Raw genomic sequence first — 144,179 nt, forward strand, 5'->3', positions numbered from 1 at the left:
CCATGAGCTAAAAGAGAACCCAAGAAATGTGTCAGAAACTTAAAGAGCTGTCAGCAGTATAGTTAATTAATATATAATTTATTTAGTTAATTAGCTTAAATCCCTTCCTTTATCTGAGTGTATTTTTGAGAAGCAGTACTTATGGCCAAAAAGGACAAAGAATTAGACTACTTGAGAAAATGACAAAGTGAAAGTAGATTTTGTGATGGAGTAAGAAAGGGGGTGAGAAGCTGAGGGAAAAGTATCATGGTTATTGATCTGTATATTTCATTTTTTTTTCAATTTCAGACTTAGAGCTAAGGAAGAAGCATGTGGCAGTTCCCTTTTCCACTCATTCCCAATGTCAGAGTTGGATGAAAAGATCAGATGCCCAACAGAGTCACCACCAAACCTATTTTTGATCGAAGCTGCTCATGGATGGTCACCACAGTCAAATTTGACATAAAACAAGCAAATAAACTAAATGAATTAAGACTGATAAGGAAGAATTGAAAAGTAAGGAGAAGGTGAGTGTTATTGTAATCTTTATTTTATAGATGAAAAAACTGAGGCAGACAGAAGTTAAGGGAGGACACTTGCAGCTGCAAAGATGAGGAAAGACTGCATATAAAAGGTAGTAATGATTTTAATAATGAGTGAAGTAAGTTAGTTTAAAAGACAAAGATGGATGATGGAATGACATATATGAAGAATAGAAAGAACCATTTGCAGTAAAGAAAAAATGAGTTTTATATGCATATTATATATATATATAAACTTATATATATATATATATATATATATATATATGATTGTAAAGAAAGGTTGGGATAAGTTCATGAAAGACTTTTTCAGGAGCCAAATAAGAGCATAAGAGCCCCTAAGCGGGATGCCATGACTTTAAGTTCTTTTACCAGTCTGGTTGCCAGCCTCTCCATTTATCCCTAGTTTTGTACTTCTGACCTTTTAGTCGAGCCAAAAATTAAAATGAGTATCTTGGCTGCTTTATCATACTGTTGACTCATACTGCACTTATGGTCCATTAAGATCTCTAGATCTTTTTTTGTCTAGTATGTTACTGTCTAGCATGTTCTGTCTAGAATGCTACTATCTAGAAATATACCTACTCATCCTATTCTTAGGAATTAGAGGTTTTTAAATTCTGAGGGAATGCTTTACACTTATTCCTATTAAATTTTTTTATGTTAAGAAGCAGGTCTTTTTATCTTTTTATATTAGCCTTCATTTCCCTGAAACTCTTCACCAACCCCTCCCAGATAACCAATAAAGTCACTTACAACCAATATTTTTTTCTTTTGTAATCAAGATTTTATTAGTTCATTTGGTCTTCAGTACATAAACACTATGAATAAATTGTAAATTTTAAAAATGCTAGAAAAGTCTAAAAATTATGCAGTTGTAATCTTTTTCTAAACTGTTATTCCAGTAACTTTTCTTACTTTGTTTGGAGGCAATTCTCCCTAAAAAAGAAGTTATCAAATACCAGTATGTTGAATACAGATAAGGTATTTGATCTTTTACAAAGCAAGGTTCCACTAATTCTGTATTTAATAGAACTACACTCATTATAAACATTTTCCACTCTTTTACAACACATTAACAAAGTTACCAGAAAAAAAAATTGTACCACTATTACCAAAGATAACAGTGTCACTGATAGCACACAATTTTGAAAGGGAGATCCATCACCAAGGAGTCATTGTATTTAGGAAACAATTGTACAGAAAGACAAGATGGATATAGATTAATTAAAATAAGATCTTTAAAATTCATGCTCACAACTCCAAATTGCTAACTCTGCTTCATTCAATTTGATGTAAGAATTGCCTATGGAATGTTAAGTCTATGCACAAGACATGAAACACTTTCCTAATCAACAGACTATTAATTTCTGGTTGTATTAAAACAAACAAACAAAAAACCAAACTGACAATCAGCACATGATCTCACCTTTTTAAATAGGACTCTAAATAATGCCACTTTAGATTGGCTTCTCTTATTTAAATGTTTTAATAAATTAATGTGATGAGGTGGGATTGCCTCCTTCTTAAAAATGTGTTTTTAGAGAGCTACTAAAAAACTGACATTTACAAAATAGTTGATAAAAATATTCCTCTGAATTGTACAAGAAGGGAGGTTACAGGGACAATTGTTAATATTTTATAAGATATTATTCAGATTTGGTTTCTTTCTCTCCTGCTGAATCAGAGGCTGGAACCTCTTCATTTTTAGTTTCTCCATTTTTCTTCAGGCAAATCATCTTTATTCTCTTCTTGGTTGGTAGCTTCTGCTTGTTTTCCTTTGGCTCCTTTTTTCCCTTTTGTGTGAACTTTTTTGTCCTCAGATTTAGCCTTCCCAGCTGTCTTTTTGGGCTTTGGTTCCACCTTTGCAAGGGCTGCTTTAGCTGACAATCTCGTTGACCTCCTTTTGGGCTCCTCCCTTACATCCCCTTCTGCTGAATTGACCTTCCTCTTGGGCATCTTGGCCACTTGGGCATCTTGGCTGCATGTGTGGACCGGCTCCCTCTCCCCAGGGGTGGGCGATCACCGGTTAGAACCAAAAAGTGGTCGTAATGGACCAATGTCATCTTGGAAGAAGATCTCTTGATGAATACCTTGGGGCTTGATGGAATTGAATAGTTTTATCGTGATAGGATAATTTCATAGACAATAACAGATGTATTTTTACATATATAAGGGTAGTCAACACAGTAATCCAGTCTTTTTTTATCATGAGTTTTTAATATTGTACCTATACCCGAATATATGTGTATTTACCTTTATACATATGTATAAATATTACTATATTACTACTAATATCATTGTAAAACTTAGACAAAATTGAAACTTTTAAAAGAACGAGATAAACATGAAATAAAACCTGACCCTAGAGTAGAATCTGTTGAGTAGGGAAGTGAACTGGTCACACGAGCACTTAAGAAAGTTCAGTCGGGTAGCATTGTAGAGATAGATAGGAATGGATAAAGACTAGAGATGGACAGACAGACTAATTTGAGGGGAAGGGTGAGGAAACAGAGAGAAGACAAGGATAACACTGAGGTTGAGTACCTTAATCAGTAGAATAATATTGTCACATTCAACAAAGATGGGAAAGTTTGAAAGAGGGATAGTTTTGGTAAAAAGGTAATGAATTCTATTTGAACATGATTTACGTTTAAGATATCAACAGGAGATTATCCAGTTCGAGATGCCCAATATGCAGTATGTGGGTTTTTTTTTAAAATTTACTTATAGTATCTTGTTGTTTCTTCGCACAAAGTTTTTTGTTCAATTATATTATGACATCTAGACATGGTTATAATTGTACACTTCCTCCTATAGTTATTCACAATTTTCTCTTTGCCAGGGAACTTTCCTTCTTTATTTGACATCCATCACCATCTCATGGCATGCCACGTTCTTTATGACTTTCCTTCTCTGACCACAGAACACTCAGGTCTCACTCACTGATTCAGAATCCCAATCTGTAACTAAGTCAGGAGGGATAGGGACAGGAGGATTTCACCCTAAATGTGTTGTGCTTTCCCTAGTAGAGGCAGAGTAGCTTCTCAATTCTCTACTCTGCCTGCTTCAGACCCCACACCCAGGTAAATGACCTGCAGCATCGAGTTATGCTGCATGTGCTGCTGCTGCTGTGAGGATTATCAGGCTGACAGGGTTCTTTTACTGTCAGGTGTTTCAATTAAGTTTCTTTGTGATTTAAGTCAAAACTTGTATTTCTAAAGTTATAGACATCTAACCCCAAAGGACAAGTGCTTTGTTTAAGTATTTGTATATGCCTCTTCACTTTTCTGGTAACCAAGTCAATCTTGTGTTTCTCAGAATGTATATTTTTCAACAGCAGCTCTATAGATGGCTCAAAGTAACCTTTAAGATAAAGTAATTCTCTTCATTTACATTATAAAATATCTGACTAATCTATCTGGCCATTGTTTTGTTTTATGGAAGTAGGAATTTGTAGTACAAATTTGTAGTACAGAGAAGAATCATGGGCATCTTGGGTCTCCATTTACCAAAAAGAAGACCATAGAGGAGATTCTTGTGGGACACAGCCTATCTGGTTGGTATTGAGTTTCTCTAGCAAAGTGTGGGGAGGGGGCTAATTTGGTTCAGGTCTTTCCAGAGGGCAGTAGTCAACTTTGACTTTTCCCTATTGGTTTAGATTCTGGAAGTCAGTTTCATGCAAGTCACCATGATTATGCCAAATGTAAACCTACCATTGTTTCTAATTAAGATCAACCACAGATTCAGTTTCGTTTTCATGACTATACCTGAAATAACTACTGAATTGCTCTAATTGTAATTATAACGAGGGTCTTTGTTCACTGAGGAATTACCAATAAGTAATATCTAGCCTTGTCAATAGATTATGCTCAGACTTTTGTTCCTCCATGTCTCTTAATTGAAGATTTATTGTCTATGTCTCTATCTATATGTGTCTATATCTGTAATCTGTCTATGTCTATGTTTACATCTGTAGACCCAATAATTGTGCTTTAAAATCTATGCAGAGAACCATATAATTTTGTAGGAAGAAATAGATTTAAAAAGTAAATAATAATGGCAGATTTTAAATGTTCCTCTATCAGAAGAGTACTATTCTATCAAGATAAGTTCTTTAGCTATGGCAACATATGAGGACAATGGTCTTTATTCCTATGTCATCACCTTCTACTTCAGTAATGTCAAAATTTGAGAAAAGGGAACAAAGCTAGTTTTTTGCTCTATAAAGTTTGACATGTTGGTACTATTAACATGACATGCTTGTTCAATGACAAGTGGACATACTATTGGAGACACTGCATAATACTAATCTTGACCATTCGACTATAAACAAAATAAAAGAAATAAATTATATCTAAATGAAAATATGACTCACATAATTCTGGCAGCCATAAAGAACAATATTTGAGGAGTCAGTTTTTATCCTATGCTCAAAGAAATGTTATTTTATCGGTCACCTGGTTAGTGTGCATTCAGAGCTCATGATGAATATCTCTGCAAAAAAAAATAATATTTATGGCTCCTGTGCCAACAGTAGATATAAACAGGCAGAGAAAATCTATGAAGAACTTTAATAAGGTCCTTCAAATTAAACAAATGTACACTCAGTGACTCCCTTATGAAAATGAGTATAATCGTGTGAGGGAAGAAAATATGGAAAGAAATATGCAAAGTGACAGCTGCAGAAACTATTATATATCCAACTGAGTTAAGAAAAGACAACATGAGAACTTAAGATGAATCTAGAAATGGACACAGAAGAAAAAAACACACTTGTTAGCTACTTTTCATCTTTTTTCTTGGGCCTTTCTTTGGGGTGCAGTGTAGGTGAGTGTTGGGGGCCGCCGACCAAGGTTGGTTGGGTAAATCCCTGCCCTCTCACTTACCTTTATCCATGGTAAGTCTTCGGTCGTCACCGGCCTCCAAAGAGGAATAACCAGACAGAGCACCCGAGGTATCGAAGTGGTGTTTATTCAAGAGTGATCACATCTCTCTCCCTCCCCCGGTCGTGCCACAATCTATATACCTGAGGCCACACCTCCTCCCACCCTCTAACCCAATAATACATAAGTCTTCTGAAAATCTCCTTATAAGGTACTTCATACAGCCAAGCTAGCCACATCCCTTAGTCCCTCCCCCAACATCTCCCCCTTTTTGTTTAAACAATGGGAAATCCCCACGGTAGGCCTTGAAGCGCTGCGTTGCAAGCTTAGAATCTTTCGCAGGTGGCCGCGGGAGCGGGAGCATCCTGTCTTAGGTCATCTCCTCAACCCTGAACCTTACCCGTCCTAGGAACCCGACACCCTCGGGCCCTGTCTTAGGCGGCCAGGCGGGAGAGGTTGCCCGTCATCAGACGCTCCCGTCTTATTCCCGGGGTGTCACATGTCATCCATGGAGGCAAGCCAAACCTGCGGGTCGGCTCCAGTCTCTAGGGCCATGATGGCCTTCTGGGTCAAGAGCCTATATCCATATTGTTGGTGGCGAAGTCTGTAGAGGCACCATACAAGGAAGCATATTATCAGAAGTGTCACGGCACAGGAGGCCCCAAGGCCCCCCCATGAAGCGAACCACCTACTGACTCCCGCAAACCAATTACTTAATCCCTGTTGAATGTCAAAATCAATCTGCATATTATTGAGACTGTTAACAGCGAGCCGCAGCTCCCAAATCAGCTGATCAAAGTCATTATTCCACTCATCAGTCAGGAGGGAAGACAGGTTGCGTCACAATTCAGCGGCAAACGAGTGATTCTGATAAGGATGGGATGTCATGCAAAGCCCGGGAAAGTTGTACCGGCACCCCACGGAAAGCGCCCCCCACAAATTATCCATCTGATATTCAACACTGGGATAGGAATGGAGGTGGGTATTCGGGCAACAACGGCCCTTGCATGTCTCGTCCCATTCCAACATTGACTAAGTGTGCAGGACACATTATGGCAGGAAAGGGTCTCCTCAGTGTCATTGGTCAAGATGAAAATAAAAGGGGGCCACACACAGGCTGGGGTGGCCAGAACTGACGCATTGCTTTTAGGGGTAATGGTAGCAGAATCATTGACAGTGGCATTAACCTCACCAAATTCGACCACTCCCCCTCCCCACACAAATGCAAGCGGATTCAGAAGGGAGCAACCCCCGCCTGTTCCACAAAGCAGCCAATCCTTGAAGGGATCTTCAATGAGGGTCTCACTGCCATTATGAGTCCAATCCTGCAAATACAAGTCCTTTTCCCCCTTCTCCTTGTAAGGGATACCCCCCAGCCATTTGGCATTGCCGCCAAGGAAATGGCGGTTCTAGCGTAACCTGGGACTCACAAGGTGGAGACCACCGCGGCATTGAGAAGTCTCTAGTGGCTGTTATATTCACTAAAGGTCGCCAGGCCGTGAGTCCTCTAACTTGTTGGCCTTTCTGTGATGATGGGGATGCTGTTTGTTGTAGAAATAGACCCACACATGGATCCGTGTAGTTCTTTGTGCAGTATGAGGTCTCATTTTTCCCTGTAAGCACAATGTATCTGTTAGCTTGAATGTCAGGGAGGTGTTAAAAGGGGATTCTGTCTGATCGACGTACGCTGTGGGTAGCCCCTGGCTTGCGTTGGTACTTAAGGACTGGGGAAAGATTCTGGCGTTCCTGGACACGGGTAACACCGTTGGGAGGGCATGCAGTATCCCCCATACTTGTTCTTCGCTTCCAAGATCCACCCCTTGTCCCATCTGCAGGAGGGTAGCAGCCACGACGACCATCAAGGTACCTGAAAATATAAAGAAAGAGCTTCTCAACCCGTTAGTGGGGCTGGGTCATGATGAGGCAACTCTCTTACTCGATGAAGGGGAATCCATTTTTCTGGAACTCCCTGCTCATCTTTAGGATGGAAGGAGAGGCACCCTTGTTTTCTATTAACCACCATAACGGGTCCATGCCACTTCCCTTGTCTGCTTGTCTTGGCGCGCTGACGCCCCAGTGGTTCCGGGTTCTCTTCCGGTAATCCACGGGTGGGGCGGTAGCAGCGGCGCCATCTGTTGTCCTACCACCTCCCATCTACCGGGTTTTATACCCTTATGCTGAACCCAAGGGCAAACATCCCAAATATGCTCAATGAAGACCCTGCACATCTTCAGAGGGACTTTAAGGCCGCTCTTAGCACACAGTTTATAAAGTTGGGCGACAACCACCCCTTTTTCCTCGGGCATAAACGCGGGGACACTTCCCTGCGCACCTATTTCACCCTCCCAGTAACTCTCTATTACTGAGGCTGTCTGGAGAGTCTCGTAACAGACTCAGGCAGTCCCACCGAACCTCCCTTGGGGTCGGCCCTGTGTCCCTGTTCGGGCACCAGAAAATGTTGGGGGCCGCCGACCAAGGTTGGTTGGGTAAATCCCTGCCCTCTCACTTACCTTTATCCATGGTAAGTCTTCGGTCGTCACCGGCCTCCAAAGAGGAATAACCAGACAGAGCACCCGAGGTATCGAAGTGGTGTTTATTCAAGAGTGATCACATCTCTCTCCCCCCCCCCCCCCCCCGTCATGCCACAATCTATATACCTGAGGCCACACCTCCTCCCACCCTCTAACCCAATAATACATAAGTCTTCTGAAAATCTCCTTATAAGGTACTTCATACAGCCAAGCTAGCCACATCCCTTAGTCCCTCCCCCAACAGTTGAGAGTTAGGGATTTTTTCTTTCCTATTCCAGGAATCACTAATGTCTACCTGGAGGAGAAAAACAAAAATTCTATGGGCTGGAGATGAAAGTTTCTGGGAGCAGAAGCATGAATTTCTGAGCCTGATGCTTTCTTGTCACTTGCCTCTAGAGAGGAATTTGTGAAAAGATGATTCCTGAGCCTCTGACTCCACATTAGAAGAGGAAGTGTGAGGTTAAAATCTAGCTTTCTAACCAGAAAAGGGAGATTTCTTTGGAACATTTAGCCTTTGAGAGTTGGCCTTCTAGAAAAAGGAGTTCTTGAATAAATGATCTTTGGGAATAGACAATTCTTTATTCAGCTCCTTCAAAGCTAGAGCATCAGTAAGTGACTAAAGATTGCAACTTGTAGTTACTATGAACTATCAGTTACTACCGGTTTGATAAGCACGGGGCTGTTTGTCCAGTAGCCCTAGAATGTGTTTGCCTTCTGGGAAGATTACAAACCACAGGGTACTTGGTGTTTGGGAGTAATTGTGTAGACCTGAGAGAACTAGGATTGAGCATAATGTTGGAATGTCAGTTTGCTAGAGAGTGAAGGATAAACAATAATATCTCCAAGTTCACTTCTTTTTTTGGGTAGGTTCTTAAAGCGGGCAGCTAGGTGGAGAGCACCAGCCCTGGAATAAGGTGGACCTGAGTACAAATCCAACCTCAGACACTTAATACTTCTATGTGATCTTGGGCAAGTCACTTAATTCCATCGCCTTGCAACAGACCCCCCCCCAAAAAAAAAAGTATGAGTAGTTCTTAATTAAGAAATGAAACTGAGTCAAAAGGATGTTTAGGACCCAAGTACAAATGTGGGTCCCAGGAGAACTGAAGGCACAGCACATATGACCAAGTGGAAGAATAGTAAGTTGTTTATTTGCTTTTTTTAAATTGAGAGTCGGGTTCTAAGATGTAAATGCAAAATGAAAAACAAATGACATGGGAGCAGGAACCAAGTAAAGAGTAGTTCAGTAAAATTAGAGAAAGGAAAAGGATTGCTGCAGGAAAGGAATGGGAATATAAGTTGCCTAACTTGAGGTTATGACACTTCGTCAGTGTCATATATTGCAAGATCCATTCTTTAAAGATGACACAATTAAAAGCACAGGTATATATGTCATGGTGTCCATCCTAAAACTAAAGATGGTAAAACAAGCTTTATTGGATTTCAACTGGTCAGTGTCAGATATTCTGAGCCATCCTATAGTATCAGTAGAAGAACACACAACCCACTGTTACAAAAGGAAATTAAATAAAAATTACTTGAAAAATTACTTGTATCTCTTAATTCTCATATCACTGTCAAAAGAACCACTGTGGTAGAATTTAGGTAGAGCAAAGACCCTCAAAATTCAATAATTTAAAAATAAGGCTCAGCCATAGAACATGTTTAATGGAATAGTCATCATACATTCAGTTTATTTCGATGGTTTAATTATCATCACTTTGCAGACTCCTAAATACATAAACCTAGTATAGTTTCTCTATGAAGCTCCAGTTTTAAATCACCAAATGCCTATCGGAAATTTCAACCTAGAGTCCTATAGATTTACCAAACTCAACATGTCCAAAATAGAACTCATGTTCTCACAAACACTATTCTGAACTTTTATTTATGCTGAAGGTGCTGCCCATCCTACTATGTCTCTCAACTTTGCACTCTCAGTGATGTCTTTAATTTCCTCCATTTCTCATTAGAAAATCCAATAAGTGCCAAATTTTACCATTTTTATCTCCCCAATATCTCATTTTCCCTCTTCCCCAACATGACCTTTTCTCACTTTTCACACAGCCACCATCTCAGTTCATAATGTCATTTCCCCTTACCTGGACTATTGTCTTGGCTGCTTAATTGGTTTCTTGACTGGTCTCTTTGCTGCTTCTCTTTTTTCCCTCTCCAATTCATTCCCTACTCAGCTGCCAAAGTGATTTTCTTTAAGTTCAAATCTAGCCCTATTGCCTCTAACATAAAATATAAATTTTTTTTTTTTGGTTTTTAAAACCCTTCACACCCTGGCCCTTTGATCTACTTTTCTAGTCTTATTATCCATGAGTCCTATTCCCTTACTGTTAGGTCCATTCAAACGAGCATTCTTGCTGTGTCTTTCTTCTGTTCCCTTTTACTGTTCATCTTTTTTTTTTAAAGTTTTATTTATTTTGAGTTTCACAATTTTCCACCTAATCTTACTTTCCTCACCCCCCCCCACAGAAAGCAATTTATCAGTCTATACATTGTTTCCATGTTGATCCAAATTGAGTATGAGAGAGGAAATCATATCTTTAAGGAAGAAACCTAAAGCATAAGAGATAACAAGATCAGACAATAAGATGTCAGTTTTTTTTCCTAAATTAAAGGAAATAGTCCTTGGACTTTGTTCAAACTCCACTGTTCCTTATCTGGATATAGATGGTATTCTCCATTGCATACATCCCAAAATTGACCGTGATTTTTGCATTGATGAAATGAGTGAGTCTATCAAGGTCGATCATCGACCCCGTGTTGCTGTTAGGATGTAAAGTGTTTTTCTGGTTCTGCTCATCTCACTCAGCATCAGTTCATGCAAATCCTTCCAGGCTTCCCTGAATTAATCAAACAATAGTGTTCCATGACATGACTTAGTAAACTGTGGTATATGTATGTCGTAGATGGGAAACTTTAGAAGCAAGGAAAGGAAATTTCCCTGAATTAAATGGGAATCTCTAGTATGTTTAGCAAAGGGAGAATGAGTGCTATGCAGAATTACATGTATAATCTTATGGTTAGATAAGGCCTAGCAAAGAAAATATGTTGGAACAAATCTATCATGTCATAAGATACTATATGACTAATATAATATAGATATGAAAACACTGAATGGACTACCCAATCAATGGAAAAGATTGGAATCAACTGGACAATGAGGAGACTAAAAATTTAAGGTTCTAGAGAATATGGTTGAAATTTTTGTATAGAATTGGAAACAATAAGCATAGGACTATCGATCCTGATGTTCAATGAATTTGAGTATTTATCTTGATGAGTCAGGATAGATTTAAATATGATTATGAAATCATAGTTCAAGCGACCTGTGAGGAAAAACATCTTTTTACAAAAAAATTCTGGATCTTCTCCTTTGAAAGGCCAACCACTAGAGGGAGACATGATTCTATTGCGTATTCTATATTTACTCCATTATACAATATTCTTGATGTTTGTCAAAAGATGGAAAACTGATACTTTCTGTTAAACAAGTCAGCAGTGAAGCATTTTTTAAACAAGAGATGCTAAACCTTAGAATATAGCTCTAAATACTAACCACATCCTGCTCTTTATTGTTTAGAGCCCATTGTATTTCTACCCTAATCTGGAAGCTTAATTCTATGAAGATATATTGAAGTTAAATATAGGAGCAGTCTTAGACTTGTTTGTAGAAGAATTTTTCCAGGACATCAATTCTTACTATGAGTGGAGGTCTCAAACTCAAATAGGTTCTCTGTGGGTTACATATTGAAAGCCACAAATTAATATTAGCTATGTTTTTATTTTGTTAAACATATTCCAATTATATTTTTATTTATTTCCTTACCATTAGGGAATTTTCATGAGTTTGACACCTCTACAATAAATCTTTCCTTTTAATGGGATATTGTTCCTACAAAGTCCCGTAAAACGCTTTGCTAGCTACCCTCTATCTCTTCCTTCTAAAAAGCTTTATCACAGGATATGTTTCAGCTCTATTCCTGTTTGATGCTTCATACCTAATGAACACTGAAATATTTATTTTTTTAAGAATCAGGGAAGACAAAGAGTTTATAACAAAACCATTTTATCATAGAATATTTAGGAGAGAACTAATATCTCATCTGGATGGGGAAATACTTAAAGCTAAGAGATCTTAAGTTTAATACATATTGCTACTCAATTTCCATAATGGGACCTACCATATCTCTTTATTTGTTTTTTCTCCATTTGCAAGGCAATGGGATTACGTGACTTGCCCAAGGTCACACAGCTAGGCAATAATTAAGTGTCTGAGGCCGGATTTGAACTCAGGTTCTCCTGACACCAGATCCTGTGCTCTATCTAATGTACCACCTAGCTGCCCCTACCATATCCTCTTGACTTCTCACTATCGCTTCTCATGTTTTCGTAAAGGATAGCCAATCCTATGCGGCAGTGTGTAGCCAGTACAGATATTTTTATTCACATTTGACAAATGAGGAAATCATTTTAAACCAAACAGTATGGAGAAATGATGTTATTTGAAAGCATTCATTCATGCTATTTTCTATGTACCTAGAGTATACAACTGGAGGATACAAAAAAATATGAATCTGACACAGCTAGTAAGGTGTTGTATTTGGATTAAAGGGCATCAAACATTTTCAGTAACTATGAACCAAGAAAGAGGCAGCATTATTGTTGTGGATAGTCAATCAGTGAACAAGCATTTATTAAGCAATTATTATATGCTGGATATTGTGCTAATTCATTAATACAGCAAAAGAAAGGAAAAATGTGGCCCCTGCTATCAAGCAGCTCACATTTTATCAAATAAGAGAGAGATAACACAATACAATTTCAAATTAGATGATAATACATTAGAAAGAGCTGAGTTCAAGACCTATCTCTGACACTTAATAGCTATGTGAACATAAGTAGATAATGTAATTCCCTGAGACTCAGGCAACCCTCAATAAATGATCTATGGGTTATAATTTGATTCCATGTGGGGTCTCATACAAATAACATCTGATAAATGAATCAGAGGTATCTAAATGTCAATTACTTTATGGAGGAAAATTTTAAAAAACTCATGTACTTCCTTCTCAACTCTAAGCTTACACATATTTCAATCTAACTTTTTTTGGGCCACATTATTAAGGGTATGATGCTCTACCTAATCTGTTATCTTCTGTTATCTATTATTATTATTATTATTTTATTTGAGACATTTACAAAATTGCAGATTATAATTTGATGCCATAGACAACAATTCTTTTAAATTTTCTTCTTTTTCTACCTCACATCTAATTCTAGCTCATTAGAAGAAAGTATGAATCACTGCTTTCCAAGAATATCACTTCTGCATGCTACTGGGATAAAACTGTCAATAATCTAGGATCATGAGAAAATTATGATTCTCTCAAAGAGCATGATTATACCTCCTCAGTTTTAACATAAAGTGGAAGTCAGACCTAATAACATTAAAAGAAATCCAGATGTCAAAAATTAGTCTTTGGATCAAGACTGATGAAGACCAGGGTGGTTTACTGTTCTGACCTGGAAAGAGGCTATATGACTTCATCGTGCCAATTTCCCACTCCTCTCTACTCATTTCAGCAGCTATCTAGAACTATCTCAACTGTAGGAAGGGGCTTGTTCCTATAATATGATAAGGCAAGTACAATGCCTTATTAGAAAGTCTGCTATCTTGAATCAGGTTTTCTTGCTTGGAAAAAAGGGAAACTGTTTGCAGAAGGTTCAATTACAAACTTATTGACTATTATGGTTATGAATAGGACTGTTCCATTTATATGTCTTCTCATCTTAGCATCTAAGTTTGTGGATATAATGGGATGGAAAGGGGGAGGAGCTACTCCATTTATTTTTTTTTTATTTTTTGTTTTACTCAGTAAATACATAAATTCATCTAGCAGGGCATTCTATGCTTCAGTACAGATTGTCACCCATTCATGCTTTCTGGTTCCTGTGCAATTTTCATCTTTGTCATCTAATGTGTCTTCCTAAGATGATGCACCCCAACATAATGGAGACATCCCGCTAAGATTTTTTCTATATTTTATGGATGAAAGCATAACACTCTGTTGTACATTTGTTATTGTTTCCTCTTGGGCATGGAAGGCCCATCTCTTTCTCCAATTTTACATTTATTTCCCAGGGAAAATACCTTAAATCCAATTCTTGCCTTGATAGAATTATTCCGCAGTCAATCTATATCTTTGCATTGGTTTGGGGTTAGCAGAAGCTTTGATTCTTTGGAGGCTGTAGTGCTCAATGATTCCATTTCATTGGGAGAAAAATCTGTTTCTCTCTCTCTGTGTTTGTGTGTGTGTGTGTGTGTGTGTGTGTGTGTGTGTGTGTGTGTATGAAAGAGAGATGGAGACAGAGAGATAAATCACTTAGAATCATTAAAAGCACCGTGATGTTTTTCTTTTTCTTCTTTGAAGGATTGAGTCCCCCCAAACTTCCCAGGGCTGGTAGTTCAGTGACCTCTCAAGAGCCTGACCCTACTGGGATCGTTGACTGCTCTATTTCCAACCTGGACAGTTTCCCTTCTCTCTAGGCAACTTGGAGCTCTCCTCCTCTCATGGGTAGGTCAGCAGGTTGATTCATATAGATAGAGTATGGGATCTCGAATCAGGAAGATCTAAATGTCATTTATCTTCAGATACTTATTAGCCCTGTGATCCTGGGTAAATCACTTTCACCTCTTTTAATAGCACATTCCTCCTAGGGATATAAGTGAGGATAAAATGGGATAATATTTATGAAGTGCTGAACACAGTATCTGGCAGTAGATATTGGCCCACTAGAGCTCAAGACTCAGCTCAGGCAATCTTTCAACCTTAACATCTGTATAAGTAGGTATAAGCACCATTTTGCAGTTTCCTAAGGAATATTTTACTTTCCTTCCTGCCTTATATTCATTCAATAAAATTCATTGAGCATCGGCTAAGAGTGCTGTGAGAGATATAGTGATAAACACAAGATATGGATACTGGGCTCTTGGAGCTCACAATAGTGTTGGAAAGTGAAGTCATCCGCATACCTTCCCCTAAACATAATGTGTGGCAGTGTCATGTAAGTACTACAGGAGTTCAGAGGAGAGGAGTGCTTCTGAATGGGGTGGGCAGGCTTCATAGAGATTTGGTATTTGAGATGGGCAGTTTTCAGGATAGACAGGGGTTGGAGTGGAGCAGAGCAAGGGATTGAGAGAAAGAGACACTGTCCAGAGGGAGAAATGAAAATGTGCCAGTCTAGAGGAGATACCAAATTGAATAAAATAGGGTCCTTGTGCTAAGGGAATTTCCATTCTGGCAGGTGAGATGAAACATGTCTATAAATAACTACAGTAAAAAATGGAATTATGACAAGTACATCAGAGAGTTACAAACAAAGGGCAATGTATGGGAGTTTAAGGGAGAGGTCAGATCAATTCTGACCAGGAGGATCAGGAAGAGTTTCATGGAGAATTAGGACCTGAACTAGACCTTAAAGAATAGGCAGGATTTTAGCAGCCCTGAAGGCAACTCTGATCCCTGAGTAAGACTGGAAATGGGGTAGAGGAAGGGGGGAGAAGTTGTAACTTATTCATTTCATTTTCCTTAGAATGTTGTGCCTGAAGGGAGTAAAACTCATGTCCTCACGTTCAAATCTGACTTCAAACATGTACTAGCTATGTGGCTCTGGACAAGTCACCTAAACCTCAGTTTCTTCAACTATAAAATGAGCAGGAAAAGGAGATAGCAAACCACTCCAGTATTTTGCCAAGAAAATTCCAAACAAAATTTGGATAGGACTCAAAATTTAAACATCAAACAAAAATGATCAAACAACTTGGAAAATACCTAAAGCATAAGATGACCAGTTTGGAGCGAATGAAGGATTAATAAAGGGGTGTCCCAAATGTTTAAAACTGCACTGAAACATTTGGAACACTGGATAAAGAAAGAGTGTGAGAACTGCAATGTGGAAAGATTTGAAAGCCAGTCTTGAGATTAGACATCATTCTTTATGTACTAGGAAGCTATCTCATGGCTTGAAAATGTCAAAAGAGGTAAAATATAGTTTAACATTTTGAAGTCAAGCAGTTTAAATGACTAGTCATTAGATTCTTTCAATTCTTCTTGTCATAAAGAATGGTTTGGTGTAGTGACTCTAATAAATTAAATGCTTGGCTTGGACCTGAGAAGACCACAGTTCAAATCCCCCATCTAAATCTTTGTGCCTGAGATATCCAGGAGTTCCTGGGTAAGAAATCACACATGTTTTCCTGTGTTTGAAGGTATCTGTCTCAAGGTCATAAAACCTGTTGGAACCTTGTTCTAACTGTCATCCACATTTATGAACTGGAGGCTTGACCTTACTCTTTTCTATCTTTTAATCACGTAATGAAATAAGTTCTTTTATTAAAAATTTCTTTTGGAAGACATGAATGCTACTGTCAGGACATCTTTTAATTGTAAGCGACCAATCAGAGAAGCCATTTATCAGTGCACTGGGAAGGGTAAGAGTCATGGTTTCTAGTTGTTAAACCTTCATTTTGGAAGAGGACCAGTAACAACATGGGGTGATGTCTTGACTCGCAAGTGAATTGGTTTTAGGAGAGTCAGAGCTGCACAAAATCGTTCCCTTACTCTCTCTTCCAGAGTCATCACAATCCACTGGCAAATCAAAAGTTAGGACAACTGGTGATGGCCTGGGGGGTACAGTGGATGACTGTGATTTACTCAATGTCTGATCAGATTCTAAGTCTCCACAACACCTGATTCAGTCAATTGAATTTAGTGAATTTAGACTAGTGATATCATGTCTTGACTTGTGCATGTATTGGATTTAATTGAGGCAGAGTTGCACTAATCATTGCTCCTTCTCTCTTCCAGAGTCATCACAGTCCAGTAGCAAGACGAAAGTCAGGAAAATCAACAAAGACCAAGGGAATGCAACAGATGACTTTGGCATCTTTGATGCACACCAAAGCATCTGGTTTAGCCACCAATAGAACAAATTGTTCTCACCTTCCCATTCTATTAGGGGAAGTCTGGACAAACTTAGGGTACACATCCCGCTAACTCACTGATGGATTGAGGTCGGTTGGCTACTCTCAACCTGGTTTAGCCTGTCTGTCCAGACAGCTTATCAGGGAGTAGCCTCTATGCATTCTTGAAGCCACAAGTGAGAGTTGAGTGCCAGGTGGACACCAAAGGTAGATGAGCAGCCCTGAAAAGGACTCAACAAGCCCATACACCAGAAGTACCAGTCCTCTTTAAATACCCTTATATCCCTAAAGGTCTATGTATCAACCTTCTGAAATAAGTAGGGCAAGGTTATAATTTCCATTTAAAAAATAGAGAAAGGTGGTAGATAAGAAAGATAAAGTAGTTGGAAGACTAGATCACCTTAGCTGATCAGTCATAAAACTAAGTTTTTAAATTCTATTTATTATTTAATTCATTCAGTATTGATCTGGATTTAGAGAATTCAGGGGAAACTCTAGGTGAATCTTCTTCAAATAGAGATTTATATTCTTTTATTTTAATGATTTGGGATGAGGGGGGTCATAGTTGAAGTAGATGATTAGAAAAGAGCCATATTATTTGCTGACATGCTTTTCCTTCTGGCATGGTAGACCATTCAGGGGTTTATGTGGAGGGATGGTCCCTTTGTTGTTCCCATCTCCCTCCGTCCCCCCCCCCAAAAAAAAATCTCACTTATGTGCCAGATTGTAGAAAACTAAGGATTTTAAAACAACTTTGAGATATCATTTTGCACCTCATGCTTTTGGATTAAAGTATTATTTCTCCTATCTTCTAAATTCACTGAGCAATTCCCATTTCTTTGAGTTCTTTAACCTCCATGTCTTTCCTCTTTCTCTAATTTTAGGTCTTATTTCCCCACTCCTAGATCTAGAGGGAAGGGACTAAGGTTAGTCATTGTGGTTCCCATAGGTCTAGGCACAAGTTCTTATACATAAGAGACATCCATATATATTTATTGAATTGATTTAAAAAAACCAAAACATTTGTGTGTCCAGCTTTTTAGCTTCCAAATGAATTCTATATATCTCCTTTGATCTTTGAATAACCATTGTGAAGACAGGGAGGTAGATATTATCTCTATTATGTGGACAGTCTCAGAGTTCTGATGGATTGTTCAGGGCCACACAACTGCTAAGTGATGAAGCCAGGGCTCCTGCCTCATTGTTCAGATAGCTCCCTGAAATTGGGGACCTGAAATGATGTAATTTAGAGTGGGTAGAGATGGAAGGGAGAACAGTTTTGGAGCATAGGGAAGGCTACCTAAGTAAGGTACTTACTTAGTGTTTGTGTGGGGTACAGGTGAGCACTGGACACTTGGAACCATCAGGCAGAATCAAAGAGATGGCAGTGGGAAAGGTAGGGTTTGGAAGCCAAGATTTGACTTTCACCCTGGATATTGTCATTTGTAAATGTGCTCCAGCCCAGTGCAAATTTGGCAGTCCCTGTAGATTGTTTCTCTTGGCTTAAAACTTTTATAGTCTTATTTGCAAGTTTAGGCAAGTCCTCTCTCTGTTAGAATTGTGTTTACAGATTGATCTGACCCTTAGAGCAGGCCTAGAAAGCATTCCAGGTTTTTTTAAAATAGCTTTGAGTTGCCGCATGTTAAAAATTAAATTTTATTTATGGAATAAGACAAGCATTTCCAAAACATAAAAAGATTCTGTATCATCTGATTCTCTTGGAGAATGATGGCCTATTACACATAGTGATATGCTTGGATGAAATGTCAAAGTTGTAGTTATAGGATAGGATTGTTTTCACTCCCCATCTTCTTTTCTGCCACCAGAGACAATCTTTCCAGGGAAACACTTCATAGTATTTAGATCTAGAAGGAATCTTAAACCCAATACCCTCATTTTCCAATTTAAGGAAACAGGCTTATAGAGGACCAATGACTTGCTCAAGGTCATGCAGCTGGAATTTGAATCCAATTTTCTGACTTCAAATCTGGTTTTCTTTCCATTTCACTTTTGTTTTATTATTTTGTTCATAATAATTAATAATTTAAAAAAGTAATATATACTAGTTTATATTTACATATAATGTGCTTTATATACTAATAAGTGTTATATTTATTCATTGTGTTAAGACATTATGAAGCAGAGCACGTCAGGTATTATTTCCATTTTACAGATAAGAAAATTGAGATTCATATATTAAGGAACTTGTTTGCAGGTCTCATAGCTAGTGAGTGACATAGTCATAAATTGAAGCCAGGTCTTGACTAACTAGTGCTCTTTCTACCACATGACATTTCATAGAAGGGCATTGATCAGGTGCCAGCATGCTCAACCCATTCTTTTGAACCTGTGCTCATAGGAATGCTATGGGAACACAAGGGAAAAGGCTGCTATGAAGGGGCAGGTGATTTGTTGATGGACTTTTATTTAGACAAATTTGAGAGTTGCCCATTGCCTAGGCTATGCTCTGTTCCCTCCCCCTCCCCAAATTTCTTTTCCTACCCATTAGGTTCCTTGCATTACTTCCCCACATTCTTTCTGGGCCATTTAGGACTTGGCAATCTCCTTGTCTTTAAATTTATGAAGAAACATGGATAGAATAAGTTTACACTTTGTGAACTAAATCTTAGACTATTAGAACTAGATTGCCTCTTTGATGCTCTTTAAAAAAATTAGTCCCCAAAACCCAATTCCTGTTAATGATGCCTTTGACTAAGTTACTCAATAAACCCGTGATATTATTTTGTGTCTCTCCCTCTCCACTCCCACTCTCATTTCCATTATCTTAATTCAGTTCTTCATTATCTTTTATTTCTATCTGACTCAGGTCTGTGTCTTCTGTAAGCTAGAATATGAATATATATATATATATATATATATATACAATCATAAATATGTATATAAAACACATATATACATTTGTGTTTGTATGTATGTGTCCCTGAGCAAAAGTGTGCTGTAAAATATTTAACAATAGGCTCTCCAACAAAAACAATGCACAGAATATACTTTTAAGTTTAATTTGCATTATTAACATTTTTTCATAAGTTTTCTAAGTCTAGTAGACAGCCAACAGAACAACAATCAAGCCCTGATTTGTAGCATTTACTGATTTCTAAGGTGAAAATGCTAAAAATTTAACTGTCCAATTTAAACTGTCTTCAGCACATTGATGAAACTCTCTTGTAAATTATATTTATAGATTGCTTTAAGTTTCACAGAAGACTTTCTTCATAACAACCCTGTGAGGTAGGTCATATAAGAATGATTTCCATTTTACAGATGAGGAAATTGAGACCCTCAGAGAATAGGTTATTATTCAGTTATTTCAGATTCACTGTGATACCTTTTTGGGTTTTCTTGGTAAAGTTACTGGAAGGGTTTGCCAGATCTTTTGAATCCAGATCTAGCATTCTTTCTATTATATCAGATAGCCTTTCAAAACAAACAAACTAACAAAACATGGCTAACTTTTGCTTTTAACACTCAAATCTCCTAGCCTTATCACTGAAGATCCAAAATCCACTGGTTCCAACTTATCTTTATAGGGTTATATTACTCTAAAACAGACTACTCTTTGCCAAATACTCTTATGCCAAGGACTCTTTGCCTGACTCAGTGTCCTTGGAATGCTTGCATCCTCCTTTCTTCATCTATTCAAATTCTATAAGATCCTTCAAGTTTTATGTCAAAAGGCTACACCTTCCACAAAGTCTTCTCTATCACCTCTAACCTTGCTGTCTCTCCTTTTCTTTGTCATAATACTTTGTTCCTTGTTCATATACTCACAGAATTCTATTCTGTACATAATTTATCTTCATTATTACTCTATAAGTACTTTGAAGACACTAATCCTCCCCTGAATAAAGTTGGAATGTAGTGGGAAATGACTCAAAAGAAAGGAAGAATTTCTTGGTAAGCACTAAATTCAAACTAATTGAAAATGTTATATTTAAGAGATGGATGTTTTATTCTAAAGTTATATGTTTACTTAAGAGAAAGAATTTAGATTTATAAATAATAGTTCTATATTAGGCTATTAAGGGAAATTAACTTGCTTAGAGTGAATAACTGCTGTCTTAGGATTTGAAGCTACAAGGGTCCTATAATTCCTTTCATTTTGCCATGGATAAGGCGAAACCAGAGAGGGATCTCTTTTAGATAACATAAAATAGTTGAGCCTGTATGTAGGATAGCAGATGATAGCAGTTTTGAATTGAAACAATTAGTAGAATTTTTTTCCGGGCAAGAAAAGTTGATTTTATCCTGAGCATCAAATAAACTATAAAGCCAGGTATACTGATTCCAGGACTAAACCTTTTCTTTCACATTGCTTTGGCATCACAGAGGATAGCTATTATTTTTCTTTTTAATTTTTTCCAATTACATGCAAAGATAGTTTTCAGCATTCATCCTTTTGCAAGCCTTTGAATTCCACATTTTTCTACCATCTACCATAATGATTAATCATCCCCTTAGTCCCTCTGGTGAGGGTGTTAAGCTGTGAATAGATGGACTATAAGTCTGATGCTTCTGACATTTATGCTTGGAAACCTTTGTCCTTTCCTTCACAAAGGTCTCTGGGACAAAATCTGTATCTCTTCACTGCTTCACCCTGAATAGAAATGTGCACAGATTTAGAAATGGAAGGGACTATCAAAATCACTTATTTAGTTCATTGTTCTCATTTTCTTCATAACAAAATTGCAACTTTGAGAGCTTAATTGATTTGTTCATTGTAACATAGAAGAAGTGAGATTTAAATTCAGGTTCCCTGACTACAAATCCAAGGCCCTTTCCATAATTCCCAATCATTTGTTGTTTATGGAAGGGACACATACAACTATATTCTTTCAAACTGTAGTGGAAAGAACTCTTTTGTTGTTGCTCAGCCATGCCTGAGTCTTCATAACCAGGGTTATAGTTTTCTTGGCAAAGATACTGGGGTGGTTTACTATTTCTTTCTCTGACTCATTTCACAGAGGCTAAGGCACTTGGCCAAGATCATATTGCTAGTAAATGTCTGAGATCAGATTTGAAATGGGGAGGATGCAACTCTGACACACACTGCCATCTAGCGACCCTGGAAAGAACTTTAGATCTGGAAAAGAAGCACTTGAAGTTGATTCTTAGCTCTGTTACTCGTGTCAACTTCCCTAACCTATATGCGCCTCAGTGTCATTGTAAAGAACAAAGCTTTTCATCTGGCTAACCTCAGGATCCCTTCAAGGATTATATAATTAATATATTTAAGTATTTTAAATTAATTTAGTTAGTTTCATCTGAGACACTGTCTTTGCCACCTTCCTTCTCTTCCATTACCCATTGATGAACAAATTTGCTTTGTGGGTGTTGGGGGGAAGGAGGAATCTAAACTGCCTCAAGGGGGCAGCAATGCCCACAGAGGAGGGTCCTGAAGCTGGGAAGGGAGTCCCTTATAAAATGTTATTGGGGCTGGGGTAGCTTTCAGCTGTCTAAACTCCCACCCAGAGAGAACAACAACAGGTTCTGCTGCATTGCTGCTATGTCCAGCTTCAGGTTGGGATGGCCCGCCTGCTCTTTGAGTCACCTGTAACTCAGTAGCGGAACCAGCAATGTGCTCCTGGACTTCAGGTACGTGGGAACTGGGTTCAGCGTCCTCAGCCCCCTCAGGTGTGTTGTACCCTGCAGAAGCACCATCCTGCCTGGTTTGTTTTTTGTTTGATTGTTGAATTGAAGGAACTGGGCTCTTAGAAAATGCTCCTACTTCCAGGAGCCAGAACTCGGCATCGCCTCACGGCACAGGTGTGTCTGACCAATCTCATTCGCTCCCCTAGCCATCTCCAAATGTCTGAAGCACCTGAGTGAGACATAGCTCCTGCTTAGAGTTCCCCTAAGACTACTGGCGGCCACTAGGGGCGCAGCTGAGCTGTCCGAGGGATGTCCATCCTCCCCAGATGAGGATGCCGGCTTCTGAGTCTCGTCCTAGCTGGGGAGGGAGGAAAGGGAGTGTTCCTGGGCCTAATCGTTTGGGAGCAAAACCGTAATTCCCTCTTGTGATTATCTGCAAGGGGAAAGTGGGAAGAGTGGGGGTGCGGGATGATGATGACCGACAGCCAAGTGAATCACCTGTGATCTCGTTTGTCTCTGGCTTTCTTGACTTTTTTTCTTACCAACTGATCCTCGAGAAAACCAAAGCTGCTTTTCGCTGAGAACGAGTTGTTTTTGAAACTTTTCCTGGTGGGGGCGGGGGCGAAGGAGGAGGAGGAGGAGGAGGAGGAGGAGGAGGAGGAGGAGGAGGAGGGAGCCGGGCAGTGAGGGGTCCGCTGGAGGAGTGGTAAACCTGGTCTGATGCCTTGGCGTCTGGGGGTAGCTGGTGCTTGAGGGGACTGGACGCTACCCAGGGTCTGGCCAAGGGGGAGGGAGCCCTCCCGAGCCGGAGAGCCAGCTAGGGGGGACTGGGAGGGCCAGAACATAGAGAATTCTTGCCAGACAACCATGTGCATGCTTAGCCTGACCAGATTTTTCTAAAACCTGTTCATTTCCTAACCAGGTAAGTACAACAGGTTATTCAATATCGAATTGCTTGGATTAAATTTTTGAAAGTGGAGAGGCACTGGTATCTAGAGAGCAACAAATAAAAACCGTTTTGAAAACTGATAGCAGCTGCTATCATGCTATTATTTAATCTTTTTTATTTTTGGTACTAAAATGTTAAGCTCTTCCATTAGTATGTGCCAGCTGTGAAGTGGGAGCACTTTTATGTTAAGCTGTGCACAAGAAAACGCTTTTAAAATTCCATTTTGGCTTTTCCTTCTCTAGAGTATCTTCTTCAGAGATTCTTCACTTGATTCAACATTGCAAAAAAATAAAAATGAATGCTACTTTATTTTTTCATTGGTGTTGGGTGGCATTTGGGCTAAATGGAATCAATTAGTGATATTTCCTATACAAAATGTATTCTGAGAGGTTTGGGCAAAGCCTGGTTGGTTTTTCTTGTTGAGATGGAAGACAAGCTTTAGAAGAAATCAAGAATTTCTCAGTGGTCCATTTCTTCCTGGCAGAGTGAAATGGATAGGGTGAGGATTTCATTCAGATGAATAAATATTTTATTTTGTGAGAAATGAAAGTGAAATTTCTTTTGGGCTCATTTATTGGGATGAGGAAATCATAGTTCAGGATAGCCAAATGGCATGTTCTTTTTTTAAAAAAGATTTATTTGCATTTCTGCCCAGTGGTATGGTCACTTGATTTTATGTCTATAAACACCTGTCTATCTCTATGTAGCTAAATAGATATATGGACATTAGAATCTTATTTTAACAACCTGAAAAGATTTCTTTTGGAGAAATTATTACTCTTCTTAATTCTTTAAATGTCTATTTTTACTATATATATATATATATATATATATATATATATATATATATATATATATATATATATATGTATATGAGATGGGGATGGGAATAGCACCTTTATTGATCTCATATCCTTTGATTGGTATTAGTTTTTGAATAGTAACAGATTTATTTTCTTATCAAGACAGTGTCAGGCCCATAGTAAACATTTAAACATATTCTATCCTATAAACTTTCTAAGGGTATAAAGAAACTAATAGGTGTAGTCATTAGCCTTCCTTTTTGTGAAAAAATGTGATGTCCTAGAATCTAGTTGATTGAAAGAAGAAAGGGGTAAGTTCTATAGTGTATCAAGTGTTGTAAAAAAAATGATAAGCCTTTGGAATTTGTCCTGCTCACAGGGGTTTTGTCAGAGGAAATGTCTCAGCTTCAGAGCTTTATTTTTCTCTTATCCTGTACTCATATTTTCTGCTGCTGCTGCTGCCCATAAGAGAAAATGCTTAATTTTGTGTTGAATGTGACAGAGGCTTTAATCTTATGAACTTTGGAAAATATTTAAGCTATTAATAACACAGGAAAATGGCACCTATCATTTTTAATTACTCATTAAATTAAGTTGTTTTTGTTTTAAATTATTGTTTTTCCTGAGTTTAAATATATGCCTTTTGCTCTTCCCTGATTTCCATAATCTCACTACAATTCTGGTATTTTAAACTTAATTTCATATAGTTGGATATAAAGAAGGCTGCCTGAACTATTTGAGTAGAGCAGAGTTGAAAAAAGACAATTTTAATAGAGAAATCAAGGTTAAAATAAATGATGTATATGTTTTGAGTCTACATAGGTATAAAGCATATAAATATAATTTTATTCCTATTAGTCCCATTTTTTAAATTCTTCTTCACTTCATTTTATTCACTGTTTTAATGCTGGGACTTCTGAGTGGTACTTTGAGAACCAGATATCATTATATAGAACCCAGATTTGGGGGATTTTGTGTGCAGTTTAAAACAATGCATTATGTTTTTGTTTTGACTGATTTATTGGTTTCTTGTAAAAGTGTTTGTGCAAATCCAAGTCATTTTCATGTACCAGTGAATGACAGGAGAAAGTATTTATCTAAAATACCAATGCTGCCTTATTTTTTAACCACACAAAGGAAACGTGAGAATATTCTTATATGAAGCTCTGGAGCAAACACAGAGACTCAGGAGGATCAAATTGGTTAGGCTCTGCCTATGAAATTCAATAGAATCTAGGGTAAGCATAAGGATCAGGGTAGGAGCAGAGTTCCTAACCTTTTACTCTCTTTCTAGGGGCAAGACAAGTGATGGTGAAAGGGATAAGAATGTTTATAGAAGGAATTCTTCAACTTTTTTGCACGATGATTCCCTTTGTTAAGCTGGTGAATCCTGTAAACTTCTCAGGATAATGTTTTTAAATGCATGGCAAAACATAGGGTTATAAAAGAAACCTACTACATTGAAATATAGCTATTAATGTTTTTTAAAAGTTCATAGTTAAGAACCATTGATATAGTCTCTTTGAAGCCTATTCAAGAAAAGATATTAGAGCAGATCTGGACAGCCAGTCAAACACACATTGTTGAGAGTTCACTTGTACTCACTCCACACTTATACACTCACATACTTGCACACTCACATGTTCACACACTCACACACTCACATTTAAGCATCTGATGACTTGCCAGGAAGAATACACAGTGTGAGTACAGAGAAGAAAGACCTCTAGGCTATTCAAATGTTTTCAAATATATTTAGGGATGTGTTTGTGTGTACATACAAATGCATGCACACACACACACAAACATATATGTATATTCTTCATATACTTATGTATATATAAAATTCAAATTCACATTTCCTTTGTGAGGTGAAAAATAAGGTAGCATTGGTCTTTGAGATAAGTGCTAATCCTGTCATCACTCCAACTTACTGCATATGACAACCAGCAGCTTGCATTTTTCCAACAGCTTTGAATTTGTCTTTGGGGAGGGGTTGAGGGTCTTACATTGGAGAATTTTGATTCTGGCCTGAGTGGTCCCAAGATGATTTTTCCATGCTTTCATATTCTAGCTTGCCTTACCACTGAGATCATAGGCAAGGTCAGATTGGAGGTCAAAGTTAAGTGTTTTAACAATGTTAGAGGATTAATATATTATAAGATTTTAACAGTGCAAACAAAAGATTTACAAAACTTTTTTCCAGTTAGTTTCAATATTCCCTATACCCATGATTCTTGGCTTCATATTTCCCCCCTGAAATTTTTGGGGCCGAGACTATTCTGGGGAATTGGGTCAGTCTTTTGGATTTCTTCAGAGTGAGAAGGGACACAGCAATCTACCTACCTATCCTGGTCTATTCTCTTGTGACCCATTTGGAGAGGGAATATCCTGGGGATGAAACTCAACCGAAGGAGCTTCCAAAGGACATGAGCAATCAGGATCAGATAGATGCTGATGTTTCACTGAGGTCATTAGCTATAGATTGTTGCTTGAATTCTAGAGGAAACAGATTTTTTTTAAAGTAAGATTTTATTTAATTTGAGTTTTACAATTTTTCCCCTATCCTTGCTTCCCTCCCCCCACCCCCCACAGAATGTAGTCTGTTAGTCTTTACATTGTTTTCCATGGTATACATTAATCTAAGTTGAATGTGTTGAATGTGATAAGAGAGAAATCATATCCTTAAGGAACAAAAATAAAGTATAAGAGATAGCAAACTTACATAATAAGATAGCAGGTTTTTCCCCCTAAATTGAAGGTAATAGTCTTTGGTCTTTGTTCAAACTCCACATTTTTTTTCTGCCGATACAGACAGTATTCTCCATCGCAGATAGCCCCAAATTGCCCCTGGTTGTTGTACTGATGGAATGAACAAGTCCATCAAGGTTGATCATCATCCCCATGTTGCTGTTAGGGTGTACAGTGTTTTTCTGGTTCTGCTCATCTCACTCAGCTTCAGTTCATGCAAATCCCTCCAGGCTTCTCTGAATTCCCATCCCTCCTGGTTTCTAATAGAACAACAGTGTTCCATGACATACATATACCACAGTTTCTTAAAGCTATTCCCCAATTGAAGGACATTCCCCACTTGAATAGAGGAAACAAATTTATTTGTTTGTTTATTCTTATTTTGTACAAATGATGTATTTTATACATTACTAAAATATTCTCGTTTAAGAGTAAATATATTCCCCCCTCTCCCCCCCAAAATATAGCCCCTCATGAACAATAAAGTAAAGATAAAAAATTAAAATTAAAATTGAAAAAATAATAATAATAGTAGGTGTAGCCAGGTGGCGCAGTGGATGGAGCACTGGCCCTGGAGTCAGGAGTACCTGGGTTCAGATCCAGTCTTAGACACTTGATAATTAACTAACTGTGTGGGCTGGGACAAGCCACTTAACCCCATTTGCCTTGCAAAAAAAAAAAAAAAAAAAAACATTAAAAAAAAGTAGTACATGTTCCTGAGGGTGGCAGTCATCTCTAATTGGTTAACAATGATTGAGAAGAATGAATAACAGTGAGAGATGGACCTAATTCTGTTACTGATGTTGTTTTTCCTTCATTTTCTGGAACAATATCCAAAGCCACAGAACTGCATCAAAGGCCTCCAGAAGAAATGTACCTTGTGAGAAAGAATTAAGTGCTTTGTTTTTCACAAGGATGAAAGAGGATACTGCAAGAATCTAACAGATATCTGTGAGAATAATACATCTCAAAAGCCAGGGTGTGTGGTTTCTGTTGATCCAAAAGATGCAAAGTTGCTTACAGGAAGAGGAAGTGCAAAGGTGATTAGACCAAAGGAAACGTGATTAAAGAAAAAACTTTGATCATTTAGTGAGCTAAAAGAAGCCCCCTTGCCAGGCATCAATTTGCCTTACTGGGGGAGGGCAAAAACTAGCTTCAACTAGTCAGGGGTTGACTTAGGGTGTCCTTGTCCTCTGTGCCTGCTCAAGGAGATTCATGTATTTTACTGTTTACTATGTTGTGCTCAATAGTATAATGATCAGGTTGGGGAAACCAATAATAGGGGTAAATGCAACAATTAGATTGTGACCCAGCCAATGATTGGTAGGAAAGGGAGGAAGAAGCCTTTCAAACTCTATATAAGATTGGACATTGTCATAATTCAGGGCCTTCTTTAGTTAAGAGAGAAGGTCCTTTTTTGCAAAGAAGAATTAATAAAAGCCATTTTAATCACTCTGGACTGAGGATTTATTATTATGACCTATTGATAACAACCTGAATATTTTTTTTGTTATTTTGTACTTCTTTTCTGCGTGATCTATAAAATCAAAGGGGACTACCCTATTCCGATCACTATAGTTTGCCCTTTTTTTTTAAGGTTTTTACTAGGCAATGGGTTTAAGTGGCTTGCCCAAGGCCACACAGCTAGGTAATTATTAAGTGTCTGAGACCAGATTTGAACCCAGGTACTCCTCACTCCAGGGCCGTTGCTTTATCCACTGTGTACCTAGCCGCCCCAATAGTTTGTTTTTTTGATACTGTAAATGTATCACCCCATTTTATGGACTCCTATGGATGTCTTTCATTATGTCATTCACCAACAGAGTTTTGATAAGACCCCAGAGAATAAAACTGGTTCTTAATTTTCTATCTATTGTGTGTATTAACTGTACATTTTTAGGTTTTCATAATTTTAGGGTTAACATTTTTTTGTCATTTATATTAATATAGACACATGACTTGGAAAAAGAATTTTCCTCCTGATGACTCTATGAGAATGGATCCCAGAGCTAGGACATATTTTTGAGCCTGGAAAGAACAGAGTGGACTTGTAAAAAATGGAATCTGCCACCCTTCAACTCAGTTGCTCTAGTTTTGAAGCTTGGTTTTGGTCAAAGTAGAAATATTTCTAGGATTTGACCTCTGCTTACTGAAATTTTTGTCTTAGTGAGAATTTTGTCTGGTTAGGGTGTCTGGATAGCCGCTGGTTTTCTGGTGCAACCCTCTGAGTTGTTTCTGATGCTCCCTGATGGTAATCGTTTGTGAGTGGGCTTCTGAGAACCCCAGTGTGAGAGAAATGTGAGTTCCCCTGTTTTTTTTTTTAATCTGTTAAATTGTTTAGTTGAACCTTGGGACCTTCTAGTGTGAGAGCAAAGTGTGTTTTCCCCTTGTCTCATGCTCCTCTAATGTGTGAATTTTGTTTCAGGATTCTCAGATGCTGTTTTTGTGTTTTATAGTTTTTTGTTTAAATTGTGTGTTCTTTGTTTTAAAGGTAGAATCAAAATTTCTGCTGTTCCTTTCTGGCCTGCTGGCTGTCCTGTCTCTGTGTCCTGATTGGCCCATCCTGCTCTCTCTCTTCTCACTCCCTTCCCCTGCCATGAGATCATGTTGTTGCCTTCCCTCTCCCCTTCTCTCTGTTTCACAGTCAGAAAATATGGGAAATTAGATTTTTTTCCCAAAAAACTTATGGTTTGGTGCCAAAGGACAGACCTTTCTGAAAATTATGTGATGTATGAGAGACAAAAGTCTGTTCTCTTACTCCTAATCTTTTAAACTCTTCTCTGGCAGCCCTGCTATCCAGTATTGAGAAATTTCATTCTTCCATTTTCTCATTCTCTGTGTCTTCATTGGCTATTTCCAAAGGCCATTTTATGTTTTTCTGTGTCTTTTTCTGCTAATTTAATTCTTCAGACTGGGACTATATGAGTGAGCAAAAAAATGAAAAGAAAAAGTTGGTTTTAATATAAATTGAGTTTTAAAATGTAACATTTGAATTGAAATGCTGTGAAAATTTTCTATAAATTATGTTTCCTACATTATAAATATAAAATAAATTATGTTTTCTTTTAATTCTTAGAAAATATCTTTTTCCTTATCATAAAATGGATAAAATAACTTGAAAATATTTTGCTATTAGAGTTGTAAATAATTTAAAAAGTAAAACATATTTAAGAGAATTTAGTTGAAGTTTTTATCTATTAAGGGATATTGTTGAACCCAAAGAGTGAGATGGAGACCAGAATTTGATATGTTTGGAGATCTTTATTTCCTGGGACTGCCTGGGGATGAAAAATACCCAAATCAGACAGTACCTGAGTGTTCAGGGGATACGATTTTTATAGTTTTTTGGGGGAGGGGGTACTGAGAGCAAGCAGGATACAGAAGGAAAGAGCAGTTAGATATATTGTCTTGTCATACTAATACAAACATATGTAAACATATGGCTCAGTCTAGATAGGGAGCTAGACAGAGTAGGAAAAGGGTCAGGGTCTCTGTGTTATGTCTGAATATATTTCCTGAGACAGAGGGAGTCACATATTCACAGGCTTCCCACAGATTTGTGGGAGTGAAATTTACTGTCTTATGGTTCCAGTCACATCTGGGGAAGGGGAAGCAGTCCTGGGAGGAAGCAGGAATTTTACAGATACAGCAAGATAATTAGGTTAACAAGGGGCCTTTCAGAATCTCAGCCAAATTTATGGTATATCTGTGACCCTCAGAGACAAGCATTTGGGTCCTGTCAAATTATTTTCAGACTCAAAGGTGCCTAGCAAAATTTATATTTCTAAGGAATTTCTCAGGGCCCAGAAGGATATCAGGGACTCCTTTCTATACAGGAATTTCACAAACATTGATATTGTACTTCAATATCTAAGATGTAACAAAGGAAAAAATTAGTGTGATAGACAAGTTTCAAAATTATTCTTATTTGGCTATAAGAGTAAGATCTGTTTATAACCGTGTGTACTAAAACATAAAAAGGAATTTTATTAGAAAGAATAAATAGCCTGAAACATGGTTAAGCAGCACATAAAAAATAAAAAAGGGAAATTTATAAAATGGATTTTGAAAGATTTTGGGAAAGGGTTAAAAGGGAAAAAAGTAGGTATAAAAATTTTGTATATTTTTAAAACCATAAAAGGTATGTTTAACATAAAATATGGCTTTAAGCATATCAAAGTATGAACGAGTTTAAATAATTTACATGAGAATTGTAAATCAAAAGTTAAGTCATTTTTCCCTACTGGAATTATGGAATCTAAATTTGAACTGAATCAAGTTGTGGGAATAATTGTGATAATCGAGGTAAAATTATACTCCTAACAGCAAACTTCTACTCTTGCAAAATCTCAATCAGTAAATTGTCTAGAAAATAATAAACCCCAGAAATATTGAATGCTTATAAAAAGTGTAATTCAGAATGCTAAAACTGAAGCTATGTATATAAATCTAGGTATAATGTTAGTGTATCCTGGTCTCAGACTAACTAAAGCAAATGGACAAAAATGTAGATCTCCCTTTTATTCTTTTTTAATTTTAGTTTTTTGTTTTTTGTTTTTTTTGCAAGGCAATGGGGTTAAGTGGCTTGCTTGCCCAAGGCCACACAGCTAGGTAATTATTAAGTGTCTGAGGTCGGAATTGAACTCAGGTACTCCTGACTCCAGGGCTGGTGCCACATAGCCGACCCCCTTTTATTCATTAAACAATTTTTAAAATTGTTTTTTGAATTTTACAATTTTTTCCCCAATCTCGTTTCCCTCACCCCACTCCCACAGATGGTAGTCTGATAGTCTTTGTATTGTTTCCATACTATACACTGATCAAAATTGAATGTGTTGAGAGAGAAATCATATCCTTAAGGAAAAAATAAAATATAAGAGATAGCAAAATGTCATAATGATATACCTTTTTTTCAAAAAAAAATTAAAGGTAATAGTCTTTGATCTTTGTTTAAACTCCACAGTTCTTTCTTTGGATACAGTTGGTATTCTCCATGGCAGATACTCTTTAAATTGTCCCTGATTTTTGGACTAATGAAATGAGCAAGGCCATTAAGGTTGACCATCGCCCTCATGTTGTTGTTAGGGTATACAGTGTTCTGGTTCTGCTCATCTCTGCTCATCTTGCTCAGCATCAGTTCATGCATATCCTTCCAGGCTTCTCTGAATTCCCATTCCTCCTGATTTCTAATGGAATAATAGTGTTCTATAACAAACATGTACCACAGTTTGTTCAGCCATTCCCCAATTAATAGACATTCACTCAATATCTAATTTTTTGCCACCACAAACAGAGATGCTATGAATATTTTTGTACAAGTGATTTTTTTTACCCTTTTTCATGATGTCTTCAGGGTATAGCCTAGGTCAGGTCTTGAGGATTAGGAGCCAGCTTTTGTCCTCCCCCTGGGTAAAGAGATTTAAAGTGGGTGAGGGAACCTCATTCAGTTCAGTATTTTGTTAGGGTCAATTTCTTTGTTTTTCCTTCTGATTTACTGCAACATGCCTTCACATATGAGGCACAATAGTCACAGGCAGACCCCAATTTTTGTAATGTGTGTGTAAATACATTAGGAGAATTATAAGTTATCTTTACTTTAGGTTATTTTTCTGTAAGGAGAAAACAAAGACTCATATTTTTAGCTCACCTAGCTATAAGGTATTTGACATGAAAGCAATTGTTATGTGAATGTTAGTTTTTTTCTTATTTCTTTGACTAGATAATTCTATATGGGATGATTTGTGTAAGATAATGTGAAAACACACTTAACTAAATTAAGGAGTTTTCATGTTTTTTAAAATTACAATTTTGATTATGATATTGGAATGTTCCTAAATATTCTAATGTTAGGAAATATTGGTCAATAGTTATATCAGCCATGATTGTTCATATGGATAAAAGCTCTTATAAATTAAATATTTGGCAGTGTAAAATTATGCTGTTAACAACAAATAGAAATGAATGAATTAAAAAATTTTGAGTAAATTAAATCTCTCATATATTTTCTTTTTGCTTATTTTAACCAAAGTGTTTTGGTTACGACTGAAGAATTTCATCAGATTGTTAAATGAAGTACAAAGAAAATCTTGTATATCCTAAAGAAAGAGATTTTTAGAACTATCTTTTTTTTGGCAAAGCAATATTAAGTGATTTGCCCAAGGTCACATGGATAATTCTTAAGTGTCTGAGAACTGATTTGAATTCAGGTCCTTCTGACTCCAGGGCTGGTGCTCTATCCACTCTGCACCAGCTAGCTGCTCCTTAAGAATTTTTGTTATTTGTATAAGCCCAAAATGTTTTCAAAGCTAATTTATGACAATAATGTAATGATACTGTTTATAGTTTCATAGAAAATTTCTATTCTTAGAAGATAGAAGGTTGTCATCATAATACTAAAGAAGTTAGCCATTAGAGTATTATTAAAAGCATTTAAAATTACTGTAATAATCTCATTTTAAAAAAAGTTTTTGCTGTTTTGATCTCAATTTGTTGCCATTCCATGGTTTAAGCAAGAGTTTCCTCAGTGTTTTGAAATTATCATATAAGATTAAATTTCTAAAAAATCTCATTTTCTTTTTGAGATTTATATGAGTATATTTGTGTAAAGGTGAATAAACTTATTAAACAAAATGTAAAATTAAGATAAGGTTAAAGTTAAGAAAACTTTTTGTTGCTTTGTTTGTTTTAAGAAAACCAAATTTCAGCATGGAAAATGTTAAGTGAAGGGTAGTAATTCATATGTCTTCTTATTTGGAATTATTCATTTGATGTTCTTTATTACATCTGGAATTTTGAAGGCCTGTAGAAGTGTATACAAATTATTTGATAGTCACCTAAAATATTCTAATTGTTTTGAAACAATTCTAGAAGCAATGATATGTTGGCTATTTTTAATGAGAATATGGAGATAACTTATTAATAGTGAAATTATTTTTATAGAATCTTTCTATATGCAGTCTGGGATTATTGAATTTATACATCCCAAATCTTTTGTTGTTGCTTTTGAAGCAAAATCACCTATGCAACATGGTAATAATTTATGTTGTTCTGTGATAATTTCTTGCTGTTGCAAATATGAGGTTATAATCAAAGTTTGATCCCTTGTGAAGTAAGCTCACCTGAAGTTCTGATTTTTTGGAAATTATTATTTAGGATCTTATGTGATTGTTTAAGTGATATTATTCAGGAGTGATTGGTGAAAGAAATACGGTTGATGTCAGCAACCCGACAGCGTTTTGATTATGTACTCTGTAGGTGAAAGGTTTATTGGGAAAGACTGGAAAGGCAACTTTTTGGCTCACTCTAAGGTTGAATTTTCCTAACTTGATTTCCCCAAGCAATATTTGGAAATGTTTCACCTGGCAGATTTAAAATGTCACTTAAGGTATTTGGATATCTACATGATCTCTGCATGGAAACTGACATCAAATAAATAAAGGAATTTTCCTTTCTTATGTCCCTGATCTTTATGGTTAATTGCTATAACCATGTCGTGATCAATATTAAAATCAGTATAGAATTTATGTCATGTTTACCTACAGTTATCAAAATTCTTAATAGGCAAGTGAGCTAGTATATTTGACATTCGTTGTAAACTAAATGATGTTCCTACAGTAATTAAGTTCCTTTAATTATTTTTTTCAAAAGGCTAAGGGAATAGATAAGGAAATATTATAAATGTTTTTGTGATATCAGGATATGGCTTTCATAGCTATCTCAAATGCTGTTTTCAGGAAAGAAACGTTAATCAACTAAGTATATAAGAAGAATGACCTTGTCTATCTTTAAAATATTATAAAGAGAAATTCATTTACAGATAAGGATTTTATTCATTTTTTTAGGGTTTTGCAAGGCAATGGGGTTAAGTGGCTTGCCCAAGACTACACAGCTAAATAATTATTAAGCGTCTGAGCTCATATTTGAACTCAGGTCCTCCCGACTCCAGGGCCGGTGCTCTATCCACTGTGCCACCTAGCTGCCCCAATTTTATTTCTTTTTAAACATTAGCAAAAAGTTAAATCTTTTCCTTGTAAATCATTACTTGATTCTAAAATAATTATCAAGGTGTATAAATTACAAGTTCAAGTTAATTTGTAAATCTTTAATGAATTCACTTTTGTAGTGGAATTCTTATTTTTATGGAAGTTTATTTTATTATGTGGAAGAGCACCCTCCAAATGATGGAAATAAAAAAAAAATTCCGGGTATAAAACTAGGATTTTAAATTTTATTTGGAACTGAATTTTCTATATATATTTATCAATATGATAATGAGCAAGTCAAATTGAAAATTGTCATGATTTAAGAAGTTCCATAGTTTTATTTTCTAATGATGGAAATATGAGTTTTAACTTATTTAAAATTTGTGTTAAGGTGTCTTTTACTAGAAAGGAAGATTTCTGCAAATAACCTGGTTTTAAGAGGACCTTGAGAATAACATCCAAAGAAACAGAATTGCATCAGAAGATTTCAAAAGACAGGGACCTGAATTTTCCTTTAATATTTTGTGTTTCTTTTCTGTGCAGTTTATATAATAGAGTGATCTCAGTAATTCAACATTATCAATGCATTGCTCTCTTTTATGTCCTGTTATGGACCTTATATTGCCAGCCCATATTTCCTGGCAAAGTTATTCTTCCTCCAATATGCCCATAATCTCCCTAAATCTTAATTTGGTTGTTCTATGGTTGACACAAGTATCACCTTTGATCAAAATGGAGGAACGTCAAAGTATTATATTTCTTTATTCTTATAATTCTGGTCAGAATTGGTTTCTGAGCTCTAATTAGGGTTTGTAAATTTGAATATTAACCTCTGCCCTCCTCAAGGTCTGTTCTCTTCCCTCCCTCCCCCAGTTACAAGCAAAAACAAATTTCAACATTTACTTCCAAAACCTCATCTAAAAACTGTTCATGTTTCTTGATTATTTATCAGTTGGGGAATGGTTCTTATTTTTTTATAAATGACTCAGTTCTCTTCGTTTGAGAAATGAGGCCATTATCAGAGAAAATTGTTTCAATATTTTATTCCCACAGTGCTATTGCTAGCTTTATTTTCCTTCTTAATATTCCCCCATTCCCATTTATTCTATTCTAGCTCTCCTTGCACCTTGTCCCTCCTCAAAAGTGTATACTATCTGACTACCCCCTTCCACAATCGTTCCTCCCTTCTGTCACCTATAATACCCTCTCCCCTCCCCCCTTCTCCCATCCCTTTCCTCTCCTATTTTCCTTTAGGGTAAGATAGATTTCTATACCAAATTGAGTATGTATGCTATTCCCTCTCTGAGTCAATCCCGATGAGATTAGGGTTCACTCACCCTCCCCACACTTCCCCCTTTCTTCTATTACACTGCAAAAACTTCTTGCCTCTTTGATGTAAAATAACTCATTTTACCTCTCCTTTCCCTTTATCTCAGGCAAGTAGGTGGCACAGTGGATAAAGCAGCAGTCTTGGAGTCAGGAGGAGATAAAATCCAGTCTCAGACATTTGTCACTAACTAGCTGTGTGATTTTGGGCAAGTCATTTAACACTGATTGCCTTGCATTTAGGGCCATCTCCAGTCATCCTGATTCATGTCTGGCCACTGGACCCAGATGACTCTGAAGGAAAAAGTGGGTCTGGTGACTTAGCACAGCACTCGTTCACTCAAATCCAATTCATGTGCTTATCATGACATCACCTCCCTGATGTCATGGTCCTCTTCAAGAATGAAGGACAAAAAACACACCATCCCTTTCTCCCAGTATATTCCTTTCTCCCCCATTAACTCATTTTAAAAAAGTTATTATACTTTCAAATTCAACTGTCACCTGTGCCTTGTCTATAGATAAGTTCCTTTTAACTGCCTTAATAAAGGAGAAAGCTTGTATGAGTTTTAGTATTATCTTCCCATGCAGGAATATAAACAGTTCGACATTATTAAGTCCCTTATAATTTCCCTTTCTTGTTTACTTTTTTATGGTTTATTTGAGTCTTGTATTTGAAGATCGAATTTTCTGTCAACTCCTGAAAGTTTGAAAGTTCTCTATTTCATTGAATGTCCATTTTTTCCCCTGAAAGTGTATGTTCAATTTTCCTGGGTAGTTGTTTCTTGGTTGAAATCCAAGATCTTTTGCATTCTGGAATATCATTTTCCAAGTCCTACACTCCCTTAATGTAGAAGCTGCTAAATCTTGTGTTATACTGACTGTAGTTCCATTATATTTTAATTGTTTCTTTTTGACTCCTTGCAATATTTTCTTCTTGACTTCAGAGTTTTTAAATTTGGTAATAATATTCCTGGTGGTTTTCATTGGTATCTCTTTCAGGAGGTGATTGGTGAAATGTTCCAATATCTATTTTAGCCTCTGCTTCTAGGATATCAAAGTAATTTTCCTCAATAATTTATTGAGAAATGACATCTAGGCTCTTTTTGTTTGGTCATGGCTTTCAGATAGTTAAATAATTTTAAAATGATATCTCTTGGATCTTTTTTTCCAGGTCAGCTGTTTTTCCAGTCAGATATCTCACATTTTGTCTAGTTTTTCATTTTTTTGATTTTGTTTTATTGTTTCTTGATTTCTCACAAGTCATCAGTTTCCATAAGCTCCATTCTACATTTTGATACATTATTTTCTTCAGAGAGTTTTTGTATCTGGCCAATTTGCTTTATAAGGCATTTTTTTTTCTCCTCATTGACCTTGTGGACTTCTTTTTCCATTTGACCCAAACTCATTTTTAAAATGTTATTCTCTTCAATTTTTTTTTTTGCTATTTTCACCAAGTTGCTGATTTGGTTTTCATGATTTCCCCACATCCTTCTCATTCCTTTTCCCTATTTATCCTCTAACTCCCTAACTTGATTTTCAAATTGTTTTTTGAGCTTTTCCATAACCTGTGACCAATTCATTTTCTTGGAGTCTTTGAATACAAACCTTTCACTTTGTTATCTTCTTCTGAGTGTGTATTTTGCTCCTCCTTAGGATCAAAGTAAGTGTCTATGGCTGGATTTGTTTTCTTGTTTGCTCATTTCCCCAGCCTATGACTCGTTCTTAACTATTTGTTAAGGTGGGGCTCTGCTTCCAGGATGGAGGAGACCCTGTCCCAAGCTTGTGAGGGTTTTTGTAACTGATTGCAGGTATTACCTGCCCTCCCCTGGGGTGGACAAGTTCTTAATTCCTCCAGAGTTCTATGAGAGGCTTTGACAGCTCTTCTGGTCTGTGTTCTGCTCTGTGGATGACCACACGCACTCCTTTATACTCTGAAACCAGGAGGCTGGTCCCTGTTCTGCTTCAGGAAGTAAACTGCTCTGCTGCTGTTCCTCTTCCTGAGATAAGAGCCACAGGTTGTGACCTAGATCTGAGTATGGGCAAAGCAACAGAGTCCTCCCTCAGGGATACAACAGACCCCTGAAGTCTCCCCTGATCCCCTTACTGCCTGTGGGGTAAGTACTCTGTAAGCAACTGCTTGATAGCTTTTTGCTGGGAGGCTCCCCAGGCCTCCTCTTGGTCCCCTAGGGCTGGGTCTGAACTGAGTCCTGCACTGGACTGGCCTCCACTCCCACTCTGGTGTGACAATTTTCCTGCTGACTTTCTCCATTGTTTTTGGCAAACTCTGGGCTGAGAGATCTGGAAACTGCCACTGCTGACATGGACCCAGTGACCTGCAGTCTGTTCCTGGATGGTTGGAGTTGGTTCCCTCCAGCATGGTCTGGGCTGTTCTGTGAGACCATTCTAACCTCAATGTAAAAGACACTTCCCTCAGATCTTCCAAGTTGCCTTGGGCTGGAAAATTGTTTCACTCTGTCTTTTTGTGGGTTCTGCCACTCTAGAATTTCATTAGAATTATCACTTAAAGGTATTTAGAGTGGTTTGGGGTGATCCCAAGGGAGTCTATACCTTTACTCTGCTATTTTGGCTCCATTCTTCTCAAGGTCTATTCTCTTCAGCTATAAATCTGAAGGCAGCTCTGTCTGTTTCAAACAACTTGTTTCCCCTGATCACATATGCAAGCTTGCAAGTTTAGCTTTCACTGTTGTATAGACAATGAGCTATAAGGATCATCCTAAGGAATCAAGAACTGGTCTGGTTATCCCAGAATAGAAGATAATAACCCTCCTTCTAAGCAAATCCTTATCAGTTCTTTCAATAAAACAGACCTTGTGAACAGGTCATGAACATGTTGAAATCATGTCAGTTTAGTGACCTCTTCATGCACTAATGTGTAAACTGATTGGTTGGCCTCCAACAATTCTATGTCTACCTTTTCTTTCTAAATATGATCTCAAAACGTTGGCAGGGTTGACATCTTTAATGTCATATCTTTAATAACCACCTCTAGGGTTTGGGTAAGATCCTAGAGAATGAAACCTACATAGCTAACATTTTTCTTTCAGTTTTGCTTTAATACTATCTTTTTAGGTTGTCACAGTTTAGTTCACAATATGAAGGAGAAATATCTCTCATCAGATAAATATTTACTACCCCAAGCTGTCTCTAACTGAAACAACCCAATTATTTCTTTCCTGAATTCCAAAATGTGCTTGAGCCAGCACAGGTGATGGGTAGCTTAGGTCTTAAGACACTCTGACCATGGAGATGTTTGGAAGATGTCTCTCTTTTTGGAGTTGTGATTTTACTAGCATAAATGACTTGATGGAGAAACTCTAATAATGGAATTTGGCTGGCTTGTACCATGCAGCTTAATGTCATCTCAGAGAATTTGTTTGGGCATGTAGAAAGACTTCGATTCAGGTTCTTGGACACTGCAGCCAGCTCTCTATTCATTATATTATATTTCCTCCCACATATTCTGAGCGATACATAGATAGCTTCTACTCATACAAAAAAGGAAATGGTATATGCAATTGCTTTGTTTTTCAAGTATGCAGTAAGAAAAGCTTATATTGGTATGGCATTAAAGGGAATAGAGAAAGAAGGTAGAAACCACCCTGGGCAGAACCCAGAAGCCCAGGAGACCTGCATATCCCCCCTAAAGGCTTCATTTAATGTAATGAGAGAAGGATATGCCACTGTTTCTACTGAAAGTAAGAAATTACTTTTTATTTGGGTTGAAAAAGGCAAGGAAGGGAAGGACACTTCTTGGACCACACCTCTCCACTGGCAACACTGAGAAGCTTGGAGGCAGGATTCTTCCACGAGCACCTGGAGGGAAAAGGGTCAGTGTTTGAAGGTACGGTTCGGGTCTGGGATGTGGGGCAGCCTGTCAGCATGCATGGGGTCAGACTGGTCCAAACTCTTCCAGGTCATTTCCATGATCCCATATTGTGAATTGCCTCCTGGTAAAAATGTGTGTACTTGGTTCCGCCCAGGCAGGGGCAGGACCATTTTGAATTTGGATTGATCTGAGGCTTGGCAGGGTCTGCAATGTAAATGGCATAGGATGCGTTCCCCAGGTACCTCATGTTTAGCTTTGAGCGCCTTCTTATAGACTATGTCCAGTGGTGGTTGCTCTGGTTTCTGCAAGAGTTCATTTAGCAGTGTATGAATCCTGGTGTGCCTGAGATGGTATAGGTCCAGGATCTGGTTGAACTGATCCTCCCAGGAGGAATGGTCTTGCTTACAGCGCTCTTGCAGACGGACTAAGACATGGTATAGGGCCACAAAAGTTTCCCATGGAAGCATATCCTGTGGAAGAACAGCAGGGCATTTCTTGGCGCGCTTCCCCAAATCCCTCTGCAGGGAACTGATCTTTCTTTTCCAAGTCCGTATGTCCCTTTTCAGTTGCTGTATCAAAGGTAACTTTTGCACATTGTCAGAAGCACTCTGGGGCATATCTCTCAAGGATGACAAAGCTGACACGCCCTTGTCCTTCAACATCATTGAAAATTGCTTTTCCCAGTTCTGGAGGGCTATAGGTTCTGAGCCTTTCATAGTGGTGGAAGGGGTAGTAGAGATCCTGGTAGCCAAAGGAGTGAGTAGGCTAGTGGTGGGGATGGTAGCTGGAACAGTGGCAGGGATGGACACCACTGACACTGACTCAGTTTTGGTTTTGAGCAGATGCTTACTCTCCTCTCTCTTGATGGGAGGGATGACTTTCAAACGCCCTGGGCCTATGGTGATTTTCTTCTTCTCAGCCTGGGAGAGTTGGGGCCCAGTGTCAGGCAGCCTTCTCTGGGGTGAAGTGATGGCTTTCAGGGCTGCCAAGTGCAGCCATTCTCTTTGTGACTCTGAAAGAGCCTTAGCTAGCAGTTGGACCAAGTGTTGGAAGGTATTTGGGGAAAGTTGCTTCTGGTCCTGGAAATTCTGCAGGGTGACTTTCAGCCACTCCCGATCAATCTCACTAAGGTCCAGGGTATCATCAGCAAGACTGAGGTCAGCTGCCTTTAAGGGTATTCCCAGCATGATCTGCTGCAGCAGTTGAAACCACTTTTCCTTGTCCTCTCTCTTTTTCTTCTCTTTTTTGGGTACATCAAAGGGGACTTTGAGTTTTTTGAGCTGGTGAAACTTCAGGGGGGACTCCTTTTCTTCCTTTATTTGACCTGTGACCTTCTCTTCCAGATTCACTGCTTCTGCAGGCTTCAAAAGCTTATCCTCAAAATGATCTAGAGAGACTTTCTTCTGGATAGTTGCCTTTAAACTGGTGACTTCCCTTGAATTGGGAATTATATCTTTAAGTTTCTTCATGGTTTCCTGGTACTTATCTTCTTCCCCCACCAGGGGGAAAAAGGCTGACTTCACAGTTTCAAACCCCATGTATTTCTTTTCAACTGTCCTGCCTTTAAGTGTCCCCAAAATTCCTTCCTTTGAGATGATTGGCCTCTTTTCCACAGTTATTTCAGTGATTTGAGATATGTCTTTCTCTTCTTCCTCCTTCTGTTCCTTCTCCTCTCCCTCCTCTCCTTCTTCCATTGCCTCTGGCACTTTGTCCAAGCCAGGTTCCTGGAATATGCTGGTTCCCTGCTCTTCCTTCTTAAGTTTTTGAAGCTTCATTTGAAGCCACTTCAAGCTCTTCAGCTCCTGAATCTCCTCTTTCTCCTCCTTGGTCATCTCAGCCTCTTTATACAATTTGGCTCTCTCCTTCACAGTCAACTTCTGTTCCTTCATGGCAATTTTCAACTCCCTGGAATAGATTGACATCTCCAACTGGGACAACTTGGTATCTTCCTTGACCAGTCTTCTATCTATGTCAGCCAGTCTTTCCCCATGATAAGCCAGATGCTCCTCTCTTAGGGCCACTTCATTCTCTTTCAGGAGTTTCTCTGGAACTTCAGAAACTCTACTCATCTCTTCCTCTGTCAGAAAAGCCTCTTCCTCCATTTTCTTGCTCTTTTCCTTAGCCAACTCTTTTTCATCCTCCAGTAATCCTCTTTCTTTCTGCAGCTGCCTCCTCCTTTGCCTGAGCTCCTGCCTCATGGCTGCCCTTTTCTCATAGTTCTTATCTTCCATCATAGCTCTCAATTCCCTGGACAATTTACTCTCCTCCTGAAGCTTCTTCCTCTCCTCCCAGAGATTTCTCCTCTGTTCACCACCCACCTCAGGTTCCTTTGGCTTTTTCCATTTGGACCCCTCACTCAATTCTTCATGCTCAACAAGTTCACTTTCTTCCAAGATGGACAGCTTCTCTCTCTCCTTGGAGGATTCACTCACTTCCCCCATGAAAGAAGGTTCTACTCTTCCAGTCCTTTGGAGTTGCCTCTTTTCTCTCTCTATTTTCTTCTCCTCTTGAATCTTCTTCTTTCTTTCCCTCAGCAAAATCCCCTCTATAAAGAGCTCCTTTTCCTCCATGGCCACTTCTTTCTCTTCCTTATCTAGTCTTTTCCTCTTTGCCCTGAGTGTCATTTTGTGAAAAAGAAAGTTCTCTTCCCTCATGAACTCTTTGCCTTGGCTCAGCTCTATCTCCTTCTGCAACAACAACCTCTTCTTCTGGAGTTGCTCCTTCTTCTCCTTGATTACCTCTGCCTTTTCTGCCATGAGCTCCTTATCTTTTAGCAACAACTGGATAGCTCTCCTAGGGAATTTAAATTCCTTCACCATGGAATTAACCATTTTCTCCCTTGTTGATCGTCTCTGGTCAGGTAACAGCTCTCCCTGCTTCTGAAGCATATTCAACATTTTCTCTACCAGCATGTGTTCTTGCTCCAGGAGCATCTTCTTGTCATACATCTCCTCCTTAGATGGCCACTCATCAGATGACCCCTTCACAAACTGCCTCTGTTCAGGTGGTCTCTGTATAGGTAGTCTCTCTTCAGATAGTCGTTCTTTGAATAGTCCTTCCTCAGATGTTCCCCCTTCAAATAACTTCTCTGATGTCACCTCCTTAAGTGTTCTCTTATGTGATCTCTCCTTAAATGGTCTTTTCTTAGGTGGCCTCTCCTTAGGCAATATCTCCTCAGATCCCTTTTCAGATAAGTTTTCCCCAGATGGTCTTGCTTCAGAGAACTCTTTCCCAGATGGTCCCTCTTCAGACACCTCCTCCTCATATGTTATCTCTTTTAATGGTCTCTTCTTATGTGGCTTCTCCTTATGTGACCTCCTCTTAGGTAGCCTCTTCTGAGATGGTTCTTCAGAAGATAACTCTTCCTCAGATGTCACCTCCTTAGATAGCTTCTTCTCAGGTGGCCTCTCCCTAGGTGCTCTCTCCTTAGATGGCCTCTCCTTAGATGCTCTCTCCTTAGATGGCCATTCTTTAGATGGACTCTCCTTAGATGGCCTTTCCTCAGATGATCCTTCTTCAGACCTCACCTCTTTAGTAGGTCTCTTCTTGGGTGGCTTTTCCATAGGCATCTTCTCCTTAGATGGTTTCTCCTTAGGCATCCTCTCCTTAGTCAGCTTTTCCTTGGGTAGCCTCTCCCTAGAAAGTCTCTCATCATATGGTTCCTCTTTAGACACCTCCTCCTCAGTTGGCCTCTTCTGAGGCAACTTTTCCCTAGATGGCCTCTCCTCAGATGATCTCTCTTTAGGCACTTCCTCCTCAAACATCACCTCTTTAGTAGGTCTCTTCTTGGGTGGCTTTTCCATAGGCATCTTCTCCTTAGATGGCCTCTCCTTAGGCATCCTCTCCTTAGTAGGCTTTTCCTTGGGTAGCCTCTCCCTAGAAAGCCTCTCATCAGATGGTCCCTCTTTAGACACCTCCTCTTCAAACATCATCTCCTTAGTTGGCCTCTTCTTAGGTGGACTCTCCTTAGGCATCCTCTCCTTAGTAGGCTTTTCCTTGGGTAGCCTCTCCCTAGAAAGCCTCTCATCAGATGGTCCCTCTTTAGACACCTCCTCTTCAAACATCATCTCCTTAGTTAGCCTCTTCTTAGGTGGACTCTCCTTAGGCATCCTTTCCTTAGTTGGCTTTTCCTTGGGTAGCCTCTCCCTAGATGGCCTCTCCTCAGATGATCCCTCTTTAGACACCTCCTCCTCCAACATCATCTCCTTAGTTGATCTCTTCTTAGGTAGCCTTTTCTTAGCTATCCTCTCCATAGAGGACCTTTCCTCAGATGGTTCCTTTTCAGATGGTCCTTCCTCAGATGGTCCCTCTTCTGACACTTCTTCTTCAAAGGTCATCTCCTTAGTTGGTCTCTTCTTCAGTGGCTTCTCCTTAAGCAGCCTCTCCAAAGATGATCCTTTTTCAGATGGTCCCTCTTCAGACACCTCCTCCTCAAACATGACTTCTTTAGTTGGTCTCTTCTTTGGTGGCCTCTCCATATTTGGCCTCTCCTCAGATGGTCTCTCTTCAGACATTTCATCCTTAATTGTCACTTCCTTATAAGGCCTTTCCTTAGGTGGCCTCTTTTTAGATGGCCTCTCATCAGATGGTCTCTCTTCAGATGGCCTTTCCTCAGATGGTCCCTCTTCAGACACCTCCTCCTCAAGCATGACTTCTTTAGTTGGTCTCTTCTTCGGTGGCCTCTCCATATTTGGCCTCTCCTCAGATGGTCTCTCTTCAGACATTTCATCCTCAATTGTCACTTCCCTATAAGGCCTTTCCTTAGGTGGCCTCTCCATATTTGGCCTCTCCTCAGATGATCTCTCTTCAGACACTTCCTCCTCGGATGGTACCATCTTAGATGCCCTCTCCTTAGGCATCCTCTCTTGAGATGGTCTCTCCTCAGATGGGTTTTCCTTGGGCAGTCTCTCCTTGGATGGTCTCTTCTCAGATGTTCCCTCTTCAGACTTCTTCTCCTCAAACATCACCTGCTTAGATGGCTTCTTCTTAAGTGGCTTCACCTCAAAAAGTTTCTCTTTAGATGGCCTCTTCTCAGATGGTCCCCTTTTAGATAGCTCTTCCCCAGATGGTACCTCTTCAGTCACCTCCTCCTCAAACATAACTTCCTTCGATGGCCTCTTCTTAGGCAGCCTCTCTTTAGATGATCTCTCCTCAGAGGGACCCTCTTCAGATGACTCTTTCTCAAAAGATACCTGCTTAGATGGCTTCTTCTTAAGCAGTGTAGTCTTAAATGGCCTCTCCTTAGTGGGCTTCTTCTTAGGTGGTCTTTCTTTAGATGGCCTCTCTTTAGGCAGCCTCTCCTCAGATGGTCTCTCTTCAGATACCTTCTCCTCAAATATCACCTCTTTAGAGAGTCTCTCAGATGGCTTCTTCTTTGATGATCTCTCAAATGATTCCTTTACAGATGGCCCTTCCTCAGATAGTCCTTCTTCAAATATCTCCTCATCAAATGTCACCTCCTTGGATGGCGTCTCCTTTGGCACCCTCTCCTCGGATGGTCCCTCTTCAGACATTTCATCCTCAATTGTCACTTCCTTAGAAGGCCTTTCCTTAGGTGGCCTCTTCTTAGATGGCCTCTCATCAGATGGTCTCTCTTCACATGGCCCTTCCTCAGATGGTTGCTCTTCAGACACCCCCTCCTCAAACATCACTTCCTTAGATGGCCTCATTTTAGGTGGCCTCTCCTTAGGCAACCTCATCTTAGCTGGCCTCTCCTTATATGACTTCACTTTAAGTAACCTCTCCTCAGATGGTCCCTTTTCAGATGGCTCTTGCTTCGATAGTTCCTCTTCAGATACCCCCTCTTTAAACATCACTTCCTTAGATGGCCTCTCCTTAGGTGACCTCCTCTTAGATGGCCTCTCCTGAGAAGGTTCCTCTTCAGAAGGCTCTTCCTCAAATGATTCCTCTTCAGACACCCCCTCCTTAAGTGTTCCCTCCTTGTATTCACTCACTTTAGGAAGCTTCTCCTTAGACAGCCTCTCCTCAGATGTTGCTTCTCTAGCTGTCCCTTCCATATATGGGACCTCTTTAGACACCTCCTCCTCAATTTTCACCACCTTAAATGGCTTCTTAGGCAATCTCTTCCTAGATGGCCTCTCCTTCAATGGCCTCTCCTCAGATGGTGCCTCTTCAGAAGACTCTTCCTCAAATAGTTCCTCTTCAGGCACCCCTTCCTTAGATGGCTCCACTTTATATTCCCTCTCTTTAGGTGCCCTTTCCTTAGACCGTCTAACCTTAGGTGGTCTCTTCTTAGGCAGTCTCTCTTTAGATGTGCTGTCTTCAGATAGTGCCTCTTCAAATATCTCTTCCTTATATGGTTCCTCTTCAGACACCTCCTCCTCAAACATCACCTCCTTAGATAGTTTCTTCTTAGGCAATGTCACCTTAGATGGCCTCTCCTTAGATGGTCCCTCTTTATGTGGTCTCTTTTTTGGAAGCCTCTCCTTAGATGGTCTCTCCTCAGATGGTGCCTCTTCAGATATCCCTTCCTCAGATATTTCCTCTTCAGACTCCCCCTCCTCAAATGTCCCCTCCTTAGACAGCCTCTCCTTAGATGACCTCTCCTTAGATGGCTTCCCCTTAAGTGGCCTCTCCTTAAGCAGTCTCTCCTTAAATGACCTGTCCCTAAATGAACTCTCTTTAGGTGGTCTCTTATCAGATGGTTCCTCTTCAGATACCTTCTCCTCAAAAGCTTCCTCTTTAGATAACTTCTCCTTAGATGGCTTCTCTTCAGGCAGCCTCTCCTCAGTAAGCCTATCTTTAGGCAGTTTTTCTTTTGCCAACCTCTCCTTAGGAGGCTTCTTCTTAAGCAGCCCTTCCTCAGGGAACTCCTCCTTAAGCAGCCCCTCCTTAGATGGCTTCTCCTTAGGCAGTTCCTCCTGAGATGTCTTTTCCTTCAGCTTCTCCTTAAGTAGCACCTCCTTAGCTGTCTTCTCCTTAGGCAGCTTCCCCTTAGATCTCTCCTTAAGAAGCTTCTCATCCTTAGTAGGCTTCTCCTCAGGCAGCCCCTCCTTTAGTGACTTCTTAGGAAGCTTCTCCTTAGGTAGTCCCTCCTTAGATGGCTTCTCCTTAGGCAGCCCCACCTTCCAAGACTTCTCCTTAGATATCTCCTCCTTAAGCAGAACCTCCTTAATAGGCTTCTCTTCAGACAGTACCTCCTTAAGAGACTTGTCTTTAGGCAGCATCTCCTTAAGAGGTTTCTCCTTAGGTAGCCCCTCCTCAGCTTGCTTCTCCTCAGGCAGCTCTTCCTTAGATGATTTCTCCTTAGGTAGACCTCCCTTTTGTGGTTTCTCCTTCGGCAGCCCCCCCTTCAGAGGCTTCTCCTTAGCCAGTTTCTCCTCAGGCAGGCCTTCTTTAGGCAACTTCTCCTTAGGCAGTTTCTCCTTGGGGAGCTTTTCCTTAGGTAGTTTCTCTCCAGGCAGTCTCTCCTTGGGCAGATTCTCGTCAGACAGTCCTGATTTATATGGTTTCTCTTCTGGAAGCCTCTCCTTCGGCAGTCTCTTCTCACCCTCTTCAGGTAGCCCTTTCTCAGACAGTGACCCCTTCTTATGCAGTTCTTTTGCTATACTCATTTCCAGTCCCTCTTCCAAGGGTCTCTTCTCTAGATGTTCTGTTTCCTCTTGAGGCTTCCTTTCCTTATGCCTTTCTAATCTTTCCTGTAGGTCTGGTAACATCCTGTCCATTTCAGTAGCCTTCTTCTCCCTAGTCAGCTCTCTCTTCTGATAGACAAGGAGCTGGTCCTCCTCAGAGATAAGATCTTTGGAAGCCTTCTTTGCCAAATCCCTGGCCAGCCTCCTTGCTTCCCTAGCCCTCACTGCTTCCTCCCGAGCCAGCTGCAATTTATTCTTGTACTCAAACAGAGTATCCTGGAAAAGCCTCAAGGATGACATGACTTTATCCTCTGAATCCTCAGACTCATCTTCTTTTATCTCTTTCGTTTTCTCTACTCTGGCCAGTTTCGCCTTTAACATGGCCAAATTTCTCTCTTTCTTGGCTAGTTCTTTTTCCCTCCAGGCTAGTTCTTCCTTTGTCTTGGCCAGGTCATTTTCTTCCTTGCCCAGTTTCTTCTCCTTCTTGGCCAGTCTCTTCTTTTTCTGGGATATTATCCATTCTTGCTTCTTGATTTTATCCTCTTGTAAGCTAAGGTGGTCAATATTTGAAGAAAACACTTTCTTTTTTCTTACCGTCTGAATTTTCAACTTCTCTGACTCAATTTCAGCCTCTTCCTCCTCTTTCTCTTCCTTCTCCTTAACTTCCCCTTCCTTCTCTTCCCCCTGAGAAGATGGTAGCAAAGGACAGATGGCCTGGAATAGCTCCCAGCTCGGGGACAATTTATCCAGCTTCTCCTTGGCCACGGTCACTATCTCTTGACCCAGATTCTCAGGTAAGTCTTTTTGGGAACCTGACATTCTCATGTTCACTAGTTGGAAGATGTCATCCCTCCAAGTTTCCTCTTTTCTCTGCCTATCAAAGCCAACCTTCCTCTCAGGCACCTTCCTATACTTCTTCTTCTTCTTCTTGCCCTTCTCCAATACTTGCCCCTCCCTTTCAAATTCTTCTTCCTCTTCCTCCTCCTCCACATTCTTCCCAGCTTTATGCTTCTTCTTTTTAGATCCCTTGACCCACTTCTGGGGTATCCCCTTGGTTTCCTTTGTGGTCTTCTTGATTTGGATATTTCTCAGGAACTTCAGGCTCACATCAGCAAAATTATTCAGGGCTTCTTGGTCCCTATAATCCACTGGTGTCAACTTTTGTACCTCCTGTCTCCCCATCCTGGATTCGCTCTGTTGAATTTGTGGGGCCGACGAGACTGTATGGAGACTGACATCCCCTTTCTTTCTTTCTTTCTCAGCACCTTCCAACTTGGCCATTTCATGGAGAGGAGATAGTTTGTGCTTTTCAATATCTTGTCTTTTACCTCTGAGCTTCTTGAGGGAATCAAAAAATTTGAATCTTGCTGTAGGAAAACACATACAACATGATGTGAGGAATGAGAGAACCTGTCTCTGAATCTAGGGTAAGCTGACCAGAACCCCTAAAAGTCCAAAGAGAGGGTCAAAGATACAGCCCATCTCTGGCCTCTATTTCAAGTACAAGTATTTCAAGGGAAACTGATGCCTAGTCCTTAATCCCAGTCCAACTGGTTTGGAAATGTAATGGAGTCATCCTGGACTCCTCCCTTCTTTGTCCAGCCTAATCAATTCTGTTCACCAGGTGGTGCCATAGTTCAGAGTGGAACTTGGCCTGGAACAAGAAAAACTAATCTTCTGAGTTCAAATGCAGTTTCAGACAATTGCTAGTAGTGTGTCCCCTGAGTACCTCACTTAACCCTGCTTGCCTCAGTTTCCTCATCTGTAAAATGAACTGGAGAAGGAAATAGCAAACTACTTCCATCTCTTTGTCAAGAAAATTCCAAATAGAATTGCAAAGAGTTGGACAAGACAAGTTAATTCTGTCATGTCACAATTTCTTTTTCTTTATCTCTCCTGTGTCCATCCTATGGCTAATTCCACTTTTCTAGGCTTCACTTTCTTCTTCCTAGCATCTGAATCAGAGACATGCCCTGGTGAACTTAACTCTTTCAGTTCTGGAATTCTAACCCTGGGTTTATCTTCTTGTGATTGCCAAACAGGTCCCCAGGCTATTTCCCAATTTCAATTAGCCTCAGTCTTCCCTACTTGAACCTGTGAATAGGCTGTCTCCTTTGTGTGGATTGGAATGACAATTACCTCTTAAAAGCAATAAAGATTCACCCTTCACACTCTTCCATCTCCCTGCTGCCTTATCCATATCCTCTCTATTGAGAGGACTATTTCTTTGGATGAACCAAATCTAGCCCAGTATCTTGCATGTGGTAGGGGATTAATAATGTGGAATTGAATAAAATGGAAGGGAAAAGCAAATGGGATGTCCAGAGGTCATTCAACTGCTGTCAAAGAGTATGAAGGACCTGACAAAGGCAATTCAAGACACCATACATTTCTGTGGAAAGATCCTGGACTGATGAGATAGGTGGACAAAGTTTGGGGAGAAAGTCAATGTTTTGGTAACTATAATTCAATATAATTGGTTTCTTTTCTAATCCTATGCATTGTAGTTATGATTTTAGAGTATTATATCAATAATCAGTATATATTAATTATTTAATTTAGATTAAAAAAATTATTCTGAGAAGTCTGCACAGGCTCTTCCACACTGTCACAAGATACCAAACCACAGAGAAGTTAAGAACCCCTGATTTAGACTAAGTGTGAAAAGTCTTTAAAAGCTATTTCAGAGAGTGAAATGATAGAAGCCTCCAAGTGTATTCTATAAGATGGAACACTTAGTAATGTCTCTTAAGGATTTTCCTTTCAAAAATTACTAGCATGCATCTGAGGAGCAAAGGTTGGACTGAGCTGTGGAAAAGAAGGAGAGCTGTCAAGCAGGACCATACTTAATTTGTCAGGTGTTTTTGGGGTTCCCTCTTTCTTCTTTCTTTCTCTTTCTTTTCTTTTCTTCTTTTTCTTTTCTTTTCTTTTCTTTTCTTTTCTTTCTTTCTTTCTTTCCTTCCTTCTTCTTTCTTTCTTTCCTTCCTTCCTTCCTTTTTCTTTTCTTTCTTCTTTCTTTTTTTTTCTTTTCTTTCTTTCCTTCTTCTTTCTTTCTTTCTTTCTTTCTTTCTTTCTTTTTTCTCTTTCTTTCTTTCTCCTTCCTTCCTTCCTTCCTTCCTTCCCTCTTCTCTTTGATTTTTCATCCTTTCTTCTTTTTCCTTTATCTTGTTAACATTTATTCTAAAAATACTTTGAGTTTTAAATTTTTCCTCCACCCATTGAGAAGGGAAACAATAAGATTTCAACTGTACATTTGAAGTCATTGCAGAACATATTTCTGTTTTTGGTTGTAGTTTAAGAACTGGAACTGGAAATACCTTCAGAAAGGGTTTGGAGGGCTTTCTGTGTTTCTTTTTCTTATCTGCTCCACCCTTCATTTGACTCTTTGGTCAATGGTGTTCAGTGGGAGAAGATGCTGATGCCCCTCTCATCCCTAAACATTGTTATTATTTTCACATTATTAAATACTTTTCCCCTTGTTGGTGGTAAGAATTAGTGCCACAATAGAATTTCCCCTTCACTGATTCCTCAACTCTTTGAAGGATGAAGCTGTAATCAAAGCACACCCAAAAGATCTAAGCTGCTTTACTTCTGATAAGAGTTCCAGCAGAGGAAGCCTGGATAAGTCCCTCATTATTGATTTTATTTTGGATTCAGATTCATAATACTTTTCAAATAATTCATCAATTTCCTCTTTCTGGGCTGGTTTCCATAATATAATTCCTGGACAATATTGATTTTGTTTCTAATGATCTTCAGCCCAGTGCTCTCCTCTATGCTTCTTTCATGTGGTTCCTGGTTTTCCTAAGTGGAGTCCATCTTCTTAATAGCCAATACTATTGTTCTTTTGAATACAGTATATCCTTCCAAAGTAAGTGGATTTTATCCTACCAAGACTAAATGATATTTGTCTGATAGGGCTCTCAAAGATTCTTTGAGATTCTTCTTAGTTTCAGGTTCAAAACTACTCGCAGTAATGTTCTTGAGCTGCCTCCATTGCATTTCCCTTTCAGAACAAGTGGGATGTATAACATAACCTCTATTGCTATAAGAAAAAAAAAGTAGACTTAAATTAGAAAGGAAACAGCCAAAAATACATGCATCCAATTCATCAAATGCTGCTCCCAAACATTTCCTTTGATACTCCCAAATTCTTGGTTGACTAGCAAGATATATCCAGTATCTTTGTTCAAATGGCTACACTAGAACCACAGTTCAGCAACTGGACTTGTCCAATGGATGAATACAGGAGGATTAATATCCCATTGTCTCTGTTGGATCGATGGTATGGATCTTGTCATTGGGTAGTTGATTCTCCATGGGTGTTGCAGCTACAAAGTTCCATAGTTGGAGATTTCATCACATTTCTTTTGTTTTGAGAATTTTGGTCACTTTTATTTTGTTTGTTGTAGCTTAAAGACACTTGATTGTGTTTCAGTTGGATTCTGAAGCTGTCAGGTAACTGAATTTCCTTTACTCTATAGGAAAAATGTCTTCTATTTCATTCCTTTCCCAGACATTGGGAGATAGTGGAAGACAGAAGGTATGCTATGTTCAATGAGATAATGAAGAGTCATATATGACTGAATGAATGAACAGTATTTGCTTCCATTGTGTTATCTTTCTGATGGGACTTCTTGGGATTAAAACAAGACTATGGAGACTTGTGACCTAAGGGGTTGACTCTTGAATCAGACATCAGATTTTTCATTGAGGTAGCTGGATGGCAGGTTGATCTTGATTATCCCAGAGTTCATAACTCTTTCTGAGTCCTGAACAGTATCATTGGACTGGAGCCTGAAGTCATTGGTTAGAGTGCAATCCACATTTCTCATTTCCACAATGATTTGCTGTGAGCCCAGTGAATCTGTCATGGGCAAAGAATGGTTTTCACTAGATGTATAGATCTCCTCCTCAACTCCTCTGCAGGCAGCACTTCAGATCACACTCCACTCCCTTTCCCTCTTCTGTGTTGTCTTCCCCTATTAAATTCATAAAATCATAGATTTGGAGCAGGGAAGGTACCTGAGATGATATCAAGTTCAACCCCCTCATTTTAGAGATAAGGCAACTAAGTAACAGAGATTGCAAGTGACTTGCCTATGGTCAGTTAAGAAATGTCTAAACCTAGTTCCAACCCCAAGCGTAGGGACTGTCTTTCTGCTAATCCTAATATTTAGCATAGTCCAAGAGCTTCTGACTGACAGATTTCTTTTGCCTATGAAAGTTAGCCTAGAGCAAGTTGGCATTAGGAGTAGGAATTAGGTATTAGGAAGATGTGGTTTGAAATCTTGCCACTGATACCTACTGTCTGTGTGAACCTGGGCAAATGATTTCATCAGGTCATCAAATCTGTGGGCAGCAGGATTAGAAATGGACTGATAACTGTTATCATTCAGTGAAATGGGATGTCTTTTGTAGTGATGGCCACTGTGGTGCCTGTTCCTTCTCTCTTTCTGTTCTGATTCATAACTGTGTTGCTTCTTTCTGCTTGCTCTCCTACAAGTTTGCCAAGTACCACTGCCCTATTTTGTGACAGGTGGAATGGACAGGGAAGATCCACTGTTGGCAGCTGCTCAGACATTCACATATTTCCCTTTATCCCTGACCCTGCATTAGGATCTTTTCTATGGGGCCACTGTTGCACATACCACACTGCCCCTAGAGTCAGGAGGGCTCATCATCCTGAGTTTAAATATAAGTTTAGACATTTTTTTAGGTTTTTTTTTTTTTGCAAGGCAAATGGGGTTACGTGGCTTTCCAAAGGCCACACAGCTAGGTAATTATTAAGTGTCTGAGGCTGGATTTGAGCCCAGGTACTCCTGACTCCAGGGCAGGTGCATTATCCACTGCACGACCTAGCCACCCCAGTTTAGACATTTCTTAACTGACCCTGGGCAAGTCACTCGCAATAACTATTACTTAGTTGCCTGATCTCTAAAATGAGGGGGTTGGGCATGATGTCTTCTCAGGTACCTTCCAGCTCCAAGGCTATGATTTTATGAATGTTTGGACCCCCAACAGAAATAGTGCATTCCAAAGGAAAATTAGGTTTAAAGGGAAAGATAGAAACGCTCAGTTTAGGGATATACTTTGAAAGAACCATGTGATCTAGTCCAATCCCCTCTTCTTAAAAAAGAGGAAACTGAGACTTGAATGAGGAAAGGTTTTTTGACCCAGATCACATGGATGTGATCAGACATTCTGCTCATTGCTTTACAAATATTATTTCATTTGATCCTCACAAACACCCCAGGAGCGAGGTGTTATTATATGGGTGAGAAAACTGAGGCAAACAGAACTGACTTGCCTAAAATCACAGCTATTAATACATGAACCTGGACTTTAAGTCAGGTCTTGCTCATTTAGGTCTAGGTATCTATCCATTGTGCCACTGGCTACATGACATGAGGCCCAGACAACTGATATGGCTTACCCTAATGTCAAAGAGGCAGTGGATAGTAGAGCTGAGACGCAAGCCCCAGTATGCTGTCTCCAGATCTATTTCTTCTGGTTGCCCTATGTTGCTTTTATAAGCAACTTTACAAGTGACTTGATTCAGTCAAGTCAATGCTGGTACTAGCCTGTAGTCAAAATTCCAACCTCTCATCCTACAGATAAGGAAACTGAGTTTACAGTAGGAGAAGGTGATCAGTAGAATCAAGAGTTTTTGTTGTGGGGATGATCCTTTCTTGGCTTCTCTTTTCTGTAGGAAGTACCTCCTCTTTCTCTCTGCTCTCATGGGAAGTCTTCCCTGGATGCCTCTCCCCCTTTCAGGGAATGAGCCATAGGCATTCTCTGTACCAGCTCTGTACCTACCCTTCTGTGGAGTTCCTTCTGTTTCTGGTTGGAGTTGAACTCAGCTCTTGCTGACTCGAGACCCCAGGCATCTATCCTATATTGATTCTTGTTCTTTGTTTTTTATGCAGATTAAAAGGAAATTCTCTGACTTTGTAAGTTCAGACTGATATGAGCTCAGAATTTTCACAGCAGGTCTGGTAGAAATTTTCCATGTAAACACCTGGGGTGGCTACTTAAACTTATATCTTTCATGTTGCCTTTGAACTGCTTCAATTGCATCTTACTCATACAGCACAGTACCCTATCTGATGAGGGCACACCATCCTGAATGGTCCTGTGCTGATGTCTCCCTGCACAATCAATTCTTTTTTAATTTTATATGTATGTATATATATATTTCATTTTATAGATTTGTTATTTGTTTTCCAGTTACATACAATGATAAACAATAAATTCATTTACAATAAATTCTTTTTGATAACTTTTTTTTTAAGTTTTTGCAAGGCAAATGGGGTTAAGTGGCTTGCTCAAGGTCACACAGCTAGGTAATCATTAATTGTCCGAGGTCCCATTTCAACTCAGGCACTCCTGATTCCAGGGCCAGTGCTCTATCCACTGCACCACCTAGCGGCCACTTTTTGATAGCATTTGAACAATATGACCAGCCCATCCTAGTTGCGCTCTCTGAACTAATATTGAAATGCTAAATAGTTTAATTTGAGAAAGTATCTCAGTGTCTGTTATCTTCTGCCAGGTGATCTTCAGAGTTTTCCTAAGATAATTGAAATGGAAGTGACTTAGATTCTCAGCATGGTGCCAGTAGACTCTCCAGGTTTCACAGGTATACAACAATCAAGTCAACATAATGGCTCTGTGGACCTTCAGTTTAGGAATCCGTGTAATAGCTCTTCTCTCCTGCACTTACTTTTGGAGTCTCCCAAATACTGAGTTAGCTCTGGCAATGCATGTGTCAACCTCATTATCAATGTATACCTCCCTGGAAAGGACATTGCCAGGGAAACTGAGCTTTTTCACAGTATTCAAAACTTCTTCATATGCTATAATCAATGGTTCCACATATGGTGTGGTGCTGGTTGCTGGAGTACCTTGGTTTTTCGTTGAATCTCAGTTTCAGAGGTTATATTGAGCGCACAATCATCTGCAAACAGAAGATCATGCACCAAATCCCCTCCACTTTGGTCTTGGCTTGTAGTATAACTTGGCACGTAAATGCAGTAGGTGATCCTTGATGCCCTACTCATCTTCAGTGAAGGCATTTAGTGACGATAACATCATGCTAAAAAGCATGGTAATAAGGAGACAGTCTTGTTTCACTCCATTGGTGACTGGATAATCATGAGAGCATCTTCACTATCCAGAACCTGGGCAAGCATGTCATCATGAAATTGATATACAATACTGATCGACTTCTCTGGGCAACCAGACTTTGATGGAACCAAAGGCCTTGGTCAGATCTACAAATATTGTATAGAGACCTCGATTTTTCTCTTGGCATTTTTTTTGGAGTTGTCAGGGAGCAAATATCAACTGCTCCTCAACCTCTTCTAAAGTCTGGCCCTCAGGTAGGTGACCATCTTCCAGGTGAAGAATTTGTTTTTTGAGTAGGATTCTAGAAAGAATCTTACCAGCAATGACTAAAAGAGAATAACTCATATGTTTACACAGAGCAATCTATTCCCTTTACCCTTATAGAGATGGATGATGGAGACATCCTTGAATTACTGACAGATAATCTCTTTTTGCCATATAACCTAGACAATTTCATTAAGTTTTTGTATGAGCAATGGACCTCCTAACTTGTAGATCTCAGTTGCAATAGAACCACAGAACCAGGTGCTGTGTTACAATAAAGGAGTCAAATGGCATTCAAAACCTCTTTTTCAGTTGGAGTTTCAGCAATGGCTGGATTGACTTCAACTTAAGGTAAACAGTCATTGGTTTCTGCATTGATTAATGACAATCTGTTAAGAATATTTTGAAAGCATTCAGCCTATCTCTCCAGGATCTTGTCCTATCGTCAATGTGGCTCTATCATCACTGAGTAGTTGGAATGCACCACATGTCTTTGACCCCACCTTCAGGGTGTGATAAAAGCACTTTGTGCCACTGACTACATGACATGAGACCCAGACAACTGATACAGTTTACCCTAATGTCAAAGAGGTAGTGAGTGACATAGTTGAGACTCAAGTCCCACTAGCCTGTTTTCAGATCTAGCTCTTCTGGTTGCCCCATGTTGTTTATAAGGCTCTGTCAAGTTGCTTCTGGTTCGAATATGTGGTTAACTATAGGTCAACCTCTTATTCTACAGATGAGGAATCTGAGTTTACAGTAGAAGAACGTGATCAGTAGAGTCAAGAGCTTTTGATGATGACCCTTCCTTGGCATCTCCCTTTTCTGTGGGAAGTTCCTCCCCTTTCCTGGATGACTCTCCCCCTTTCAACACCAGGAAATGACCTGTCAGGATTCTGTACCTCCCCTTCTGTCAAGTTCCTTCTGTTTCTGTTGGCTTCTGTCAATTTGAGAATCAGAAATATTCTGGATACCCATGAAGGCTGGGTGCTGAATGACTACTGATTGGGGCAGTAAAAAGGAAACAGTCTTGCTAATGTGGGGAGAAGGGGTCAGGTCATCATTGAGCTGGTGCTCCACCACCTCTTTTAGGTTCAGAAAGTCATGGAACCGCATCCCCAGTATCTTGTCCAAGGACTCCTCACCAATCTTCTCCTGTCTGGGAAGAACAAGATGAAGGAAACGATGCACTAGAGTGAAGTGAGGGAAGAGTCCCCCAGGACTGGCAGAGTATTCTGGGCCTTGATCAAGCCCTAGGGATAAGGAGAGGAGCCCAGGAAGGAGAGAGGCATTGGCAAGAATGGCATGAGGACCAGGGCAGATAGAAAGGGGAAGGAAAGAGTCTAACGATGGACTGAAGAAGGGAGAGGCTGGACACTCCCTCAAGGGACATTTTAGGGATCAATCCTAGTGATCACAGAAGAACCCTTTTTGTCCAATTCCATGCATTTTTAAATTATATATATTTATATATATATATATATATATATATATATATATATATATATATATATATATATATATATATATATAACCAGAGCACAGTGAAGTAAAGTACCTTGCCCATGGTCTCTCCTATCAGAGGTGAGATTAGAACCCAACTCCTCTGACTTCTTTCTCCCCTACCTCACTGGTTTTCCCGTGGGAAGAGCATAAAAGACAAAATCTCAGCAAGTTCTGGGACTGTTATTCTCTGCATGGAGGTAAGGAAAGGCTCAGATACAAGGAGAAGAGGAGCTCAGAAGAATGTAAGCTACAAGACCCTCCATCACTTACTGCATTAAGCGGAAGGTTTCCTGGTTCCTGACCATCTCCAATAAGGAGGCCTTATTCTGGATGCCAGTAAGAGTCACTGTGAGCTCCCAGGCATTTCTGTGCACACTCCCATCCCCATCCAGCAACCCACGGATCAGAGGGATAGCAAAGAGATGGCTGATGATGCCAAGCCGCTCCAGGCCCTCCCAGGCATTCTTATGGATTTTGGCCTTGAAGTGGGCTGTATCATCCAGGAGCTGCCCAACAGTTTCCAAGCGCAGTTTTGATATCACATTGTAGTTAGCAAAAATCTGCACCAAGATGTTGATGAAGTGCCTGTATTTCTCAAGTTCAACCTTGGCCATGGTTTGAAGCAGGATCCCAATGGTGCTGCAGGCTGACAAGTCAAACATCTGGCTATTTCGGTCCATGAGGTTCAGAAGCATGTCCTTAGGACCTCGGGCACTGGTCTGATCCTTCCTAAGATCAAACCTCTGCAGCAAAGCAACTAAGCTTGTCCTTGTCATACCTTAGGTCTTGCAGCGTACTCTTGGGTGGGAACTGAAGGAAGACTGGGCTACCTTCAGGCCAGAGGAGGGCCCTCACCATTGAGTAAGGGATATAGCTATCAGGGGCAATGATCCACTTCTGTCCTTGGCCAAATTAATGTGTTAAAAACTGGAAAAGGCGGAGAGTATTCCTGAGCATTAACTGTTGTTCATGGGAGTTCATGGTCAGGGGAGCCTTTTCCTCTAGAATTGGATCAAATGAGAAAACAAATTTTTGTTCCTTCTCATATTTGCTCTTCAGGATTATTTGACCATGGACCTCTTCTACCATGTGAGGGACTGTGTGGTCAAAGACAATGGTCCGCTGGTTGGCCAGGGCATCCACACTCTGGAGTTTCTGTTTTCCGTTTTCAAGGGAGACATAACGAGGCACAAAAATGCTGCTAAAGGACAAGAAGAAGCTGGGTAAGAATGGAATGGGAACTTGTTTCACTTCATCCTCAAGTTTCAGAGCAGCCAATTGGTTGAGCAAGGATTGAGGGAGCAGTTTTGTGCAGGACACCAGGTAGATACAACTGTTGAAAGTGACAAGCAGATCTCCCTGCTCATTGGCAAAGCAAACTGGGCCAAATCGCATGCTGGAGTTTAATCTGGCCAAGGAGTTGCCTTGCATGTCCCAGATTACTACAGCGCCATCACTGTCCCCTGTAACGAAGATCCCCAGGGTCAGGGAGATGTCAAAAGAGACAATTGGTTGCTTGTGCAGGCGCTCAGTCTCTTGGAAAGATGATTTCTGACTCATTTCAGAGGAGACTAAGAAGTCAGGATACTTCCAAAGTCGAAAGCGATTGTCATCAGTGATGGCACCCACAGATTTGGGCAGCAGGACCAGGTGGTGGAGGTGGCAGTTGGTTAAGATGCTGGTGAAAGCATGAAGGTTCACCTTATTGCCCTCAAAGATGACCTCTGACAGGTGTATGTAGTGATCCATGCCATAAGAACAAAACAAGGTATTCTCCTTGGAGTTGGTAGGTGATCCAGTCAGGGTGGAGATGATCAGGACAGGTCCAGAATGCAAGCGTTTCCTAGCATGAACAAAGTTGTGTGAGGACAACAAGCTCACAAGGCCACTTTTGTGCCCACAGTAGATCATTCCTTCAATGCCTTGGCCCAGGGAAGGCTTGCCATAGGCCAGACATCGTATTTGATCTTCAAGGGTAGTGCCAACTTGAAGGATGTATTTGGGCATAGATGGGCACTTGGTGGTATCAAAGATGATCACATTGGCATTGCCCATGGTCACAAACAGCTCCTTATTTTCAGGATCATAGGCTGAGGAGCCAGCTTTGTCCAGGGCTGGAAAAGGCCAGGTGAGGAACAAGAGGTTGCCAGTTATGGGACACAGGAAGCGAAAGAGGCTGTCCTCAGCATGGCAGAAGATGAGGGTCCGGTTGCTTCCACAATGGATACGATTCAAGCCGCGGAGGCTAGTACCACAGTTGTTAAATAACTGGTAGAAACAAGACATATGGTACAAGAAGAAGCTGTACTGGGAGTGGCAAAAGAAAGTGCTGTCATCGATGAACTGCAGAGAATACAGTTTGTCCTTGCAGATCCTGAACTGACGCAACAGATTGCCTGATGTCAGGTGCCACTCCTTCAGTATGCCTTCAGCCCCAGCAGTCAGCAGGGTGTGGATTTTGGCTTGGGAGTGGACCAGCACCACAGGGCCTGAATGGGCCTGGAAGCTGATGAAGGGCTTCTGTTCCATATTCTGATTCAGCTTCCAGATCTGGATCTGCCCGACCTTATTACCCGCAAAGAGGTAATCCTCAGATGAGCAGGAGCAGCAACAGGTTAAGGAGTGACCACTGGTAGGCGATGAGAAGGTTTGCTCCTCCGCCAGGTGCATATGATCCCGCCAGACAAGAATGCGCAAAAAGCTCTCACACATGGCCAAAAGGGAATTCAGGGGTCCATCCAGGCTAATCCCCTGTACCAGCTCGCTGCCAGACATGTTCAGCACCTGCAGGATATGGAGACCTTTACCTCCTGGCTCAATGACCCAAGTGACTACAGCCCCAGGGATACCTGATAGCAGCAACTCTGTCCTCTGATGATAGGCCAGGCAGCTGATGGAGAAGTGGCAAGGGACCACGCAGCACTCCTTGAAGTCAGAGCTATGATCCCCAAAGATCCGCAGAACCAAGTCACCACAGTAAGCAACCAAGACACGATGGGCTTCTGAGTAGACCAGGGCCATGACTGGTGGCAGGTGATTTAGACTGGGCACCTTTCTCTTCACCACTTCTGGTTGATCTGCTTTATTATATACCCATAGCACCGACTAGGAAGGAACAAAAGGAGAGTTTCCCGGGCACTTTGCCAACCTCAGAGAAGGCAAAGGACCCTACACCTCGAGGGACTTATAGTCTAATGGGGAGACAACATGAAAATGACTATGTACACACAAGCATTAGAATGGATAAATTTGACATAATTAACAAGGGGAAGGCACTTCCATTGAGAAGGGGTTGAGAAAGACTTCCTCTAGATGGTTGGATTGTAGGTGGACTTGAAACAATTCAGAGAAGCTAGGAAATGGAGATGAGGTTGGAGAAAGTTTTAGAGGCAGCCTTTGACAATGAGCAAGTCATGTGAAATGCCTGGGCCTCAGTTTCCTCTCTGTAAAATGGGGCCCTCTTATGTACCCTCTAGCTCTTGTTCTATGACTATCAGAGGTATGGTCTCTTTAAGCTTTCCACTTATGGAGTGACTTGTGTAATGTCCCAAACAGGTTAGGATAAGAGAATGAGCCCAGACAAGCTGATTCCCAGACCAGTGATCTCACTGAGAACCCCTTCCCACTCTCCCTTCTGGAATTCTGGGCCACTTCAGCAGCCTGCTGATTATTCCTCTCCTCTTATCTCCTTTCTGATTCACCTTTCATAAAATTCCAGATTAATCTTCTGAGGCTCAGCTTAGATCATGGCTGAGGCAACTTAACAGGAAGAGGCAGGATGGAAAAAGAATATGACCTTGGGTAAGAGGACAGAGAGGAAAACAGACCTAAGGACAGGAAGTCTGATGGAGATGGTACAGAAGGGGAAAGGAACGAATTAAGAAGCATGTAGCAGCCTGGATTTAGAATTATGGTTACCTGACACAAGTAGCAATCATGGGGATGTGTATGTGTATTTGGAGGGGGGAGTTGTGGGTTCATCTTGGATGTTACCTCAGTGAGGGTAAAGGAAACCATGAAATAATATTTCTAAACAGTGGAAGGCGGGGCAAGAGATCCCAGAATGATGCCAACTTGGGTTAGGTCAAGGAGGGGGAAAAAACATCATTCAGGAAATAATACAACCAATACACTCTAAAATTTTCAGCCTGAGGAAGAGCCCCATTTCCCTACCCTTACTCAGGTTGACTGTAGTGGGCAGTCTTACATGCACATCCTTCTTGCCTCTCCACACCTAGGAGAGGGAGACACAGTAGGGAGCATCCAAATAGTAATGGCAGATGGGTGGCATGTTGTAGGGATAGCAACTCTCCTGATAGACAACCTGGGGAGAGTCATTTAAGATAATCTGGTGGTGCAAAATGTCTTCTTTCCCATGGGAAGCCTGAGGGAGGGAAAAGAGAAAGAGATGAGAACCTGGGCCCTCTACTGCTCTACTTCCTTTCCCAGATACATGTTAATATGGCACCTTACCCCTGAATGATGTCTCACATTGGGAATACCTTCTGTTCTTATGGCTACTTTTTGTGATCGGTTGGCTCCTCCCAAAACCTTCATTTCAAGAAAGTTGCCCAGACTGTCTATGTCTTCATTCCTCTTCAGGATGCACTCCTGACTCCGGCTTGCTTTCCCATGCCCCTTATTCCTTGCCAGTAGGATCCATCTTGCATTTGTATTCTCAGTACTAAGCTCAGTGTGGGGCAATAGAAAGTGCTTAAATAAGTGCACTTGGACTTGACTTGATACAGGTCATACATCTAGACCTGGCAGGTGCCTTGAAAGTCATCTAGCCAACCAACTGATGTCACCAAGTCCAAGGCCCATGAGGAGTAGGGACAGAAACAGGATTCACTTTCATCCAGCTCTGATGGTACAGTCCTCTGGCCTCCAAATGTAGGGGCAACCCAGTCATGACACACACTCAAAGAGGTGGATGAATGATGGGTAAAATGAAAAGCTGGTCTGAGTGCTATAATCCACTGGAGGTGGGATTAAACAATATCACATAGGTAAGTGACCATCAGAGGCAGGATTTGAACTGAGGTCCTCTCAGTCCAAATCCAGACCTTTTGGCACTATACCACATTGAAGACTGGAGCAGTAGTCATCCCCATGGGCATGCCTTCCCTTTCTGAACTCATTTTCTATTTTGTGGGACTGGTAAAGTTGAGCTATCTATCTTCCACTCCTGTTCAGTAAACTACAGTGGTTCTCTATTACCTCTAGGATCAAAGACCAACTCCTTGAGTATTTAAAGCCCTTTACTTATCACCTGGTATTCACTCCACCTCTCCAAATGCTCTGTGGTCCAGACAAACATCCATCCTTTACATTTCCATCTCTGTACCCTGACCATCCAACCCCTCATGCACTGTCTTTTCATTTCTACCTCTTAAAATACTTCAATTTCTTCCAACTTCAACTTAAGTACCGATTTCTTCATCCAGCCTCACATCCACTCCTTTCTCACTTGTAACTCTTAAAATATTTAATTTCATTCCAGATTCTGTTTAAGTACTGACTTCTTCCTCATGAACTCTCTTTTCACCTCTACTTCTTAAAATACTTAATTTCTTTCCAGATTCATCCTAGGTATTGGCTTCATCATCTTCTGGTTCTCCGGCAGCTTGTAGTTCCCCTCCCCTTCTATCCACACCCCTGCCAATATCTTGTTTTTAAAATATTTTTATTTGAAATTCAAGCACCTAAAAAGAGCATTTCCGCTGACACAAAACACAAAGGAAACCATTTGTAGGACTGGCAATCTCCATCTCATATTACTTGCTTTAGTAAAAAGTCTATAACATGTTCCACATATGACTTTCAAAACTGTTCTACTTGCCTGTGCTTCCTTCTGAACTTTTCTGTGCATTTACAGAAAAAAGTGAACATCCTTTTTTTGGCAACATATCTGCTACCTTAGCGTTAACCAAGTAAAAACAGAGGGAAAAACCCTTATTAGAAATAAGCCTCATCAAACAAAATGAATTCCCACCTTGGTCATGACCAATATGTATTTTCCTGAGTCTTCTACCACTCCCTTAGGAGATGGCAAATATGCTTCATTATGACCCTTTGCAGTCACAGTTGGTCATTATAGTGATATTCTTAAAATTTTCAAGTTTGTCCTTTGTGGCAAATAAAATCAATTAATATAAACTGAGAATCCAAGCAAAAACTATTAGCAAAGTAGCTTACACTGGCAACCTCAGTAAAACCAGCCACCTCAAGGAGGAGAGGAGTCTCTTTATTTACATACAACAAAAAAGAGGTCTTAGAAAGACATGGGATACTATGGTTGGTTATCCAAAGATAGATTAGTATTTAATATAGGTTAATCATCTTCTCTGACAACTAAGGAATATTGTTTTTTGGGACCCATTTGAATCTTGTAATTCTTTCTGGGAGGTCAAAACTACTAGGTTTGCAATCTCCTTTGAAGAGATAAAATTATCCCTAATTTCATCCCCTAAAATATTTTGGAGCTGGTACAAAGTTAACTTGTAGTTCTCATTCATTATTTTTTTAAAAAATAGTTTTCATTCCTTTGTTTGAATCAAAGCTTTTTCAAGGAGTTTAGTGATTTTTAAGTGATCACTATTTGACATGTATTCCAGGGCACTTGTTTTTTGATATCAGATATGTTGCATATTCTTTTTTTGATCGTTTCCATTTTTTTTATTTGGTTCTAATGTTTCTTGCTATCGTTTGGACACATTGGATTTATGTTATTTTCTAGATATCTAGATATCAGAGATCCCATTACTTGGATAAGTTTTACCACTTTCTAGGAAGTGATTTATTTTCCTTCCAATTCTTTCTTTCAGAGCTTTTCTTTCATTTTTTTATTAAAGATTTTATTTATTTTGAGTTTTACAATTTTTCCCCTAATCTTACTTCCCTTCCACCCCCCCCACAGAAGGCAATTTGCCAGTCTTTACTTTGTTTCCATGTTGAACATTGATCCAAATTGAGTAATCATATCCTTAAGGAAGAAACATAAACTATAAGAGATAGCAAGATCAGACATAAGATATCAGTTTTTTTCCCCTAAATTTAAGGTAATAGTCCTTGGTCCAACACTGTAGTTCTTTCTCTGGATACAGAAGGTATTCTCCATTGCAGAGAGCCCCAATTAGTCCCTGATTGTTGCACTGATGGAATGAGTGAATCCATCAAGGTTGATCATCGCCCCCATGTTGCTGTTAAGGTGTAAAGTGTTTTTCTGGTTCTGCTCATCTCACTCAGCATCAGTTCATGCAAATCCCTCCAGGCTTCCCTGAATTCCCATCCCTCCTGGTTTCTAATAGAACAATAGTGTTCCATGACATAACGTATACCATAGTTTGCTAAGCCATTTCCCAATTGAAGGACATTTACTTAATTTCCAATTCTTTGCCACCACAAACAGGGCTGCTATGAATATTTTTGAACAAGTGATGTTTTTACCCTTTTTCATCATCTCTTCAGGGTATAGACCTAGTAGTGTTTACCTTCATTTTTAAATCTCTTCTTCTTTTCTAGTTATTCATTTATCTCTTGTGGAAAATTCATTTTTTTCCCTTTGAGTCACTGGTTGCAGTTTTTAAAGAGTTCTCTCTCTGGGGGGAGGGGTGATGGGAGAGATGGTCTTCATTCATGATGAAGTCCTGCAGCTAGAATGGGAAATAATGAACGGTTTGCCCTGGGCATCAAACTAATTTGAGGATATGGGAAGATATCTCTGATATCTACTTCTACCTTCCTCTTCCAGAATAAGTGAGGGGCCCCATAGGCAAGGAATACTGAGGAGGTTTGAATGTCAAAATTGGTTTCTTCTTGCAGCATGATGATTTTTCTGGAGATTGTGAGATCCAGGAGAGCAGCCAGGTGGAAAATGACCTCAGGAGCTACAATAATTTTTATACAGATTAGTGTTTTGGTTAATCTTAGGTAGAGTGGTCAGCCTTGCTTTTTCTCACCCTGCATCACAGTTTCTTGAGGTGACTTCCATCACCTAAGCTCAGGCCCCCCCACCATAAAGGTCAACAGAGTACTAGGTCACTGTCAGAGCTTCTGGGGCTTCATTGGTGTCTGGACCTTGAGGTCTGAGTATTGATGTACTTTCCCAGTCATTTCTGTTCCCCAGAGCTTCCAAGGCTTTCTGATGTCCCTAAAGGTTCCTTCAGAGAGAGAACTATTCTTATTGCCTCTAGATAGAGGGGGGGTGGAGGAGCTGCCAAGCTTTTTATGATCCTATCTGTATGTAGTTCATTGGTACTTGCCTCCCCATGCTGGTTCTGGTTTTATTGATGGCCCCCATTTTCTCTTTCCCATCAGTTGCTAGCTGACTTTTTCTTTAGTCTGGAGTGAAAAAGTCACTTTTTTTGAGGTTTTTGCAAGGCAAATGGGGTTAAGTGGCTTGCCCAAGACCACACAGCTAGGTAATTATTAAGGGTCTGAGACCAGATTTGAACCCAGGTACTCCTGACTCCAGGGCTGGTGCTTTATCCACTGTGCCACCTAGCTGCCCCAAAAAGTCACTTTCTTTAGTTGCTCATTGGATTGCTTGATCCTTATTTTATTTGGTGCCAATTTTATATTTTTGAAGTAGGTGGATAGTCTGCTTCTGCTTAGGTACCTCTCTTGACCAGGAGTTCTTATATTTATTTCATTAAATTCTGTATCTCTTTCTGTTATCTCCCTTTTAAAATGCAAGCTCCCAGGGTGGCTAGGTGGCACAGAGGATGGAGCACCGGCCCTGGAGTCAGGAGTACCTGAGTTCAAATATGGCCTCAGACAATAATTACCTAGCTGTGTGGCCTTGGGCAAGCCACTTAACCCCATTTGCCTTGTAAAAACCTCAAAAAAATGAAGCTCCATGAAGGCAAGGAATCTCTCACTTTTGTTTGTATCCATTTTGCTTGTAGATTTCTCAGGTTGTTTTGAAGCAAGTGATGTGCAAATTTGACCTCCATACAGAACTTTCCAATTTCTAGGCTTAATTTTCCTCCTCTCTCAAATGAAGACCTTGCTCAAGATGACCTCTGAGATCTTTAACTCTTATCATTTGATCCCAAGAACATTCATGTTGAAATGTGGGCCATTAGCAATAAAAACACCCTTTCCATAAGCTCTGCTATTAGTAGTACTAATGAGAGTAGACAGAAGGTGGATAATAATTTTATCTGAAGGATTAAACCTTGAATGGGTGAATTTCTGACATCATGGCAGGCTGAGGGGAGACACTTTCCAGCAAAGGTGATTTGACAGTCTGAAGAGGGAAGTCAATTTTATGCAAGGTGACAGCACAGCTTGGAATGTAGGATGTCTGTGGCAGCCATGGCTTGAGGTTCAGAAGATTTGGGTTACAGCTTCAACTCAGCCACCAGCTGTAGCTCCTTTATAACTAGGTGAGTCCATTCTTGGTTTAAATCCTGTTTTTCCATTTGTATGATGGGATTTCACTCAATGTTCTTGAAAGACCCTATCAGCTCTGACTTTTAGTCCGTTTAGAAGAAATAACACATTAACTTTATCTAATTGCCAAGGACTTTGGTAAAATTCTGTGTTTGTATGTATGTATGTGTGTGTGTGTGTGTGTGTGTGTGTGTGTGTAGAAATGCAAAGAAAAAGAGACACCCCCCAACCTTACCTTTGAAGAGTTTCCATTCTAATGATGAGAGAACAACAAAAAAGGAAATTGAAAAGCTGGGGATGGTAGGAGGTTGAAACATAATGGCAAAATCAAAAGGTAGGTTCTAGGGGTAGAGCTCCCTAAGTCTCAATGTTCTCATCTGTAAAAAAAAGGATGATAATACCACAAAGTGCTATCCTGGGAATCAGGATGGTCTCGGGTAAAGTCAGGCCTCTAAAACCCAAGGAAGATTTCCTGACCTCTCTCTTCCATTGCACAGGAGTAGAGGGAGCTCATAGGAGACCAGATTTAGATGGAAAGGACCTAATGCTGACCTCATTTTTACTTCCCTCATTGTAGATATGAGGAAACTGAGGTGCCGAGATATTAAGCAACTTAGGATCAAGGTTTTAGACCTGGAGGCAGACCAGTTCAAATTTCTGACTTTATAGGCAAAACCAAGACCTAAAAAAGGCAAGGGATTTGTCCAAGGTCATACAGGTACAAAATGTCAAAGGTGAGATATGAACCCAGGTGATTTGATTCCAGGACTCTTCCCTCTCTTCACTGATGAAATCATAGGTCTGGACAAATAAAATAAAGAACTGAAATGAAAAATCCAAACCTACCCTGCCGAACACTGAATGAGCCTTCTGTACTCAACAAACCTTCAATCACTATAGAAATTTCACATTATCAGTGGTAAAGATGCCAGACCTGGAGTCAGGAAAGAGACCTTGGCAGAAATACCTCTTCTGACACTTATTCCCAGGGTGACCTGGACAAGGCATACAAAATTGGAGCTTTGGATTCTGAAAAATCTGTACATGCATAAGACAAGGACAGAATGAAAGTGACCCTTGCATCCCAGACTTGTGCTGGGATATGCTTTGCAAACCCATGGGTGCCATGGGCATTTCATTTCTTATTTCTGGCTCTCTTACCCAGAATTCCCTTCCCTTACTCTAAGGCAGCTCTGGCCATCACACCATGGTGGGATGAAATTTTGCAGAGCTCTTTTCCCCATTTGCATTCTAGATTCAGAGCTGAAAAGTACCTCAGAAGCCAACTGGTCTAAACTCGTTTTATAGATGGGGAAATTGAGGCCAAGAAAAGTGAAAAGTTGGTCTCCAAGCTCACTCAGGTAGTAAGTGGTAAAAATGAGATCTGAACTCAAGCCTCCTGAACTCCACACCCAATTCACATCCCCAGCTAAGATGGAAGGACTCCAAAGTACCCACCCTCAGGGATTGCTTTATGATCTGAACCTTTCCCACATCACAGCTCTTCTATCTTTAATTGCACAGCTCATGTTTTTTCTTAATTTTATTTTTTAATTCTCATTTTGTACAAATGGTTTTTTACATTAATGAAATGTTCTTGTTGAAGAGTAAACAAAATACCCCTCCACCCATGAATATAGACTTGCTTGGGCGATAAAGTAAAGGGGAGAGAAAAAAATTAAAATTAAAAAAAGAATAATAGTAATAATTGTAGGTATGGCCAGGTGGCACAATGGACGAAGCACAAGCCGTGGAGCCACGAGTCTCTGAGCCCATATCTAGCCCCGTTGACCCAACAATCACCCAACCATGTGACATGTAAGCCACCCGATCCCCACTGCCCTGCAAAAACCCAAAAGAAGGGGGAAAAAAAAGATCCAAAATACAATAAAATAGTAACAATAGTAGGGGTGGCTGGGTGGCAGACAGAGCATTGGCCCTTGAGTCAGGAGCACCCGGGTCCAAATCCGGCCTCAGATACCCAAAGATCACCCTGCTATGTGGCCCCAGGCGGGCCACCCCGCCCCATTTGCCCTGCACCTTACCCCAAATAATAATAATAAAAAATGTGCTTCAGTCTTTTTTCCAACACCCCACTGTGTCATGGGTGGATCACATACAGCTGATGTTTTTGACCCCAAGAGGAAGGCCTTATATTTAGCTTATTAGATTGAATTATATAAGATTTGCCATGTTACCTCTTCCCGTTTCTCATTTTTCTGAGTTTTCCGAGTTTTCAAATCAGGAACAATTCTGTCGGATGATTCCATGGTATCCTCCTTTGTCTTTTCCAGATGTTTCTGGCTATTGTACCTAGAATAGTTTAGTTTCATAAGGAACTTTATATGGGGGGATCTCAGAGCTCATTGAGTCCAATACTCTTATTTGACAGGCAAGAGGATGGAGTTCCAAGGATGTAAAGTGAGTCATGAAATGTCTGAAGACTAGATTTGAACTCAGGAATACCTGACTCTCGACCCAGCCCTTATCCACTGTGCCATCTAGTTGCCTTGAGATAGTGGATGGATTTGAACTCAGATTCTATATCTCTAAAGTTCTATTCTCTCACCACTTTGCCATCTTGCTTCTCTCATAGGAAGGCTTGGCCATGTGATACAGGATATGATGGAGGGACCACTAATGAGCCATTCCTCAGGTAGCATGTTGGGAGGGAAGTTATTTATGTGAGTCAGGGTTTTGGGGGGTCAAATACTCACAGTGAACAGCCAGGACCACACCTGGGATGAAAGACAAGAAGGAATAACCAATGGTCTCTAGTCTCTTCACTGACCTGTGAGCTACAGGTCTAAAAGGCTGTGTTGCCATGCCTATAGCTTTGTGACCCAGGCATATAGATTGCCAGCTATTGTAAGTACTTTGTCTTTGATCTCTGTGAGCTCATTTGTCTAGAACCCATATGTCACAGATGAGGCCTCCCCTCCATCCAGACTGGGCAGGGGTGAAGCCCTCCAGGCCAGTCCAGGAAGCTCTTTCGGCATCACAGGGTCATGGAAAGAACTCTGGCCTTTCAGTTCTTACATTTTCCAGTCTGAGTGCCCCCTGGGCAAACTGTCTTGTCCCTTTCCTCCCTGGTCTCAATGCCTCAGTTTCCTTCTCTCTTAGGTATCTGAGTTGACCTGACAGGGTTGATATGAATAAAGAAATTCACTAACACCTTTGTCCTTTCTCTGGTTTGATCACATCTGAATGGGAAGAAGCTGAAAGAGTATCAGAGGAGGGTGATCAGCTTGATGATTGGTCAATTGTAAGAATTTCGCTCTAGTGATGAAGAGGTACTGAAGTCATCCAGGCTAACCCTCTCATTGTACAGATGAGGAAAAGGAGACTCAGGGTCACTCAGGTAAGTGTCAGAGGTACTGAGTGTGAGGCTAGGATGCTGTTTGGGAACCATATCATTCAATGCAAGGGTTTTGACAGAACCAGGAAGCTTCAAGCAGAGATGAAACTATTATAATTAGTACAGTGTCTTGTTGGGGGCGGGGGGAAGAGGCTTGGCGGTCGCTTAGCGGGGGAAACATAATCACCTTATAAGGGAATGTTACAGAACTCGGCCCCTCATTGAGTAAGAGTTCATGGGAGGGAGGACAGAAGGGATAAAAGTGTCTGCTGAGAGGTTGGGCGGGAGCGGGGATGTGATCACAGAAGAATAAAGACTCATGATCCACCTCAGGCGCTCTGTCTGGTTCTTCCCCCATCAAAGAGTGGGGGCCGGAGGTACCCCGAAGACTCATCATGCGTTGGACTGGTGAGTAAGAGGACGGACTAGCATAAAGAAGCCGGCGTTGTAAATAAAAACCCGGCAAGTGGCGCCCGAACAGGGACCTGATTTTGCTAGGGAACGTCTGAATCCGCTGGTCGGATTCTCCAGACAGCCTCGGTCGTTTCTGACCGGGAGGAAGGAGAGGGCGTTTACTCTCAGATATTCCCTGAAGGACATATCCCTACTGTGTTGACTATGCTTCCTTTCTCTTCCCTTTCTCCTTCTGCTCTAATCACGCTCCTTGCCGTGCTGGCCTGTCTGATTGTGCCCTGCTGCCTCCTTCTCTTTTGCCGAACGGGAACTTTCCAGTTCTGCCACCTGTTAGGATTGCAGCCTCGGCTAGTAGACAGCATGGGGGGCCGGAATAGTATTCTCGCCTTTCAGCCGGAGGAGAAAGGGGTCGTTGCAGCGCAGCTTTATAAACTCTGCGCTAAGCATGGCTGTAAATTACCTATCAAGACGTGCCGTGCTTTTGTTGAGAATATCTGGAACATCTGCCCTTGGGTGAAACATAGTGGGATCCAACCAGATAAATGGAAGGTGGTAGGGCAGCAGATGGCCTCCTATGATGACACCTGCCCGGGAAAACTGACCCCTGAGGATTTTACAGTGTATAAGATAGTGGATGCAGCCCTGCATCCCCAGAAGGTGACTCTGGCACGACCAATCAGCACTCAGGTGGGTAGCTCGTTGGCGGGATCGGATTCAGAGAGCTCAGAGGAAGAGGGAAGGCCACCCCCTCCCCTGTATCCATGGGAGGAACTTAGAAGAAACAATGGGGGAACAAGGGGCCCCCAGGGAGAAGAAAATGCCGCATGCCCCTCCTTACCGAGACAGAATGAAAAGGGGGAGGGCGATGAATGTGGCACACTTAGAGATTCAGGGCCGGAAGTTTCCGAGCGCGGGAAGGGAGGGGTGCAAACAGTCCTCAGGGGTGGCAGGAAGAGGAGCGTGAGTAGGTGGGACCGGGAGGCTGCTGACGAGGAGGGAGAAGTCCGCGCTGATCGGACAGCTGCCGCGCCCCAGACTTGGCGGCCCAGCCAGGAAACAGAGGCAAAAAATCCCCCGTGTTCCTTGTCCGCCCTTCAGAGATCCCCTCAAGGGCTCCGCCCATCCGGCCTACTTGCCACCAGTGCCTCCATAGCAATAGAGAAAGGGGAGGAGGTGGACTGGGATGACTGGGGCCTCTACCCGGTATTTACGGACCCCCTTACCGGAGCCCGAGACTACCGCCCTGTCCCTTTTAAGATGCTTAAGGAACTTAAGGAGGCCGTGACTAAATACGGCCCAAGCTCCCCTTATGTAAAAAGACTGATGCAAAACCTCTTCGCTACGCACCCTTGGACCCCTGCTGACTTTGACGAAATTGCAGCCGCGTGCCTGGATGCCTCCTCATATTTAGCTTTTAAGGCTCAGGCCCGCAGAGAGGCCTCTAAGCTGGCAAAATCCCGGGGTTATACTCCCCTGGATTTAGCCATTGACCTCCTGTGTGGAACTGGAGCCTATACTGACCCTGCTGTTCAGGCCCGGTATGGCCAGTTTGAGCTAGAGACTGTTAAAGAAACACATGTTGCAGCTTGGGATAAGATTGGAGCCATGAAAGGGGGGAGAGCCACACAGAAGTTGGTTGGGCTGAAGCAGAGAGCAGATCAGACACCCCTCTCATTTGTGAACGAGGTTAAAGAGACAGTGACTCGTATAATGGGAGACACCCCGGGATCTGATCTACTTATGAGACAATTGATTAAAGAGGGTCTTCGCCCCAAAGGGATCGCAGCCATTAGCAGCCTTCCCCCCGACGCTTCATTAGAAGAAATTGTTGACAAATTGCTGGACATGCCCAGCGAGGATTCAATTCAAGCCTTAGTGACTGCCATGGAGAACCGGGAGGATAGCCTCCTGACCGCCCTTCGCGGTATGCAGGTGAGACCCACCTGTTTTGGGTGCGGAAAGCCAGGGCACCTCAAAGCACAGTGCAGGCAGCGGCCCCCCTCCACTTCAGTTCCGACCTGTTATTCCTGTGGAAAGCCAGGTCACATAGCCAGGTTCTGCCGATCCAAAGGGAAGTCGGGAAAAGGGAAAGGGAGGGGCCCGGCCGCGCCCCCCCCCCCCCCCCCCCCCCCCGTGCTCGAAGACAGCGGCCCCATCACTGTGACTATCCCCGTGAGGGTTGACTATAGAGAAGGGATACAGCAGAGAGAGATCGGGCCTTGGGAAACCTCGATGATTCCCATCGAGCTAAATATTTTCCCAGCGCTCATCACAGGGGCTGAGAGATGTGTGGACTTAGTCACCCATACCCAGGTCATTTTTGGTCCCGGAAGTCCCACATCCGTAAGGGTCACAAACCCCCACCCCTTTCCCACCTTGGTAAAACAGGGCCAAGAGGTGGGAAAGGCGCTGCCCTTGCGGGCCCCTCCCGCTCATGTGAACTGGGTCCACCCGGTCAGATCTGGGCGACCACTGTTAACCGTCACGGTGGAAAATCAGAAGCTCGAAGGGATAATTGACACTGGAGCCGATTGCTCTGTCATAAATAGGGGACAGTGGAGGCGCGAGTGGCCACTCCTACAGAGCCCTCAAGCAGTGACGGGGGTGGGGGGCAATAGATCTGCCATGAAAGCAGCACACGCCTTACGGTGGTCAGCTTTGGAAGAATCTGGACTCTTCACCCCACTGTGCCTACCCGACCTCCCTTATGCATTATGGGGTAGAGACATCTTGAGCCAGCTTAACCTGACACTTGCCACCCCTGATAGCCTGCGGGGAAATTAATTGGGGCCACTCTAGAGATGAGCTTTTCCCCCAGAATAACATGGATTAATAAGAAACCTATTTGGGTTGAGCAGTGGCCCCTGACAAAAGAAAAGCTCATCGCCCTCACAGACATAGTAATGACCCTCCTGCGCGAGAACAAAGTGGAACCGTCCCTTAGCCCGTATAAATCCCCCGTCTTTGTCATAAAAAAGAAAGGGGGGAGTTGGAGAATGTTGATTGATCTTCGGGCAGTAAATGCCAACATGGTACCCATGGGGACCCTCCAACCTGGTCTCCCTATGCCCACTGCAGTCCCGCAAGGGTGGACTATTATAGTGATTGATGTTAAAGACTGCTTCTATAGCATTCCCCTCCACCCGGAGGACAAAGAAAAATTTGCCTTTTCCCTCCCCGCGATCAATTTCCAAGCCCCCAGTAAACGTTATCAGTTCACTGTCCTACCGCAGGGAATGGCCAATAGCCCCACCCTGTGCCAGCTTTACATGGATACTCTGCTACATCCTATCAGAAAAGAATTCCCGAATTGCATGCTCATACATTACATGGATGATATCTTGATTGCAGCACCTTCTGTGACGGGGGCTCGGGCTTGCTTGCAACGCACCACCCATGTCCTCCGCAAGAAGGGGCTTCACATAGCCCCGGAAAAGGTACAGATGCATTTCCCCTATGATTACTTGGGGCATAGGATTTTTCCGGGAAAGATTAGTAGGGCACTTCCTCCGATCAACGTCGAGGGATACACTACTCTTAATGATTTTCAGAGGCTTGTTGGCGCCATACAGTGGCTGCGTCCCGCTATGCCCCTCCCATCCTCCTTAATGCAACCTCTATATGATGTCCTTAAAGGCGACTCCCATCTGTCATCCCCTAGAAGTTGGACCCCCCAGGCAAGACAGGCGCTCTCGGAAATTTTCCGCAGAACCTCTTCCTTCTTGGTTCAATACGACCCGGAGTCGCCTGTCCTCTTCCACACACTGGGGGACAGTTCCCTGGGCTGGGGATGTTTATTCCAGAGACATGGATGCCTTGAATGGCTATACCCCCGGACCACTAAGAGCATCATCCGGGACCGGTGGGAGGCCCTGGCCTTATTTTGCCTTCAGGCCTCAGAGCGATGCCAGCCTCTCTTTGGCCTCTTGCCTGTCCTCAACTTTACCCTCCCAGAGGAGGTGACCCACTCGCTAGTTGATAGATCTATCGCTTGGGCCACTGTCCTGACTACCCTCTCTCAGACCAGACTCACGCCACCTCCCGTGGTTAGAGTGTTCGCTGAACTGCACCTTTCCCGCCCGCGCCCTCTAGTGTCCCCAGAACCAGTGACCAGCCCTAATGTCTTCACTGACACTACCAGGTTGGGCCGTGCTGTGGTCCATGACCCTGCTAGACCCGCCACCTGGATTTTTGATACCCCCTTTGACTCCACTCAGAAGAATGAACTATATGCTATACTTCAGGCTTTCCGTCTCTATAGAGACACCCCTTTTAATCTTATTACTGACAGTATGTATTGTGCCATGCTAATCCCTCGTTTAGAAGATGCCTTCATTTCCTCGACTTCTTCCATTAGCCCACTCCTTATACAGCTACAATCCTCCCTCCGTGATAGAAACCACCCCCTGTTTGTTCTTCACGTGCGCTCTCACGTTTCTTCCACCGGCCCCATATTCCAGGGCAATGCGGAGGCAGATAGGGCTCTCTTGTTAAACCTGTCCACACCTGCCCAGCTGGCACATGGTAAGTATCACTTGTCATCCAGGTCGCTCCGGCGCCTATACAGCATTCCCCGGAAGGAGGCTCGCCAAATTGTGCGCTCCTGCACTTCTTGTGCTCCCTTTAGACAAGCCCTCCCCGCGGAGGGGTCTAACCCACGTGGGGACGGCCCCAATGCTCTTTGGCAGATGGACATTACTCACCTGGGTCGTAAGTACATCCATGTCTCGGTGGACACCTTCTCCTCCTTCACCTTCACCTCTCTACAGCCAGGAGAAGCGGTTAAACACATTCTCTCACATCTATATGCCCAGATGGCTGTCTTAGGCGTCCCCTCGGCTATCAAAACCGATAATGGGCCCGCCTACACCTCGAGAGCCTTTGCTTCCTTTTGCAAAGAATTTTCCATTTCCCATTCCACCAGGATCCCTTACAATCCCACTGGCCAAGCTTTGGTAGAAAGAGCAAATCGCACACTCAAAACTACGCTCTTTAAACAGAAAGGGGGAGTTGGCAGGTCACTGACCCATTCAGACCTGTCTCAGGTACTATTTACCATGAATTTCCTACAAGTCAGGGATGACGGCACTACAGCCGCCCAGAGATTTTTCTCCCCAAAAGGACATGCTAAGAAAGAACCAACGCTCCTGCCCTCTCCCACCAAGGCCCTACCAGGCTCTAAAGTCATGTGGAGAGATGAAGAGGGAGGTTGGCATGGCCCTGTAACGGTAAAGAACAGAAGACAGGGCCACCTGTCATTTCATCCCGAGGATAAGATAGAAGAGCCAGAAAGATGGCTCCCTGTTTACAAGATAAGAGACCTTGATTAATGCCCAACCCTACGGGGTGAGAGGAATTTCTTCCTTTTTCAGGCCTTCTGATCGTCGTAGGGATCCTTGGAGGTGCTCCATCTGAAGGAAATCCGACATGGGGAATACTCCGAGTTATTCCCTCTCCCCTTCCGGTAGCACGGAACTCCCCGATCTACCCTCGCCTGCTAGTGACCAATACATCGATGGGGCTCCCTTCTGCATATATGGACCCCGCTGAAGCACCGGTCCAGAACTCCTTCTACTGGGACCTGAACAACTCCCTATGTTTCGACATCGGGGAAGAAAATCGGTCCTGGAACTTCAACTCCACAGGGCAGAACGATTTTAACTATAGCACTGCCCCGACTGACCCCTGCGTCAGCCTTTTCCCGCAGACGACTGTCAGCCCAGCAGGGACAAAAAAGGGGACCCAGCTCCGAGGCCTTCTGGGTTGGCGACCCCTGGTGAATCAAACTCAACGGGACTTCACGATTCCTCGGTGGGGCCCCTCATGTGTGGCCACAGGGGAAGACATCGAGGATCCCATACCATGGAGGGATTGCCAGATGGCGGGAGGATACCCCCTTGAGGGTGAACAAGGACGCTGATTCTGGGAATCACCCTACTTGTTGTCTGTTTCTGCCGCCTAGCTAGGCGACAGAGGGGCTATATGCTTCTTACTCAGAAAGCCTTCATGGCCATGGAGACGGGGGAGGATGCCCAAGTCTGGCTAGCCGCCATGCATGACATGTGACACCTAGGGGTAAGACGAGGTAAACCCCAAGACGGGCAACCTCTCCTAACCCAGCCACCTAAGACAGGCCCTGAGGGTGTCGGGCGCCTAGGACGGGCAAGGTCCTGGGTTGAAGGAGATGACCTAAGACAGGGTTCCTCGCCCCCGGCTATCAGAGGCCAGTAGAAATGACACCGCTTAAGGCTAACCTCAGCACCGCTTAAGGTCACACCAAGTGATAACCCTGTAAAACAGAAAGGGGGAGATGTTGGGGGCGGGGGGAAGAGGCTTGGCGGTCGCTTAGCGGGGGAAACATAATCACCTTATAAGGGAATGTTACAGAACTCGGCCCCTCATTGAGTAAGAGTTCATGGGAGGGAGGACAGAAGGGATAAAAGTGTCTGCTGAGAGGTTGGGCGGGAGCGGGGATGTGATCACAGAAGAATAAAGACTCATTATCCACCTCAGGCGCTCTGTCTGGTTCTTCCCCCATCAAAGAGTGGGGGCCGGAGGTACCCCGAAGACTCATCATGCGTTGGACTGGTGAGTAAGAGGACGGACTAGCATAAAGAAGCCGGCGTTGTAAATAAAAACCCGGCAGTGTCTCCCATGTGAGGAAATATTTATTGACTGACTGACTGATTCCTTGGCTTAGAGGTAGGGCAAGATCGATTCTTGATCCCAGTCTGTGATTCTGGGCATGATTGGCCTGGAGAAGAGACAACTCAATGGTAATCAAACAGAAGGGTTCAAATATTTAAGGAGTAATTTGATGTATATGTTTGACCCCAGAAGAACAATGGGGAGCAGCTGCAGGGTAGCAGATAGATTTAGACCTGATGCCAGGAAAGACCTGCCTAACAATCCAAGCTATTTGAAAGTCCAGAGAGGTTGCCTTTGCTGGCGATAACTTTTACCACCCTGGAATCTTTCAGAGGCCAAAATGGGTAGCGACCTCCCCATCCCTGGGTAGGGGGGTGGGGGTGTTTCAAGCAGAGATCAGATTCTATGCTCATTCAGTATACTGTAGGGATTCTTACTTAGATATAGGTTGGAAGCAATAGCTCCTGGGGTCCCCCGGAATTCTAAAGAAGTTCCTAGGAACCTAATGGGAGGTAGTCACTATGGATGACCTCTGCACATGGAGGTGTAGAGGAGACTTTATAAAGATATAATACTTTTTATATTGTATTATAATATTTATTAACATGCAAATAAATGTAACTATATCTTAACAATTAGGACCGCGGACAGTAGTTCCCTCCATTCCTCAATCCCTTGATCAACAAACCTTTATTAAACATTTACTATGTTCCAGGAGCTCTGTTAGGGGTTGGAAAGCCATATGCTAAGGATGAAACAATCACTACTCACAGTTTAATGAGTGAGGTAAGTTTACATGGAATCACTTGAAAAAGAATAAATACAAATATTTACACCAAGGCATATTGAGTCCCCTATAGTAAGTCTAAAGCACTTATTCTAGGAATAGTTGTTTTTGGAACTGAAAGGATCTTAGATACCATTGAGTCCAATTTTCTCATTTTACACATGAAGAAATTGATAAATGACTTGCCCAGCGTCATGCAATTAGCAAGCATCCAAGGTGATATTAGAACCCAAATCTTCCTGATTCCAGTCTAATTACCAAGTCCCTTTGCCAGGTATACTGTTGTTGTTCAATCATGTTCAAACCACCGTGACTCCATTTGGGGTTTTCTTGGCAGGGATACAGCAGTAGTTTGCCATTTTCTTCCCCAGATCATTTTGCTGATGAGGAAACTGAGACAAAGCAGGTGAAGTGACTTGTCCAGGGGTCACACAGCTAGGTTCAGTTTGATCTTTGGAAGATGTCTTTCAGACTCCAGGCCAAGTGGTCAGACTGACTTGCCAGGCCCAAAGTCATCATCCAAGCTCTCTCTCCCCATCCTTCTTGTCTCCCTCCTAATTCTTTTTTTTCCATGGAGGGACATGCCCTAAGAGGCACCCTGAACCTGTGCCAGGGTCCATTATACAGGGTGGTTTGGGAAGGAGAGCATGTATCCTTGACAAGAGTTCTGTCCTAGATTTGCATCCTAGCTAATCTTTCCATCTCTCAGCCCTGGTAAGAACTGGGTTCTTCTATACAAGATGGGCACTTTAGGATGGCCACTGGAGCAACAAATGGAGGTTGTCCAATGGTTACCTTAGCTAACCTCACAAGCCTAGAGAAACATCCACATTCTCTTCTGCCTGTCATAGCTGGCTTTCAGGTTGTGAGGTGATGTCACCCCAAGGTTTGAATGATCAGCCTCCCAAGAAGCATGGTGGCTCTTAATAGAAAAGCTTGAGCAATGACTCTCCAGCAAGGTTTTGGGCTGGTGGGAAAGGCCTTCTTGGGCAGGCAAAGGTGAGTTCTCTATAAGACATCATTCCTGGCTTCTGCATGTCTTATTCCTTCCATCTCAGTCCAGCCAAACCTTGGCCCCCATTCCTGGTGGCAGTGGGGAGACTGGGGCTCTCTCCTTCTACAATTCTATCAATAACACCATCATTTATAATTTAAATTCAAAGCCAGAAAGGACCTTAGAAATCCATAATTCCAATACCCTTATTTGACAGGTGAGAAAACTGAAGTTCAGAGAGGCAGGAAGCCTCTGAGGTAAGATTCAAACTCAGCTCTTCCTGTTCCCCAAACCAGCAGCCTGTAAGCTATGTCACATCTCGTGTTCAAGAACTTAAATGTAAGGGCTGGAAGGGACCTTGAAGGTCATGGAATCCAACTCTTTCATTTTATTTTTTGAACTTCTGTCTTATTTTTCTGCAATTCACAAAAATATGGATTTCATTATATGACGTGTAGGGGAATGTCAGTAGAATGGAAGAGACTATAATTCTCTTTTCCCCTATTCTCTTAAACTCTGCCCTACCTCTCATATAGATGCAAAATGTTGATTTCCACCAATGAGGAGAGAGTCTCATTACAATGTGCTTTAGGACTGGAGTAGGAAGCAGGACAAATCCAAGACACACTTTAGAAATAAAGGAAGGCAAAAAAGGAGTGCTGTCAATTTCTCATTGTTGAGCTGCTCCAAGGTTAAAAAAAGATGCTGTTTTCCAGATTTTAGAGCCATACTCATCACCAGTGTATTTTTTAGAATTAGACAATATAATACAACTCATCTTGAAGAATAAAAAGTCAAGAATGCAATGATAAAACTCCAGAAGTAATTATTTCCTATTTGATAAAAACTGCTGGGAAAACTGGAAAAACATCTGACAGAAATTAGACCAGTATCTTATAACATGTACCAAAATAAAGTTCAAAAGGAATGATGAACCAAATATGAAACGTAACATCATTTTAAAAAAAAAATTAGAGGATAAAAAAGTTGCTACCTGAAGAGGTAGCTCCGGTGGTGAGGGGGAGATTTTTTTTTAACCCAACAATAACCAGTCTAAAGAATCCAAAAAAAATGATCACAGAAGACAAAATAAAAGTTAAGCAGTTGGGAAAAATTTCTTTTCCTGAAAAGAGTTTAATATCCAGATCTGAATGTTCTCTTCACTGTGCCCTCTGGAGGTCTGCTCATAATTTACCAACTTCCTTTCATCTTAAATCTCTTCCTCTCTTATTTCTTCCATCTTCTGGTCTCCCTGAGACATGGTTCCTTCCAGATGAGAACATTTTTCTCACCCCAGTTTCTATGACTTGTTTTCTTTTTTCCTCATACTTTCTCATTCATTGGGATCCATGGGGGCAGCATGAATACTCCTTGCTTCCCACTGCCTCTTCCAGGCTCTTCCCTTAACTACCAAGCAATCTCTCTTCCATTGAGGTGTGCACTTGCCAAATGTATTACCCAATCCACATCCTGGATGATTGTCATCTTATGAACCTGAAATACATTTTACTTCCTCAATAGGTTCAATGTCTAGCTCACAATCTTTCTCTTCTCATTTCCTGCTCTCAATTTGGCAGCATCCATGTAAATAATGTTACCCTTTAAATGCCTTAACTTCATAATTCTTTCATCTACTTAATTTCCATGACTTCCTCCTCCACATCAACTCAGTTAAACACAAAAATGGTTACAACCTTATACCTACCTTCTCCCAAAAGTGATCCTTATTTAGGAGCTTAAATTTCCTTTTTCTGCTCCTAATCTTTTATGATCCCCTCTTTCTCTCTGACCCATGACCCCTAAGCCTGTTCTCCATTCTCACCATGTCCTTCCTTCCTTCAGCCCCTCCATTCTCCCCTAGGCCAACACCTTTGCATTGTCTACACTCCTCCCTTCCCTGGCTTGTCTTTTGAGCTCCATACTCACCTTTATCCTTGGTTTTCTTGATCCTTTGTCCTACACAAATAACACTTTGCAAGCCCACAAATCTGGATTTCTCTTGCCATTTACTTGTACTTCTATTCACATGCTGCTGAATGGAAGTCATGGAGCCATGCAGATTGGATATAGCACAAAATGATGTTATCTAATATCAACTAGGTCCTGTGTGGGATCAAGTTTTGAGATTTCTTCAGTAAAATATTTTAGATTGAATCTGGTGAGCTATGTGCCCCTCCTCCCTTGACAAAGCAAACTTCTGGGATGTTGATGAAGAGTCAGCTGATTTCATCTTATCTGTTGATGTCTGAAGAATCATTCAGTTCCTGAGACTAAAGAGATAATCTGGTTTAGGTTTGAATTTTATGCTCCTTTCCTAAGGGTAGTTTGCTTTGTTTGAATTCTATGCCCCTTTCCCTAGGGTAGTTTTCATGTTTAGATTGTAAGACCACATTCCTCTTTAAGGAGGGTGGGTCAGCTGGGGGTGGGGGGAATCGCATTAGCATAAATGTGATTCTTGAACCTTTCCCTTTTGCCTCAATCTCTCTGATTGTGGCCAGTTTCTCCATAAACAATAAATCCTTCTCTTCATACCTTGAGAGATCTTCGAAATTTTTTTAAGTGGCATTTGTCCCACACAGTCCTATATGCAACTAGACATTCTACTGCACACTAATTAGTTCTCTCTCTCTCTCTCTCTCTCCACTGCACTATTCCAAATGTTCTTATCTCTCTTCAAGTCTGTTATTTCAGCTCAGCACCTGGTTCAAGTTTTACTGATAAAATAGAAACAATTTATTAGAGTTCCTCCTCTTCCCTCCTCGATTTTACATAACCTAATCATCTTCCTCATTATTTCCTCTTTCATCTGGGTATCAGAGGGGGGGGTCATTCTCATTTCAAAGAAGATCTCATATCCTTCTTGATCTCATCATCTCATGTCTTCTTTAGCAAACTGACCTTACTGTCATCCCTACTCTTTCTCTAATCTTTAATGTCTCCCAATTTTCTTCATCATGCCTACCCACAAACATGAATGACCCTGCCTCATCCTAAAAAGAAAACCCTGATTTGAACCTTCCAACTCTTCTAGTTATCATGTCAGATCTCTCCTCCCTTTCTTGGGTAAAAGTCCTTTTAGAAGAGTGATTTTTCTTTTAAAGTCTCTGAAATTTGGTGTCTAACTTCCTTATTCCACTAAAACTGTTCACCTCAAAGTTGCTAAGAATTTCTTTTTTCATCTTTTTTGGTTTTTGCAAGGTAATGGGGTTACCTGACTTGCCCAACATCATATAGTTAGGTAATTATTAAGTGCCTGAGGCCATATTTGAACTCAGGTCATCCTGACTCCAGGGCAAGTGCTCTATCTATTAGCTGCCAAATGTAATGACCTTTTCTTAGTCTAAAAAAAATATCCTGGAAGGACAGAAGTCCTTCCCAAAAACTTTGTGTCAAAAGGCTATGAAGAACTACAAACCATCAACAACCCTATGAAAAATGCTCCAAATTACTGATAAAAGAGAAACAAAAATTAACATGAATTAAACAAGCTATTAAGATTAACTTGAATGAAAATGCCAATTGTTAGAGGAGCTCTGGGAAGGTAGACTTAATTAATGGACTAATTAGTGGAGATATGGATTGGCTCACAATTCTGGAAAGCAATGCCACCCGCCCCCTCAAACACTGCACTTGTATGTTGCCTTTAACTCAGAGATCCTGAGTGGTTAAGGACAAAGGGAAAGGACTCATGGATACAAGAATATTGAGTAGCATTTTTGTTGTAGAGAAAAATTGGAAATTAAATAGATGGTTCTCAGTTGGAGTAGGGCTAGACAAAAAGACAATAATAAAAATGTTTCTTCCATTCATTCATTCAAATAATGCCAAATGAGGGCACAAGTTTTGTAGTAAACTGAATAAATCAAACAAATCTTTACACCTCACCTAAAATAAGTGATGACAATAACTTAATGAAGTCAGAACATCTCAAAGGCTTTTTAGCTTATGTTAAAAGTGTTTTTAAGCATTTAAAAGTCTTTGATAGCCATTGAACAAATCAAAATTATGACAGTAGTTATAATCCTATTGGGTGATGGACTTGTCCATGCCCAGTTGTTGTTCTATAAAAGCTGACACCTTTTAGAATCATGAAGATTCAAGAAAGTAGAGAGAAGAGAGCCCCTGAGAAGGAATCATTTGAGATCAGGAGAGGACCAGAATCCTGGTGTTGGTGATTGGCATTGTTTCTCCTTTCCTTACACTAACTGGAGGAGGGCCTCATGAACTTCAGAGGTCCCCATATGTCCTTCCTCCCAAGCAAAGACAAGGGTGGCAGTGGGAGATGCCCTACTAATAGTCCCTGGATCCACTAAAGGCAATGTTTCTATTGGGATCCAATTCCAAATTGGCTTCAGAATTAATGTACTACAAAGAACCCATCAGAAAAGTCATATCATACCAAAACAAATCACCTTGAAGATTACTAGAAAGGTAATCAGGTAGTGTTATCCTCATTTGCCACATGTGCTCAAAACTTGAGATCCATTTGCCCTAGACTCTCTACATTTTTGTGGGAGAGTGTGTCAGATTTTTTTGGGGGGATAATTTTTATCATGTTAAATAGCCCTCCCCTTTCTAAGGTGTAATTGAGTCTGGATGATCAATTGATATCAACCAATTATCATGGGATGTGGGACTCATGGGGTATAAAGCCCTAGAAAAGACAATGCCTGCTCTCTGCAGGTTAATCCCTAGAATACTGCTGAGACATGTAGCAACCAGAATTGGCTGGCTGTGGACCTGACTCATCTTGTCATTTGGGATATTACCTCCAGGGTCTACATGACCTATAAATGTTTATTATTTCACCTGAGAAATGATGAAAACATGGATTCAGAGAAACTTCGAAATACTTGAATGAATGCAGAGTAAATTGTGCAGAAAAGGAACAAGAGGAGCAGGATGCTCTCAGAAAAAATGGATTGACATGAGCTGATACAAAGTGAAATGTACTGTGTACAAAGTCACAACTACACTGGAAGATGATCAGCTGGGAATGACTTAGCTGTTTCCAGCAGTGCAATGATCCAAGACAACACTGAAACGCTGAGGGTGTCTGAATACAGACTGATATAAACATTTTTACTGTATTTTTCTTGAGGTATTTTTATCTCTGGCTATAGATCATAATATGATGATTATGGAAATGTTTTGCTTAAACTATACATTTATAACCTATATTGAATTATTTGCTTTCTCAGTGAGGGGAGTGTGGAGGGAGGAAGGGAGAGAATTTGGAACCCAAAGTTTTAAAAGCAAATGTTAAAAATAATTTTAAACTGTAATAGGGGAAAACAAAATACTAAATAAATTTAAAAAAAAATAGGATGGGGGCAGCCAGGTGGCAGAGTGGATAGAGTACTGGCCTTGGAATCAAGAGTACCTGAGTTCAAATCTGGCCTCAGACATTTAATAATTGCCTAGCTGTGTGGCCTTGGGCAAGCCACTTTTCCACACTGCCTTGCAAAAATAAAAAACAAACAAAAAAAAAAGAATAGGATCAGGCAGTTAAGTGGTACAGTGGATAGAGTGCTGACCCTGGGGTCAGGAGGACCTGAGTTCAAAGCCAGTCTCAGACACTTAATAATTACCTAGCTGTATGACCTTGGGAAAGTCATTTAACCCCACTGCCTTGGAAAAATAAAAAAAAAAGAATAGGTCCTAGGGGATTAAAAAAAAAACATGTTGATCAAAATAATGTGAGGGGGAAATGACTCCCTGAAAGACCTCATAATTCTGACCAAAGTATCAACTATCATGAACTCCAAAATGAAAAATTTAAAGACCTTTAAAAACATTTCAAGCAGCTAGTATTACCATTGAGCAAAACATATATACATGTAACATTTATTTTTTGGTAAATTCTGGCTTTGAGATTCTGGGATAGATCTCTCTGCAGTCCCTTCTATCTTTCCTGCTGTGATACTCTGAGAGCAGGGATTCTTTCTATTTGCCTTGGTTTCTCACATTAGAATGTGAGCTTCTTGGGAGCAGAGAAGGTACTTAACTAGTTAAATCATCAAACATTCACGTGTCCCCCACCCCTTTAATCTTTGTAGCAGCAGCACCCCTAGCACAATTTTAATAAAACCTTTTCTAGATCTGGAATAATATGAAGAGCTGACTCTAGAGGGCACCAGGTCTCCAGGTTCCATGAGCTCCTGGGTCATCCATCTCCCATGGATTCTTCTGTTGGAGGGCCAGTCATGAGAGGAGCATGAAGGGCGGTAGGAGGAAGAGTGCAAGGAGAGTCATGATGACTTGATGAGGGTCTTCCTGTGCGTTCTTCCTCCCCAGGTAATGTCATCCTCATTTGCCACATGTGCTCAAACCTTGAGGCCCCTTTGCCCTAGACTCTCTACATTTTTGTGGGAGAGTGTGTCAGGGGACTTCAGTACTCTGAAGAAGGCATTGGGATTTTGAAAGCTCTGGAACTTTCACAAGAACTTTCTGGAGCTCATAGGGACTTTACAAATCAAGGGCATCCCCCTCAGTGTATGAAGAATCTGAAGCTCAGACAGGTCTGGTGACTTACCCAGGGATTTCAGGCAGGAATTGAACTCAGATCTTTAGAATCCAAGTCCAGCACTTTCTATTACATCACACTGAATATTAAACAACCAACTCTCAACTTCCTAGCCAGCCCAGGTCTTCCCTAGTCAAGTGGCCAGCTGGCTAACCACTAGACTTCCTCTAGCTATGGAAGCATCAGCTCATCATCTTCTAAGGTTCTTTATCCTTTGCATTGATATGCCACTGTTCAGCATTTAAAATCCCTTACCATCTGGCTCCTCTACCTATCAGTCTTGTTTAGCTTTATTCCCCTTCAATGCACTCCATGGGCCAGACAAACTGGCCTTCTTGTGCCTCCATTTCCACTTCCTTGCTTTTCCTTAGTCTGCTCCTCATGTCTGGAATATACGCCTTCCCTATCTCCTCCTGGTGGTTTTCTTTAAGATTCAGAAGTGGAAAGTCTGGAAGGCAGGACCTTAGCTAATCAAGGGACTCTGTCAATCCATCCACAGAAGGCTGGTCTGAAGAATGGGGGCTCACCTGGAAAGAGCCAGAGGCAAATGAGCCAGATGGCACCTTTCCTGAAGACCTAAATGCTACTCCCTCCCTCCACCCCATAATGGATGCTTAATAGAGACTTGTGGGATTGAATCCTGATCTCCTTCCTCCCCTTCTCCATTACCTTAGAGGCCTTTTGTGTGTACTTATTTACCTGGATGTTAAATCCCTCCATAGATTATAAGCTCCTTGAAGACAGGGTCTGTATACCCCATCCATTGAGCCCAGTCTGAGTAGGCAGTCATTACTTTTGCTTATTTATTTTTCTTTGCAGATTTTACTTGTATTAAATAATTATTAATCATTTAGTATGTGCCAGACCCCATTCTAGGCATTGGGGATTCAATGAAGGGCAAAAACATGGTTCTTTTCCTTAAAGGGTTTACATTCTGATGGTTGAAACAAGAGGAAATTATACATTTTAAAACATATTTAATTTAAATCATTTATATTATTTAAACATATTATAAATATATATTTATATATAAAGTATATAAATTAACTAACTGGAAGGTCATCTGGGAGAGGAAGGCAACGATTAGGTGCTTAATAAATGGACTATTAATGGATTGAGAACTGGATTTGAATCCTGCCTTTGACCCTGATCCCTCCTAATTATTTCCAATCTATCCTGTCTGTAACTTGTGTGTTTGAATGTTGTCTCTGTGTTTGATTGTGAGTTCAATGTGGGCAGGGACTGTCCTTTATCTTTCTTGGAATCCCTAATATTTAACACAGAACCTGGATCACATTAGGTGCTAAATAAATGTTTGCTCTATCATGGTACAGGGGATAGGAATACTGACCCTGAATTTGGGAGGAGCCAAGTTCAAATTTGGTCTCAAATATTTACTAGGTGTGACCCTGTGCAAGTCACTTAACCCTATTATGAACACTAGGTGGTGCAGTGGATAGAGCACTGGTACTAGGGTCAAGAAAGACCTCAGTTCAAATTTAACCTGACAAACTTCACTTACCCCTGATTGCCTCCCCTCCAGGTTTACCTCCAGTCCTTCTGATTCATATCTGGACCCAGATAATTCTGAAAGAGAAAGTGAGGCTGGTAACTTAGCACAGCACCCGTCACTCAAATCCAGTCCAATTGCTTGTCCGGGCATTACCTCCGTGATGTCATGGTCTTCTTAGAGAAGGAAGGACAAAACATTATCATCATTAACTGTGTCGTCAGGTTATCCCTGTGATCCTGTTTTATCCTCTGTAAGGATTTCCATTGTGAGGAAAGTGGATTGTATGAATGTGAGTTATTTTTTTTATAGGTGTGTGTGGGGCGGGGAGAACAGAGTGGAGACCAGAATTCAATCTCATTAGCCCTTATAAAGTAAGTGTCTATTGTATTGTAAGGTAGGCACTGAACTGGGCAGAGGGCTGTGTGTCAGTGAGAACAGGCTCTGGGGCCTCTGGCCTTTCCTGTTGACTTCTCATTTTCCCCCTCTCCATTCTCTGCCAGTCTTCTGGGTCAATGGCATGATTCCCTTTCTGAATTTAAGGCCTTTTACAGTAAGACAGAGAGAGAGAGAGAGAGAGGATGAGGTTCAGGATCTAGGGTTTAAAAAGGATGCTCCTCTCCCCATATTGCTCTGAGTCTTGTGTTTGGACTTCCATTTACTCCAGATCTCACTCTCCTACCTAGCCTAATTATATATGGAGAGGCCTATACCCCTGTATTAGAGACAATTAGAGTGTAAGCTTCCTGAGGACAGGGCTGTGTTCACATCTGTCTTTCTATTTCTTTTTTGTTTTAGGTTTTTGCAAAGCAATGGGGTTAAGTGACTTGCTCAAGGTCACACAGCTAGGTAATTATTAAGTGTCTGAGATTGGATTTGAATTCAGGTCTCCCTGAGTCCAGGGCAGGTACTCTATTCACTGTGCCACCCAGGAGCCTTAGAAAATATTTGTTGAAAGAATAGCAGAGCCTGGCCCTCTAGGGTGCTGAGCTTCAATTCAATTCAGCACAAACATTTGATTATTAAAAATCCAAATGGATTTTAAATATCACTTTTATTTCCAAGTAACACCCATATAGCTATCCCTTTAACAAAGAGTAAAAAATGGCACCTGATAGGATAAAAGATATTCCCATAGTCATCCACCTATGGAAAGAGGGAGAGAAGTGGATTTTCTCATCTCTCCTTGGGGTGTCCAAACATCCAATATTTCTTAAGACCACATTAGGTATAGCATGGGAGAGAAAAGAAGAGCAAAAACGATCCCTGAAACAGTAGGACCTAACTTCAAATCTGGTCTCAAATACTGACTAGGTGAGTGACCCTGCGAAGGTCACTTAACCCTATTATGAGCAACTAGGTGGTGCAGTGGATAGAGCACCAGTCCTAGGGTCCCTTGAGAAGCTTAGGTTCTCCTGGGGGAGGTGTGGGGGAGGGATACACAGACAATGGAGTGGGACCTTGATAAAGGAGAATTTTAAAAGGTATTTGAGAATTTGAAGAAGGGGAAAATACTTTCAGTGAGGGAGAAATACAGGCTTCTAGGAGGGGAGTGGCACCAGAGGTAAGCTTTGAAAAGTTACCTCCGTCAGAGATGAAGAGAGGAGGGCACAAGAGCAATGTACACATGGGCAAAAAAATCTACAAAAGTGAGTGATCTAGTCTGACTGGGGTGTGAAGTTGGGTGAAATTAGGGAACTGGGGCCCAATTATTGTGTTTTATCCTCAAGGCAATGGGGAGCATCAAGTAGTGTGGTCAGATCTGGTTAGGAGGAAGCTGATGGTGACCGTGAATAGTTGAGAGGTTGGAGGCTTCTGGCCACCTAGTGTCTTCACTTCTATGGAAAGAGGCCTGGGTTCCGACTCAGCCCTTCACTTCTCCTCTCCCTGTCTTCCCTTGCCACCTGACCAAGAACATCTGCTGTGAAAAAGCAATTGGTCTGAAGGGGGTTCCTATCTCAGTTTTGTTGCTAATTAGCTGTGGCCTCGGGCAACTTCCAATTTTCTCATCTGTAACAGGAAAAGAGGGTTTTGGACTTGGGCCTTAGGAAAAACCTAGATTGGAATATTGTTTCAGTGTGACCCTAGGCAGGCCATTTCATTATTCTTGGCCTCAGTTTCCTCATCCGTAATACGGGGGGGGGGCAGACTATTGCTTCTAGCTCTCCAGCTGTGATCCAATGAATTGCCTGGCTGTCCTCCAAAGTTCTTCCCCTGATGGACGGGGAGAAATCTAGCCAGTTGTGGGACCCATGGGACCCAAGCCACCCCTAGAAAACATCTTCCTGCTTGGACTGTTATTAACATCAACAATAACAGGGCTAATGACCCCTATCCAAGCCATCCAAGCATAGGTGCCAGTCATGCTCATCTTGGTGGTCTTGTGCCACTTCCGAGCCAGGCCAAAGTCTGTGATCTCCAGGACAGTGTCTGATGGATCCCCATTCTCAAATGCCTCCAAGATGAGGACTATGGGGGAGGGAGTAAGAGAGGAGAGAGCTGGGGATGAGACAGTTCTCTCTCCTTGCTTCCTCCCTCCAGTAAAGCAGGACCAGTCACCATCTCTCCACCCACAGACTCTGAAGCCTAGCCTTCAAGGTTCAACAATCTGGGCCCAACACCACCTATCTTCCAGCCCTCACCCATTGTTCTTGCCAGGCTGGAGGGCTTTCTGTCTCTACCCATGCTAGGCAAGTTCCCACCTTGGGCACCTTACCCTGAGGACAGTATCCTCTGCCCTTTCCCATTCTGCAGATACTTGTTCCCATTCCTTAGTTAAGACTGCTAACTCTTCTGCAAAATGCTTGGTGTCATATATGTGGGACATTTATTGAACTGGATTGCAGACATCTGTCCCAGTTGCTGGGAAAAGCACTTCCACTCTCTCTCTCCCTTCGCCCTCTGAGGTGTTCAGCACACTGGGTGGGGAACCAGGAGTTGGGTGGATTCTGTAGCCTATAGCCCCTTGGGACCTTCTGACCTTAGAACCCCAGAACTTATTCAAAACATTCCTTTCACAGGCAGGGACAGACTGGAAGATCATGGAGCCAGTGAAATGAGGTTTCCAATTCATTCATTGTAGACATGAGGACAATAGTCCCATAACCACAAATAGTATTTACCTCCATTTTACAGAGGGGGGAAACTGAGGGCTCTAAGGGGTCAAGTCCTTTGTCTGCATTAATACACTAAGTATCAAAAGTTTTCCTGACTCCATTCAAAAACTCTAGCTAGCTCCTCTACCATTGTGGTTCTTTAGTGCTTGACCTTTCTCTTTAAATTAGGATCATTCGTTCCATCACTCATCTATCTATTCAACAACTAGCATATATTAAGGGGCAGATAGGTGGCCCAGTGGATAGAGCACTGGCCTTAGAGTCAAGAGGAGTTCAAATCCAACCTTAGACACTAGACGTTTAGTAGCTGGGTGAACTTGGGCAAGTCACTTAACCCTGATTGCCTCATATCCAGGGTCATCTGCAGTCATCTTGATTCCTATCTGGCCACTGGACCCAGATGGCTCTGGAAGAGAAAGTGAGGCTGGTGACCTAACACAGCACCCCCACCCCTGCTCAAATTCAATTCATATGCTTATCATGGCCTCCTGAGGTCATGATCATCTTCAAAAATGAAGGACAAGGGGCACCTAGGTGGCACAGTGGATAGAGCCCCGGCCCTGGAATCAGGAGTACCTGAGTTCAAATGTAACCTCAGACACTTAATAATGACCTAGCTGTGTGGCCTTAGGCAAGCCATCAAACCCCATTTGCCTTGCAAAAACAAAAACAAAAAAAATGAATGACAAACATTAGCATATATTAAGCACCTACTATGTGTCAGACTAGCATGCCCTAGTCATTAGAGATGGAGACAAAAATAAAAACAATTCCTATCAGCCTTACTCTCATCCCTAAGGTAGGAAATGGCATTTGAGCCTTGGAGAAAGCAAGAGATCCAAGGAAGAAGGACATCAGAGGTAAAGGGGGACAGGAGATGTGTCTATGGGGATAGAGATGGAGGTGGTCATCCACGCCATTCAGAGTGGATTGCCGCCATTCAAAGATAAGACTAGTTAGTGGCAATAATGCATGGAAGAAGGATCTTTGAACCCAAGACCTGGGTCCAAGTCTGAATTCTGCCATAAAACACATGGCGGGGATGGGTGTTGGACTAGATGACATCTCCCCCTCCCTTGAAGACAGAGATTGCTTCCCTTGTGATTTTGTACTCTATGGCATTTTTAGGTTCTATGGTACTTTTTAAAAAACCAGATCTATGATTTAATCGACCAAAAATTAAAAAATATAAACTCATCCACATGCTCTGCAGGTTCAAGATTTGTCTGGGGTACCCAGAAGTGAAAAGATTCTACCCTGGGCCAACCAGGCAGTGTCGAGTCCGGAGGAGGGACCCAGGCCGACATCAATATGATGCATAAGCTGGTTCGTTTATTGATCACAGGATACATACTTTTATACTCTACATTTACGTAACCAATTACATAAGCGTTTTAGCAAGCATTTTTTCACATGCATACCTTGTGTATGTCTTAGGTGATTGTTTTGAGAACCAAACAGTGTTCTGCTAAACAGAGAGAAGATTGTTTTGAGAACCAAACAGTGATTTGATAAACAAAGTGCAGAAGGTAATTATCTCAGAATGCGCTATCTATCTGGGCCTGGGAATGTACCTCCTAGCTCACACATGCAGCTACTCCCTTGTCTAAGCTCTGAAGCACATCTTGCTTGTTAAAGCACATAACTATTTCTGTGTTAACCCTTCATAGCTCTTAGCCTGGAACACATGTGACACAACAAGGCAGCAGGTGCCAAATAAACTATAAACTGACTGACCTTGTATAGGTCAGCTTACTTATTGGGATCTGAATTCCCTCAGCTGAGTGGGACTGGCTCCCCTCTCAAGTCCTGTCCTGCTCTGGTCTGTATATATGTCAGAAAAGTGAATTTTGGGGAAGGGGGTGGGAATCCAAGACGAGGGCTTCTGGGATCCTCCAAGCCAGACATTCTCCAGACTGGGCTGATCTTTGCCTTCCCACCAGCCCAGGGGAATTGCTGGGGAAATGGATAAAGGATGAAGCTTCCATTTTCTATTCCAAAAAACCCAAAATGCCCTTCCATTCGCAAGAGGTGGCACTGGCCCTGCTAAATCTGAACAGTCCTTGGTATCTTAAAAATGAACTTGGTGCAGGGGACAGAACACTGCATTTGGGACCAGGATTCATAGCCTCCTTGAACAATTTATTATGAACTTTTTGACTCTTAGCCTTATTTGTAAAAGAAGGGAGAAGGATTTGATGACCCCAAGGCCCTCCTGGCTCGAAATCCATAATTCCAGGGAAGGACCACAGCACTAATTACAGAGCTCCAGGCCTTGAGTTCAAAACCAAGTGAAGTTACTGTCATCTCTGTGGCTTTGGACAGATCCTTTCTTCAGTTTCTTTCTACAGAACAATACTACTTTCTCTTCCATCTCTAAATACTGAAAATCTGATCCCTTCCACTGATAATGGAAGATGCTGGGACCCAGCCAGGAGAGGGGACTGAGGGATGAAATGGTGTCATGGAGACAGTAGAGGGTTGGAGGAAGGAAGCATCCTTCTATGTAAATAGAGGATCAGATTCTCATTCTCTCCCCTCTCTCCCCTTGATCCCTTCTAACTCCCAGGCCAGGGAAGAATACAGAATACGGGATCAATTCAAGTCCCTGAGCTATTAGTCCCTCCCTGTGGGGCCTTAGGCCAGTGAGTTAAACTCTCTGGGTCTCAGCTGAACAGGCTGGTCTTCCAGGTGGAGATCCAGAGTTCTCCCTCCCCCTTGGGAATGGCCTCCCTCCCCAGTCCCTGTCTCCTGCCAACCCTACCATCTCCCCACTCCCCGCTGTTCAGTCTCAATCTGCCCCAGTGCAGCTGGGCCTGTCCTTGAAGAGTGAAGTGTCCTGAGCCCCAGGCTTTGGGGCATGAACCCCAGAGTTAGAAATAGAGGTTGTAGCAGGTTCAGATTCTGATCCTATTGCTCACTCCCCATGACAAATCCCTTCCTCCAATCCCCCTTTAGTTTCTTTCTCTGCAAAAGATTCCATTGCAAGAAGTCTTGGCACCCTGTGAGTCTAAACTCTAGAAGGCTGAAGGAGAAAGGGAGGGGACAGGGGGCCACTCACTGTTGATGGACTTGAGATCCTGATGGATGATGGGCACTGGTGCCCCACTGTGTAGGGACTCCATGCCTCGAGCCACCTGGACAGCCCAAGTGACCAGCTCATAAGGAGGCATCCAGCAGCCAGCCAGGGCACCGCTCAGTGGCCCTCCTCGGGCATACTCCATGACCAAGCAAAGATGGGGTGGCCCCAAGCAGGCACTTCGCAGAGCCATGATGTTAAGATGGCACAGGGCACCAAAGAGCCGGGCCTTCCTGGCCACCTGCTCCTCGTGGCCCCTGGTCCCGCAGGGTCAAGCCTGGCGCCCGTCAGGGCCACCTCCTCCCGTGCCACCTGGCCCTGTAGACTTTGCCAAAGCCCCGACGCCAATGATTTCTCCAAGCTGCAGTTCCCCGAAGGGGATGTCCCGGGGCACAGGCAGGCCAGTGGGGGCAGGGGCTGGCACCCCGGGAGCCACCGCAGCTGCTGGGGAAGACCCCCACGCGCCCCCTGGGCAGCTGCCCCGTCCACCAGCCCTCATCAGCGGACCCGGCCCAGTCCTGGCACAGTGCCCGCACCCGGGCCCCACTGCGGAGGGTGAGCTCCCCCTCCCCAGCGGCTTCGTAGTCACCCACAGCAGTCCGCAGGGGCCCCGCAGCCGCAGGGGGTCTGGCCCCAGGCCCCACTCCCCGGTGCCCCGCGGGGCTGGGCCCTCCCCACCGTCCTCCCCCTCCTCCATGGGACCCAGGGGAGGCGGGGATCAGGCGGCCCCCCAGCTGGCTGAGCCCCACGTGCTGGGGTGGGGGGCAGCCCCGGCTGCTCCTGGGGAGCTCCCGGGCCCGTGGCCGAGGGCAGGGAGCAGCAGGAGGAGGCGGGCCTAGAAGATGGCATGAGCAGCCCCCCGCTCCGCCGCACCTCGGGGTCCCGCTGTGGAGAAGGGCTGGCCAGCGTGGGGAGGGGGCAGGGCAAGGGGAAAGGGGCACCTCCTCCCGGGAGCCCTCGGCCGCGTCTCCAAGCATCGGGGAGAGGGAGCCCCGCGGCTCGGGGCCGGGGCCCTGCCCAGCTGCCCTTACCCAGCCGCCGCGGCCCCCCGCGCCCCGCGGCTTCCCGGCACCCCGGCTCCCCTGGCCGCCCGGGGCCGGGCCCGGCCTCTGTCCCAGGGGGGCCACCTGCGCTGGCTGCAGGACCAGGCGGCTCGCAGAGACCCTCCCTCAGCCCGCGGGCGGCGGCTCCATCGCCCGCACCTGCCCCGGCTCCGCCCCGCCCAGCTGGGCAGCCGCCCCGGGGCTGGTCAGCGGTGCCCGTCCGGGTGGCCCGAGCTGCCTAAGCTGCCGCGGGCACCACAGACACGCGCTGGCGGCTGGACTTGTAGTTTACGGCTCCGGCTCCATCTCCCCCACCTAGGGGAGGGCCAGGGGCCCTGGAGCTGACCTTATCCTTGGATGGGCAGACCGGGGAGACTGAGGCGGCCCTGGCAGAGGAGAGGGCTTTACATGTCCTCGCTCTCGGCATCCCGAGGGTCCAGCCGCCTCCAAGAGTGGGTGAGGACGCTTCATAATCGCCTGGCTGCCTGACCTTGGGTCAGCCACTTAAGCCCATTACCTTGCCAAAAACAACAACAACAAAAAAACTAAAACAGTGACCCAACACAGCACCAAAGAACTGACAGTGAGACATGCTATCCATATAAAAAAATTAAATCATATTTTACAAAAAGAGTGGTTGTGGAAACCGAGGCCAAGAGACTGATGAGGTGGGGGAAGGGGCAGTGCTTCTCCTTGGGAAACCTGAGAAGGATCCGCCTTCATTCAACTAGGGCACATGGGGAAACTGAAGTCAGGGAGAATAGAAAGAAGGCATGATTGGATGCCAGGTTTAGAGCAGAGCTGAAGGGCAACCAGAGAGTCCACTCCTCTCATCTTACAAATAAAGAAATCGAGCCTGAGAGAGAGACACAGAGAGGCAGAGTGGTTGAGAGACTGGCAAAGGGATACACAAAGAGGAAGTGTCTCAGGCAGGATTTGAATTCAAATCTCTCTGTCTCCAATTCAATTCCCCATCCCCTTCAGCGGGCTGACATGCAGCCCTTGGGAATCATCGTGACCCAGTTTTCTTCTTTGTCAGGTAAGGAAACTGAGGCCGAGGAAAAGAAGACGGGGAAGAGTGACTGGTTCAACATCACGCATCATCCCCAAAGTATCACAGGAAAGGGAACTCTGGGGGTGCCCTGAGGCCCCGGGGCTACTCCTGCCCTTCAGGGCATTCTCTTGTCTTTTCCTTTGAAGGCAGTTTTTAGGGAGCTGGGGGGCGGGCCAACCTAGCAGGAGGTTATAGGGGAGAGATTCACTGTCAGCCCACTCACTTGTGCCAGAGCTCCCTCCACCACCTCTTCTTCAGATGCCTTCTGGGAAAGGTAGTCCTCTGTGTGGGGAGGGTGCGGGTGGGAAGGAGACACCTGACTTGCCACTGATGGCAGTTTGATCCTGGAGAAGAGGGAGAGCTTTGAGACCTGGGTTACTCCCATGTGGGCTGAGGGCTCAGGTCCTAGCTCCAGGGACAGGTGGGGGAGATGGTGGTCCAGCAACCGGGTGCAGCATCAAATACAAGCAGGAGAGATGGGAAGGAATAGGAGGAGACCCTTGGGCTGACAGATAAACTGGGAAAGTCCTCTTATAGCAGAAAAGCTAAAGGCAGAAGTGGGGAGGAGATGGCCACCCAGGTCAGAGGCTATCTTCTCCCCCTCCCCCTATCTATGGAATGCCCAGGCCCCAGCTGGGAGTAAAGAACTCTCAATAATCCCCACCCCCGCCCCCTCCTTTTAATATTTTTTTCTCCTTCACCCATGCCTCTTTGTCATTTGAAGGCAAGCAATGGAATAGTGGGTATGAAGTCAGGATGACCTATGAGCTAGGTGGCTGGGCAGACCACAAACCTGTTTTCCCCATTGTAAAATGGGAATAAAAATACAGACCCTGTTTGTCTGGGGGTGGATGGGAAAAAAGAAAAAAAAATTAATCCGGACTTACTATGTGCTTTATAGATGCGACTTTGTTGGATCTTCACAACCCTGGGGGGTAGGTGGTATTATTTTATTGATGAAGAAACTGAGGCGGGCAGATGTACTATACCTTGCCAACTACCAAATATCTAAGGCTGGATTTGAACTCACGCCTCTCTGACTCTCCACCAAGTGTTCTGAGCACTGGATCATCTTGTTCCCTCATATTGGGATTTCAAGAGAAATAACATATGTGGTAGTTTGTATATTATTTTTTAAAGATTTTACAAGGCAGTGGGGTTAAGTGGCTTGCCCAAGGCTACATGGCTAGGTAATTATTAAGCGTCTGAGGTCGGATTTGAACCCAGGGACTCCTGACTCCAAGGCTGGTGCTCTATCCACTGTGACACCTAGCCACCCCAATATGTGGTAGTTTGTACCTAAAAGCATCCCTCCCCATCTTTTATGGCTAGAAGTATCCCATCCCTTTTGCAGCTCCTCCCACCTCGCCCCCTCAGTAGCTAGAAACATACCACCTCCAAGTATGTCGTATGGTTAGTTAAACTCTGTTCCTTCCTTGTCCAGAGATGATGGTCTGACCAATCACCCATAGTTTTTGTGGCCAAGGGATTGTGGCCAGCTCTCTATTCATTATATTCCATTACCTCTCACATATTATAAGCAATCCATAGGTGGCTTATACAAAGAAGAAGATAGTATATGTACTTGTTTTGTTTTGTTTTTTAAAGAGGCTATTACAATAGTTCGGGTGCACACTATGTGTGTGGTATTAAAGGGAATAGAGAAAGGAGGTAGAAACTGCCCTAGGCAAGAGTCAGATACCCAAGACTCCCTAAAGGGTTTACTTAATGTGGTAGAGAGAAAGGGACAAATCACTGTTTCTACTGAAAGTAAGAAATTAAGTTTTATTTGGGGTGAGAAAGGTGAGTAGGGTGAAGGACACAACTTGGACCATACCTCTCCTCGGGCAATACTGAGAAGCTTGGAGGCAGGTGTATTACGGAGTACTTGGTGGGAAAGGTGACAGTGTTTGGAGCTGTGGTGGGGATGGAGATGTGGGGCAACCTGTCAGCATGGCCGGGGTCAGGGTAGGTGAAGCTCTTCCACGTCAGCTCCATGATCCCATACTGTGAACTGCCATTTGGTAGACAACTATGTACTTGATTCCGCCCAGGCAGGGGCAGGACCATTTGGAATTTGGATTGGTCTTCTGGTGTCCGGGGAGGCCTGCAGTGCATATTGTAGAGGAGGCGCTCCCCAGGCACCCCATCTACAACTTCCAGGGCCTGCTTACAGAGTATGTCCAGTGGCAGTTGTTGCTTTTCCCCCAGGAGTTCATTTAAGAGTGTGTGGATCCTGGTGTGCCTGAGATGGTACAGGAACAGGAGTTGGATGAACTGGTTCTCCCAGGAGGAATGGTCTTGTTCACAGTGCTTCTGCAGGCTGACTAAGACAAGCTACAGAGACACAAAAGTATCCCATGGAAGCATATCCTGTGGAAGAATGGCAGAGGATTCTGTGGCCCGCTTCCCCAAATCCCTCTGTGGGGAACTGATCTTTTTCCAAGCCTGGATGTCCCTTTTCACTTGACAGATCAAAGGTAACTTTTCCACAGAAACAGAAGCACTCTGGGACATATCTCTCAAGGATGAGAGAGCTGCCACCCCCTTGCCCTTGAACTCCAACTGGAAACCGCTTTGTCCAATTTCCAGGGGCCATAGGATCTGAGCCTATTATAGTGGTGAAAGAGCCAGTGGAGACCCTGGTATCCAAAGGGTGGCCGGCACAATGGCAGGGATGGACACCACTGACTCTGACTCAGTTATAGTTTTGAGCCAAGGCTTAGGCTCTTCTCTCTTGATGGAAGGGAAGATCTTTAAGTGCCCTGAGTCTATAGAGATTTTCTTCCTCTCAGCCTGGGAGAGTTGAGGCCCAATCTCAGCAAGCCCTCTCTGGGGTGAGGTGATGGCTTTCAGGGCTCCTAAATGCAGCCATTCTTTTTGTGACTCTACAAGGGCCTTAGCCAGCAGCTGGCACAGGAATTGGTAGGTATTTTGGGAAAGTTGCTTTTGGTCCTGGAGCTTCTGCAGAGTGACTTTCAGCCACTCCTGATCCTTCTCACTAAGCTCCAGAATGTCATCAGTGAGGTTGAGGTCAGCCACCCTGATGGGTTGTCCTAGCATGATCTGCTGCAGTAGCTGAAACCACTTCTCATTGGCCTTGCTCTTTAGCTTCTCTTTTTTTGGGCACATAAGAGGGAACTTTGAGCCTTTTGAGCTGGTTGAACTTCAGGGGGGACTCCTTTTCTCTATTTGTTTGACCTTTGGCTTTATCTTCCAGAGCCACTGCCTCCCCAGGCTTCAGAAGCTTATCCTTAAATTGGGATAGAATGAGTTTCTTCTTGATAGCTGCCCATGAACTGGTGACCTCCCATGAACTGGTTACCCATAGCATTACATCTTCAAGTCTCTTAACAGTTTCCTGGTACTTTTCTTTTTCCCGAACCAGAGGGAAAGGAACCGGCTTCATAATTTCTGGCCCCATGTCTTTCTTCTTAACTGCTCTGCCTTGAAGTTTCCTCAAAATGCCTTTCTTTGAAGTGAATGGACTCCTTTCCATAGCCATTTCAGTGATTCGAGATGTCTTTCTCTTTTTCCTCTTCCTCCTCCTCCATCTCATCTTCCTCTTCCTCCTCTTCTTCCTCTTCCTCCTCCTCCTCTTCCTCCAAAATCATCTCCAAACCACGTTCCTTGAATGTGCTGACCCTCTCCTCTTTTCTCCATTTCCTTTCCTTCTTATATTTTTGAACCTTTCTTTTAAGGCTCTTCAACCCTTCTTCAGCTCCGGAGTCTCCTTTATATCCTCTTTGGTCAACTTAGCCTCTTCAAAGAGCTTGTCTCTTTATTTCATGGCCAACTTCCATTCCTTCATGACGATTTTGAACTCCTTGCTGAAGACTGACTTTTCCAAATTGGCCAGGTTAGTCTTCTTCTTTGCCAGCTTTCTTTCCACATCAGCCATAATTTCTCTTTGGTGAGCCAGATATTCCTCTCTCAGGGCTACTTCCCTCTCCTTCAGGAAAGGGTCTCTCTAGACCTTCAGAAAATCTAACCTTCCCCTCCTCTGTCAGAAGAGCTTCTATTATTTTCTATTTTCTTACTCTCCTCCTTGACCAGCTTTCTCATCCTCCAGAAATCTCCCTTCTTTCCGCAGCTGCCTCCTCCATTTCCAGAGCTCCCACCTCATTGTTGCCTTTTTCTCATAGTCCTTATCTTCTATTATAGCTTTCGTTGTCCTGGAAAATTCCCTCTTCTCCTGAAGCTTCTGTCTCTCCTCTTCTGTTTTCTGCTTTCTCTTATGTTCACTGTCATATTAGTGCTCCCTTAGCTTTGCCCCTTCCTCATCTGAGTTGGACTCCTCACTCAATTCTTCATTCTCAACAAGTTCACTTTCTTTCAAGATGTACAACTTCTCTCTCTCCTTAGAGGATTCACTCACTTCCCCAATTGAAGAAGGCTCTACTCTTTCAGTCTTTTGCAGCTGCCTCTTTTCTCTGTCTATTCTTTTTTCTTCTTGAAGCTTTTTCTTTTTTTCCTTCAACAAAATCTCAACAAAGAGCTCCTTTTTCTTCATGACCACTTCTTTCTCTTGCTCATCCAGTCTTCTCCTCTTGCCCCTAAGGATCCTTTGTTGTAAAACAAAGCTCTCTTCCCCCATGAACTCTTCAGGAAAGCTCAGCTCCATCTCCTTCTGCAACATCACTTGCTTCTGTTGGAGTAGCTCCTTGATCACCTCTGACATTTCTGCAGCAAGCTGATTTTCTTCTAGCAACAGGTTTATTTCTTTCCTGGGGATCTTAAATTCCTCCACCATGAATTTAACCATTTTCTGTCTGGTTGGTTTCTATCTGGTCAAGTGACAGCTTTCCTTGCTTTTGAAGCAAGTTCTGCATTTTCTCTAACAGTTCCAGCTCTTTTGCCCAGAGCATCTGCTTATCAAATGTCTCCTCAGATGATCCCTCTTCAGAAGGCACTTCCTCAGATGGTCTCTCTTCTAACACTCCTTACTCAAATATTGCCTCCTTAGGGGGTTTCTCCTTTGATGGCCTCTCTTCAGACAGTCCTTCCTCAGATGGTCAATTTTCTGACATTTTCTTCTCAAATGTCAGCTCCTCAGATGGCCTCTTCTTTGGCAGCCACTCCTTATATGGCCTGTCCTCAGATGGCCTCTCTTTAGACACCTCCTTCTCAAATGTGACCTCCTTAAGTTTTCTCTTCTTGGGTGGTTTCTCCTTAGGCAGCCGCTCCTTAGATGGCCTCTCCTTAAGCAGTCTCTCCCTAGATGGCCTCTCCTTAAATGGCCTCTACATAGGCAGCTTCTCTTTAGATGGCCTCTCTGTAGGCAGCCTCTCCTTAGGCAACCTCTCCCTAGACGGTCTCTCCTTAGGCAACTTCTCCTCTGATGGTATCTCCTTAAATGATCTCTCCTTAGGCAGCCTCTCCTTAAATGGTCTGCCCTTAGATGATTTCTCTTTAGGTGTCTTCTCCTCTGGCAGCTCCTCCTTAGATTGCTTCTTTTCAGACAAATGTTCTTTAGATGGCCTCTTCTTGGGCAGCCTCTCCTTGGGCGGTCTCTCCTTAGGCAACTTCTCCTTAAATGGCTTCTGTTCAGGTACCCTCTGCTTAGAAGGTTTCTCCTTAGGTATCTTTTCCTCAGGCATGCCCCCGTTGGATGTCTTCCCTTCAAGCAGCCTCTCCTTTCGCAACCTCTCCTTAGATGGCTTCTCCTCAAGTGCTTTCTCCTCAGGCAGTCCCTCTCTAGAGGTCTTCTCTTTAGGCTCATTCTCCTTAGATGGCTTCTCCATAGGCAGCCCCTCTTCCTCTTCAGAAGGCTTCTCCTCAGGCAGCGCCTCTTCTCCTTAGGAGACTTCTTCAGCAGCTTCTGCTCAGAGGGCTTCTCCCCAGGCAGCCCCTCCTCAGGGGACTTCTCCACAGGCAGTCCCTCTTCAAAGGGCTTCTCCCCAGGCAGCCTCTCCTTAGGAGGCCTCTCTGCAGGCAACCCCTCCTCAGGGGGCTTCTCTTCAGGTAGCCCCTCCTCAGAGGACTTCTCCTTTGGTGTGCCTTCCTCCAAAATCCCTTTTGACATAGGTATTTCTAGCCCTTCTTCCAAGGGCCTCTTCTCCCAAAGATGTTGTTTCTTCTTGTGTCTTTTCTTTCTCCCTTTCTAATCCTTCTCTGGGACTCTTTCCATGTTGTCCTTTGCAGCTGCCTTCTTCACCCCAATCAGTTCCTCCTGAGAAACAGAGATCTGGTCCTCCTCAGGGATGCGATCTTCATCCTTTCCCAACCTTCACTCTTCCTTTTCCCTAATTCTGCCCTCCAAGTTAAGCATAAACTTAGCCTCTGATTCTTCCTATATATCCTTGAATAAGGCTGTGTCCTCTAAGACCCCAGACTCTTCTTTTCCCTTCCTTTTCATTTCTTCTCCCAGTTCTGCCTTTAACTAGGTCAATTCTCTTTCTTTCCTGGTCAGTTCTTCCTCTCTCCTGGCCAGGTCATTTTCTTCCTTGGCCAGTCTTTCCACCTCCTCTAGTTGTTTGTGTCCCTCGAACATCTTCCACTCTTGCTTCCTGAGTTTTTCCTTTTGTGAGTTTAAGCCTTTAATATCGAAGGAAAACATTTTCCTTTTTCTGACCTTCTGAATTTCCAACTCCTCTGACTCAATCTCTGCCTTTCCCTCCATTTCCTCTAAGATCACATCTTCCTCATTCTTCTTCTTACTCCACTTCCTTCTCCTTCTCCTCCTCCACTTCCTCCTCAACTGTCTCCTTTTCCTTCTTCACTTCCTCCATTTCCTCCTTCTACTCCACTTCCTCCTCCTCCATTTCCTCCTCTACTTCCTCCACCACCTCTTCCTCCTGTGAAGATGGTAGCAAAGGACATATGGCCTGGAAGAGCTCCCAGCTTGGAGACTGCTTATCTAGCTTCTTCTCAGCCATGGTCACTATCTCTTGGCCCAGATTCTCAGCTAAGTCTTTTTGGGAATCTGTTATTCTCTTGTTCACTAGTTGGAAGATGTCATCCCTCCAAGGTTCCTCTTCTCCCTGTCCAATGGAGTGACCTTTCCCCTTGGGAACCACCTTATCCTCCTTCTCCTTTGTCCTCCAAAATTTTGTCCCCTTCTTCAGATTCTCCCTTCACCTCAGCTTTGTGCTTCTTAGTCCCCTTGACTCACTTCCTCTGGGGTATTTCTTTGACCTCCTTTAAGCTTTCCTTTTGCCGAACATTCCTTAGGACCTTCAGGCTCACATCATTATATTTAATTCAAGGCTTCTTGAGTCTGATTGATAATCCAGTGATGTCTGTTTCTGGACACCCTTGACTCCTCACTCTGGATTCTCTATGTGGATGCTGAGTGACTGACAATATTGATTGGTGGCTTACCTCTGCCTTGCCCTCAGCACTTTCCAACAGTGTCTCAATAGAGGTAGCGGATGAGAAGCGTTTTCCAACATCTTGACTTCCACCTTTGGACTTCTTGAGGGAATCCAAAGTCTTGAGTTTTGCTGTGTGAAAATACACACACACACACACACACACACACACACACACACAATGTGAAGTATGAGAAAATCTGTCCCTGAATCTAGGGTAAACTGAGCAGAACCCCTAAAAAGACAAAGAAAGGGTCAGAGATGCAGCCCATCTCTGGCCTCTATTTCAAGTCCAAAGATAGGAAACTGATGCCTGGTAGGCTTCTTTTAGTTGTTTCTTCATTGAACAAATACTTATCAGTAAGCTCCTACTGGACTGGAAATTTAATAGAATCAACCTGGATTCTTCCTTTATTCCCCAGCTTAATCAATTCTGTAAGAGTTTTTGCCCAATACATGTTCATAATGTAGACATAACAAAAGTGGCTAAGGGAGAAGACCTCTTTTGACTGATCACCAGTTTGAGAAAGTCTTCATTCAGAAATTGTTTCACTTTATATATAGAAAATATATATTTAAAATTTTCCAATACATATTTTATATGTATGTAAATATTACATTATATAATCCCAATTTTCATATATATATAAATTTATATGGAGAAAAATATAGTGGCAGAGTGCTTTGTCTTGCTAAAATTTAAATTGTTTATTCAAAATTGAAAAAATTAAATAATTTTGAAAATTAAATAAACTTTCAAATTATGTTTTTCAAAAATTTATAGCATCCATATTTCAAGTAATTAAAGCCTAAAATTTATTATGACTTTTGGAACACTCTATATTTTTGTATATATTCAGTGAGAAAATTTGTTGTCCTTGCCTATGCATATTTGTCATGAAGGATTACTTTTATTTTTTCAATGAAGTGAATAGGGATAATGGGAGGAATAAAGGAAGGAGCTACAGATATAGAAATTTTGCATAAACTATTATATATATATAAAATTTCAAGACAAAAATGTATTTGATTAAGTTCAAAAACAAAAATGTTCAAGTGCATTGTAGTCTAAAATAACTTAAATTTCAATTAAAAAAAACAAATCTATAAATTTTACAGCACTGTTACAGTTAAATTCAAATTCTGAGAGTAGAAATAGCATCAATATATCCAAATAATTTTACCTAAATTTGCTAAATGCTTAGGCCAGCATGAAATGATATTATATAGAAAACACAGTACAACTTTTAAAGATAGATAGATAAAGTATTATAAACAACTTAATAGTTTCTAGACCACCTACAACAAATGATTTGGGACCAGTTTTACAAAAATAATGAAACAAAGCTTTTAATAAAGAATTATACAAATCTTTTTCACATACATGCATACTACATATTAAAACTTATGACAAAACCCATTTCACATTTATATATTTAATGTAAATTCTAGTATTCATTTTATTTGATAGATGTACATTATTTCTTCCTTTAAATCAAGTACTTTTTCTTTAAAATGTCTATGTATTCCTGGGTTGCTCTGGAAACTGGATCCTGCTTAAGATTTGGTCAGCTTGAGGATTCTTCAGTTGATCCTAATGGAGAAGCCCTACAAGATGTAGATTCAGTTGCAACATTAACTGAGGAAAAAGATGGAAAAAAAACAATTTATATTTTGTGTGTGTGTGTGTCTGTGTGTGTGTGTGTGTGATGGTTTTTTTCCCTAGGTATTCATAATTCATCATGTTAAATTATGGGTGTGAGAATCATAACAATGGTTATAGGTCCACCTTAATCTTAAAGTTTCTTGATCACTGTAGTTAAATGATTTGTCCATGGTCTCATATGCAATTTGTATCAAAAGGAGGACTTAAACTCAAGCTTTCCTGAAAGTCACATACCATGCAGGTTTGTTTTGAAGCTCAAATCAAAACCAATTCCACATTTCCCAAACCATCTACAAATACCAATTTAACATGCAGTGTCTTAAATTACAGTTTTGTCTAGTAATCAATAGTACTGAAAGAACAATATTTATATCAACAATTTAGTTATAAATTTAACAAAAAATAAAAGAAGTAATGAACTAAATGAAAGTGTTATTCACATTTTCTTCAAATAGACAAATAAAATAATGGACATAAGAAAAAATAGAAATCAACTTGTTTGTAAAGAAACTGACCAGTATGAACAAAATTATAATTGTAGCTTATATACTTACTTCTACTCCAGAGGGCAAATAGAAATATTATAAGAATAATTTGATGAGCTGCTCTAAAATCAACCAATATCATAAGAATAATAATAATGACTGACATTTGTGAGAGTTTTTCATGCATATAAAAATTAATTATAACATCAAACTAAGCATTTTATTTATAAATAATTTGGACATACCTGCCTTGGTTATACTTTCTTCTAATTTCTACTGAAACTGAAATAACATTGAAATAATATTCAGAACAATAAAGTGAATGAGGAATAATGAAGTTAAGATAATACACAGAACTCAAAAAATGTTTTAAACTGTTGCAAACAAAGAAATTATTAATAAATTTAGATACTAGCTTAGATCATTAGTCATTAAATAGAAAATGTATTGGTCTACCAAAATAAGATTATTATCAGATTCATCAGCTTATCAGAATTGATTTATATGCAAAGAAACTTGAATTTTGTTAACATGATATTCATGTCTCAGATTTTGAATATATTTTCCCTTAAGCAAATTTAGTATAGGATAATCACTACATAGGGTCTTCTAAAGATCATTTCAAAATATAAAATATCCTTAGCACTTAAAGAGACCACTATAATGATTACAAAGCAATTATGTAAGTAGATATGAAATGATTATTTCTTATGAATGCATTATTATACCTACATTCTAAAAGAATGCAGTAACAAATTTAGCCAGTACCAGTATATTATAATAGAGCTATAAGGTAACTTTACAGGTCAGCTAGTTCTAATCTTATTTTACAGATGAGAACACTGAGGTCATGATAAAACAATCAATCCATAATTTATGAATGTCTAGTGTGAAACTAGAGGAACCATGTTGGGAACTAGAGAATATAAAAAAAAAAGCCAAACTTAAATGATTCTTATTTGTACAGTATCTAGTACATTGTGAGCTAAGTACTTAATAAATGCTTGTGTCTGACAAATTCATATTCTAATAGGAAAACAATAAATGCATCTATATTTATCTATCTATAGACAGGTCTCTATCTATGTATTATGCATAATTTAAAGAGACTAAACATAGCAAAGTACAGTTATCTCTGCCCCAGTGCAGGGGGTAGGAGGGCAGCACCCCCATGATCTGAAAATTTCTTGTAAAATATCCTTCATACCACAGAAAGAGGCTGAATTTTTTTATTTTTTGGAGTGCATAGATTATACCTTATTGCAAAATTCAGGTTAAGTAATCATAGGTTCTGTGTCATTGGCTGGCATCCATATATCTTCTATAACTTTTGAAAAATTCCTCCCCCCCACATGCACATTCCCATTTAATTTCTAATACTGACCTGCAAAATATCAAAACTGTGATGGGAAGAGTTTGAAGGATAATTGTATTTAAAATCAAGATACTAATCCAAGGTTACACGTAATCAGTGACAGAGACCTAATTTTGATCTGTTTTCAACATCATGGAATGCTCTTAACTGGTTTAGCTAATTTTTCATATACTTTAGGAATATACTTCCAGATACTTTCAAACCTGGAAGATAAATATTTTGTTATCTCCCAAACACATTTGTTCATCTAGACTGACCTACATCTTCAAAGGCATTTGAGCTGCCATGTTTCAGTTTTTAGGAAAGAAGGAACCAATATGTATTGTCCTATATCGAACCATCTTCTGGAATAGTTAAGTAGATGAATCTCACCAGGTCTTACATCAAAAAATAAAAATAGAAGGTGGGGAGACTGTTCCACATTTTTTTAAAAAATTAAAGCTTACATGATCCTGTTTCCAATCTTCAATATATAATATGTGATCAAGTTAGGACAGATCGCACTAAAGAGATGAAGGTATCAAGGTCAAAGGTGGTGTAGTTTGTCACATGCTCTTTGGGTTCTGCTTATCCTTGTGTGTATCCCTACTTCTGAACTCAAAGTCCTATACAGAGAGCTTCATAATGAGTTGGTATAAGAACTGCTGAAGACATTTTTTTTTCTTTTTTAGGATTTTGTAAGGCAATGGGGTAAAGTCACTTGCCTAAGACCACAGAGTTAAGTAATTATTAAATGTCTGAGACCACATTTGAACTCAGGTCCTCCTGACTCCAGAGCTGGTGCACTATCTATTGAGCAACCTAGCTGTCTCATAGAGTAGTCTCATTTTAAAGAAGAAACCGGGGGGTGGCTAGGTGGTGTAGTCGATAAAGCATTGGCTCTGGAGTCAGGAGTACCTCGGTTCAAATCCAGTCTCAAACGCTTAATAATTACCTAGCTGTGTGGCCTTGGGCAAGCCACATAACCCCATTTGCCTTGCAAAAACATAAAAAAGAAGAAACTGAGGCAGATAGAGGGTGAGTGACTTCACCAGAATCCCAGCATCAGGGTGCCTATCTGAGGTGAGATTGAACTAGCACCAAGACCAGTATTGTTAGCCTCTCTGCTCCGAGACAGTCAGACATTCTTCCTGCTACATCATACTTTTACCAGGTAAAAATCATCTGGATTTTTTCCAAGGACCAGATTAAATGTTACCTTCTCCAAGCAGCTACCCCTGATCTTTCAGACAAACTTGGCCCTCCCTTTGAACTTTCCTTTCCTAACTCTGTATCCTAATTTGTGTCATATTTTTACCCATTTCATCTTTTCTTGAAGACTTTGAAACTCTTCCCAACATAGAATTTGTACGGTTTCACCTCTGTTCATCTTTCTATCTTCCTCAGTTAATGAACAGTCCAAGGAAGATCTTGTAATGAATACTCCATTTGCTAAACTGAGGTTTAAAAAGATTCTAATGTATCCAAAGGGATGTTTAAAAAGTCAATTAACTTTATATATATATATATATATATATATATATATATATATATATATATATATATACATATACACACAGACACATATATGTGTCTGTGTGTGTGTGTGTGTGTGTAATAGGCCGGATTTGAACTCAGGTACTCCTGACCCCAGGCACCATTGCACCACCTAGCTGTCCTTGAAGACATTTTTGATGTTCCCCACATGCAGTTTGTGAAAATTGTTGCAATATTGTGCTGTGGAAAATGGGTCTGCTAGAAATGCCCCAAATAGCTATTGAATCTATTGAATCTGTTCAGATTACACAAAACCTTCACAAAATGGAAAAATTAAATATCCCTTTGCTAAGCATTTTCAGCTACAAGCTCTAGGATAGTGACCTTGGCTTTTCTGTGGACATGGAGAATGGTGTAAGTCTGAGTTATAGTTAGTAGTGGTAGTAGTGGGTAGTAGAAGTGGTTGAGAGGGCCTTCATAATACCACAGGTAAGAGGAGGATATAGATCTGTCTAACATTGTGGGAAGTCAGGAAGGCTTTCAAAGACAAGAACTGAGGGCTACAAGGGGTCAAAGAGAATTGAGAGCTATAAGGAATCATTTTCTGCATGACAGTTCATGACAATGACTTTTTCCAACCTGTTAACAGAGAAATATTTCTCTGAGCTCTCACTGTGACAAGGAGCTGACTCTGTGGTCTTGAAAGCTTATGCCCATGGAATACACAATCTAGTAGTTTCTATCACAAGTGAAAAGTTTCATGTATTCTGGGGGAAAAAACTGCTCTTGGGCATCTGGCTTCAGCATACATTTTCTGGCTTACTGTATATTATTTCTTTAAGTTCCAAGAAAATTAGACTACCTCTTGTTCCTCATAAAGATTTTCCATCTCCCGTCTCCAGGAACTTACAATGGCATTCTCCCAAGCTGGAGAGATAATGCCAACTTCCCTGGGTCTTTCAGAATCCTCAATTTCCTTTGAAGGTTCAATTCAAGTATATACAACCAAATTACTTTGTATGCATTTGTAATCATTTTGTTTTTTCCTCAGATTTATATAGGTTGCTGTGTTTGCTTTGTTTTTATCTCACAATGGAATGTAAGCTCTTTCAGAGTAGGGACTATTTTGTCCTTTTTTTCTCCCTAGATTAAGTACAATGCCTGCTAAAGAGTAGGTGCTTAATAAATTCATTAATAAATTAATGAATGACAAACTGAGTTAAGTACATAGGGATCCCCTGTCAAATACCTTGACCACTGACAGTGGTCTAACCCATGAAAGCTAACCCATGAAATAAAGAAAATATAGCATCCCTCCTCTAGAAAATGAACATGGTAGCCAGAGTCAAACATTGTTTTAGTTATTTTAGAAATATTAACTATTGACAATTTAAATATTAAATGAATGATAAAGTGTCATGTGATTCTACGAAATCAATAACATCCATATTGATGCTACTGACATAAGCAAATAGATGAAGGATGACTTAGAAGGACAGATTACAATTGCTTTCACTGTGTACCAAAGTAATAAGAACCAGTGCTCTTCATGGTATTTGAACATATTATTTTACAATGTTTATTAGGTTTATTATGAGACCACAACCATGAAGGTAATTGTAATCTCCATGCCTCTATCTATTGAAGAGAATGAAGTCATGAAAAGTCAAAACTTATTTTGATGTATAGTGCTTAAAAACAAGATGGGAACAGGTGAGGATTCCAGAAAGTATTCTGGAAAATATAGACCATGTTTCCAAAAAAGTTTTTTTTAGTTTATTGAGAATCTATGTTTGTCTGCTGTATGTCTCTCCTGAATATGTTCTTCCTGAAGAGTTAGATGGTAAGTAGCAAAGAAAAAATAACAATAATTGAAATTAAATTAGTTATTAAATGACATAAATGAAAATAAGTATCAGAAAAAAATCAGAAACGGAAAATGGCAAAGGCATTAATCTTTTTGTGGGAAATGGTGATAATCAAGATCAAATGATAAAAAACAAGCAGCTCAATGGGGGTCAAAAGAGCCAAGAAACTACTTTAGCCACCATACACCTTTAAGTTCCCTATTAAAGCTAGGAGTCAAGGAAGACAACCTGATGTAGAACATAGGTTCAATTGTAAAACGTCGAGGAAGACTCACACAACTGTAGAAAGAAGAAACAAAACTATGAAAAGTTTATTTATGAAATTCAGTTAAGGTTTCTGGAAAGGCAATAAAGCATCAGGGGGCTAAGATATTGGACATGGATTCAGAACTAAATGAATTCAAATCCTGCTTGAAATACTTCCTATTTCTGTGGTCCTGGGTAAGTCAATGAACTTCTTTGTGCCTTGCTTTTCTCATCTGTAAAGTGGGGGTAAAGATATAACTGACTTGATGAACTGTAAGATCTCTTCTAGATCTAAATGATTCTATTGAATTCATAAGTATTTACAAATGAAATTGACTGAAGATACATTATAAAATGGAACTTATTTTCAATATTTATACATCAATGTATATTTTATAATTATTTGATCAAGTCACCATAACTGCATTTTAACACCTTAGATCCCAAGAAGAATATGTAGAAATGGCATTGAAGATGATTTCTGAAACCAGATCAAATATGAAGTAATCTACTTGTGATATAATTAAGAAAGCACTGAGGAGTCATTTCATAAGTTTTGGAATTAAGGAGAAGATAACAAAAGATTAGATAAAAATCTCAGACAACATTGTCGCATTCAAAAATGTCCACTGGAAGGACAATGTTTACTATTGGTATATATGCATACATTTTAAACTTGAGAAAATCTTTATAAGAATAAAATATAAATATAACTGGGGAGCTACTACATCAATGAAATCATAGCTCTATGTCTCTCTCATCAAATCTCTAATGCTTCTAAAGAGTTCAACTAATGTTGAAGATTTCCCTTTTTTAATGTTGACTATGAAATTTATCACTATTTTAAGATCTCTTGTATTCAATCAAAATCTCTTCACATTATTGTTTTTATTGCTTCTTTCTGCTGCTGAGGTCTTTTAGGAGAGAAGAAAGGCATGACCTGTTCCTGAAGGCTTTCTCCCATTAGCATAAAAACTTTCACAAAGAATATGCATTAAGGAAATGAACTTTTATAAAGAATATGCTACAGCAAATTGACAAATTTACAAAAATAAATGACTAAAAAATTTGGATAGGACAAAAATCCCATGAGTTGGTGATTCAAAATAGCATTTCATTCAGTAGACCAAAGCTGGTCTTAAGGGGCATCTTCTTTCAAGAAAGAGTCAGTCTGACAATACATATTTATTAAGTGCAGAGTCTGGGAACACAGAGAAAGAGAGACAGACAATTCTGTGCCCTGAAACAATTCACATTCTAATGGTCTTTAATCCTAAAAACAAAACAAAACAAAACCAAAGAAGTTTTGATGATGTGCTGTAAATAATTATCAGCCTTCCAGCCCATCTTTCAACTCATCTTTCTAGTGGTACTGATTATTTATGAATCTTAGAAGAAATCATATAAAATTCAAGTTTTGGGTGACTGAAAAGATAATAGTGGATATCAGTAGGTACATCCCATTTCCAATAAGGAATGATCAGTATAAACTTTATAGTGTCACTTAGTCCTCATAAAATAGAAAAAGACCTCCAGAATATGACATTACTCCTCATTAGAGGATCTAAGGCAGAACATGAGTAAGAAATATACAGAAAACCAGGTGGAAATAAATCCAAATAGATGAGGAGTTTACAGATTTACTGAAATGTCCTTTTTAAATGTTAATTCAAATTAAAAATAATTTTAATTGTATTTTTTTCTAAAATGTTTTTAATCAATATCTTTTTACTCTTAATTCTACTTTGTAATTCTCTGGAGACTCAGAAAAATCAAATAACACCAGAGGGTAGTAGTTAACCATAGAATTTCAAAATGACAGAATATTAGAATTGAACAACATCTTGGCAGCCTTTTAGTTCAACTTATTCCTAATGCAATGTGGGGCAGCTAGATGACTCAATGATTAGAGTGCAGGTCCTGGATTCAGAAGGTCCATCTTCCTTAATTTAAATCTGATCTTTATTAGCTATTTCATACTGGGCAAGTCACTTAACCCTGCACACCTCAGTTTCCACGGCAGTAGAGAAGGAAGTGAATCACTTCAATATCTTTGTAAAAAAGCTCCAAATGCAATTATGAAGTCAGATATGACTGAAAAAATGATTAAACAGTAAAATTACAATATATCCATTAAATAGTTATCAAACCTTTGATTGAAACAAGAGGAAACACATCACTTCCTAAAGTACCCACTCCATTTATAAATGACTCTAATTGTTACAAAATTTTCATGACATCAAACCTATGTCTATTTGCTTAAAATTTCCTTTGTTCCAGATTTTAGACTAACAAGTAGGATCGCTTTCTTGCATAATAGTCCTTCACATGTTTGGTGACAACTTTCAGGTGTCATGTGAGCCTTCTATTCATTAAGCTAAAAATACCTTACCCCCCATTTGCCTTACAAAAAAAAAAAAAAAACTAAAAAAACCTAAAAATACTAAAAACTAAAAATACCTTCCTTAAAATTATAGTTATATGAATGACCTCCACACTCAACTGATCTTCAAGTTGCTCTTCAAGTTACTTTTCTATCCTCACAGTTAACATCTCCAACATGACATATTGATTTCCAAAAATATTTACATGGATATTACTTTCATGATCTTTTTCTTAGAAATTTTCACTAATTCTTTTATTTTTTTTTAAGATTTTTGTAAGGCAAATCGGGTTAAGTGGCTTGCCCAAGGCTACACAGCTAGGTAATTATTTAGTGTCTGAGGTTGGATTTGAACTCAGGTCCTCCTGACTCAAGGGCCTGTGCTCTATCCACTGCGCCAGAGGCCAGTTGGGATATTTATTTTTAGATTTGTTTTTACTAAAGTTGAGACAATTTAGAGATAAAATGCAATATGCGTTAAAGGATAGAGAGGGCCTCATAATTGGGAAGGGTTTAGTGCCATCTCTGACATATACTTGCTGACTATTTCTAGATAAATCATACAAAAACACCCTTTTCCATGTTCAGTTCTCAGATTACAAAGCAGCTACTAATCTGTATTGGTAGAGGAAGTTCCTATCCAAGAGCTCTCTATCTGAGTAAAATCACAGGTCAGATTACACATAAAATAAATGCCAAGATGTATTTTAAAACATGAATAGACACCACGTAGCACTATTGAGTACTTGAATATAACAGTATTTCCATCCATTCAGCTATCTAATTCAATTATAAAATTCCAACCAGACACCTACTAGGGAGAAAATACTATATACCCATGTCCAAAGAAATGCACAGAAATAATCCTTAACTCCAAGGAGTTCAAACATAGCTTTAAGGGAACTGATTACTGAAATTCTGTGCTTAGAGGTAACCTTGAATAAAACATTTATTTTTATTTTATTATCATTATTATTATTATTATTATTATTATTATTATTATTATTATTATTATTTTGGGGGGTACAGGGCAAATGGAGCTGGGTGGCCTGCCTGGAGCCTCATTGCAGGGTGATCACTGTGTGTGTCTGAGGCCGGATTTGGACCCAGGTGCTCCTGCCTCAAAGGTCAATGCTCTGTCTGCCACCCAGCTGCCCCTAATATTATTACTATTTTATTTTATTTTGGGTCTTTTTTTTCCCTTTTTTATGGTTTTTGCAGGACAGTTTGGTTGGGGTGGCTTGAATATCACATGGCTGGGTGATTGTTTTGTGTACGGGGCCGGAAGTGGGCTTGGGTGTTCATGGCTCCAGGGCTGGTGCTCTGGCCATAAGTACAATTATTACTATTATTTTTTTTTATTTTAATTTTTTCCTCTCCCCTTTCCTTTACCTCTTAAGTGAGCTATATTTTTTGGGGGGAGGGGGTATTTTTGTTTACTCTTAAACAAGAATATTTTATTAATGTATAAAAAGCCATTATTTGTACAATATGAGAATAAATATTAAATATAAAAAGAAAAAAAAGAAAAAGCCATAGCCCCAGCCACAGCTGTGGCCAGGCTGTGTGCCTAGATCCCTGGGGGTGCCTAGTCCATGACAGAGGGGATAGTTTGCAGACCTCCTGGCCCAGCATTTCCTGGGACAGCTTGAAGGGGTGGTGAGAGAGCTCTGCCCACCAGAATGAGTGGGGAGCCAGCACCAGCATCAGAGCAGCCCAGCGGTGAGAACTAGCAGTGGGAATCAAGGAAGCCAACCTGTAACGTCCAGAGCACAGCCCACAGATGGTAAGGGGATAGGGGTAGACTGCAGAGATCCCGCTGCTCTCCCTAGGGCAGGATTCTGCTGTTTACCCACACTCAGATGCAGGTTGTAGTTTGGGCCCCCACAACACCACTATAGCTGAGCAGAGACCCTTCTCACAGCTCCATGGCAGAGGGGAGAGCCTGAACACAGACAAGAGAGCAGTCAGAGCCTCTCATAAGACCTTGAAGGAATTAAAGTCCTAGTGGGATGTCCCCAAAAGCCCCCAAAGCCTTGGAAGTGTGGTAAATCAGTCATAGGCTGAGTAAATAAGCAAACAAAAGAAAAAAGAAGAATCTGACCATAGAAAATTACTTTGGTTCCATGGAGGGTTCAGAAGATGAGAAAATCGAAGTTTCTGTATCCAAAACCTACAAGAGAAATAGAAAATGGGCTCAGGTAATGGATGAGCTCAAAAAAGACTTTGAAAAGCAATTAAGAGAGGTGGAGAAAAAATTGGGAGGAGAAATGAGAGCAACGCAGATAAATCATGAAAACCAAATCAGCAGCTTGGTGAAAGAAATCCAAAACAATACTGAAGAAAATAATATGTTAAAAACCAGTTTAGGCCAAATGGAAAAAGCAACCCAAAAGGCACATGTGGAGAAGAATTTCTTAAAAAGTAGAAATGATCAGCTGGAAAAGGAGAGTAAAAAAAGCTCTCTGAAAAAAATAACTCCTTCAAATGCAGAATGGAACTAAAGGAAGCTGATGACTTTGCAAGTATTTAGGAAGAAATCAAATTAAAAAAACAACTGACCTTGAAAACAGATCCAGAAGAGATGATTTAAAAATTATTGGGCTCCCTGAAAGTCATGACTAAGAACCTAGACTTCATTTTTCAAGAAATAATATAGCAAAATTTCTCTGAGATCCTAGAAGCACAGGATAAAATACAAATTGAAGGAATTCACCGGATCACCTTCTGAAAGAGATCCCAAAAGTAAAAATTTCAGGAATATGATAGCCAAATTCCAAAACTCCCAAGTCAAGGAGAAAAACAGCCCAAAGCAATCAATTCAACTATGGTGGCTCTATTGTCAGGATTGCACAGGATCTGGCAGCATTTACACTGAAGGCTCCCAGGGCTTGGAATATGATATTCTGGAAGGCAAAAGATCTTGGTTTACAACTGAGAATCAACTACCCAGCAAAACTACTGAATATCCTGTTTCAGGGAAAAAGATAGACTTTCAATGAAACAGGAAACTTTCAACTTTCCTACTGAAACAATCAGAGCTGAACAGAAAGTTTGATCTCCAAGTACAAGACTCAGGGGAGCCATAGAGAGGGAGGAGGGTGAGAAGGATTAACCATGAGGAATTAATGATGTTGAACTGCTTGTATTCCTGCATGGGAAGAAGACACTGATAGCTCATATGAACTTTCTTATTTATAAGAGCAGTTAGAAGGAGTATAAATAAATAAGGCACAAGAAGGAACTGAATATAATGGTACAATATAGTGAAAAGATGGATTCAATGGGTGATAAAGGAAATCATTTTTGGGGGGAGGGGAGGTTTATGTTTACTGTCACAGCCAAGACTATTGTATTAAGATAAAATAAAAAAGGCTAAAAATGTTCAAAAAAAGTTATATTTGCTTTTGAGATAATTTTCATTGATGTATTTGTATATAGTACAATCAATATGTTTTAATTAAATGTATACATTTCTTCAAATTGCAGTAATATGGATACTATAAGCTCAGAGTAAATTTAAATGTCACATAATGAAAAGATGCAGTTGATTTATCCAAAGGTAACATAACAATTTTTATATCGTAGATTTAACATACCAAGTTTTCTTTTAAAATGTATTAATATGGAATGATACTTTTTTTTAAAAAAATCAGTTATTAGACCAAACTGGTCCAAGTCTCCAAAAGAGAGTCAATAAGAACATTAAGCAATATTGATTACACACTTTTTCACAGATCTAGTTGTAGAGAAGAAAAGGGAGAAAGAGATTGTTGATTAAGGAGCTGAAGAAATAAGAATACATTTATAGATCTTATACCTAAAAATTTAGTGAAACAAAGAAAAGTAATGAAGGTGGACTGATTTTCAAAGTGGAAGATTGAATATAATTTGTATATATAAAGGTCAAATGAAGGTCAAAACAGAATCCATAAGGAAACTTTCACATGGAATATTTTCCTAAAAATTGTAAAAATGTTTTAAAAATGAGCATTTTAATTACATGCTTCATAAGAAAGACATTTATTAACCAACATTCACATGCCTTTATCATTATCAACAGCTGTCAAATGTTTACAATATATAGACCCATAAAGATTAATCCTTTCATCTTCATTAATTGACTAATTCATTCAGTTTATTTTTAAGGACATTTTAGTAGTGTCTTTTAAAAACTCTAAACATTTACTGAACTTAATGTTGACTACACTGCAATTGTTGCATCAGTACTGGGAGGTTCTTAGAAATAGGCATATTTTATATAGTGGGAGAAAGATGCCTTAGTTATATAGTATCTCTTAAGGCTATAGACCTAAATTTAAGAAACCTTTATAGAATATAAACCAATAAGGAGATAATTATTCATATTACATGAGATTGCTTTGAGAGAGATTTCTCTGGGATACTCTAAAAAGAGAGGCTGTGTTTATGTCTATGGACTTCAAAGATATTTATATATACACACACATATAATATATATATATACTTTAAGAATCACAGAAAGATTCTATTTTAAGGTTTAGTTAGGTGGCACAGTGGATACAGCACTGGTCCTTCAGTCAGGAGGACCTGAATTCAAACCTGACCGCAGACCCTTAATAATTACCCAGCTGTGTGACATTGGGAAAGTCACTTAAACTCAATGCCTTGCCAAAAGAAGACTGCATTTTAAGTGTTCAGATGCTATTAGCAAGGGAAAATAAACCAGATGAGAGAAAGTTTATCTTTAAGTATTGGTTGGAGAAAAATATAGTATTCAATTTAAAGAATCCATATATGAATGCCACTTGTCAAGGATACATAAATTGTGGGAAATCAGATATGACTGTATCAGAGAAGTTAACAGACTGGTACATATATTAGACATGGAATTAAAATTTTTTTAACACTTATTATTCTAGCATTTTTAATTATTAAGTAAAGAGATCACTTTCATCTTGACAGATTTCAAAAATCAGTAAGACATTCAAAAATTAAGCAGGAAATGTTACTAGAATGACTATTTTAAATTATATCTTTAACAGAGAAAAAAAATTCTGAATAGCTAACCTTTGTCAAGAATTCCTCCATTCTATTTTTTAAAGACCCTGGGTTTCCAGTAGAATAGATGACATTTCATCTTGGAAAAAAAAAAACTCCTATTTAGGACTATGTCATAATTTAGATTGATAGCATGAGGTGAGTCTGGAAATGGACTTGCAGAACTACTGATTAAAGTTTGTATTTTTTCATTTTTTTTTGTTTTTCATATGAGAGTCTGATGCTCACCTGATCTAGCTTCTCATTAGTTCTGTGAAGATTTTAAAGCACATAAATGGTTAGAATTTTTCATAAATTGTTAAGTGTTTTTTTTATCAAAGCTCTCATAATCGTGACTTTTCCCTGAGTAGGTTCTTAACTTTGAAAACAATTAAAATTGTTGAAATTGTTAAAGTTTTTGTCTAAGTGAGTTATCCCACAAATGGTATAAAATTTGATTAAAAAAAAAACGGTTTTCAGAATGTCCTGGTAAATTAAAAACAGAATAAACCACAAAAGATACATGCAAGTGTGGAGTTCCTTACTCATCAGAACTTGAGGGAATTCATGAGAAGGACTGGTATTCTATACATATCATTACATCAGAAATTTCTAGAGTTGTTTTTACGGTTATCAGATTGGGTGATTATCCCAAGAAGTGCTTTTATTGTCTTTCTCTCAGTTCCCAGGTAGAAGTCAAATGACTCAGAGATGCAGTATCTAATGGGGGAAAGGAAGTGATTTAGTTGAGGCTTAAAATATCTTGAGACTCTCAAATGTAGAGCCAGTCCATAATATCTACTAACCAATGTCACCAAGCTATAGCAAGAAAGATTTCCCCATCTGGTCTGGCTATCTAAGACTCTCATCTAAACCTTTATGTAATATTTCCTTTCCTTCTTTTGCCCTTCTTTACTTCAAGGAGCTTTCATCTGTATAGAAAGTGAAAGGGATGGGACAGGAGGGCACTAAAGGGGCATGCTTTGACTTGCTTTAGGTCACTAGAGTGGTCTGGAGTCCTGCAGTCATGGATGGCAACATTGGGAGATTATTTGCAATGTGTCATATATGGCTATAATCCTGTTATACAGTATAAGGAGCACTTCAAACGTTTAGTGCTCTCATTTGGAGAAATGATAATAATGCTATTATAATTTTCAAAATATCTAACTTCTTCCTGGAAGGAATAATCTATAGCAGATAGCAAAAAGAAATAATGTAGCATATAAATAAAACACACTGAAAAACAAATAATTTTCAAAGGATCATAGATTGAGGCTTAAGGTAGATAAGAAGCTTGCTTGCATTTATACAGTAGTAAGCATCAGAGGTAAGACTTGAAGCCAGATTCTCTGTAGTCAGACTATTGTCTTTCCAGTGTCCAACTGAATTCTTTTTTCCTTAGTTAATATTTTTAAAACATCTGATTTACCAATATTTATAAAAGTGCAATCTCTACAGTTAACTCCCATTTCTCAGTGAAGTTAGTTAATATTTAAAAAAATATCCTCATTTCCCACTATTTATGAAAGTATCATCTCTACAGTTAACTACCATTTCTCAATGAATTCATAGATATGTCCTTTAAGCATTTAAGTTCAAAATGCAAAACTTAAAAGGTAAATTGTTGAGTTTAAGTATTCTTGTCCTAATGTCTGTATTTGGGCTTACCTCTCCAATTTGTTTAACAAATATTTTCTAATTTTTAATTCCTCAGAATAAAGTTGTTTGTATCTCTCTAGTTCTGCTTTAGTAGAGTCTTGATGTGAGATTTTTTATTTTAGAGAGTTCAGATTGCAGATCTCTAATTCGATGCTACATTTGATTTCTTATTAAAGCTTTGCTACTATCTCTTACTTGTTCCAAGTTCTCTTGGGATGCAGCTTGTGTCTAAAGCAATCAAAAACAAAAAATGGTGCTAAAAAATTCCCAATTCAGTTCTGAAAAGTATGTTTCTTACCATGTTTCATTTTAATTTTAGTCACTGACTCAGAGAACAAGTCTGAATTTCTAAAAATAGATTCTACATTGAAAATACTACAAATCAAGGTCACCTGATTTAAATTTGAGCTTAAAAAAACACACTTTCCATTGGATGCTAGTCCCTGCTTCTTATCTCCGCATTTTAATATGATTAGATTGTTATAAAAGCAAAAGGTATAATTCTAAAGAAACTTTTAACACAATCTTCCAAAATACCTTGTTACAATTAAAATATTTCTTGAATTTAAAAAACCATTCAATTTTATTTTAATTATGCCAATTCCTCTGAAAAACTGAAATGATGGTATATATAGTTATTTTTATTCATGATTTAAAAGACTATAATTTTCATTTTTTTAAACCACAGAAAGGGTTGCAAAGGGAGAAATTAAAAAAGATATTCTCAATTTTAAAAAGAAAAAAATTTTAACCTTTCATTTAGATAGAAAAATTTTAAGAAACATAGTAGTGATAAAAACAACCTGTAGAACTAGGTCAACTTGTTTTAGTTTTTCTACAATCTCCTGTCTTGCTTGTTCTTCAATCTCATACTTATAACGTTCTGTTTGACTATGTTCCAGGTTAGTAGTTTGTAAATGATGCTTTAGATTAACTATTTCTTCTTCCAGCTTTCTTTTATTTTTTTTCCATCTTGTCACATTTCTTTTGCAACATTTTCATAGAAATTAACTGTCCTTGAAGACTCTGAATTGCTGATTCCAACCGTGAACATTTTGAAGTTGCTGCTTCTAAATGTTTATTGTATAAGGTCTTCAATTTGTTTGTATAAAATATTAGATTAGTAAATTACACAAGTAAAAGAAAGGTCGTTCAATTTAAATAATTTAAAACTATTAAGATTAAATTAGTTTATAATTCAACTATAATAAATATATAATTATCCTTACAATATAGCTATACAATGTATTTCCTAAAATGGTTATTTAGGTAAATTTATAAGTCAAAAACAAAGTTAAACCTGAAAGAAGAGATTATGAAATTTTATTACTAACTCTCAGTTTGCATAATCCACATATAGCACTGGATTCTTTATCGTCTTTTGTGTTCTCTAATTTTTTTCAAGTGTCCTTTCCACCCAGAAATTTTAGCTTCCACCTCACTTCTAGACAGAGAGCAGAAATATCAGTAAAATTGATACTAGATTTCATCAAATTTTTCTTAAGTCATGTTAGGCCTATAGCAAAACTAAAAGATTTCTTAAGAGGAATTTGGAAAAAAATGAGATTAGTTTTTATCATTCTAATGAGCACACTGATTCTATGGTGATAGACTTTACTGAAAAAAAAAAAATGATTTTATACTAATTTGAATGGTGAGATGTTCAATTGCAAAGCCAGAGAAAATAGTCTTTCTCTTCTACAAAACTCTGGTGATAGTCCCCAAGGAATATACAACATTTACCAAAGGTTCTATTCTGTAATGGCCCTCTTCCTGCTCCCCAACTGCTTCCTACCTGTTTTCTTTCAACCCCAGGGGTTAGAAGACTGACTGAAAAAAAAAAAAGGTTTGAGTTACAAAGTGTGACAATCCTGAGTTCCAAAGGGGAAATAACTCAATAAATGTTAAGTAGTAAATTCTTTTGAGTAAATATTTCTCTTGTTTCAGAGTAAACCTAGAATAAATTTCTTTTTTTAAAATCATAGTTCAGTAGAAATAAGGATTATAATGCCATTTAAGTATATTGATCTGAATTCTAAAGGAAAAGGACATTAATTTGGGGAACTGATCAATGTAACGAATTCACTATCAGTAAATTAAATCTGGTAATGCAGATTGGTCCTTGTTCTCGAATTTTGAACTTTAGATGGTTACCTGAGGTCCCCACTATCCAATTTTGAGCCTTAAGATGTTACCTGAGGCCCTGAGGAGTTGAGTAACTTAGGTTTGCACAGTCAGCATGTACCTAAAATGAGACATGAACCTACTTCTCCAAACAGGACATTCAAGGACTTTGAACTTCTAGCCAAAATGTATCATATTTAGACATAAAGGGCGATGCTATAACCCAATTAGGAGATAAGGAATAGTTTATCTGTCACTTCTATAGAGAGGGGAAGAGTTTATTACCAAGCAAGAGAGAACAGTATGAAATGAGTAATGGATAAAGTTGAGTACATTAAATTAGAATTTTTTTTCATAAATAAAATCACTGCAATCATGATTAGGATAAACAAAAACAGCTGGGAAGCAAATTTCACAGCTGGTTTTCTGATAAAGATCTCCTTTCTAAAATACATAAAAACTGAGTCAAATTTGTAAGAATACAAGTCATTTTGCAATTGAAAAATGGTCAAAGGATATGAATATAGGCAATTTTTTAAAAATTAAAGTTATCCCAGGACATATAAAAAAGGCTCTAAATGATTATTGATTAGAGAAATGCAAATTAAAACAACTTTGAGGTATCTCTTCATACTTATCTGATGGGCTAAAATGATCTATGTTGGAGGGGACACAAATGTGCTGTTGGAGGCATTGTTCACTGCTCCAACCAAACTGGAGAGCAACTTGGATATATGTCTAAAAGGAATATAAAACTGTGCATACCCTTTTGAACCAGCAATACCATTAGGAGGTTTGTTTCCCAAAGAGATCATAAAAAAGTAAAAAGACTCATATGTAAAACATATTTATAGCAGCTCTTTTTTGTAGTAGCAAACAATTAGAAACTGAGGGGATGCACAACTTAGGAAAGGCTGAACAAATAGTGGTATATGAATATGATGGAGTCTTATGGTTCTGTCAGAAATGTTAAGAGGCTGAACTTCAAAAAGCCTGAAAAGATTAATAGGAATTGATGCTGAGTGAATTGAGAACTATGAGAGCTCTGTACACATTGAAAGTAATATGAACTTTACTCCACTCAGCAATTCAGTGAGAAAGGATAATTCTAAAACACTTGTAAGCAAAGATGCCATCCATCTCCAGAGGAAAATGTTATGGAGGTTGAATACAGATAATAGTATACTATATTCACTTTCTAAAACTTGTTTTTTTATTTCTTTCTCATGTTTTTTGCTTCCCTTTAGTTCTTTCACAACATAACTAATATGAAAATATGTTAAGCATGATTGAGCATGTATAACCTATACCAGATTACTTGCTATTGTAGGGAGGGATGAGGGGAAGGAGAATGGAAGAAAAATGTGGAAGTCAAAAGATAACAAAAAGATAAATGTAAAAAAACTAAGTTTGAATCCAATTAAAAAAAAACAACACTCTAAAAAGTTTATACATAGAATTCTTTCAGTGCCTTTGAGTTTTGTATTCAGTGGATAGAAATTCCATAAATTGAATACATATATCCACTTAATTCCCTCCTCTACTGACCTCCTTAGCTTTAAATTGTTAACTGAAGAAGATCAAGAGGAAATGATTTTCAAAATTCCTGATTTTTGTTACGTATGAATGACCTTAGTAAAAAGTTTAGGGAGGGATGTTGATAAAATTCCTTTATCAAATTATAAAATATCTACATTTTCTTCATCCTTTTCCCCATTACAACTTATTATTCAGATTTGCCATGCTTCATTTTGAAAAAAAATTATTAAAATACTACAAAATAATTGTTATACTTTTGAAAATTCAGTAAAAATGAATAAAACTTCAAAATATTCAAGAGAAAATGTTGCAGTGAACTCTGTGAGAAACTGAAAATTTAATTTTCAAGATTGTTTTTTACCTTTTCCAGTACTTATCAGTATTTGAAGACCTACATAGTCTATGGGTCTGCCTACAAATCTGCTTTCACGATCTTCCTTAGGATTTGAAGAAAACATTTCTGATGCAGACTGTTTATCTTATTTGCAGGTGCCTGAACCACTGAGGAGTCAGCAGTCCTGTCCATACTAGTCATGCTCAAGGAGACAATTTTCTGAATTGACAGTTACAACTTAAAGAGATTTACAGGAAAAAATTATTAAGACCAAGTTTCATTAGACTTTATGTCATTATTTTCAGTACTTTACAATCCTTCAAGAATAAAGTAATGAGGCAATGTTATCATAAACATCAATTAAGAATAAGAAAATGAAATAATTAAAGCTAAAGAATTAAGAGTATTAACTTTTAAATAATGTTGCATTTGAATCATACAAAAAGATTTTACTTTTGTAAATATAAAGGATGGGTTCCATAGGTTTAGAAAGTGGCAGAGGACTCATACTCAAATGCTCGCATAGGAAAATCAAGAGATAATCTAAATGCATTTTGAAACTATTTTTGTATATAGTATATCTCCCAAGAAGCCAAATACTATTAATAAACAACCATTTATTAAGTGATTCTGATATACCATATACTGGACCAAGTACTCAGGATATAAAAGCAATAACAAAAAAGGGGTTTACTCTCTAAAAGAGGAAAAATGCAAATAAAGGTGTACACACAAGTTATATACAGATTAGATGGAAGCAATGTCAGAAAAAAAGGTAGTTGTTGCTAGGGGGACTGAGAAAAGACAAACAGGTAAATTTTAGAAAATCTTGGAAAGATTTACATGAGGCAAAGTGAAGTGAGCAGAACCAGGAGAATATTGTCCACAGTAACAGCTAAACTATGAAGTGGTCAACTATCAATAACTTTGCTCTTCTCTGCAATACAGTGATTCAAAACAATTCTAAAAGAGTTATGATGGAAAATGCTATCCATCTCCAAAGAAAGAACAAACTGATAGAGTTGGAATGCAGATCAAAATAGACTATTTTCACTTTTTTTTTCATGAACTTTTCCTTTAGGTTTATTTTTTTCTCTCACAACAGAACTAGTATAGAAATATGTTTTACAGGATTGCACATGTATTACCTATATCAAATTGCTTACTGCTTTAGGGAGAGGGGAAGTATAAGGGATGAATTATACTGGTGGTTTTGAGACAGAAATAGACATCTCTGAGAGATGCTATGAAGGTTAGAAAATTTATTATCAGATTGATTATGAGGAGTGAAAAGGAGTTAATGATGTTATCATGGTTGTATATCTGGGTGAATGTGAGGAAGGTGGTGTCCTTGAACTAATAGGGATATTCAGAAGAGAGAACTTGCTGATAAATGCTTATTGAATGAAAGATAACTATCTAGTCTTCAAAAAGTACATCATGTAATAGTAGCTACTCTTTGGAAATTGTTCTATACAAGAGAAAAAAGGATTATGTTGATCTCTTATATTATTTTAAAGATACGTTATTTTTCCCCTGCATAACCTCAAATCCTTTTTCACAATGCTTCAATGAAAGAGAAATGCTTTCAAGTCTTTATTCAAATTCATCAGTTCCATACCTGAGATTACAGAGTTCTCTATCCCATTAATTTTTTGATTCTATAGCTGTAATTTCATTTCTCTTGTTTCTGATAATTCATCTTGTAGTTTCATAATTTTCATTTCTAAATTCTTAATTGTTCCTCTGAGTAGTGTAGAACAGCCTTTCTTAAGTTCTGCTGTTCGTTCATATTTGACAACAATATCCTCAAGTTTCAAAAGGATAAGGGGATCTGTATAGAGAAAAACACAAGTAAATAAAAATATTAGTATTTTAAAATCTGTAGGACAGTAGCAATATTCTTAGAATTCAGAAACACTGGCACTGATAAAATAGTATCCTTATATAAAGCCAAAAGTTATACACAAAAATATTATTTTTTCAATAAATTTGTGTTGAATTTGAAAATAATTTATCACTTTTTCTCAATGTGGACATTTAAAATAATCTCAGCTACATATTTTTAAAATACTTTTATTATTTCTTCCAATTTCCATATAAAATGTTTTCAGCATTCTTCCTTTTACAAGCTTTTGTGTTCCACATTTTTCTACCACCTTCCCTTCTTTCCCCCATTCCCAAGGCACAAAATGAACTGATATGAGGTGTACATGAACAAACATGTTTAATTTATGTTATCCTGTGAAAGAAGAATTAGAACTAAGGGGCGAAATCATAAGGAAAAAGAAAAAAATACATAAAAGAAATTTTAAAAAGTAGACTAGTATGTTTTCTTCTGTTCAGAATCCAAAGTGTTTTTTTCATGGTTATTGATGGCATTTTCCATAAATAGTCTCCCATAATGGTCTTTGAAGTGCTGAGAGGAGTTTCATCCCTCATAGTGGATTATTTCACAATGATGTTGTTAGTGTTTACAATGCACTTTTGATTCTGTCCACCTCACTTCAGTATCAGTTCAGGCAAGTTTTTCAGGCCTTTCTGAAGACCAATCACACATGATTTTACAGAACAATAATATTTCACAGTATTCATTACCATAGCTTGTTCAGTCATTCCCAAATGATGGACATCCTTTCAATTTTCAGTTCTTTGCCACTCCAAAAAGAGTTGCTACAAATATTTTTGTACATGTTAGTCTTTTTCCCTTTTTTATAATTTGTTTGGGATAAAGACCTAGTTTGAATTTTGCTGGATCAAAGAGTATGTAAAGTTTCATATTTCCCTTTGGGAAAGGCTCTCCACAATACCTGGGACCAGTTCACAGCTACATCAACAATACATTAGTGTTCCAATATTCCAATATTGGCCATTTGTCTTTTTTGCCTTCTTAACCAATCTGATACTTTTGATATAGTACCTCATAATTTTTTAATTTTCATGTCTAATCAATAAGGATTTGGAGCATTTTTTTCATAAGAGTATAGTAGTTTTAATTTCTTCAACCTGAAAACTGCCTATTTATATCTTTTAACCATTTATGAGTTAGGGAGGAAGGAGTCCTTAAATTAGAAACCCTCACTGCACAAATTTTTCCCCATCTTTGTGCATTCTTTCTAATCTTGGCTTTCTAATCTTTCTAATCTTGCATTTATTTGTGCAAAAATTTTAATTCAATGTAGTGAAAACTAGTCATTTTGTAATTTACTATGCTCTATATCACAGGTTTGGTCATAAACTTCTCCCCATTCTGACTGGCTTATGGTATCACCATTTATGTTTAAATTCTCTATCCATTTTAAATTTATCTTGGTACAGGATGTACTTAGGTTTTAGCATATTACTTTCCAGTTTTCCCAGCAGGTTTTGTCAAATAGTAAGATCCTATTCAGAAGCTAGAATCTTGGGGTTTATTAAATAATCTATTATTGTAATCATTTTCTATTTCTTAATTCTTACCTAATATGTTACACTGATCCACGCCTGTATTTCTTAACCAGTAACTGCCTATTTTTATGACTGCCACTTTATAACACAGTTTTAGATCTGAAATGGATAGGCCACCTTCCTTTACAATTTTTTTTTCTAATTTCATAGATATTATTGACCTTTTGCTCTTACAGATGAATTTTCTTACTATTTTTTCTAGCTCTATAAAAGAATGTTTTGGTAGTTTGATCATATGGCACTGAATAACTGGTTTAATTTAAGCAGAATTGTCATTTTTATTACTTTAGCTCAGTCAACTCATGAGTAATTGACTTGTCTTATAACTGTGTAGTTCTGACTTTGTGTGAAAAGTGTTTTAAAACTGTGTTCATATAATTGCTGGTTTGTCTTGCATGGTAGATATCCAATATTATATGTTATCTGCAATTACTTTAAATGGATTTTTTCTTTGTAGCTCTTGTTATTGGGCTTTTCTGATAATATATGGAAATACTGAAGATTTATGTGATTTTATTTTAGCAACTTTGCTAAAATTGCTAATTGTTTCAATAATTTGTTTTTATTTGATTTTCTAGGGCTCTCTAAGTATAACATTATATTTTCTGCAAATTAGAATTTTATTTCCTCATTGGCTATTTAAATTCCTTAAATTTCTTTTTCTTGCTTTACTGTTAAATTATCATTTCTAATGCAATATTGAATAATACAGTGATAATGGGCATACTTGTTATGGGAATACTTCTACTTTGTCCCCATTACATATAATGTTTGCTGATGTAAAAACACTGATACTGCTTATCATTTTAAGGAAAACTCCATTTATTCCTAGAATCACTAGTCTTTTTAATTGGAATGAGTGCTATATTGTGTCAAAGTCTTTTTCACAATCTATTGAGATAATTATATGATTTCTGTTATTTTTGTTATTAACATGAGCAATTTTGCAGCTTGCTTTTCTAATATTAAACCATTCCTGCACACCTGGTATAAATCCCACTTGATCATAGGGCATTATTTTAGTAATAATTTTTTCTAATCCCTTTGCTAAAATTTTATTTAAAATTTTTACATTGATAACTTAAGGGTGGAGCCAAGATGGCAGTGTGAAGTTAGCATCATCTCAGAGCTTTTCCCAGGTCTGGGATATGATATTCAGAAGGGCAAAGGGCCTTGAATTACACAAGTATTAAGTACCCTGAAAAATTCAGCATATTTTGTCATGTGAAAAAAGATGGATTGTCAATGAAATACAGGACTTCCAATATTTTCTGACAAAAAGACCAAAACTAAACAGAAAATTCAGTCTCCAAATGCAAGGTGTGTAAAAAAGGTAAACAAAAAAAGAGGGAAAATGCTATCACACTGTACACATCACATTTAAAAACTGTATTTCTCTTAGGATAGTTAGAGGGCATTAAAGGGCATACCCACTATTACATGATGAACTTTTTGAAGACTAGATAATTATCTTTCAATCAACAAGCATTTATCAGCAAGTTCTCCTTTCTGAATATCCCTGTTAATGTCAAGGACATCACCTTCCTCACATTCAACCAGATATACAACCATAATAACATCATTAATTCCTTTTTACTCCTTATCATCAATCTGATAATAAATTTTCTACATTCATAGTATCTCTCAGAGATGTCCATTTCTGTCTCAAAACCACCAGTGTAATTCATCCCCTTTTGCTTATATTATGGCACTAGCCATTCAATTGCTTTCTCTGACTCAATACCTTCCACACACCAATCTATTCTTCACTTCAGTAGCTACCAAAGTGATTTTCCTAGAGCATAAATCCTACCTGCTCATTCCTTCTGCTCATTAATCTGTAGTGTTCTGTATCATCTCCAAGATCAAATCTAAACTCTTCTCTTTGGCATTCAAAAGTCCTTATAACCTGGTTCCTCCTGCCTTTTCAGTTTTCTCACACTTTACTCCTCTCCCCTCATTTACTATCCAGTTGTACAGGCCTCCTTGCTAATCTTTATTTTTAAATATCATTTTTCTAATTATAGAAAAAAGACAATTTTCAACATTCATGTTTAAAAGATTGAGTATCAAATTTTTGCCCTTTAAAAGTTGAAGGGATTGTTCTTAAACTATATATGATATAAATGAAACATGAAGCAATTTGATTACATGGGTGGGGTATTCCCTATTGAGAGAGAAGAGAGAGGACATAGAGGTTCTAAACATGAATAAATCATCAAGTTACCTTACTTTACTAAATACTTTAGTTAAGGAGGTTTGTGGTACAATAGAGATAGAGGAAGGGAGTGTACTTCGAAAGCTTGAATTTAAAAAGATCACGAAATGATCTTACTTTATTTCATACTTTGTTAACAAGGGTTGTAGCGTTAAAGTACTAGAGGAACAGAGGGAGAGAGTGAGCCCAATATTTTAGTTAAGGAGGAGTGCAGTACTATGGTTAGAGTACTAAAGGGACACGGGGAGAGATATACCCGATACTTTTGTTTAAAAGGGTAGAAGTATTAAGGCTGAAAGTTTGGGGACAGGAGGAGAGATTGAATCAGATATTTTGGTTAGGGTGGTTGTAGGGCTATGCTTGGTGTACTATATATAGACACAGGGAGAGAGTGTACTTAGAGGGAATGGAAATGAAAAGATCATAAAGCAATTTTGCTTTACTTGATGTTTTGAATACAACTGAAAAAAATGTCAGGAGTGGGCTACAAACAGTTCATGAAATTATTTTTCTTTGTATGATGCTTTGGCTCATGAGGACTGTGTATCCATGGAGGGTACTTGAAAAGTGAGGGTGGTATAAGTTGATTATAATCTGGTATGATTTATGACTCTTGAGAAGTGTATCCCTAATGGGACAGAAGAGGTGATTTTACTTAATGACTAAGGCAATGCTTCTGCTTAGTCAACCAATCAAGCAAGCAAACAAGCAATCAAACTTTGGGAAAAAACAAGACATATAAAAAGTAGTATATTTTGCCAGAAGGGTGAGAAGGTATAACATGGGGTTAAAACAATAAAGACATGAAAAGAAAGACTCTAGTAGGAGAAAGCTAGGCATCAAAGGAAAAATAGCAGCAATTAAAGATATGGAGATACATTATAGTAAAGGGAGGGTGTGAACACTGCTTAATTTTTTTCTCTCCAAGATTTGGTCCCATGAGGGAATAACATACATTCCCAATTGGATTTAAAAATCTATCCTGCCCTTCAGGGAAGTGAGGGGGGGAAGGGGAAGAAAGGGTGAGAAAGGATGATAAAAGGGGACACAAAACTAAAAATAAAAGCAAAGTTAAAGTTAAAATTTAAAAGAAAAGTTTAAGGGGAAAGGGAGTAAAACATTGGTGAGGAGGAGTAAGAGGAAAGGAAACAGAAAGATAGCAAGGAAGGAAATACAGAATTAGTAATCTTAACTGTAAATGTGAGTGGGATGAACTCTTCCCAAAATGGAAGGAGATAACAGAATTAAAAACCAGAATCTTACAATATGTTGTTTACAAGAAACACATTTAAACCAGAGACATACACATAGAGTAAAGTAAAAGTCTGGAGCAAAATACATTATGCTTGAGCTGAATTCAAAAAAATAGAGAGTAGTGATTCTGATTTGAGACAAAGCAAAAACGAAATTAGGTATCATTAAAAGATATAAGGAAGGAAACCACAGCTTCTTAAAAGGCACTATAGGCAATGAATTTATCTCATTAAACATATATGAACCAAGTAGAAGAGTCTTCAAATTCTTATAGCAGAAGCTAAATGAATTTCAGAAAGACATGGACAGCAAAACTAAAATAGCAGAAGACCCTCAACCTTCCTCTTTCAGAATTAGATAAATATGACCAAAAAATAAACAAGAAAGAAGTTAAAAAGTTGAATAAAATCTTAGAAAACTTAGATTTGATAGACCAATGGAAAAAACTGAACAAGGACAGAAAAGAATGTGGCATTTTCTCTGCAATACAAAAACCTTACAATCAAATGAAGAAAGTCAGAAATAAAAATGCATGTTTTTCAGAACATGAGGCTATAGAAAATACATAGCAACCATGGAAAGATAAACCAAATTTAATTGGAAAACAAATAACCAGGGACAGCTAGGTGGTGCAGTCGAAAGAGCACTAGCCCTGGAGTCAGGAGGACCTTACTTCAAATCTTGCTTCAGATACTTAATAATTGTATGACTGTGTGACCTTGGGCAAGTCACTTAATCCCATTGCCTTAAATAAATAAAATTAAAAAAATAAATAACCTGATTTTAAGGAATGAATCGATCAACCCAGAAATGATAGAAATAATCTACCATTCTATCCAAGAAAATAACAACAATGAGTCATCATACAAAAATTTATGGATTCAGTCAAAGAAGTTTTTAGGAAATTTTTTTTGCTCAAAATGGTTATATGAATAAAATAGAAAAAGTGGAGATCAATGAATTGGAAATATGACTAAAAGCTAGGAAAAAACATATTAAAAATCCCCAATTACATAACAAATTCAGATATTCTGAAAATCAAAGGAAAAATAAATAAAATGCCAATAAATTTGACTACCTGAATGAAACTTTTTTGAGGTTTTTGCAAGACAATGTGGTTAAGTGGCTTGCCCAAGGCCACACAGCTAGGTAATTATTAAGTTTCTGAGGCAAGATTTGAACTCAGGGACTCCTGACTCCAGGGCAGGTGCTCTATCCACTGTACCACCTAGCTGCTCTGACTACTTGAATGAAATGTGTATTTAAAAAAATAAGAACTACCCAGATTAACACGAGGAAATAAAATACTTTAATAATCCTATTTCAGAAAAATAAACTGAAGACATCATCAATAAATTCCCTAAGAAAAGAATCTCTAGAATCAGATGAATTTGCAACTGAATTCTACCAAGCCAATTTCAAATGAATTATACATAAAAATATAAGGAGTTCTGCCAAATTCCTTTTATGACACCAATATGAAACTGATATCTATTTCAGGAAGAGTCAAATCAGACAAAGAAAATTATAGACCAATTCCCCTAATGGACATTGATGCAAAAATCTTAGAATTTTAGCAAAAGGATTGCAATGAGTTATATTTAGAATAATAGACTATGATCAAGTAGGATTTATACAAGGTAAACAAGGATGGTTCAATATTAGGAAAATATTCATCATAATTGAACATATCAATAATAAAACCAACTGAAATCATAGAATTATCTCGAGATTTAAAAAAAAAACATGTCTGAAATGCAATACCTATTAAAACACTAGAGAATATAGGAATAAATTCAGTTTTCCTCAAAATAATAACAGAATTGATTTAAAATCATCCACAAGCATTATATGTAAGGGGAATAAACTATGAGCATTTCCAGTAAGATCAAGGATGAAACTAGGATGCCCATTATCACCACTGCTATTCAATATAGTATTGGAAATGCTAGCTTTAGTAATAAGAGAATTAAAAGAAACTGAAGGAATTAGAATTGGTAATGAGGAAGCAAAACTTTTACTGTTTGTAGACAATAGGATGGTAACTTTAGAGAACCCTAGAAAATCAACTAAATCACTACTTGAAATGATTTACAACTTTAGCATGATAGCAGGATATAAAATAAACCCACATCAATCATCATGAACAAATGGACAAAAACGACCAAGGGTAAGAGATAGAGAAATTCCATTTAAATTAATTGTAGACAACATAAAATACTTGAGAATCTACATCCCAGGACAAAACCTCAGAAAACTGTATGAACACAATTACAAAATACTTCTCCTACAAATAGTATCAGATTGAAACAATTAGAAATATATCAATTGTTCCTGGATAGGCTGAACCAAATTAATAAAATGACAATTCTATCCAAATTAAATTACTTATTCAGTGCCATATTAATCAACTACCAAAAAACTATTTTATAGAGCTAGAAAAAAAGAACAAAAGTTCAAGAATATCAAAGAAATTGATAAAAAATAATACAAAGGGAGGTGGGCCTTAGCTGTACAGATCTAAAACTATGTTATAAAGCAATAATCATCAAAACTGCTTGCTAAGAAATAGCATAATAAATCAGTGGAATCAAAAAAGGTACAAAAGAAACAGCAGCAAATGACTATAGTAATCTATTGTTTGACAAAGCTAAAGGCATTAGTTTCTGTGATAAATCACTATTCTATAAAAACTGATGGGGAAAACTGGAAAATAGTATAGCAAAAACTAGGCATAGAACCACATCTCATATAAGATTTAGTTATAAGGGTGATACCATAGACCAATTAAGAGATCAAGAAATACTATATCTGTCGGATCGTTGGAAAGGGGAGAAATTTATGTGCATTATGAACTGAAAAATAAATGATTTCTATCATATTAAATTTAAAAGTTTAGTATAATAAAAACAAAGCAGCTAAGATTAGAAGGAAAACAGAAATCTGGGAAACAATTTTTATGGCTAGTAGTTCTGATAATGTTCTCATTTCAAAAATACAAGGAGAATTGAATCTAATTTATAAGGTTACAAGTCATTCCTGAGTTGAAAAATGGTTAAAGGAAATGAATACGAAGTTTTCAAATGAAGAAATAAGTTATATATAGTCATATGAAAAAATGTTCCAAATCATTATTGATTAAAGAAATGCAAATTAAAACAACTATCACACGTAGAAGATAGACTAAGATGACAAAAAGTGAAAATGATTAATGTCGGAGAGTCAATGTGAAGATTGGCACATGAATGTATTGTTGGTGGAGTTGTGAACTAATCCAGTCTTCTGAAGAGCAATCTGGAACTATGCTCAAAGAGAAATAAAATTGAGCATACTCTTTGATTCAGCAATGCCAAACTAATTCAAAAAAATTCATAAGATGGGACAAGTCCCAAATGTTCAAAAAATATTTATAGCAGCTCTTTTTGTAGTGGCAAAGAATTTGAAATTGGAGAGATGCCCATCATTTGGGAAATGGCTAAATATGTTATGATATATGAATATTTTAGGCTTTATTTTTATATAAGGATCAATGAATGATTGAACTTTAGAAAAGCATGGGAAACTTTACATGAACTGATGCTAAGTTACGGGAGAAAAACCAAGGGAACATTGACCACCTTAATAACAACATTGTGATGTGATCAGTTATGATGCTTGCAGCTCCTCTTAGCAGTTCAGAACTCTAGCACAACCCTGGACAAGGCCATCCACATCCAGAGGAAAAACAAAAAACAAAAGGAAACCCTCACCCCAAACCCCACAGAATCTGAATGGACAATATGTTCACTTTAAAATTTCTCTTATGTTTTTCCTTCCTTTCACATATCACATGGATTTGTTTCTTTTTCCTTCATTTCTCATGCACAAAATGACTAATATGTAAATATGTTAAATACAAAACTGCATGTACAACTTTTATGACCCCTCGGTCAGTCAGGGTGTTAAAAAAAAAGGTGTAACTTTTAAATATGGAGAATGAATGAATGTTGAAAAACAGAAAGAGCCAGTATGGTGGAGTGGAAGCAGGAATTCCCAGAAGCTTTTCCCTAGACCACTCCAAATGCCTTATAATTAAGACTCTAATCAAATACGAGAGTGGTAGAAGACACAGTAAGTCTGAGTACACTTTTTCAGCTCAAAACAACCTGGAAGATTTGTGGGAAGGGTCTGTTCCAATTGGCTTGAAAAGGGCCAGAGTGCAGTTTGGGTCCCAGTGCTGAAACGGATCCTGGGGGGCACCTGGGTCCATGGCAGCAGGGATGGTTTCCAGATCTCTCAACCCAGGGATCACCAAGGACAACATGGAAAATCAGCAAGAAAACTGCCACATTGGGAAACTGCAGAGGCGCCCAGCAGCTACTTCCAAAGTACTCAGTCTATAGATCATAAGGGGATCGATCCATGGAGACATCAAGAAGTCACTCTGTTATCCTTGGGACAGGACTCTTTTGCTTTGCCCATACTCAGATCCAGTTTGCAGTCTGGGCCTCATTATGAGGGATTGAATGATGTTGAACTGCTTGTATTCCTACATAGGAAGATGATACAATAAAGTCATATGAACCCTCTCATTTATTAGAGCAATTGGTAGGAGCATATTTAGACAAGACACAGGAGGGAGATGTATATGAAAGTATAATATATTATAAAGATGGAGGTAATGAACGAGAACAAAATGTACTGGAAGAAAGGGAAAAGAGAGGGAGATTGGGCTAAGTTATTTCATGTAAAAGAGCTAAGGAAAAGCTTTTGCAATGGAGTGAAAGGGAGGGAGGTGAGGGTGAATGAGTGAGCCTGCATTATCATTACAAATGTCTTAGAGAAGAAAAATGATATATAATAGGAAATAAAAATCTATCTTACCCTAGAGGAAAATGGAGGGGACAGGGGAGGGTGGGGGAGAGTAGGAATTAGAGGAGAGGGGAAGATCCAGGGAGAGGGTAGTAGATCCAACCCACTTTTGAGGACAGACAGGAAGAAAGGAGATAGAGAGTACAATAAATGGGGAGGAATAGGATGGAGGGAAATACAGCTAGCAATAGCAACTGTGGGACAAATACTGAAGCAACTTCTCTGAAGGACTTATGATGAAGAATGCAATCCATTCCAGAGACAGAGCATCTGAACATCGACTGAAATACCTTTTTTCTCTCACTCTATTTTTCTTGAGATTTCTCTGTTTTGTGGGGAGAGGATTGATTATGTCTACTTTTACATCAAGTTACAGATCTAACATATTTGTTGTCTGGTTTCCCTTGGCAACTTTCATTTCCACATACATTTCAGTGTCTGGTAGAACTGAAGTAGCAAGTATTTGAGCAAGAACACAATTGCTAGAGTTAAATATACTGATTGCAGTAGATGTAGAGGTTGACAGTAAGAAATGATAAGATCAAAAATTCAAAGCAAAAGGAGGAGGACTGAGTTTCACAGAGTAATTGCTTAGGGCAGAATTTGAAACTAGGATCATATCAAGGACACTCTCCTATATACCATGCTGACAGAAGAATTACATAGAGTAGGCAGAAAATTTGCAGAATTGTTGACATTTTTTTGCCAATTAGGGAAAGATTTTAATATTGGAGCTATTTTTTTTCTATGAAAGACAACACAGCCAGATAAATTTATGCATCTACACAAGTCATTTTCTTCATTGTTTTTTCTATTGTTGACAAAGTAAAATTCATCTCTTTCATCTTAATGTTCAATATTAATAACTCACATTTATTAATTTAGCACATAATCATTATATATATATATATATATATATATATATATATAACATAAATCTTTGGTTTCTATTCAAATGATTTTTATTAGGAAATTTAAAAATATTCTTACCTTTACAATCAACACTAAGTTTTTCAATCAATACCATAATGTTATTATGATTTGAAGAATTTAATCATAATCTTTTATAGAAATGTCAGTTGACTGAGTGAAGTCATCGGTATCATCTGTATCTGTACTTTGTCCTACAAAATGCATAATAGTTTTATAAAATAATAAACACAAAAATAACAACAATGGCCAATATCGATTTTGGCCTTTAAGGTTTTCATAATACTTTGTATACATTATCTCATGACATCCTCGTTGCAGTTTTGTGGAATAACCATTACACATGATTATTTTTCAAATGAGATAATAGACTAAGAGAAGTTATATCACTTGTGTAGGACTATACAGTTAACTAAGATCCCAAGGACAGATTCAAATGCAGATCTTTTTAATTCTACTATGTCACTTTATCATCTAGAAACTGAATTCCTTGATAATCTTATGAAAAGATCATAAAAATCAATCTTTCTTATAGATGATGGCTTCATTTTATTTATGGGGGAAAAGGAAGAAAAATTCAGCAAATTAGTTTTCGAGCACACACTATAAGCGTATTTCACTAGGTAACTAATTGTAAAAGTATTCATTTTCAGATTAAATACTCCTATATGTTATAATGTAAAAAAGGGTTTCCTATCTGTTCACTGATACATGCATTTTCAAAATCAATTTATATTTCTGGGGTTTTTAAAATTACCTCATTCATTTCATTCAATGTTTCCTTTGCAGGCCTAAAAGACAAATGATTATTTTTAGTGTGAAATATAAATTACACATAAAAGTTTTCACTGTAATTATTTCATGAATATATATATGATGATTTGAAAATCATTTGCTTTTTCATGTTTCAAGCCAATTACCTAAAATACAGAATATTTAATCTCAGAAACATAATTTATAATAAATGATCATCTTTTCCTCTTGAAAAGTTTTCAAATGAAACAAGAAAAATTTCTTAGCCTCTTAAACCTGAATTTCTTCCCAGAAATTGAAAAACAAACTTGAGGCATTACTTTCAAGTCAGCCAAAAATCTTAACATATGATTCAATATCAATGATTTAATTTTTCCAATTGTTATTGACATATGAGTCAAATTTCCTGTTGTTAGGATATTAAATTAAAAATTTTGATTGAATACTGTATAATTGGTATGAGCTGACGCATCAAGAAATATAAAGTTATATCCATTATGTTTGACTACATTTTAAGTTTTCAAAGATATTATATATGGCAACTAATATAATTACACATGTGTGCTAATTAATATATTGTAAGCTTTAAGAGGTCAAGGACTGCCCTATTCATTTTACTATCCTTCTTAGGGCTTGGCATAAGGCACTTCATATTACTTGTTATTGCTTTTTAAACTAGTTTACCAGTACATTATATGAATATATTATGGAAGAAATATGGTGTGACATGGACATTATTCTGACAGGATGAGGAGTCATTTTCCCCTCTAGTGAAAGTACTTATGTTAATGAGACTATACACAGATCCTCTGCAGTACTAGATTCCAAACTTAAATGTAATTAAACAGTATAACAAAATTCAGAGACAGAAATTCTATTAACAAAAGTTTGACACTTTGCAGATATATTTTAAAAATAAGATCCGCTTACATCAGTGACTTAATCAGAGAATATCCTATAAATTAGAGGTAGAAAATGCAATTAAAAGTAATAAATTCTGAGAGTAGGTGAAGAAAATAGGTTCTACTGTTTCTCAGGGGCTTAATTAACTATTACATTCACACAATTGTAAGTTAAACAGAGAATACTGTATATGTAGTCATATCCTCACATTTGTCTCTATAGTTTTTGCCTAGTAGTTTCAAACACTATTGTAAGAATAAAAGTTGTTGATTACTCTATACAGAATAGAGATACTATTTATTGAATGAATAAGTATAGTTCACAGTTCTATAGTATTTCACAGAGAACTTTCCTTATAACAATTCTGTTAATAATGTAAGTATTCTCCCAATTTTACAAATAGGTGATATTGTTGTAGTTCTCACTGCTAATGTTCACAGTGGGTTATAATAGAGAGGAGACTGAATCTGGACTCAGAAAATGCAAATTCAAACTCTGCCTCTGCTTCTTTTTGCTTGTGTGACTTCAGGCAAACCACTAATCTTGTCTGAGTACATTTTCCTCAACTCTAAAATAAGGAGACTGGACAAATAACAGTTAAAGTGTCTTCTAGTACCAAATCTATTCTCTGAAAGCTGTAGAGTGTAAATTTGAACCCTATTCTTCTGATTTCAAGTTCGATTTTTTCCACTAGTGTTTAGATATAGTGAAAACCACAATCCTATTAACTACTGTCTATGCAGCTGTGTTCTAATAACATAATAAGTAACATGGAATGCAGTATCACTGAGACTATTCCTCATGCAGGAGAAAACAAGTTCCAAAGGTCAAATAGAGGAAAGTTGTGTAATAATGTATACAAATGGAAGGCTGGACCTCCCATCTCTACCATCACAGAAGGTTTCTCTTGCATGTGAAATACAGTGACCTGAAGGGAAAGTACTATTGTGCCTATGTCTATTTAGAAAGAATACTCAACTCTTAGAAAAAAAAGAGTAACAGGACATTAGTCTTCTAGAACTATAAAAAAATACACACTGCTAATATTTTTCCATGAGAAAATACAGTAATATTTTACTGTTCTTCATGGTGATCTGCTTCATTTACACTGCTCTATCAAGACTATGGACTAAGATACCAGTTAAGGCATGCATGTTTTCAAAAGATGATGTGATACTAGGATCCTATTTATTTATTAATTTGAAGGGGTTTTTTTCATCTTTCATACGCATGGCAGAATCATTGTCGGAAAAAACATCCATGGAAGGAATTGTTCTTTATTGAAAACTAAGAAACAATGGGGAAATTAAGTGAAAAGAAAAAACAGGGAAATTATTTTTCCATCTTTTTTACTACTTATTACTTGTTGCTTCCAGACTACCATCCTTAACTAAGATTTTGATCATTTAATCCCCCAAATAAGAACTTTTAATGGATACCCTCTTTTGTAATATAATCAACGATCAAATGCCTGACTGTGAAGCCCCTTAATATGAATCCAATAATGCAATGTCTATTCTAATCATATTTATGTCTTCTCTAATATTATCTCCAAATCTTTCTATTAACATTTTTTCTTTAGCTAAAATATTCCCCCTTTCCCTGCCTCTACTTAGGGAAAAGACAATAACTGTATAAAACCCAATAGTTGTGACTAGTCAATTTTTGTGTAAATATTTGGGAATCAGAGAGAAGCCAAGCTTGTTATAAGCCAACAGTGCCAGGAATAGATAATGATATGCTGATTCTAAGATGCAAAGATTCCAGAAGGAAGGAGGTGATAGTTTTCTGATATTTCTTGAGCATAGCATATTTGAAGAGCTGTGTTTATTTTTGAGATACATATTTTAGGAAAGACATTTAGAACTCAGAATGTGTCCAGAGTAGAGAAATCAGGATAGCTTAAGGATAAAGACCATGTCAAATAAAAAGCAATTGAAAAAAAATTTAAAAATAAAAAAATGTAATTGAAGCCATTACAGATGATTATTCTAGAGAGGAGAGGGAGAGTTGAGGGAATAGGGAGTGGTATATACACACACATATGTGTGTCTGTGTCTGTGTGTGTATGTGTATTCAAATATATGAAATGCTGTGTTTAATTGACTCTCAAAATCAGGACTAGGAACAGAAGGTCATTTAGCATCAATCCAAGAAAAACAACAAAACATCTCAACAACTGGACTTATTTGGAATTAGCATATTATGTTGGGAAGAGGGTGGTTTGTGTGTGTATGAGTTTGCACATAAATGAGTGAGCAATTAACAATAACAAAGGTGTGAAAGTTATTCTCTGATTCAAGTTATAATGGATCTCACAAGCTGCCTATTGCTCTGTTCACATAGGCTTTAGGTACCTTTACCTTCCCATTCAGTTAAAGCATCTAGAATATTTTAATTGATATTTTATTTTTCCAAATACATGTTATAAAAAATTTTCATAATACATTCATATGCTTTTGTATATTTTTGAGTTTCAAAATTTCCTTCCACCCTCCTTTCCCACCTCCCTCCCCTCAGCATCATATTGTTCATACACATTTGTGTTAAACATGTTTATAGATTAGTCATTTTTGTTATGAGGAATTAGGAATAAAGGAAAGAAATACGTAAGATATTATTTAAACAGTGAATGTGGTATTCATTAGATTTGAAGGATTTTGTTTTGTTTTGGTTTGGTTTTCTTCCTCTGGATGGGGATATCATTGTCTATAGCTGGTCTGATAAAGTTGTCCTAGTTCTCTGCTGCATCCATCAGGGTTGTTCATCTCACAGTATTGGTATTATTTGTGTACATTGATCTCTTGGTTCTGCTCCCTTTACTCAGCATCAGATCCTATAACTCATCCCATGTTTCTCTAGAGTCTGACCATTTATGGTTTCTTATAGAACAATAGTGTTCAATAATGTTCATATACCATAACTTGTTTAACCATTCTCCAGTTGATGGGCATCCACATCTGGCACATTTTGTGATACTTCTTGATATCAATTTATTTCAACTATTCTTATTCACAGATTTCACAGAATTTCCTTAGAATGTACCCTTGCTTCTATTAGCTTTTAGTCAAAACTTTTCAAAAGAATAGGCATTTCTCTGGTGCATTAGAATTATTTCTCTTTCCCAGTGCTAAACACAGACCACAATGAGATCTTTTTACTTACTGACAGGAAAGATCCTGGAGACAACAAAATATTCTTAGCAATATTTTTGTGCTAGCAAATAACTTAAGAATATAATAGTTGCCCATTGACTGGGAAATGGTTGAACAAACTGTGCTCTGTTTATGGAATGGAACATTAATTACTGTGTGTGTGTGTGTGTGTGTGTGTGTGTGTAGAAATCATGACTATAAAGAAGCATGAAAATATTTATATAAATTAATGCAAAATGAGGCAGCTGGGTGGTGTAGTGGATAGAGGACCGGCCATGAAGTCAGAAGGACCTGTGTTCAAATCTGGCTGTGCGACCTTGGGCAAATAAATTAACCCCATTGCCTTGCCAAAAACTAAATAAATAAATAAATAAAAATGCAAAATGAAGGAAAAGCAAGACAACAATATGAATCCTAATTGCAATATATAAATAGCAAGGACAGTAAAACAACTGAAACTGAATACTGTGAAATTATAATGACCAAGTTTGGTCAAGATGAGATAGTACCTTCTTCCTTTTATGCATGGTGGAACACTATGAATGTGAGCACTGTATGCAATATTATTGCCATGTTTAGTTGTGCTGGACTCTATTTTTTTTTTATCTTTTCAAATTTTTTTTTGCAAGGCAAATGGGGTTAAGTGACTTGCCCAAGGCCACACAGCTAGGTAATTATTAAGTGTCTGAGACCGGATTTGAACCCCGGTACTCCTGACTCCAGGGCCGGTGCTTTATCCACTGCACCACCGAGCCGCCCCTATTTTTTTTTTTTGTTTTAAGGGATGATTGATCGGGAAATGAATCTGATGCAAAAACAAATAGATGGTAACAAAAATGATAGCTTCCTTTTCCTTTTTTCGTAACAAAAGCATTCTTTCTCTCAAGTGCTCATGGTTTTACTTTCCACCATAAATGATTCTTAATATGACTAATCAGGGAAAAGTAGACAACTCTCTATGAGCTACTGAGGTCACAGTGAAGGAGTACCAGCATTCAGTCAGGGGAAAATGCTCTTTTCAGTGACTACCAAATGTTATGCTTATATAAATACTGTTTTCTTGAGCATAATTTTTACCCTTGAAATTAATCATTTGACAATATGATAAATTAAGGCTAATTTTAACTTATGTCTTAACACGTTAAGGGAAGTAAATTTGGGCTTGATTTTCCACATTTCCTATGGTTCAGATGCAGATGCTTATGATTTCAAACTTTAGAGGTCTATATTGCTATTAGGTTATCCTCTATCATTTTATGGTCCCACTATTTTTTGGGGGGAGTGAAGCTACAAGTAGCAGATATCTGCTTGTGCTCTTCCTCAGCCCATCCATAGGACTCCTAGAGGAACTGATAGAGCAAATGCTATCTAGGGCTTTCTATCTCTACCTTTATGCCAATTCCTGTTTTCTCTTGCCCCCATCCTGTAAGGACACTAAACCTTTCTTTTGAAAACCCCATTCCTGTAGGGCAGAAACAGAATTCTCTTCCACTTGTACCCTCACTCTGCCCCTGCCCCCCCCCCCCCACATGGTGGTTAGTGAGTAGGTGGTTCTTTTTTATGTTTTGCATATCCTCAATTTAAAATGTGAACTTCTGGAAAGCTTAGGTTGTCTTTTTTATTTGTATCCTCAGTGATACATACAAATGTTAAGCACTTAAATTCATTCATTCTTACATCAGTGCTAATGGTGGAGGACTTTTCGTAGCAGTATATTTTAAGGTCTCATTAGGACTTATTTATACATGGCAAACTATCTTGCTTTGCTCCTTGCCACTCTTAAATGTTATTCTTTTGGACTAACAAAAGACTACCTAAAATTGGGAAACAATCTTTACAACGAATGATTCTGACAAAGGACTCATTTCTAAAATATACAGTGAACTGAGTCATATTTTTAAAACAAAAAGCCATTCCCCAATTGACAAATGGTCAAGGATATGCAAAGGCAATTTAAAGATGAGGAGATCAAAGCCATCCATAGCCATATGAAAAAATGCTCTAAATCATTAATTATTAGAGAAATGCAAATTAAAGCTTCTCTGAGGTACCACCTCAGACCTCTCAGATTGGCCAATATGAGCAGGAAGGATAAATGATCATTGTTGGAAGGGTTGAGGGAAATCTGGGACACTATTACACTGTTGGTGGAGCTGTGAACTCATCCAACCCTTCTGGAGAGCTATTTGGAACTATGCCCAAAAGGCAACAAAAATGTGAATACCCTTTGACCCAGCAATACCACTACTGGGTCTATACCCTGAAGAGATGATAGAAAAGGGTAAAAACATTACTTGTACAAAAATATTTATAGCAGCCCTGTTTGTGGTGGCAAAGAACTGGAAATCAAGTAAATGTCTTTCAATTGGGGAATAGCTTAGCAAACTGTGGTATATGTATGTCATGGAACACTATTGTTATATTAGAAACCAGGAGGGATGGGATTTCAGGAAAGCCTGGAGGGATTTGCATGGACTGATGCTGAGTGAGATGAGTAGAACCAGAAAAACACTGTACACCCTAACGGCAACATGGGAGTGACTTTCAACCTTGAAGGACTCGCTCATTCCATCAGTGCAACAATCAGGAACAATTTTTGGCTGTCTGCAAAGGAGAGTGCCAGCTGTATCCAGATAAGGAGCTGTGGAGTTTGAACAAATTTCAAGGACTATTCCCTTTAATTTAGAAAAAAACAGATATCTTATTGTCTGATCTTGTCACCTCTTAGACTTCTCTTCTCTTCTTTAAGGATATGATTTCTCTCTCATCACACCCAATTTGGATCAAGGTACAACATGGAAATAAAGTAAAGACTGACATAGAATGTTTTGTGGGGGGTGGGTGGGGGAGGGAAGCAAGGTAGGGGGGAAAATTGTAAAACTCAAATAATATCTTTAATAAAAATCAATTAAAAAAACAAAAAAACCCCAAAAGACTACCTACCTTCCTTTTTTCAATAGATGCTGATGTGATAGTCCTAGAATAAAATAATATATTGAAAACAAAAAAAAAGATATATATTCATGGGGTTTTAATTTCGTTCTTGGCCAAAAAATAAAATGGAGTTTGATACAGGGTTAATCTGAATTCAGTTTTTTAGAGTAAAGTGAACTTACCATTAACTTGAATATTGGCTAATATTCCAGTTAAATATTTTCACAATCTTACCCTTTTAAAAGATGGTGCACAGGTACTGAACTTTCCTTGGAACAAATAACACTCATTATTGGAATTTCCTCCCCAGAGATTTTATTTTCCTTATCTTTACCATGCTCTTTGCTCTCCACAGAAATCAGCTCATTAACTTTACCAAGTGTTTTAATTGCAGCTATTGTATCACCATCTTTTTCCTCCATTGTTAATATTTCATTGTGTTGATGCTTTTTCTTTTCTTCTTCAACCTAAAAAGAAAGATTAATTAATATATTATAATTATCACCTATATATAAATATATGTATATATATGTATAATATTATTTCGGTGTTTCTGTGTATTTAGAGTCAAGTACTAGATCTGTGATTTAACAAGGAGTTCTTAGAGAAAACTCCCT

General features: G+C 39.6%; 3 protein-coding genes, 1 long non-coding RNA gene and 1 pseudogene across 6 annotated transcripts; 1 reads left to right on the top strand and 4 right to left on the bottom strand.

Annotated features, from left to right (window-relative positions):
* Window positions 1-2,170: 2,170 nt before the first annotated feature.
* On the bottom strand, window positions 2,171-2,480 carry LOC141514910 (non-histone chromosomal protein HMG-14 pseudogene; annotated as a pseudogene).
* A 26,300-nt stretch (window positions 2,481-28,780) lies between these two features.
* On the bottom strand, window positions 28,781-71,002 carry LOC141514904 (WD repeat-containing protein 87-like). Of its 3 annotated transcripts, none has more exons than XR_012476142.1 (3): window positions 65,193-65,548; window positions 61,907-62,083; window positions 28,781-29,966 (listed from the first exon to the last, which is right to left on the bottom strand). XR_012476142.1 is itself a non-coding variant. In XM_074226075.1 (3 exons), the coding sequence occupies exon 3, from the start codon at window positions 60,718-60,720 to the stop codon at window positions 58,612-58,614; it is 2,109 nt and encodes a 702-aa protein (XP_074082176.1). In that variant the 5' UTR covers window positions 60,721-60,804; window positions 61,907-62,083; window positions 70,785-71,002; the 3' UTR covers window positions 58,596-58,611. The 3 variants fall into 3 exon arrangements, 2 of the variants coding, with proteins under 2 accessions (XP_074082176.1, XP_074082175.1); XM_074226075.1 differs by lacking the exons at window positions 28,781-29,966; window positions 65,193-65,548 and adding exons at window positions 58,596-60,804; window positions 70,785-71,002; XM_074226074.1 differs by lacking the exon at window positions 28,781-29,966 and adding an exon at window positions 58,596-60,804 and having other exon boundaries at window positions 65,193-65,442.
* LOC141514902 (uncharacterized) lies at window positions 40,078-50,639 on the bottom strand. Its single transcript, XM_074226072.1, has one exon. The coding sequence runs from the start codon at window positions 49,180-49,182 to the stop codon at window positions 40,210-40,212; it is 8,973 nt and encodes a 2,990-aa protein (XP_074082173.1). The 5' UTR covers window positions 49,183-50,639; the 3' UTR covers window positions 40,078-40,209.
* LOC141514915 (uncharacterized) lies at window positions 69,860-87,154 on the top strand. Its single transcript, XR_012476147.1, has 3 exons — window positions 69,860-70,459; window positions 78,234-78,304; window positions 85,400-87,154. It is a non-coding gene; the product is annotated as an uncharacterized LOC141514915 (long non-coding RNA).
* A 9,653-nt stretch (window positions 87,155-96,807) lies between these two features.
* Window positions 96,808-103,559, bottom strand: LOC141510881 (uncharacterized). Its single transcript, XM_074220298.1, is given in 3 exon segments — window positions 96,808-99,381; window positions 100,182-100,354; window positions 100,656-103,559. Coding segments are annotated over 3 exon segments (1,137 nt in total). The 5' UTR covers window positions 101,372-103,559; the 3' UTR covers window positions 96,808-99,133.
* Between the last annotated feature and the right edge of the window lie 40,620 nt (window positions 103,560-144,179).

The sequence above is a fragment of the Macrotis lagotis genome, chromosome 2 (assembly GCF_037893015.1).
Source record: "Macrotis lagotis isolate mMagLag1 chromosome 2, bilby.v1.9.chrom.fasta, whole genome shotgun sequence".
NCBI classification, from domain to species: Eukaryota; Metazoa; Chordata; class Mammalia; order Peramelemorphia; family Peramelidae; genus Macrotis; species Macrotis lagotis.

What these genes read in the sequence shown, in the direction of transcription:
- LOC141514902 (XM_074226072.1), bottom strand. Translation starts at nt 49,182, where the DNA reads ATGTGTTTTCCTACAGCAAGATTCAAATTTTTTGATTCCCTCAAGAAG.
- LOC141514904 (XM_074226075.1), bottom strand. Translation starts at nt 60,720, where the DNA reads ATGGCCCTGGTCTACTCAGAAGCCCATCGTGTCTTGGTTGCTTACTGT.